General features: G+C 37.8%; 2 protein-coding genes across 7 annotated transcripts; one reads left to right on the top strand and one right to left on the bottom strand.

Moving 5' to 3' along the window:
• The first annotated feature begins 3,356 nt into the window (after positions 1-3,356).
• On the top strand, positions 3,357-77,484 carry klf12b (Kruppel like factor 12b). 6 transcript variants are annotated; one of them, XM_067443975.1, is made up of 7 exons: positions 22,780-22,981; positions 29,173-29,338; positions 50,263-50,345; positions 55,779-56,280; positions 63,095-63,230; positions 72,078-72,235; positions 72,381-77,484. In XM_067443975.1, the coding sequence occupies exons 3-7, from the start codon at positions 50,280-50,282 to the stop codon at positions 72,560-72,562; spliced, it is 1,044 nt and encodes a 347-aa protein (XP_067300076.1). In that variant the 5' UTR covers positions 22,780-22,981; positions 29,173-29,338; positions 50,263-50,279; the 3' UTR covers positions 72,563-77,484. The 6 variants fall into 6 exon arrangements, with proteins under 6 accessions (XP_067300073.1, XP_067300078.1, XP_067300076.1 ...); XM_067443974.1 differs by lacking the exon at positions 29,173-29,338 and having other exon boundaries at positions 22,828-22,844; positions 22,889-22,981; XM_067443972.1 differs by lacking the exons at positions 22,780-22,981; positions 29,173-29,338 and adding an exon at positions 3,357-3,529.
• A 2,086-nt stretch (positions 77,485-79,570) lies between these two features.
• klf5b (Kruppel like factor 5b) lies at positions 79,571-87,944 on the bottom strand. The gene is made up of 4 exons (XM_067445048.1): positions 87,682-87,944; positions 85,836-86,640; positions 85,225-85,284; positions 79,571-82,302 (listed from the first exon to the last, which is right to left on the bottom strand). The coding sequence occupies exons 2-4, from the start codon at positions 86,626-86,628 to the stop codon at positions 82,124-82,126; spliced, it is 1,032 nt and encodes a 343-aa protein (XP_067301149.1). The 5' UTR covers positions 86,629-86,640; positions 87,682-87,944; the 3' UTR covers positions 79,571-82,123.
• Positions 87,945-124,633: the final 36,689 nt, after the last annotated feature.

Below are 124,633 nucleotides of genomic sequence, written 5' to 3' on the forward strand. Positions count from 1 at the left end.
GAAATACACAAATTTCACATAAAAACAGTTGGTTATTGTAGCAAAGTTCGTATAAAAGGAAGGAAGAGGACACAGGGGTCGGCTGGACTGTTGATGCTCTTTTATTATCGTAACTTAAATCACACTCAGGCGTGTGTCTCCAGTCAAAACTCATGAACAATAAACACTTCCGGTTCACAGCACTTCCGGCTTCCGGGTCACATTCAGTCTCTTTGTGGGTCGCATCAACAGTCCGACTCTCTCTCTCCCTGGTCTCTGGTTCCGCTGGTGTTTTATCCCGTCTCCGCGCTCATTACTGGAACAAGAGACAGGTGTTATTAATCTGCGTCCAACCCACTCACTTACCGCTCGTCCCGCGGCTCTCTCTCCCGCTGCAGACCTCGCTGAACCACGCCCCCCTTGCCACAGTTATGTCTGTGCACGTATGCAGCAAGTACAGAAATCCCATGTGTATATTAGATCGGTGTGGTAAAGTGAAAGGAGTGTAATATACAGCTCTTACTGCTATATGCTGTTAATACGAATTAAACAAAAGAAAAACTGAAAATCAATCACTACTCTTGACTAACTAAACTTTTGTAGCTTTCTTAAAAGCACATTTCTTACTTGAATGCTGCTGTTAAATTCTCTGGCGAGGAGGTAAACATGGCTCGGACTGTGTACAGCTCACTCAGGATGGGGTCTAATAGGGCATTGTCCATCAACACTCTTGGGTGGAGCCTTTAAAATGTGACATCACTTTGCCCAGAATCTGTAAACGGCTTGTTCTCTGACACTATGATTAATGGGGATTTAAAAAAAGCAGTGGGTGGATTTTTACCATTATAGGGTGGTTGTGTACATACACTGCCTACACACATTTATGTTCAAAAAGTGAATTTTGCATAATAGGTGCCCTTTAAAGTTTATTATTACTTGAGTTTTATTCTCATTGCTGACCTAAATAATTTAGACATCAAAGACATCCTATTTGTCACTTTTTTTCTTATAGGTTTGTAGTGTTAGGTTTGAGGTGTCAAATTTGTGTTAGGAATGGTTCGGGAGAACATCAGAACCAATCAGGCACTGACCACCGGCCTTTTGCCCAGGTGACAGCGAGGACATGAGGCTAGACTCTCTCTCTCTCTGTGTGTGTGTATAAGCGTGTCGAGAAGCTTCAGAGGGTTACCGTGAGCTACTGCCAGGAAAGGCTGGCTCTGGTTCCCACAGCCAGTCCCCAGATGCCCAGAGCGAAGAGGGTAGGGTGCCTCATCTGCTGTGCAGAGAATACAAATAGGTCAGTCAGTGTTGTAGAGGAGGGGCTGCTCTGGTCAGGAAGCTCTGCCAGATGAATTCCTCCATCAGACTTGATGGTGAGGGCCATCTGCTGCAAATGTGGGGGAAGTCAAGCACGAAGTTGGGCGATGTCTCCTGTTAGCCTCTCACACAGGAAAGGGAGGGTGGGTGGTAGTGAGAAATAAGAGTAAAGGAGTTTGTGAGCAAGGTGCACACATGTCAGTCTTATAGTTAGAGCCCCACCCAGCACTATAACCATTCGAAATACTCTCTATGAGCTTAGATCTCACTCAAATGCGAAATAAATAATAGGACATTTAGAATAAATGTTCCCAGGTCTTTTAGAATAGTGTAAATAATGGAGGTATACACAAGCACAATCATGCTGAAAGATAATTAAATTTAGAGGTGGGAGAAATGGGGTAGAATGATGCCATTGCTTGCAAGTGATTTAGTGTTTTTAGGCTTGTGAAGAAAAGTCATATGTAACTTGATGAAACCTTTCGCTTGCGCGTTCTCTTTCATTTTCTTAGTATAAATTTGTTCTATATAAGCCATGAATTAGCATATTTGACAACAGATAAAACAATGGGGATGTAATATCTCATAGTTTAACATGAGGTCTGCTGGTTTAAGATCAGTGGACAATGCAAAATTGTGGATGTCATTCTTATTGTAGCAGCATCAGGACTTGTTATTGATGGTGCCAGACCCCCTGTGGTGAAAATCAAGTTTTAATTTTAAATGTCTATGTGGTGTTTTAATATGATACTTTAAGACAAACCATGTGCAAATGAATCAATTAACACCATTGCTGAGCTTTTTGTGACCTTAAAGTGGCAGTGTACGAAAGACAAAGATTTAGTTAATTTTTTTTTTTCTGAAGACAAACATAAATAGTGATGAAAGCCAACATGATGAACATATATTGACTGAATAATCCACTTTTTATAGAGGAATTAAAATTTTCACCTTTAGATTTGGAGCCAAATTACAGGGGGTAAAAATTACTTTAAAAGATGGCAGCTTCATTGTTTTATTTTTTACACAGAGATTGGTAGGTCTGTTAGAAATATCTGTTGACTTTTGTAATCTTTGTTGCTAGTTAAAAAATAGGGAAAAAGCACTTTAGTTTTTTGCCCCAAGTTTTTTCAGGCCTGTAACTCAAGAAGTATTAAAGATGTCTTAATATCCTTTTAGATTCTGGTTCTAAAAAATCTTAATGTGGTTCCATGAGTAAAATGGTCAATTGTACACATTTTCACTGGCCAAAACTGAATGTGGGTCATTTTGCATGCAGATAATACTTTTCTTTTAGAGGAATATCTGAACAACAAATAATGTTGAAACATCAAACAAATCTGTGATTGGCTACAGTGCTTACCGCTGCAAAAACACGTTCAAAACATATGACGTTCTCCATAGCACAAATATGCGCACTGTAGTGTTTACCAAATCGTTTCGTCAATATGATATTATTACAGTATCAACTGATGGTGCTCTTGCTTTCTGTAGAACTAAGGTAATTGGTTAAGCCTGGTAAGCCTGGTTAATTCTTATTCAGTTTCTGGTTCAAACATATATGGTTGAATTAAACCAATAGCTATTTCCACTTTCCTCTGTCTAGCATTTAGTACAGTTGACAGAGTAAGTCAGTTAGTCCGAGCTGGTGGGATTATGTAGAGGTATGTACTGATGTGCATATCAATGGATCCACATATACTAAATGAAGCATGGGTATATAGTAACATTCAAGCTATTTTAAGGCATTAATTATTTATTTTTACAAGATTTAAGTCAGACACAGGGACTTAAATTGTTTATTTGGTTCTGCTATCGGTTCATTTGACTTCGCTTTCACTAGGCAACATTTTGCTCTCACAAGGCAAGTTACGTGAATAAAACTGTCCACTTATTGGTCACAGTACACCTATGACTGTTACGGAAGCACACTCAGAGACAGAGATAGCAGTATAATTATTGAAAACAATAGAACAATATGGATATGATCAGGTAGGTAGGTAGGTAGAGAGTTGGAATCTTTGATAGAGTAATAATCAAAGTTCTGAATTTTACAGGGACTGGAGAGTGTGGATAAATTGGAGAGGTTGAAAGATGCACGCACTTCAATGGTTTGGCAGAGCGGGGACACGCAGGGAACAACACAGGTGATGCGGAGACAGGGAGGACACTGAAGGGAATCACAAGATGAACGCTGGAGAATTGACTTGGAAGATATCGCATGGAGAAAAAGGTAAGTGTCCACTTCGTGCAAATGGCAAATGACAGAGTTGAGGTGTTTGCTTTATATGGGTGTGCTGATGTGGGTGTAGATGGGGTGCAGGTGTGTGCGAATAGTATTCAGGAGAGGGTGTGCGTTGGGTTTGGCTTCTGCAGGAACCTGGCAGATCTGTTACAGTAAGTTCATGGGTTCTCCCGAGGGCTGAGGACCCCAACGTTGTGGTGGCCAACCTCTATCTCTGGGTGCTGGATGATCAGGATGTGCCATGTGAAAGGCCTCTGTCAGTGTTGGGTCTAGAATATCATCCCTGGGAACCTATGATCGTTCTTCTGGTCCATAACTTTTTAAGTCTACCAGATATTCCAGGATACCACCACGGCGCCAGGAGTGCAGAAGATCCTGGACCTGATATATAGTGCCGTCCTAGAGGAGCGATGGAAAGGGGGGCTCATCTGCTGGGCCACGTTCTGTGGAGACACATGAAGAAGGGACACATGAAATGTGAGGAGGGAGTTGAAGCTGATATGTGACAGGATTGATATTTTTGATGATTCTAAAGGGGCCAAAATATCTGTGACTCAGCTTCATGCAGGGCAGGCACATCCTGATGTCCCGAGTTGACAGCCAGACCTTCTGACCCGGTTGATAGGATGGAGCTTCAGATCTAAAAAGGTCATCCTGCCCACTGAAGCTGATGGTGAGCAGTGTCCCAGACCCTCTCTCTCTCTCTCTTAAGTATTGAAGATTCTTGTGCTCCGTAAGCACTGTGAATGGATGTTGAGAACCCTCCAACCAATGTCTTCACTCCTCTCGGGCTAGCTTGATGGCAAGGAGTTCCTGGTTTTCAATGTCATAGTTAACCTCCATCAGGCTGAGTTTCTTGGAAAATAAGGCACATGGATGGAATCTGGCTGGGGTCCCCTGCTACTGAGACAACACCGCTCCTACTCTGGTGGTGGACACATCCTGTCGTGAGTGCTGGCAGGAAAGAACAGAAGGATTCAATTGCAATTGAAAAATGATTTATTACTCTCAATACACACAGTAGATCAGAACAGTAATGTCTCAGAAGGCAGTAAGCAGCTCAGTCCATGAAGGGAAAACAGTAGGGCACTAGATGTATATCCGTAAAGCAGGGAGGCAAACAGGCAGACACGGTCGGCTGGAACCGGAACAGGGGCGAGGCAATCCCACAATGAAACACGAAACATGCAGTAAACCCACAGGACACACTGCAACAATCTGACAACAAGACTGAGTGAGACACACAAATAAATAGGTCCGGTAATGAGGGGCAGCAGGTGAGAGTGATACAGAGCTTTGTCTGTAAATGTGAAACCTGTGAAGCGCTGGAGCTCCTTGATGGGGGTTGAAGTGAGCCAGTCCTTGACAATGTCCACTTTCCCCTCATCCATATGGATTTCATTGTTACTTATGCAATAACTAAGGAACTGCTCTGAGGGTTGATGAATTTTTGGCCATGCTCCGGGAGTAGACAAGGATGCCACCAATGTAGATAAGTACAGACCGGTGGAGATATTTCTGGAGAACCTCATGCATGAAGTTCTGGAATAAGGAGGGGGCGTTGACCAGTCCATACGGCATGACGAGTTACTCGTAGTGACCTGTGCGGGTCACAAAAGCTGTCTTCCACTCATACCCCTCATGTATCTGGATGAAGTTATATGTGCTGATGAGGTCCAACATGTGACATCCAACTCTTTATAAAGGGGTAAGATCACCCAAAAATGAAAATTTTATCATTATTACTTAACCTCATGTCGTCTGACACCAGTAAGACCTCTGTTCATCTTCAGAATACAAATTCATATATTTTGGTTGAAATCCGAAGGCTCAGAAAGGCTGCCATTGGCAGCAATGACATTTCCTCTCTCAACCCATAAAAGGTACTAAAGTGGTTGTTACAAAGTCCATCTCACTACAGTGGTTCTATAATAATTTTATGAAACGACAAGAATAGTTTTTGTGCGCAAAAAACTCTGAATAACGATGTAATAAAGTTCGTAGAAATGGGAAGGAAGGAGGCAGGAACTGGCAAACGTTCATTAACTTTAATTCAAAACAATAAACAAAACGAAAGTAACGCGGGCAGCCCCTCACGGACGACAGCCTGCACACAAATAACAAAACATAAACAAAACTCAACGTAAAGTCCAGGCCTGGTCCTCTCTCGTCCCTGACTGGTGTCGCTCGTCCTTAAATGCCTCCGAGCTCCCTCATGAGAGGACTCAAGACCGGTGTGGCTCGCAGGTGACGCTCTTTCGCAATCACTTCCCCAGTCTCGCTCGCTCCTCCCATGTCTCTCGCTTGTTCACCTCGCCACATACCCCCATTGCCCCTCACAGGCCAGGGGGTAACACCCGAGACAGCGCCTACTCCCCCCGGGGGGCCCAATCTCTGCGTCTCACGTGTCTAGGGTATGGGCAGACGAGAAGAGAGAAGCGGGACAGCGAGACCGAGACCATGTCTCTTGCATGTTCACCTCGCCACAAACGACTTGTATAGTGGTGGCCGATTTCAAAACACTGCTTCGTGAAGCTTTGGAGCGTTATGAATCAGTGTATCAAAACTGCAGTTCACGTGAATCACGTGATTTCAGCAGTTTGGTGGTTTGACACGAATCATGAATCAATGTGCCGATTCATTAAGATCCGAAGCCTCAGGAAACAGTTTTTTGAAACACAAAAACTATTCTTGTCCCTTAATTAAAATATTGTCACCTGTTTTCAACAAAAATATCTTGAAGATGAATGGCTGTCTTATGGTCTGAACAGTAAGAAGGTAAATAATTAATGACAGAATTTACATTTTTTGGTTAACTAATGCTGAGCTTTGCGTCCGGTGTGCGACCCCCTTGAAGCCTTGTGTGATTTTTTGAAAGTGAGAGAATCCTGGGAGGGCACACGGCGGCGCGAGTATAAATAACCTGATATTGTTTTGAACTTGTGTTCCTGTGTTCCATGTGTTCCTAAAAATATGCATACATTTTTACGTTGGCACGTGACTGTTTCAAACCCATGTTAGACCCGTGTTTTCCCCTTGTCCGACCTGACCCGCACCTGTATCCGACACAGTTGGATGGTTTTTCACCCGTTTCAGCCTGAACCTGTGCAGGACTCTGTCTTGGCTACCACACATCATAACACACTCAAGATCCTGGTTGGCTCGGTCAGTTTGACCATTGCACTGGAGATGGAAACCCCGAGGACAGACTTACAGTTGCTCCCAGTAACCTACAAAACTCTCCAGAATTTGGATATAAATTGGGGACCCCTGTTGGAGACCACATCTATTGGGAGGCCATGTATACAAAAGATGTGATGTACGACAGCCACTGCTGTCTCCTTAGCAAAAGGTAATTTAGGTAAATTAATGAAATGAGCCACCTTTGTGAATTGGCAAAGACCATCAAAACGTCCGTCTTGCCCTGGGAGGGTGGTAACAAAATCAAGCGCAATGTGGGACCAGGGTCTCAAAGGGACAGACAGTGGTTAAAGCGGTTAACCCATCTGGAGGCCGATTGGAAGTCTTACCAAAGGCACAAACGGAACAAGCCAAAACAAATTCCTGAATGTTACGAGCCATACATGGCCACCAGAATCATTGTCTGACGAAAAAAACGGTTCGATTATCTCCTGGATGACAAGCCATGTTGGAACCATGACCCCATCATACAACGTTGGGTCGTAGACCCTCTGGCATGAATAATCGACTCGGTGGTCCATTGGGCAGAGGTGTTACCCCTTCTAAGGCCGATTTGACCTTCAATTCGATCTCCCATGTGAGTGTGGAGACAACAAGTCTCTCAGGTAAAATGCACTTGGGAGTAGACGGGTGAGGTCAAAAATGTGAGATGAAGCATCAAGCTTGATGTTTTTAGAGCTCGGGTGGTACGAGAGAACAATATCAAAACATCCGAAAAAAGTGATCACCAAGCCTGCCTGGAGTTAAAGGGGTACTTCAGCGCTGGGAAGATGAATCTGTATTTAAACTGAGTCATCAATGTAGAGAGTGTAGAAATGTAGAAATTATTTTTAAATTTGGTGCCTTCTAGACTGAGAAAAGACAGAAAATGTTTTTTGGTCTCATGGGGATGAAAGACTACAATTCCCAGAATGCTTCGCTGCCCTGTGAGGCCATTCCCAAAGCCAACAACTTGATTACTGTGACTGAGTTGGAGAAGACATTACAATTAAAAACTGAACTTGTCTGTTCAATATAATGAGTGAGTCACCGCGTGAGTATCACAGCACTGAGCACTTACTGCAGGAGTCAGATACATGAGCTGAATGAGCATTCGTGATGAGAGCTGAGGTAATCGCGACTACTTTCGCGGCATACATTCACAACGCGAGTTCAGTCTGGCGCGTTTCAGTTCATGCCTTTGCAAGCTTAACTTTCATAGAAATTAATTTAAGAAGTTAAAAGACTTACATTGCTAAAAGACTTACAAACGTCATAGCTCTGTTTAAATGAATGCCTGTAGCTGCGAGCTGAGCTCTCCCTGCGAGCTGAGTGTGATCTCCCATCCCCCATGCACGGGTTCAAAACATACGGAAATGGCTCCCTCTGCTGGCTGTAGTTACAGCTAGTCTTTTGCCAAACATTCCTCCTATGAGGAATAGGAGGAATTTTTCCAGAAATAAAATGCATAAATCTCTTGTCTCAGGGGGATATGAGGGGGGAAAGCACAATCATCTATAACTTTTTTGTTTTAAATTTAATTTACTTAAATTTAATTTGTTTTAAATTTTATTAATATCTTTATGTACAACATGTACATACAACATGTACATTTCTTGTACATGTTCTTCTACATGTACAAAAACTTCCAAGTGTAAGCCCAAAATTAGGTTCATATTCCAAGCCATTCCATAATTAGATTAATTTGAATCTGGACATCCCCTTTTCAGCTCTACCCCCCAAAAGGGGGGTGATACTTAAAGGGTTAAATCCAGTATTTAAGGGTCAGATAAATCGCACGAAGGGAGCAATGCTACCGCCTCGTGAAGGCAGAGAAATCTCGGGAGAAGATGGCGCGCACGCCAGTATAGCTCAAAAGTGATGAGCTAGAGGGGCGGCGCTGCGGCATCAGCCAATGAATTGCCGTGATTCTATAAGTGCTTCAGACAATCTGCACGCCCATGGGCGTACTCCATATGCGTCATTTCGCAGCGTCGCGTGAACCCATGAAAGTGAACTCAAATACACCATATGTGGATGCATAAAAAGCTTATATTTCATATTAAAGACATAGACTTTAAGAATTGAAATCACAGACAAAAAGCAGTTAATATAATCATAATAAGTATTATTATTCATGTTACACTTTGTACACTTTGTAAAGCAAACAAACTATTAAAAAGCGGCAAACCTTCCAGCACACTCAGTGTTCAAATTCTCTCACTCGTTTTCATTCATTCCTTCAAGTGAACTATATTAGTTGACTTATATAGGGAAAAGTGATTTAGGGTGTTGGGTCAATTTTGGATACAGCCCTTCTCTGAGATAAATCGTCATTCCCATATTAAAGATTTGTTCAAAATGAACATGGTCGAAACATAACTACAGTCAGTAACTGTTTGTGGATACCATAGGAATGAATGAGAAGTGAAATCCTAAATGGAATCCTACCTGTTGGGCAATTGGCTGTGATTTTTCTTATAAAACAGCATTTTTTCAGCTGTAAACACTAAAAATAGCTTAATCCATAACAAGTTTAAGCAAACATGTTGAAGATTACTAGCCTGACAAGCCAGACCCACATCAAGAAGTTTGGTCTGGAAACTCACCATTGACAGGGCTCAATCCGAGGGGTAAACAGTTGTCTTTCAAACTCCCTCTGCACGCGATAGGATACGCTACACAACCAACCAGACCAACGAAGGTGACACAGAGCTTGTTGATAGATTAAACATTCGCCGTATCCGCTCGGCAAAACTCCGAACACATCTTCCCTTTTTAAGAATGACTTCAGTGCCATTCTTTGTTCTTTTCTGAGAGAAAAGCTTAACTCCAAGTCTTTCAGAGTTGCAGTCAAAGCTGATTCGAAAGACCGCCGTTCGCCAGTTTCTGTGTTTACTAGAAGCACGCAAATGCAACTCGGCCGTCGTCATTATGGCCCCACCCACCGACTCTATACACGATGTGATTGGCCCGGCAAGAGTTAGGGGATTACAGCTTAGAAGGGTATTGAGAGTTGCTAGACGACACTCGCGGGCAGATTAGATTTGCTGCCGCTAGGATGCGTCTAGATTTCTAGGCTAGAAGATTACGCTATTCTTTGCTAACATTTGAGGCTTGCTACCTTAACAACACATTCTCACACCCAACTCGTCACATATGGACGCTTGACCCGGACCCCTTGTCGTCACTTTTCAACGAGCTGGGCGTACCTTTATCGTCAATTTTCGACGTGCAGGGTAGTCCGATAGACTTTCGACGCGCTGGGTGCTCCATTCATTTCAATGAGAAACCTTTGGCGTCATACACAGATGCACTGGGAATGGAAAATAATTTATTTTTTGTTTTATTTATTGAAATTATTTATTGGTTTATAATTTTGCCATTATGACATGTTGGAGTGTGCTTCTCAATTAAATCAGCAAGCATAATTTCATTTACATTTATTTTATTTACGCTATTTAGACACATTTTAACATGATTTCATTTACATTTATTTAATTTATGCAATTTAGACACATTTTAACATGATTTCATTTACATTTATTTTATTTACGCTATTTAGACACATTTTAACATGTAACCCAACCCCACCCCATCCCTAAACCTACCCATTTGTGTGAACATGATATAAAACACAGGATATAACATACGACTGCATCCACGAGTTATTCAAAAAAGTTAAATAATCCAAGTTTTCCAAGGCCAAACGATTGATTTGCATGAAGAAAATCCCCAAAAGCGATCAGCATCTCCATCCGCCGAAGATCATGAACACATCAAATTTCAAATATTGCCGCCCGTACTTCAGATTTCATAGTGAAATTGCATTGGCTCTCATACGTCTTTTGACCAATTGCGTCATTACGTCAGCATTGATTGTAAAATGTCATTGGCTCTCCTGTGTCTTGTGACCGATTGCGTCATGTTTATGAGTCTTTTGAAATTATTTGAATGAGATATGATTAAGTTCGTTCACGGGGCAGCGGGATCACCATTTCAGTGATTAAAACATCAAGATCAATTCTGTTCTTCACATGAAGACATCGTATGACTTCAGAAGACTTGGAATGCAACATGAGCTAATACTTTTATACTGCTTTGGTCAGATTTTGCAATGACTGTACATTTATTTGCCTGGTATGTGTTTTATATTGTTAAGATGTGGGTAGGTGTAAGGTAGGAGTTGGGTTAGTTGCTCCAAAATATAAAAGTAGCCTTTAAATATTAATAAAATCCTGTCTGCTTTTACAAACGCAAAGAATTAAATCCGTCTGTGTATGACGCCAAAGGTTTCCCATTGAAATGAATGGAGCACCCAGCGCGTCGAAAAATGACGCCTAGGGGCACCTTTAGCGTCTTCTTTGTGACGCGGAAGGCACTTGACCATGCTTCGGATTTTGACACCTTGGGAGTGAGAACGTGTTGGCCTTAAAGGGACCCCATTGACTTACATAGTATGGGGGAAAAATACTATTGAAGTCAATGACTACCTCATTCAGGCGATCTTGGACCGATTGGTTTGTTGCAGATCTGTGCCTGAGAGCCATGTTAATACTGTTTATGCCTAAATGGACAAAAAACGAACTGAGAAAACATGCCAGGTTCCGAGACAAATGCTCCATATGAGGCAGGTGTGAAAACACCCTAATTAAACTCTTTTGCGTGAATGATGTAAAAAGTGTGTATACTAAAAGGGAAAACATTAAAAAAAAAACATACTGACATGTTCTCATTGTATTTATGTTGGTTTCATATGGTTTTGACAAATGGCACCACATGGCCATAAGATTTTGAACGTAACATTTCGTAAGCAGTGATGGTTATTTTAGAATATTTTTTTTCCCCTAAGAAATAATAACAAAACATTATTGAAAGCTATTAAATAAGGTTTTCTTCATTATTTCTGGACATTTTTTACTTTATGCATGGCAAAAATATACAATATATTGCTCATCATATTAGAGAGTATTCAGGCCATTATATGTATGAACTGCATTTTTTTATGAGTGTCACATCACTGATCCAAATTTCCATTGTATAAGAGCTTAACTGTACACTTTTGAAAAAAAATCTTACTATAACAATGTCCTCATGAGCTAATTGTTCTTGCGTGAGCGGGAAGCCTTACGTCCAGTTTTGGACTCTTCTAATGGAAATTCCTGATATGACAAATAGTGTTTAATCAGCATGTAAAAATAGAAATGTTTTGGTTGTGATGTAATCTAATTGTAATATTCTTTACAGTAATTCACCCCAGTCTTGGCTGCATGCACCTCTTTGAGTGCTTGATTTACATTGGCAATAAATCAAATCCCACTCCTGATTAAGTTCAGAAAAATCCAACTAAAAATAAGCAGCTTTGAGTGACTTGCCCTGGTCAATATCATAAAGTCAAAACAGCCTTCACCAATATGAGACATTCCAGAGTTTTACAGTGATATCGGTTTTCCTGTTTTACACCCGTGCTGAGTTAAAGGCACAAAAAGCTGATGAAAATACAGGAAATAGACCCAGTCAGAGTTGAGGGTTTTGCGGCTTGTGGAATTGTAACTCCTGCCAAAATGTAAATATACATGATCTGGATTATAAGGTTTGGCTCATACAGTATGCAAGTAAAAATTTCATAAAAATCTAAATATGCACAGAACACTGTAATCATGCATTCAGACCAGTCAATCTTTTCTGATTGTAAATACAAAGTGTTGTATAAATAGCACTTTTATCTTTTGATTTGAGGATAAAGCTCATTGTCTGCACTTCTCGTTAAAGTTAGTTGTTTGCATATCCAACCAAGTCGATGGTTTCTTTATGCTGATTCAAAATGCTTGTAATTACGCAGAACTCTACTGACAAATGCATTTCTTGTAATCTCTCTTCCAATTTCCCACTTGCAACATAAATTAATCATATTACAATTGAACGAGCTGTCTGCTTAATATGCTCATTTTTTTCCCTCCATTTCACCGTTGCTTTGCAACACATCCGTCTCTATGATTATTTCAACTGGTGCCAGCAAATGACTGTGACCTCTTTAATTTGGCCTGTGATGAGGGCCCCTCCAATTCTCCACAGTCCCCTTTTAAAGCACAAAAAAGTAGAGAGTGAAAGCAATGTTGTTGCCATGGCTACCTGCTGGCAGCCTCCACCGTGTACCGAAAGCCCCCACAATGAACAGCACTGGCTGTTCCCAACCCTGAGCCTGGGTGGGAGGGGTGGAGCTGCTTGGAAACAAGGGGAGGTCTCTCTTCTACTAAACCAAGGCTGCTGGCTGGGGAAAGAGCAACAAAAGGTTCAACACAAACCCAATGCTCTCCCTTGTGTCCGTGTGGCTGGGTGATGGGCGCGCTCTGTATACAGTATTTGGCCATTCGGATGATGCCAGGGGCTGTTATCGGTCCTCATGACAGGTTGATTATCACTGCACAACTCAGCTGAAACTCCCTAAACAGATCCTTATGAAAACTGCCCATAGTTCTTACATAGCAACTATAGTTAAACTGTGGTGTTTGTGTTAAGACCATAGCAACAGCAGGTAAAACCATGGAGGAGTCCTTATTGCAATGCTTAGACCAAAAGTAACTATGGTTTCTGCAGTTAGTGCTAGTACATAGTTCCTATAGTATTTATGTTTCATAAGAAAAGTAAGAGGATTTATACAACCATATTTAACGAATTCTGTTCCAGAACGGCCATGTTGTATACTGCCTACATAGGCAGCAGTCTTCTAAGGCAGCATCCTAACTGTCATCTGACTAATGTGGAATGCTGGACATAGGTAGCAACTTCGCAAGTCATGCGGTGTCAATTTAAATCCAGGAAACACACCTCGCATTTTATTTCAGTAGATTAAAGGGTTATGAAAGGATCATATAATGGTACATGCACTTTTACAAGTTGATTGTACAGAAATGTGTGTTGGCAGAGCCTGTACACAACCATCCTTTAACGACAAAAAGTGTTTTTTTGTTTTGTTCTCCTTATATGTCTCAAATCGAGCCAGTAAAATCAAATAATTATACAGCAGGTTTTGCTAAGAAGCTGCTCCTAAATAAAGGATTGGTACCAACTATTCATGTTTCTGCTGCACCAGAAGAAGTGAGTGTAGTTTGATACGCTTGCACGTTTCACAATGAATGCGGTTAAAGTTTACAGGGTAAGTTAGTTAGTAAGTTGCATACTTTCTACGGTCGTGGTCAAAATTGTTGGTACCCCTGGTAAATATGATCAAATATGGCTGTAAAAAATAAATCTGCATTGTTTATCCTTTTGATCTTTTATTTAAAAAAAAATCACAAAAAATCTAACCTTTCATTGAAGTAAAATAATTGAAAATCAGGGATAAATCACATTATGAAATAAATGCTTTTCTCCAAAACACGTTGGCCACAATTGTTGGTACCCTTTTATTAAATACTTTTTGCAACCTCCTTTTCCCAAGATAATAGCTCTGAGTCTTCTTCTATAATGCCTAATACGTTTGGAGAACACCTGACAAGAGATCAGAGACTATTCCTCCATACTGAATCTCTCCAGATCCTTCAGATTCCCAGATCCATGTTGGTGCTTCATCTCTTCAGTTCAGCCACTCATTCTCTACAGGGTTCAGGTCAGGAAACTGGGATGGTCATGGGAGAAGCTTCATTTTGTGCTCAGTAACACATTTGTGTGTTGATTTTGATGTTTGTTTTGTATCGTTGTCCTGATGGGAGATCCAATCCTGATCTATTATAAGATTTCTAGCAGAATCCATCAGGTTTAGATTTTTTGTCTGTTGGTATTTGCTAGAATCCATGATACCATGTATCTGAACAAGATGTCCAGGACCTCCAGCAAAAAAATAGGCCCACAACATAAAAGATCCAGTGGTATTTTTAGCCGTGGGCATGGGGTACTTTTTATCCCTGTTTGCACCAAACCCATCTGGTAGATTTGCTGCCAAAAAGCTATTTTATAGTTTCATCTGACCACAGAACCAAGTCCCTTTTGACTTTCCAGTCATGTCTGACAACTGAATATGCTGGAGTTTGTTTATGGATGAGCGAGGAGGATTTTTCATGAATCGCTCCCAAACAACATGTGGTGATGTAGGGGTTGTTTAATTTTTTTTTTAGGCTTTCTGACCCCAAGACTCAACTAATCTCTGCGATTCTCCATCTGTGAACCTTGGAGAGTCGTTGTGCACTCAAACGTTCCTCCTCGCCGTGCATTAGGACAATATACACACACGTCCTCTTTCAGGCAGATTTGTAACATCTTTAGTTATATAGAGCTTCTTAATTATTGCCCTGATGGTGGAAATGGGGATTTTCAATGCTTTAGCTATTTTCCTACAGCCTCTTTCTATTTTGTGATGCTCAACAATCTTTTGCTGCACATCAGAACTATATTCTTTGCTTCACTCATTGTGATAAATGATTAAGGGAATTAGGCTTTTATGCCTCCTTATTTTTATACTCCTGTGAAACAAGACATCCTAGCTGGACAATTTCATGTTCCTTGTCACCTTGGTGTGCTAAAAAATGTAAATATTAATGTAAATATACTTCAGAAATATTTTACTCATTTAAAATTCTAGGGGTACCAACAATTGTGGCCAATGTGTTTTAGAGAAAAGCATGTATTTCATAATGTGATTTACCCACCATTTTCAATTCTTTTACTTAAATGAAAGGTTGGATTTTTGTGAATGTTTTAAATAAAAGATCAAAAGGATAAACAATGCAGTTTGTTTTTTTACAGCCATATTTGATCATATTTACCAGTGGTACCAACAATTTTGACCATGACTGTATGTATGACATTGTCAATATAATTCATAATCCCATGTTTTTTAAAGAACAATGCTTTATGGTTATTGTGTTATTACAAACTGTTTACGCTGGTGATAAATTTAACGTGGTAACACCACACTAAGCTTACTTTTGTGGATGGTTTATAACGGTGTCTGTTACTGTAAAAAACAGTTACACTGCATAGATAATGTTACGCATCATTGGCAAGCATACATTTACCAAAAAAACATTTTCATTGGCATTAGCTGTAATATCAATCTGTCAATGAACTATACATATACATCAGTAAACTCAAAGGTAAGAACACATCAAAGTGACATTACGTTAAACAACCATTTAGAAATGTCCTGTTCGAGCCTTAATCTTCAAACTTCGTTGGGGCCGTCATCTTATTCTGGGTTCGACATAGATACGGTTGCACAGATGTGTCCTCAAAACGCCCCACAGAACAAATGGGCGGGGTGAGCAAAGCTCATTATCATTTAAAGACGCATGCACTGAAATGGCTTGCTGAAAACAGAGCTATTTTTGACCAGGTAAAATGAGTGTTTTCTTACAATACTTATGAGAATTTTTAATTAAAGTATATTACAAACTTTTCATTTAGACACTAAAGAATTATATTAACTTGTACAAAAATGGCATTATATGACATTATATTTAAAAAAAAACAGACAGTCTGAAGGGGAGTAGGCTACTCTTGTATAGGAGTTAAACTTTATTATGGCCAGTTCCGCACTTACTTTCGAATGTCTGTGGGACAATTTGAGAAGCTCCTCCAAAGACAGTAGTGCCGCATATGACGAGACAAACCACACATCTCAGGGAACCAATAGATCCGGAGGATCTATGTTTCAAGCTATGTTTCCAGTTGAGTCACAATGTAAACATTTATGTGTCACAGTCGTACTGACGGAAACACATTCACTTTCCACAGTCGCGGACACAATTAGGTTTGGAATCTTTGATTTTGTTTGTATTTTTTATTTTAGAAAAAAGTTTTATTTTAAAAGGTTATGCTATTGTTGTCTGTAGCCTACAGCGACTTGCATGTACACCCATAGGAGCTGTAATCTTGTGATATAAATGCGATACCTGGCAAAGGTTAATGTTGATTGAATAGCTAGTGACATTGGACATTTCGTCGCCTTTGTTTCCTTGTATGTGATTGGTTGAAGCCTTTTCTGTCGCTGCAAGATAAATCGACATTGAAGTGGAAAATGTTTTTTTCAAGTTGTTTTGACTGCAGTATATTCTTGTTTTGGTGGATATTCATTACACAAACAGCTGCTCAAAAAATAAAATTGCATGAAATATATGCAATTATACGTCAAATCACATCCAGTGTGAAAGGAGCTTTAGTTTGTCGCAGTAAATTCTTAATATGCCTTTTTTTTTTACAAAGGTTATGTGATCACGTCTCAGAATATGACTATCAAGGAATCTTGATAGCCATACATTGACTACTATTGAAAGCATTACTGTGATGCCTTAAAAAGCTGCCTTGGTAGAGAGTCCACTAGGTCTTGGAACAAAGCATTTATCTCAAACCTTGCTAGCTAAATTATCCACTGTAGCCTTTGAAATTACCAACAAGAAGAGGAAAATGACCGTATATTATTTATTAATGGGGTTGGGTAGTCGTATCTACGCCCATTGCAATACTCAGGTGACTTTGGTAGCAGTTTGCTGGGGGTTAAATGTCAGCCCCGCCTTTGCTAAGTCAGACCCTGTGAGGGAAAACGATCCAGGTAATGGATCTGAGCGGAGATCACTTAATACCCAGCCTGCACTCTGAGAACACATCGCTCTCGCTTGATACTTTCACAGCTGTCCTATACAAAGGTCCATTTCTCCAGTACTTTTGTGTGTTTGTACATATCCATGAACCTCAGCTATGATCTATATGTTTTAATGTGTGTTTGTGCCTGTGTTGGCAGCAGCCCACAGTGTGCACACTTCTTGCTTCTGCAGATGCAGTTGCTATTGGACACAGAGGAGGTAGTGGTGGTGTTTAGGCAGCCGCCCCCGCTCCTGCCCCTGCCTCTGCTTCTGCCCCACGGTGATGCGCTGACCTTGGCCACAACACATAGATGCAGACCCGATTCAAACCCTGCAGCCACACCAGTCAGAGCCCCCTCTTTACAGCCTGGGTCTATGCAGGTGGACACACACAAACACACACAGCGCCTCCTGAAGAGCCCTGGCCCCCGAGCATGCACAAGTCATGTGCTTCTGAACTCCATACTGAAGAACATTTACTGAAATAATACTTGTTAGCCAGAAAGACTGCAGCACAGACTTCACACAAAGATTATTTAATGTGCTTTTATACTACTGTAGTTAAAGAGATTAAACTATTGACCCCAATAAGTCCCTGATCCTATTTTCTATGTCCTTTTTTGGTTTATTGTCCTTACTTGGCTTACAAATGGGTGGAAATTTAACTGTAAAAATTCCATAACATTCAAAAGAACCGAATTTCTAGATTTTCTAGAAAATGTTCTTGATGCTATGCTATATTGAGTGGTTGCAAGGCCATTGTTAGGTGGTTGCTAAGGTGTCATGAATGGTTTCTAGGGTGTTCCAATATTATCCAACTGCGGCCCCAAATGGGCATAATCCTGCTGGTTGGGTTTACCGTTTTCGCAGACTGGAGCGCCGCCTTCTTCTTCATCGCCTCTTCTGCTGAACTGCTAACTGTCAACATCCTGATTATGTTCAACATTCGCTAGTTAGTTACACGACACTTTCCAAAGCCAAGTGACGTGTTATCTGTGCGCATTTTGAGCGTGTATGTCTACGCCGTGTGATTCCGCGTATCCATCACCTCTGCATGTGATTCTGCGTATGTCTACGCCGAAACTAACCATTTTGTGTGTGTGTGTGTGTGTGTGTGAATTTGTGTGTGTGTGTAAATGGATGTAAATGGATTTACAATGTAAATGGATTTACAAACGTACTAAATTATGTTTTTCTGAAAATGTAAAAACGCAGAATGTGTCTTGTGATGGGTAGGTTTAAAGATCAGGGTTAGGTGTTGGCAATCGTTATTGTGATTGACGTGGCCAAATGAAATGTTTAAAATCGGTTGCAGGGCATTTCCGCTGAACTGGTTTGGGGGGAAAAATAACGCATGTGACATCATACCCATGAGCCTTGAGAAACTCATCGCAATTGGTCGAAGAGACGCTGCCAGGCACGCCCAATAGGTGTTGTTGTTTCATGACGGGAATGCCCAAGCCGCAGCTGGACCCTTCTCGGGTGTTCTGGGAGTTTGCTTAAAAAAATGAAAAAAATAAAATAAAAACTACAGTTCTCTGATTTTCTGTAAGTGTAGTGTAAGTATGTGGGATTTTCACTTTGATTCTCCTCACACAGGCTCAGGTTCAGTTCACCTAAAAATTAAATTTCTGTCATTAATTATTTACCTTTATGTCATTCGACACCCTTAAGACCTTTGTTCATCTTCAGAACACAAATGAAGATTTTTGTTGAAATCAAACAGAAAGGCCTTCATTGAAACCAATGTCATTATATATATATAACTATATATATATAACTATATATATATATATATATATATATATATAACTATATATATATAACTATATATATATATAACAATATATATATAACTATATATATATATATATATATATATATATATATAAATATTAATATTTATATATATATATATATATATATATATAACTATATATATATAACTATATATATATATATATATATATATATACATATATATATATATATATATATATATATATATATATATATATATATATATATATATATATATATATATATATATATATATATATATATATATATACACAATTTTTTAATATATATATTTTTATTATAAATCCTAAAAAGAGTAGTATTTAAACATTTGGGACCAATCTTATGTTGAATCAGCATGCCAGTGAGGAAACATGAGCTTTCTGCCCAGAACTGTAGCATGCTGTTCATCACACTTAAGAGATCAGAGCCCATAGAACTGAAGTGACCAGACTGCATGGAGGAACACCCTGTTATAAAAGACCTGTCTTTCACAGATCTTCTGGCTTGATTTGAGCTGTAGACCTCTGAGCATGACCTCATCCACAAAAGTTCCCATATTGTTTTAATAACTGAAGCAGGTCAGATTCAATAAATTGTTAAACATAAACTACTTAACCACAGCTTATGTCTCACATCTAACAGATTGTATAAAACATATATGTATTATATATTAAAAATATAACATGATTGATTATTTTTATGAATAGACCCTTATGTATAAGAAAAAATACTGTGGCGATAATGATGGTGTGAGATGGTGATGATATTATGCTCCTGGAAGCTTTCAAACTGAGAAAGAGTTTTGTCAAAAATGTAAAGAATATAAATCACCTGTAAAGAATATAATTTTCACATTAGCTGCTAAATTTACTGTGGGTGCTGGACCGACCTTTGTGTAATCGAAATTCTAATCAAGCTGTATAATCTTATTTCACTATTCACTTTGAATCTCTTTGCGATTGATTTCATTTTAAATTGAACAAGAAATAGGCTCTTAGTCAGTACGCAAAATCAAAAATCTATTATTGTAGTGACAGTTCTCATTTACAGCTGTAAAGGATGTTCACATAATGTCACGATATTTATATTCCAGTCAAATTTGACAGTGAAATGGTGTGAAGTAATTCCTTTTCTTGTTCTGTGCAGAACGTACAGGGCAGGCTAAAAGAGAGCGGCAAGTTACCCAGCAGGAGATGCATTTATTGCGCAGCGACAGGTCTCTCGTGCAGCCGGGAAATCTGTGTGGCTAATGCACCATCAACGCATTTCCCAGCTTCTGCACTCTGCCGTAGATCGCTAAGTACATACTTTATTGATGGCCCACCATTGCCCTAATCAAAAGCTAGTTCTTTACACTAGGATATTTTGAAGTCACCTCATAGAGCATATCCGCAGTCACTATCTAAACATTAAAAGGTTGTTAGCTCTAAAATACGAAAAAATCTTCAAAGCGGTTCTCTATTGCGTAAAACACAAAAGGGAACAGCATTTGGACCAGAGACAGTTAGGGTCACCATTCGCTTTCAGTGTATAGAAAAAAAGCAGCTTGGATAGTCTGTTAAACAACGCCTTTTGTGTTGCATTCAAGAGAGAAAGTCATGCAGGTTTGAATATCTTGAGAGAGAATAACTTGGCATACTATCCCTTTAAAGTGGACCTTGTAGACATGTGTTTTTAATGGTGATGTAGAGTAGGATTGATGCTGGTGGAACCAAAATCGTTGTTAGCATGTCATTTATGGTTGCTGTGTAAATGTGTATATATTGGCCTACATGTGCTTTGTTAATCTTATCACCTTACAACAACTGTTTGCCTGCTGTGTAGTTAACCGTGGTAAACATAGACATCGGAGCCCACTTAATCGCCTTGGGTCCTCTCTTTGCCACAGCTGTAATCAAGGGTGTTCACTCTTTTTCTATCTATCTTTCTTTCTCTTTCTCCTCTTTGCAGGGGAGCTATGATGGGGCCATGTTCCCTGGCAGAGTTCCATACATGGCTCACCCTCCCACTGGAACGCCTGATTCCAGTTCAGCCCTTTACAAGACATGCCAGGACCCTTTGTGTGCCAGGCTGGGCTGGGTGTGCGGGCAGAGCGGGACTGCTTCCTCGAGATGTCATTATTGCTGGGGAAATTGCCACTCTTGTCAGAGGCTGCAGCTGGGTGGCATAGCATTTCATAAAGAAGCATCAGGGCTAATCAGAATTAAAAGCGTCAGAAGAGCGACATTTCAATGCCCATTATGTCAGACACAAGGATACGGCTCTTTGTTTTTTCCGCATGTAATTCACCGGGATGATCTTTTATTGATATAGCTTATAATTATCTTGCAGTCTGTGGGAATCAATATTACATCATTCTTTTAAGATTTGAGAAATGTCTCAAGTGCAAAAATATTATTAAAAATATAACCTAACTTCAGTATATTAAACTTAATCTATTTAGGTAATGAACTTAGGGATGCCACTACACAGCTTTTTATATCAAAGTTCCAAATTCAGATTTCCATCACATACTGTTTGGTGAATTTCAAACATGAAACTACACTGCAACATAAAGATTTTTTTTTCTGAATGGCATTAAGTAAAAGCTTACATAAGTATTCTTCAAAGCACTATCAACCCCATCAGCTTGTGTGTGCGTGGAGCACAAAGTCTATCAGAGATGCAAATTAGCTCTTTTTCCTATACATTAATTAGGATTCCCAGAAGAGCGAATCTGCATCTTGAAAACTGTATATAGCTGCCTCTTCAACAGACCATCGCCGAGCCTTTGCGACATTCCCTTATGCATGCTTTCATGGTACGGAGATGCGTTCATAATCTAACGGAGAGCAATGTCTGGTGACTAATGGAAAAGGGAGCCAATTAAAAGCTGTGTGTGGCATTTTTATATTTACATACTCAGCAGACGGTTTCTTACTAAAACATCTTGTAACACAGGCATGAAATGTATTGCTTTATACAGTACATTTCTACAGAGAAGTATCTTACTATTGTTAATAAAATTCAAATTTTTCAAAGTTTTCAAATATTCTGATAAATGTGATAAATATTACAGTAGGTCAAAATATTTTTTCCACTTAATTGCAAAAAAACAACAACTAAGTGTATAAGTTAAATATGTAAGATAATAATAATAATAATAATAATAATAATAATAATAATAATAATAATAATAATAATAATAATAATATTTAACAAAAAATGTCAATACTACTACCCCTACTTCTAATTATTATTAATGCATCATATTTATTTAATAAATTATTGTTATTTATTTTTATTTTAATTATTAATGTTTTTTTTTGCTCTTTTAATTGTCAAATTATTAATGTATATAAAGTAGGGCACTTTTTGTTAAGAAATATAGCCATTCTCTCTCTCTCTCTCTCTCTCTCTCTCTCTCTCTCTCTCTCTCTCTCTCTCTCTCTCTCTCTCTCTCTCTCTCTCTTCCCCTCTAAACGGGGAGGTACTCTAGTGTTTCTTCGCTGCCTGGGCTCAGAGACATGTCGGAAACCTCCCACGAGGGGCCCCGTGTAATTCGATGCATGCTGTTAAAGCTTAGAGTATATTGTCTTCTCTTGCTTATGAAGCCTCCACCCACCGGCCCACCCTACATTTAGCAGATCATGTGACCGTGGTAAGTCATTTGCAAGTACAACAGTTCTCTGTGAGCTCCCATTCATTTCCTGAGAACTGCCCTGAGCAGCTGAGAGGAGCAGAGAGGGGAGGGAGTCACACTCAGAGAGAGAGAGAGAGAGAGAGAGAGAGAGAGAGAGAGAGAGAGAGAGAGAGAGAGAGAGAGAGAGAGAGAGAGAGAGAGAGAGAGAGAGGACTGTATAAGGAAGACAGTTTCTGTCGCTGTGCAGCTCCTGGTCAGGTCTGTGTATATTTTATTCTCTTTTGCCTGTTCTCGCTGTTCTTGTTTCTTTTCTTCTTTGAATACTTCTGTCTTGCTTGTTTGTCTGTGCTCCGTGCATCTTGTTCAGCTGTCACTGTAGTGTAACGCCAAATGACAAGTCTGATGCTGTCCAGCCTTCTATAATAATCGTACAATGCAGGTGGTCAAAAACATTATAAAAAAGCATGATGTCATGTTCCCCCGTGTTGTCCATCCAGTTTGAAATATGTAGGAAGTAGCCTACTATGCACACTATAAATGTACTGTAAAGTCTCAGTAGAGTTTTATTTTTTCTCTTTTTCTCTTTTTATATATGGTGTTTTGTAAAAAGGTGTATTTTATTTAGGTTTTTTTTATTTTTTAAGACTGGTTTTCTGGGTTAAATATTGACACTGTCAGAATAGCGTGTGCGAGGAAAGTGAGTCGGAGGTTTCCGAGCGCCCACTGTTTCACTCTCAAAAAAGTTTGATCCCCCCCCGTTCGGCATGCATGCATGAGCGTAAGTGAGCGCGAGCGTGTATGAGTGCGTTTGCCGATGGCACGTGTATCTCCGAAGCGATGACAGGCTTCCCGGTGAGTGGAGTTACCGTGGTGACAAACTGGGGTAGGAATCAGAGACTCGAGTGGTGGAGGAAGGACAGCGAGGGGGCGGCGGGAGGCAAGTGTTTGTATGTGTGCGCCGGGGTGTTGCATGGGTGGTGTCGTGGATGTCATCTGCTCCTCAAGGAACAGTCATTGGTATTGATGGCTGGCTGTCAGTGGCGGGCTCCTGGTCTGTGGGCTGGCCCGTGGCTGTTCTTTTCAATTACGCCAGACCTGGCCGAAACTGACAGCGAAGGCATTTGCTCGTGGAGAGAGTGGTGTGGAGGTCGATGTGCATTTGTGTGTGTGTGTGTGTGTGTGTGTGTGTGTGTGTGTGTGTGTGTGCTATTGTGGGTGGAGGTTGGATTCCTTATGTGTATGTGTGTGTGTACTTTGGTACCATGTCCTGATCTGTGTGACTCTTCACAGTGCTAATGTTGGTCACTCAGCCTTAAACTGTGAGGCAGCCACTGCTGCTCAAGGCTATTCTGCCAGAAAGATGAGGTTATTTAATGCTTTTATGGTTAAGACCCTTGCTACAATACACACTGAGTGTATATGTGTGTGTGTTTGTGTATTTCCCAAAACACTAGTGAATGCTGCTGATACTATAGGTCACAGTGACCACAAATGTTTTTTAGTGGCTCTCCGTAACCCACCATTAGTGTTGTTATTATTGCTCATTCTTTTGGTTAAAGGTTTGAATAATGCCCCAAACTGTGTGGCTTGCTCAGGAGAATTGTGCTAAGTGATCCAATTTACGGGTTTCACCTGGCAGACCATAAAACGGGTGGGGAAAAAAGCTCTTAGATTTGCATTGAATAAGGGATCCTTTGGAGAACCGTGTCTTTGAGGTAGACTCTTATGTCTTGGGTCTAGGGCTGGGAATCGATTCCAAAAAGAATCGATTCCTCGATTCCAAGGCGTTGGGAATCGAGAGTCGATTCCAACGTTTGGAATCGATTCCATCGCGGGGAATCGACTCCTCTTTATTTACTTGTCTCTAATGATTGGAAGTCTATTTATTTTTTGCAAAAGGTTCTTTTGAACAGTTAGTTTCAAATTACGAGTTTAAAATAAAGCAATTCAGCTGTTTTATCTGCGTCATTGTGTGATGACGTCACTAGAACGTAATTCTAACGACTTATTTTTATGGTATGAAACGTTCAAATCAAGCCGTATGTGAACGCATATCGCTGATTATTACTATACCTTTCATTCACTTAGTTTAATAGTGTTTATTGTCATTGTTTCCTTCTGTGATCCTGCATCGTGGACAAGTTTGCTACATTTTGCACACATAAACTCCATAATTTTAAATTGTGAAATGGTTCTGTTGTCCACAACGGTAGGTTTTGAGCGCTGCTTACAGATGCAGATGTGAGGGTCTTATTTCAATTTTCTATTTTCTTTTATTTTCATTAATCCATTGATAACTGAAAGAAAATGCGCCTAGAGTACAGCTTAATGACCGAGTCTATGTTGCTATAGTAATGAACGCAACTTGCTTGCGCATCTGATTGACAAATAAACTGCGCACTCTTATATTATTGATTTTGTTAATATTGTGGTTATTTTGTCTCGTACATTCTGTGCAAGCACTTATTTGAATGTAGTCATTTAACTTAACTGTGCACATGCATTTTAGACATGTCATGTAGTTTTAAACATGCAATAAATGCACATCCATGAATAATGTGCAATCCTTTTGATTTATTAGGCTAAATCACATTTACTTCTGGGCTAAATGGGCCATTTCAGGAGAATCCATCATTTAAAATTCATCAGAGTTATGGAAATGTATCATCATTTTACAAATAAAGTTTCGGAGAATGATACTTTCTACATTCTTGTATCCTGCGGTCACTCCGGAACTATGTTCACCATCGATTTTGTTAAAAAAAGAAGAATCGAAAAGGAATCGAAAACATCAGTGCGGAATCGATTCTTGGAATCGACTCCGTCGATTCCGGAAACAGGAATTGGAATCGGAATCGATTCCAAAAATTTCGGAATCGACCAGCCCTACTTGGGTCAGTAAGTAACCAACTAGCAACCACACAGAACACCCTAGCAACTGCATAGCAACATGCTACAAACCACTCAGAACACCCTTAGCAACCGCTACCAAAGCCCTGGCAACCACCCAGAACACCCTAGCTCTGTGGCGGTGAATTTTGCACAGACAGGCAGCACTTATATTGTCTTTAGAGAATCAAATGGATCAGTTCTTTTTATCTTAGCTTGTTTAGGGTGGGGTTCAAATCTACATTTATTTTTTGATGTTGACTGTTAACTTTGTATTTGTATTTAATTACATTAAGCCATTTTCTCAATATATATATGTACATATGTATAGATATACACACTGCCCCAGCCAAAAACCAAACCAAACCAAATGTTATATGTTTGGCAACAGTTCTTCTAATCCTAATTGATGGAATTGATGTGAAGCTTTTCATATCCTTAACAACAGTTGCTTGACTCTTGCAATGTCATTACAAGATCTTGACCAAAACCGATGCACTTCTTGATGGACATAACATCACCACAGCACATCCCAAAGACTTTCAATTAATTTAAGGTCTGGATGCTCCCTCCCAATCATTCTTTCACAATTTAAGCCTGATGGATCTTGACATTGTCATCCTGGAATATGGCCATGATTTACCCAAGAAAGTATCCATCATTCTTTTATGTATAATGTTAGACACTCTGATAAAAATCCAACCTTTAATTTGGTCCAGTGACTTTGTGAAGTATAATTGTTTGACTCTATAGCCCCTATGAAAAGAGTATTGGAGGATTTTATCGGTGGCTCCGAGATGGCAATCAGGGCTCAATAATGGAACCCAATAATCATAGGACAGCTTATCTGTTGCTTATCACCTCTGCTTTACGCTGCGCTGGAGGATTCCATTAAAACGGTCTCTCCAGCCACACAAGTGGGCCCTGCTGGCCACGTGGATCAGGAATTAAGGGTTAGCGCCCTTCTGCACAGGTGGGCTGGGGATAGTGAATTATTGATGGAACTCGCCTGAGACTGGACACCTTGCCGATGGGATTATATGGGAAATCCTCAAAAGACACCTCCAGAGCTCCAGAAGTGGGCTGGGATTTAATCCCAAACCGGCCCCATCTGTACCAGGCTCTGCCCAGGGGACTCAGGAATGCCCCTGTGGTCTACATAGCTGTCGGCTCCAGCTGATCAAATGTTCAGCTTTGCCCCCAATCCCGCTTTAGTGAAAAACAACTAAAGAAGCACATTCAAGGCGCGGACATTTTGAGTTAATGTTGGGTCTGTCACCGGGCCTGTCCAATGACACAGAGAGTGTGTTGTTTTAATGATACCCTTCACTGCACTGATGGATCCAGGTGTGTGCTCTGCATAGCCAGACTAAACTGAATGATTCTTTGGTGCATACTATGAAATAGTATGAGAAATAATTTGTCATTCCTTATTGGGTCATGACATGCAATATGTGTCTGCGCTGAGGATGGCTTCATGCATGTCAGTGAGTAAACTGAAGCATGTGACAGAATGTGTGTCCTTCCATAGACTACTGAGTCATACATGTTTGCCAACTCAGAAAGTAATGTCATGATTGTTTGGTAATATAAGAGGACCGTGGATGCCATTACTCAGTGTATTCACTCACATTCTATTTGAGGTGCTCTTTAAGAGAAAGAATGATCTGAGAATATCCAGACTATTTTTTATTGTATTATTTTATACACTCTTTTAATGGGGTCATGAATTGAGAAATCAACTTTTCATTCAGCCTTTGATTTATAAAACTTTATCGTGATATAAGAATATCCTTTACGTTTTAGAGTGAAAACATCCTTGTTAGTCAAAGAAAAGCTTGTATAGACACCAGGCCCAACAAACGCTCAGTCTCAGAATGTGCCAGGCTTTGAAGTCTGAATGTGGTGAAACACCACCTCTGCAGAAGAAGATCAACGTCTACTTCATCACTGCCCACCGATTCACGCATGTAATATAGGCCTAGTGTTAAACCGGATCGAGCTACCCAGCAATAAACAAGCCGTTGAGGATTGCAAAATACTGCGCAGTGCCTGGGCTCGACATGTAAGTAACTGTGTTAATTCTAATGCCTGAATAGAATTACATCTGAAATGTAATGATTCATGTACAGTCAGATGTTCTTTGTCTGTGTGTCAGTAAATCAAACCAGTGCCTAACGTAGTTTCTTTTAGAAGGATGAAAATAATCTGTTATTTAACTATGATTAAATTCTATAAAGAAAGCCATCAAAGAAAGCTCCGTTTGCTATCGTTGGATCAGTGCGCGCTGCAGCTGTCAAACAAACAGGGAGAGTTTATCAGTGACGCATTTATCAGTGACTTCCGTTTTATTCAACGTATCTCTGAACTCAACGTGTGTGATCGGCTACTATGATCATCACTGCAACCTTGTAATGCCTAGATCTTGATATTATTCCATAGATCTAAATGTAATGCAACACCTTTCAAGTAGTTAACCATGAGAGCTGTGATAGTAAAAACGCACCAAAAGAGAGTGTAATACTTAGCTATTTCAAATGGAAAGACATTAGCCAATCACAGCAGTGGGCGTTTACACTGAAGTCTCACAGCAGACACTCCCCTTAAAACAGAACGTTCAAAGTATTGGGTGAAAATCAGGGTAGGAAAAATATGTTATTTATAAATGATGACAATTTTTGATGTAAAAAGCATTCTAACATTATAACTGCACCCCAGGAAACATCATAAAACAATAAAACAACACAGTTCATCACCCCTTTATTTATTTAGTTTACTTATTTCCTGATTATTTATAATTCATTCATTCATTAAATAAAGAACAATTTTAGGCCATTTTCCATTTGATATAAGTAAGAGGGCAATCTGAGAGGATCATCATTCTGTGTTTAAAACTAACCAAGAGAAACGTAGGTGAAAGAAGGGCTTGTGGGTAGCTACGTGGGTCTTATGATCTCTCTCTCTTCCTCCTCATTTCAACACTTCGCTAAGCTGACAAAATGTTCTAGTGTGCGTCCTCTGGTGTGTTCAACCCTTGACCCTCGTGTCCAGCCCTGGTTTGTTTACTGTAGCTGTGTGTGGTGAGGGGGGGGAGGGATGATTGTTGAACACTCTGACACAGAAAGCAAGACGTGGAATTCTACATCTACTTGTACACAAATGATTTGCGACATGTGTCACTATTCAGTATCAGTAACTCTAGATATACCCTACTCTCTTTATTTCTGTCATGGATAGTATTCAGGGTGATCTTTATGCCATGAATATCTGTAGTGATATATTTACATATGTCTTTTTTAGTTATTAGACATAAAATGGCTCTTTATGACAGTAAGACGAAGTCAAAGACGACCAAACCTACGCTGTACACTATCTATGTGCTGTTCTCTGCCTGTCGTCATGACAACACCAATAGCGCACCTATCTGCCGTCCCTTAACCTGAGATGACTTTTGGGAACTTAATGGAAAAAAATAGAATCAATATAATCCCTCAAAGCATAACAATACATCCAGGATTTGTTCTGATTGGTGTTTTTTTTCTTTTCTTTTTTCCCCCCAGAAACTCAGAAACCATCAGTAGGACATTCTGAGATATGCATGAACTTTGTAAGCAGTTGTAGGTCCAGCGATCGGGGGGTTGAGAAATTATGCAAACAACATATGGAGTCAATTATGATCCCAAGGCAAAGCACAGCATGCATGGCTCAGCTTTGAGAGACTCAAATGTAAGTCTATGTCATATAGTATAACTTCCCTCCGGCGACTAGCTCAGACTCGTACCTGGCACTTAATGTTGGATATTAACAGAAAAACGTGGAAAAGTAAACTGGAAAGCAGATGATGCATGTGAAGCATGAATAGAAACCCAGCTGCTTATTCTGTTAAGTTAGACTATGGGTGCATAAATGGATCTTTATTTTATTTTATTTTATTTTATTTTATTTTATATATATATATATATATATATATATATATATATATATATATATATATATATATATTATTGTACACTAACAAAAGGTACGACCTAAGATTATCCTGAGTAATTTGTTTAAATTATTATTTCAAGAACAATTTCTGGCCATTTTTCACTTGATATATGCTCTAAAGAAATTACAGTCTAAGATTATCTTGATCATAAATTTGTTATTTATTAATGCCATGAACAACTTTGAGACATTTTCCATTTGATATGGTGACGACCTGAGATTATTACAATCATAAACATTTATTTGTTTGTTTATTTATTTGTTTATTTTTATTCTATAAACATACATACATTCATACATACATTATTTATTTATTATTTTTTTGTTTCACTTACATAATATATTTATTTACATTTTTGTTCTATACTCATACTACATTATTTATTTATTTATTTACATTTTTGTTGTATACACATACTACATTATTTATTTATTTATTTACATTTTTGTTGTATACACATACTACATTATTTATTTACATTTTTGTTGTATACACATACTACATTTATTTATTTATTTACATTTTTGTTTTATACATATACATACATTTTTTAAAATATTTTTGTTCTATACACATACATACATACATTATTTATTTATATGTTTGTTCTATACACGTACATACATGCATACTTTATTTATTTATTTGTTTATTCTCAGATTCAAACCTGGCACCTAAATTTGGATATTAGCTGAAAATTTGGAAAATTAAACTGAAAAGCAGACACTGCATGTGAAGCATGAATATAAACCCAGCTGCTTATTCTATTAAACGAGGCTATGGGTGCCTGAATGGGTCAAATTTCAGGATAAAAATACCCTTGTGAGGACTTCCTGTTTTATTTAATGTTCAAGCGAGTTGAACTCTGAATTTTTTGCTCTGTAGTTGTTATTTTACTCAAAGTGGCAAGAGTGCCGGTTATAGATTTGCAGAGAAAAACAGAGTGTGCGAGATGTCTCTGTGATGTGCTTCGTGTGTGTTGTGATAGTGTGTGTTCTTGTTTGGCACAAATGCCATTGCTCAATCAGAGAGCGTGTGTAGGAGGTTCTACAAGAGGATGTGAGCTGTGTAAATATGCATGTTCTGAAATTGTGAATCTGGGTTTATGTGCTTTTTGGAAGGGAGATTGTGTATAGGTCCATCCTGTTGACATTTAGCCTACCAAAATTCTAAGTTTTTGTTAGAAAACTAGCAAGTAAGTTGGCATTTGTGCATCAATACCTGGTTATGTTTATCTCAAATGTATGTATGTGTGTAGGGGGAGGGTGCTGGTGTGGAAGGCATTGAAAGGCTGCAGAGAGGCGTCTTAAAGAACCTCTTCGCCATTAAGGCTGGAGGATGCAGCCAGCCCCCCCGAGACATGAGGAGTGGGTTATTGTACTGATGATAATACACTTCACCACCTCCACCCACAGACCTCCAACCCTCCTCCCATCTACCTCCGCAAACATACTTAACAGACTCAATGCGTTGTATAACCTGCACCGCTATACATAGTACAACTGCTATTATTTCCACATGATGTGCGGCGAACAGCAGAATGACAGGCTATGAATGAAAGGCCTGTAGCTGATCTCCTTATATAGCATTGATGGCAGTTGTGTAACTGCAAGTGGCATTCAAGTGCACGTTTCAGTTGCTATTATTTACTGAAAATCACCAGTCCTGATACGAAAACATGTTTATTTTCTGAAGAGAATGTGCGTGCAGTTAACATATGCTAGGCTAACGACTATGAATGCTAAGGTGTTGCCAGGGGATTGCTATGCAGTGTTTTTTTAGCTCGCTGCTATTTGGTTTTTGGGAAGTTCTTTACTGGGTTCAGAACAAACACTTAGTATAAGCAATCATATTATGGCTAATTTTCATATTAATTTAGTTACATAATTGATGGTGACTGGTCAAATTATTTTGGTTAATGCATATGGTTGTTATTATTATTATTATTATTATTATTATTATTATTATTATTATTATTATTATTATTATTATTATTATCATTATAAATATGCTACCACTCAAAAGTTTTGGGTCAGTAAGATACATTTTTTTTTTTTTTAAATACTTTTATTCAGCAGGGATGCATTCAATTGTTCAAAAGTGACAGTAAATGTATGCTAAAAAAGATTACTATTTAAAGGGGGGGGGTGAAACACTCAGTTTCAGTCAATCTCATGTCAATCTTGAGTACCTATAGAGTAGTATTGCATTCTTCATATCTCCGAAAAGTCTTTAGTTTTATTATATTTATAAAAGAAATATAGGCTGTACCGAGTCTTTCCGGAAAAAAACGAGCGCCTGGAGGCGTATCGAGTGGGCGGAGCTAAAGAATGATGATCGCGAACAAAGCGGTGACGTCCTCAAGCGTGGAGAAACCCATGGCTATCTCAGCTAATAGATATATGATCCAGAATCATTCGGAGGCTGAAATAAATTGAACAGGGGAAACAGCAACAGCAGGACGTCCGTCTCTGTGGTATGTACTGTATTTAGTGGCCTGTCAACATTTGCGCTTGTTTACTCGCAGTTTATGAGGACATGATTCGGTTTATGGACTATTGTATGCGACTAAACCTTAGCAGTAGCAAGCAAAACGGTTTTGCACGTCAGACTAGTGTAACGTTATACATAGAACAGCAATGGAGTCCGTTAGCGCATTTGAATGACGAAGCACGCGATCGTGTCGTTTACTGATGTTTACTCACGCGACGGTATCCAACAGCATAGACATTTGAAGCAGTTTTACTCACCGGCTGCTTCCAAAGCAGGACCGAACCTTTATCGCTGGGACCGCTCCGTCAAAAACACACTACTTTGGTATGATTTGGTGAAGTCCTGTGACAGCAGTGGCGTGGAAATCCACTTTGAGACGCGACTGAAGCGATGTTGTGAAGCTTCCCGTCATTTCTGTGTTCAAATGCAGCGCTGCCTTCCCGGAATGTTGTGCTGAAGTGTTGAAGTTGCTTGATGTCACTCATAGGAATAAAGTGGAGCGTGGCGCGCGACATAAGTGTTCACGGATGACTGGATCTGCAGCTGAGCGAGTGTTTATGGGCGTGCATTTCCTCTCTCGGTCTAGTCACGCGCACGCACACCCTACCGGGAGAAGAGCCCGTACGGCCCATACGAGGACCTTCCGCTCTTATTAACGTCAAGCCGACCCATACTCGGAAAAAACTCTCCGAAACCGGAAGGAGTATTTTTAAAACAGAAATACTCTATCAAACGTCCAACATTAGTTTTTGAAACTTTGTCTATGTTTAGGATGGGAATCCAAGTCTTTAACAGTGTAAAAAGCTCAGTATGAATGAAACAGCATTTCACCCCCCCTTTAAAAAATGCTGTTTTTTAAAAACTTTATATTCATTAAATTATCCAGAATAATGTACGATTTCCCAATGTCACAATTTCCAGAAAATAGTAAGCAGCAAAACTTTTTTCAACATTGATATGAGATATTCTTGAGCAGCAAATCAGCATATTAGAATAATTCCTGAAGGATCATGTGATGTATATGATGGGAATCCGCGTAGGAATAAATCTTATTTTTTACATATATTCAAATAGAAAACAATTATTTTATATTGAAATATGTCAATATTACTGTATTTTTGATCGAATAAATGCAACCATGGTGACTTCCGACCCCAAACTTTTGAACGGAAGTGTATAATTTATAATGTACATTTTATAAGCACATGCATTAAACATTTGAGTCTCAGTGAGTAAGTCACACATTACTGCTGTAAGTATAAAGGTGAATATTTGCCCTAAGCATCTGACAGTGCACAGCTCGAGTGTGAAACAGTATTGTTGTTTGCTCATCTGTGTGTGATGTTTTCTTTGGATTGAACTTCTACCTTTCCCGCTAACAGAGGTACCCTGCAGTCCACAGCTGGTACGAACACATATGGCCCTTAAAAGTTGGCTTTGGACAGCTTTAAATGAATTCACTTGAATGCTGGGGACAGCTGTGTGCGCCTTCTTAGCAGGCGTAGGATTTGAGAGGAGGGGCATTTTTCTCAACTGTCAATCACACGGATGGATGTAGATGGATGACAAACGGGATGTGCATTTTGTATTCATTTATTTATTTTTAATTCATGCATTTAAGTAATAGCCATATAATGAAGTGGCTTTCCCAAATAGGACTATGCTACGGAGCTTGTAATTGTAATGGTCAAAAAGTCAAAAGAGGTTTTCAGTGACATTGCTAACGGCCAAGACTGTCAATGTATTGGTCACATGTCATTGGCAAGACTGATTACAATGGGCTGGGTTCATTAAAAGTGGATTAATGACATATGAATCAATGTGACATTACCACTACATGACTACTCGTTAGTCATAATGACTTGTCGCAAGAAAAACACAGAGGTTGGATTTTACACTTCTGTGCAGCATGCTGGAACCAAGGCAGTACTCAAGGGTGGCCAGACGTCCTCATTTTCTGTGGACAGACCTTGTTTTTGATAGCCTGTCCTGGTTGTAGCTGTCCTCAGAAATGTCCCTATTTATTTATTTGTGTGTGTATTTTACTGAGACTGTCAGTATCAGTACCTGTTCATTATACAGTGTGTAATTTCTTTATTGAATTTTTATATAATAGGGAATTATAAACTAGAACAGAACAAAATCTTTACCTTCATAGCACATATTCATTGAGGCTGCTAATTGTTTGTCAAACTGCTATGCATTACATTTCAATTCAGTATAGTAACTCCCTGTAATGCATTATTTTGGATGTGCGCTGACATCATTGTCCACAAGCATTAGTTTGAAGGGTGCAAAGATGCCACATCAGAACAGTCTTTAAGGTGCCCTAGAATGAAAAATTGAATTAACCTTGCCATAGTTAAATAACAAGAGTTCAGTACATGGGCATTGCATACAGTGAGTCTCAAACACCATTGCCTCCTCCTTCATATGTAAACCTTGTGCATGAAAAACACCACGGAAAAACAAGCGATTCTCAACATAACGCCACCTGTGACGCAATTGCTGGGATCATTAATATGTACGCCCCCCCACATTTGCATGTCAGCCCATGTTCATTGTCAGGTGGAACTATGCAGGGCACAGCCGTCGGAAGTTCAGGTAAACAAGCGTCACGCGAGGATAGCGAAAATGGCTAGTCATGTACACAAATTTTAACCTCCAGGCTGTGCAGGAGACGAGGACTTTTCATACCCTTCCCACAGATAAAAAAAATATCAAAATTTATTTACAATCGGATACCGCAACAATTGAATTCAAAGTTGTTCGTTTGCTTGGCCCATTTCACCACGGACAGATTTTCTAACCTGGGACAATATCAAGCTTCGCTCAGCATCTAAAGCTGAAGAAAAGGCAGATTCCAACCATATTCCTGCAAGCAGTAAGTAGTGATTTTATCCACTTCTTGACTGTCGAACCCATTTCTGATTAAATTGAATGTTTCTTAGTAAGATAACATTAACGATAATATCCCCTGTGTAAAATAACAATTGGAAACTCCAACTAGCACTCATAACAGTTTGTCAAATGACAAAGGTTAATATTATTTCCAGGCCAGTGTTGTTTAACCGTGTTGTTTCCAGTCTAAGTTTCATCATCAACACATAACTCAGAAGCTAACTATGTTTTAACTGAACTAACTGAAGTAACTGAAGTATGATTATTTTGCAGTGGGTGAGTAGTAAACAAGACACTGACTATTTTGAGTGGCTTCTACATTACTTTGTTTGGCTAAATAAATAAGTACTTTTGAATCAGTACTCTACTGTCATACTGTAACGTTACTGTAAACAACATATTTACGCGCTACCCAGATCAGTTTGTGATTCAAAGTTAAGAAGCTATCATTGTAAAATCATCGTCATGACGGATGGTATGTGTTAGCTGTGCAGTCAACAGCCAATCAGAGCAGAACTCTGCATAAATATTCACGACTCTTCCAAATAAGGCAAAAACAGAGCATTTCATCCTAGGGACAATTTCTAGGGTTGTAAATGGACCTGTAAAACCGTATCTAGACAATTTTTGACCTTAAATAAGCCACATACCCTCTATTTAGATATCAGAGAACAATTTAAAATATTGTTTCAAATCATTATAGTGCACCTTTACAGGTATTATACGTGTGCGTTGATAGTGTGTTATCACCAATTTTAGTATTATTTATTATTTATATGTCAGTATTTATTAATATTTTGAATTAGCCATTTTGAATACATTTTAATCTTTTACGTTTTTAAATGTTTCCTTTTTGCTTTAATTTTTATTTCAGTTTGAGTCAAAAAGCCATGGTTTGCAGTGGTTTTAGAACACCGCTCCGCGTTATGCCTAACAATGCCCCATTGTAAATTGATCTAAAAATCACTGTTTCACATCATAATATTTTGTTTGATTTTGAGTTTCTAAAAAAGATTTTAAACAGTATTTTTTTTGTTGCTACTATAATAACAATACTACTGCTAAACTAGAAATGTCCCTGGGTTTTATTTCAGAAATCTGGTCACTTTACAGAATGCCAACTGCAGATTTTTGACGTGACACACTCTGAGAAGGAGAGAAAGAGAGAGAGAGAGAGCTGTGAGGCATTGCTGGTCAGAGGCAGTTCATTAGCTTTCTTTTCTGAATTGGAGATGAGGTTGGATTTCCAGTTCCTGTGCAAACTGAGGGCTTGGAGGGAGAAAATATGGAGTATGAGCAGCATATCAGCGCACACACATGCCTTATTGATCCAGAAGCACAGATCATCAGCATTTAAGTCCACCTCTCTCCAGCTAAATCCCTCTGCGGTGACCACTCCGCCCATTCCATACCTCTCGGAGCAATTGAGGTTTTTGTGTCAGGTCTATTTTAAAGCACGGACCACTGAGACCACTGCACTTTAACTAAAGGGGGAAGGGAAGAGGTGTGTTAGCAGTAGCTGGGGTCGCCCCTCTCTTGTGCAGCCGACCATTTCAGATTATAAGTAGTGAGAAGGTAACAGCAGATTTCTTTGTATTTAAAGTCAAGGGCTGGGCGATATAAGAAAACATGGATGATATTCCCATTACTTAAAATGTTTTAAATATTGTATGTATTATTTAAAATAATCATATGCATGTTTTCCACATCCACATTTCTACACATTTTATTTTATTAATATCAAATTATTGGATTATTTTATTTTATTTTAAAACTGAATAATTGTATATCGGCAGCAAAATCATTGCACTACTCTACTGTTACAACAGTTTGACGCTGCAGTGAGATGGATATATAGTAGTGACAACAGTATACATTATGTGTGCCAATTTGGCTGGGGAACCAAAGCTCAGGAAGCCAGACAGGTTCACGAGAAGCTGCGAAACCACGTGAATGAAAAAAAACAACAATGCCTTTGCTTTAGCTGTAAAGACGCCCCTTCTCTGAGTTGAAAGCCCATCACTCTGCATCCTGATACTTCAAACTAAATAGCTAAGCTGTGACTAAATGTGTCATGGGTGCATTTAGCGAAACTAAGCCCTTTAATTCCGTTTTCAAAAACTTTGACAGATTTTTCAGCTGAAAATGCTGATCAGGACCACATGAAAACATAAGTAGTACTTTTTTTACATTTCTTCCTGCTGCACGGATTCCACTAAATAATCATTTTTAGATGTTTTTTTTTTTTTGTGGTTTTAAAAAAACATGAGTGAAGAGTGGACTCTGACCTCTCTTTTCTCCTTTACTCCCTTTTAAACAACTCGTGACCTCTCACCCCAATAGCACTGACCAGTCAGAAAAATAAACCTGGCTGTTGCATTATCTCGTCATATTGTGTTATTGGAAGGAATATGATAATAATAGTTTTGTGTTTGAAATCATACTGGGAGTTTTTGAATACCAGATTTCTTCTTTTCTAAATTTCAAAGGAACTGAATGGCTTAAGCGTGATTGTTTTTCTTGCTCCATCATTAATGTACAGAACCAACGTTTGACTGTGTGCAGCTTTTTATATGGCCGTATCTCATGGACTAAGTTGTCTTATCCTCATTGAATCACTGACACAGGATCTCCCTGTGCAGAAATAGCCAGAGCCCAAGGGCATTTTGCTGGACTACGGGTGCTTCCGCCAGCCTGTGTTTTGGAAAGTTGGCCTAGTGTTTACAAGAGCCTAAGCGTTCTATTAAAGGTCTCTCACTTCCTATCAGGTGTGTGAGGCCTAGTGTTGGGGGTAGTAGGATAAAATTGATGTACAGTATGGAGTCTTTTTACAGCTGCCATCTTGGACGGGTCCCAGCATTTGACTCTGCTGATGGTGTTTCGGGCTTGCTTTTCCCTCTTCTGAGTGAACTGGATTATGCTTTGCGCATCTTGATTTCATTGTCATGGCTCTAAAACGGGCATTCGAGAGTAGTGCATTCCCTTGTGACCTCATTTTTTGTTCAGAGGAGTTTCTCTGGTCATGTCTTTCAGCACTCCTTCTGTTCGTCTCTGAGTCAGAGTACATTTGTCACACTCAGAAAAATAAAGAGAGCTACAAGACAGCAAATCTGCTTGGTTGGGGGCCCGAGTGAATGACAGGCATTGTTGTGTGGCTGTTTTTAGCCAGAAGAAAATGGCAAAGTGGGCTCCCTGAGGTGAAGCGCTACCGTCTGGATGCGCAGGAAGGAGAACACACACACTCACATTACTTATCCACAAACTCAGCTGGTACTGAAGGAGCACATCACTCCACTGCTAGAAAAAAAAGGTCCCAATAGCGGCCAAAGTCTTAGGGCAGACGTGTCTGCCAAGGAAAATGCGCCTTATGAAATGGAAAGTCTGAAGTCATTCACAGTATGCCAGAAAAGATTAACCAAAGAAATATAGTCCACTCCGAAGTATGAGGAGCGTTTGGGTTAGAATCCATGATATCTACCAAGAAGAGATGTGGATGTGGGCGTATTTGTGACCATGACTTAAACTGACTTAAAAACTTAGGGTGTATTCACACTTGTAGTTCGATTCGCTTGGTTCAATCATTCCAGACCAAAGAAAAAAAATCTGTCCTGGTCCGCTTAGCATTCACATTTGGATTTTAATACCAAACCTTAATATACCGAACTTAAGGGCATATGGATATTTTCCCAACCTGATTGGCTTTTATTGTATATATAACAACAGAGCATCCAAAACGATACTGTGTGCTGTGCTAAATGCGCTCATTCTTAGTGCATAGCATTCATATGATGGTATTTTGACCAACTTGTGAAAGGCTTATAAAATGTGTAAGAGTCAAAACAGTGGCCGGAATCCCGCCGTCACACACACAAACAAAGATCTGCTGTGAGGAGATATGGTTCTGCCCGTTCTGAACTGTGATGGCCAACATCATGACTATAACGGAAAAAAACTGGTGTGCTTGAGCATTCTGTCCTTTTTAGGGGCGCACCTTGTTATGTCCCATTTTTTGGTTGCTTTACCTGTCTTTGGTCCATGTATCGTTCATATTTCATATTTCATCTTTCCAGCTGTCTTTTTCAACTTGTTTGGTGCGCACCAGGGGCAGTGGTTACGCTTATTCAAATGAACCAAAATAACAGCGCAATCTCACCAGGGTTTGTTTTAACCGAACAAAAACGCACCAAGTGTTAACACACCCTTAGTTTTACTGCTAAATACCATCCCATCTCCCCCCGGCCCCTCAAGGTTGAGTTACTATGTCCAGCATGACAGTAAATGGAAAGGCGGTATTTAGCCTGCATGTTCTCTGCTGGTAATGACAGACTGCTGACTCGTCATATTTGCCGTTTACAGGGGCTCCAAAGTGGGAAGTGAGCTTGAGCTGAGCTCTGTCTTGCAGACATTGACTGGCAGTAGCGAGAGGAAGCCTGGTTCTCATTGCATCATGTGAACTCTTTGAATTTTTGACTTTAGCGATTACAGGATTTTTATGAGGAAGATCAGCAGGAACATTTCCTAAAATGCATAAATGCAGATGTAAAGAAAAGTAAAACATTTTTAGTTTTGTCTGGAACGATCTCTTTACAGACAGTCAGTATTTTTATAATCTTTTGGTAGCACTAGTGGTTCTGAAATTGCACACGTTACCTTTAATATTTACAGAGTGTTCGTTTTTTGCAAATCAAAAGGCAAGGTAATCTATTTACAAGAGCTCTGCGGGGAGCAGCTCTCAATAGCTCTTCTTCTCAGTATGGAGTCTAATGTTACGTAAAATGCTGTTCTTTTGCTCTGGTTGAGCCTGAGAGGCTCTCTTGGCATGTTTGAGTTCAGTGTTCTTGTCTGGCTTTTGGCTGGGCTCCAGTGCATAAATCTCTACCTCCCTCCTCATCCACCGCCTCCTCCTCTCATCCCCATCCGCATTTCCCCCTTCGGCCCGTGGCAGCAGGACCAGCCTCTGTGCCACAGATGCCTGCAGTTGCTCTGGGCTCTCGATATGGGAACAAAGCATTGGCAGGACCAAGGGAACCCGTCTGTTAGTGTGCTACTCCTCCAGTGCAGATATGAATTCAGATATGAAACGCCTCCAGTAGCATGATCATACTGCTCCTCTTTCTTTTTTGCTCATGTTCCAATTTTTTCCAAAGTCTTGTTATTTATTCTGAAATTTTAGAATTGTTAGTGTTTTGGAGCATTTTATACTAGCATGTATTGCTACCATATCCGTTAATAGCTGGTATTGGATATTTTCTCATGGATGTTTAATACATATCAGCCTACTGTGTGTTGTTATTGTTAACTAAAACAAAATAGTATTTTTTATCGTTTTTGGTAATTGAAATAAAGCTGAAATAAAATAAAAATATTAGATAAAGAAAAAAACTAAATTAGAAATGTTGCCTTGGCAACTTACTGAAATAAGTTTTAGATGAAGTGCTAAAATTACTGGAATGAACTGAAATAAGTAAATACAACTATTGCTATATAGAAGACTATCAGCATGAAAGACTATCAGCATGAAAGAAAGAAAGTTTATTGAAGAATTGTTGGGCCAGTGGTTTATCATATGCATGTGTTTATATTTAGTAGTCTTGTATATTTAAACTTTCAAGTAATTTTAAACTATTCAATCACAAGAACATCAATGTGAAAACGAACACAATTCTGTATGTAGAAGAGGCTGTGAACAAAGAGATTGACTACGGGTGTCTCTCTTTCATGTCATCTTCTGCTTAAAATACACACAAAATCATGTTAAGATACTCGTCTTCTCTTCTGTGTTTTCAAACCTCAAATAAAGATTCAAACGGTCATGAATCAGCTTATTGAATTGCTGAAATCACGTGAAATTGGCAATAGAAATCATGATTCAATCCGCTGATTCATGACCGTTTGACTCGTTATTTGAGGTTTGAAAACAAACGCGGAAGAGAAGACAATGCTGAATAAAGTCGTAGTTTTTGTTATTTTTGGACCAAAATGTATTTTCAATGCTTCAAGAGATTCTAATTAACTGACTGATGTCACATTTGGACTACTTTGATTATGTTTTTATTCCCTTTTTGGACATGAACAGTATAGTGTGCATACACTTAGATACGCTGTCGGACTAAATCTAAAATATCTTAAACTGTGTTACAAAGATGAATGGAGGTCTTACGGGTGTGGAATGACATTAGAGTGAGTCATTAATGACATCAATTTCATTTTTGGGTGAACTAACCCTTTAATGTTAATCAAACAACAAAAGACAGCGAAAATCACTCCCTGCTTTTGACAGAATATTTTTTTGTTGTCAAGAGATTAACTTAAAGTTAATCTTTAAAACCCCTACTAATTTAATATAATCCTTAGCAAATCTTGAGAGGAATACCCATTTTTTCATACTTTATATTATAATGTAATGAGTAATTTGAAACTATTAGTTTCAGTTGTGTTTTATCATTTTATTTTTTTTAGTCAAAATATTATAATTTGAATATCTGCCATAACACCAAAATGATTATCAAATTTTCACTATCGGCAAAAATTAAAATGTCAATGCTTCCCTATCTTATACCCCTCGACAGATTTAGATTACTCTAGAAAAACCACCAAACCACTTAAATGTAGGTTTCTCATATGCACTGTAACGCCCCTCACATCAATGCCACACCAGTCTTGGCGAGGCAGAAAGTTACACAATGAGGTATGCAACCGGCTCCAAGGGGGCAAGTTGAATGCTGTTTAAATCATTGTGTAGTAAGGTCAGCGTGGGGTCCAGGAAGGTCAGGCTTTTCCACCCAGGCCTGTCACCTCATATTGATCCGCTCGTCATTCGTCTGGGTCTGCTTGCCCATTCCCCCCCACGTGGCAGTGCTTCATCGGCACCCACATCCATCGGGGAGCTACGGCTGGGCATGGGAGTGCCAGCCAATCCCCTCCCCTGGCTCCCCCATCCTCAGCCGGAATCAAATCCCAGGCGGCCCCCTCCCTGTTGCCCCGTTTCCAGTTGAATTGCCCTCATTCTTCTCAGGGAGCCTCTCGGGGGACGGCTCCAGCCGTGCATGGCAATGAGATGCCTGAGCACTCAGCTACTGCACCTTCCATGCTCATAACGCTCACACCTGGGATCACCATTTCATTTCAGCGTCCCGGTGAAATGGAAAGGTGATCTTAATCTCTCACTCGCTCGCTCGATTGCTCTCTTTCCATTTGTCCAGGTCTTTAAAGGGATAGTTCACACAAAATGTTTAATTCGGTTACATTTTATCACATTAACTAACAAAGAGCAATTTATTCATCTTTGTTAACATCGCTTAAAAAATTCACCTGATTATTTTCTGTTCATGTCCACTAAATAGTATTGCCAAATGCAACTTTTGATTTTAAATAATGTATTAGTTATTGTTGAAACAAACTTTTTACAAAATTAACAAATTTAACCTTATTGTAAAGTGATTCTAAAAATTCTCTCATCATTTACTTGATGAGGGTAATTTCTCATTTATATTCATCATTTACATAATTTACATAATGATGAAAATTCTCTTATCATTTACAACATCCTCATGTTGTTCCAAACCTGAATGTCTTTGTTCTGTGGAACTCAGTAGATATAAAATAAAATAAAAAACATTTTTCCCCATACAGTAACAGTCAACATTCTTCAAACTGTCTTCTTTTGTGTTGTGCAGAAGAATGAAATGCATATGGGCCTGCTGCTCTGTGTGTTTGATCAAACTGAATGCAGGTCAAGGCAAACACACACACACACACACACACACACACACACACACACACACACACACACACACACACACACACACACACACACACACAAAAACAAACCCAAGGTCAGTTTTGGTATTAAATCTTAACTTTACATTTACAAGATGATTACTTATCCATACACAGTATAAGTCTATACGAGTCTTAATGTGAAAATTCCTTTGTTAGAGCCTGCTAGGGCACTGACAGTATACTGGATTAGATAAATCGCACGATCTGACGAAGAGCATTTATGTTGTTTGGAGAAGGCGGAGGAAGATGGATCTAGAATTAGTCATCGTTACTCTTGCCTCTTGTATCACATTGCTGCTGTTAAATACAGTTGGCGATACACCCTCCTCCATCACAGCCTCTTGATTAAGTGTTAATCAATTGAAGCTAAGATAGACAAATTGTGCCTAAATGTTAACCTCATGGTGCTGTACTCAATTATGCTAATAATCTGTTCATTTGATGGTTAATGAAACAACTGAGACCTTGCTCTAGGTATTGATTTCCCATTTGGAACTCTCTTAAGGGACAAGGTTAGTTAGGCAAGAGGTTGGCTCATTTATCTCATCTAATGATCAATGTCTCAGAGTGATATGCTTACACAATACACAAGAGTGTGATGACAGCTCCTTGGACACACGCGCAAAAAAATAAGTGGCTGTTGAACAGCGAGTGCCCTGGTCAACTGTGAAACCTCGCATGTCAATCTAGAAGGACAATAACCCTCTGAGCTCCAACTTGAGTTGCCATGGCAACATTATCTCAGCCCACCACTACCTGGAGCCATTGGACATCCTGATCACAATATCAATCCAATGCACACAGATTAACTTGGAAGCACGTTCAGTAAATGACAAGAGGGTAGGGTTACAATTCACACAGATTATATTTTCGCTTTTTAACCCCATATGACTAAAAGTCCTTTATATATATATTTTTTTTTTTTTTGCTTTTAACCTCATATGACTAAGACCTGTTTTATTTTTTTAAAAGCTGCAAAGCTTGTTAAATGCCTGTGCAACTGCTAATAGCTAACATGCATGCTACTGCTGATAAACAAAATAAAATTAATTTAAAAAGGTTTTTAATTATTTGTTAATTTTGCTATGAAGACAAGATAATACATTTTAATTAAAGAATAACACTGCAATATATTAACAACGCGTGAAAATGTTTTTTAGGAGAAATGCAGAAAGAATTTGTGCAAGTGTTCTAACCATATTGTGTTAAAAATGACCCTGCTTGAGTTGAAAGATCTTTATACCAATACAATGTGATTGAATTGCACCCTATTGTATATTATAAATCACATGCAAGAATTTTGAAATGTTTTATAGGAAGTCTCTTATAATCACCAAGGCTACATTTATTTGAACAGAATGGCAGTAAAAGTAGTAATATTGTGAATTATATTATTACAATTTAAAATAACTTTTTTTAATACTAATTATGTATATTTTTTAAGCAGTAATTTATTCCTTTGATATCAAAGCTAATATTTAGTGGCCATAACTCAGTCACGACATCACATAAGCCCCTTTCACATTGCACGTCGGACCCGCAATATTCCCGGAACATTGCCGGGTCACCTTCTGTGTGAAAGCAACCACGTCCCGGAATTGATTACCGAATTGAACCCGGGTCGGGGACCTAGTAACATTGCGGGATTCGACCCAGGACAAGCGCTGTGTGAACAAAAGCCGAAACTAATGCCGCAACGTGTACGTAGTTATCGTGCGACTTCTAGAGCTTGTTTTTTCAATAATACAACCCTGCAGTGCCAGAAGAGCTAGTCGGTGTTTTAAACGCAGAGAGTGTTCGTATACAAAAGAAACTAAAATGAAACAAGCAGAAATGTGCGCAAACTGGACACAAGTCGAGACCACGGAGCTCCTTACTATCCGCGCTGAAGCTGAGATTGCTCGCCATTATACGTCACATCAGGATATCACGTGTCAACTCGTTCCGGGACCGTTACGGGTTGTGTGTGGAAGAGCACATATTACGGTATTTCGCTGGCAGTGTGAATGGACCAAATCTAGCGGCCCGGGAACAAATGCCGGGTCGCATTATCTGTGTATTTGCTGGAATCGCAGTGTGAAAGGGGCTCTATTCTATAGGGTTCTGCAGAGCATTTTTGAAGCCCAAAGTGGGCGGAGCCGGCCATCGCCATCTTGGCAGCACATCAGTCCCGGATAACTAAAAAAGGCAAAGAGGCGGCCCATGGGTGGAGCTGATGTGCCTGGTTGCTGAAACCACGCCCACTTAGCTGCGCAAGATCAAGTTAGCTCAGGCTAAAGAGCTAATGCTATATGGTAGACATTTATAAATGAATACATAAAATGACTAGATTAGAAAATGATTGAAAAAATGATTGAAATGAAAATGATTAGAATTTCACTTACCGGAAAAAAATAAAGCCAATACTTCTTGGATGGTCTGTTAGTACAATTAATGGCACAGCAAGCATATTATTTGATAATTGTATGAAATCCTGAAAAAAGCACAAACACTGCAGATATGACAAATTCAGCATCTGGATTTACCTGAGGTGATGTGACGGCTAACTACTACGGACAAACAGCTAGTAATACTAGTGACAGCAGCGGCAATGCATCTGTCACTCAAGTGGCCACACCCTTAATTATGCAGAGCTTTAAGGCTTTATATCATTTAAACCAATGAGTTATTAAAAAATTCACCTCCCCACAGTTGTCATGAAGGGCAAAATTACCTGTATAGACCAAATTCACTTTTTATACCAGGATGTAAACATATTTTTTTCTGCTGTAAAGTTGGGCATTTTAACATGGGGGGTCTATGGAATTGACACCCTTTTGGAGCTAGTGGCCAGTTGATGAATTGCATCTGAGTCGCTTACATGTTGGATTCAAGAGAGACACCGGAAGGTTGCTACTCGGTTGATAGTGATAAAAAACACACCCCTACCCAAAAGGATTACACTCATATATTGGTCTCTGGTGTCTAAAATACTCAAGGGTATGGTGTCATCAATAAGTGAAAGCAATTTGTGTTGTTATAATAGTATGTTTTCAAGAACAGCTCCCTACAACAATGGGTCAAGTAACTAATATATTACAAATGAGACAGTATTAAGGGGTTATAGTGATCACTGAAAAGGACCACTTATCTCACTTTCGGACACTCTTTGAGAGATAATGCTTGAAAGGGGCTTTGGTGGAGCTTTAGACGTTCCAGGCTTATGAGAATAATAATAATGCAAATTAACAAACAAGCGAAAAAGACAAGTGTATTCAAGCGAAAGACAGAATAGCCAATGTCACTCGTGTATCGAGAAGAAATAAAGCAACGTTGGTGACCGTTTTCAGGTCTTCTCGGGTCTCTCCAGCGATGGAGAGCTTCTCTGATATTAAAGATTTTTGTCAAAACTCAATAGCTGTGTGAAAATGGACACTGGCTTAATAAGCATAACAATATAGATTCATCCAGTGGACTGTATAGTGTTGTCTCATCTTCACCAGAATGGGTTCAGCCCAAGTGCTGAGTCGAGATCTGGGCCTCACTTCCTGCTGCCCATGCCAGGAGTGAAGTGTAATAGAGATGTTTAAAGCGTATCTGCTTTGCTTGCATTCCATCATGTGCTGCTGCTAAAATAATAAGTGCACGGGTTACTTCAGGACATCTCCCTCAGAGCCACAATCGCATTGTTGTGATTGGCTCTTTCTTGAGGTTCCCCTTTGCTAAGAGTCGTTACAACTCTGAAAGCCACACTGACCGTGTTTACGATACTAGTGGCAGATGCTCCTAAGAGCCACACACATCTAAGTAAGTCATTTCGACAGGAAGAGATTTATGTTCACTCCTTTCTATCCTCAAGACAAGTCACCTATCTGTTTGTTTGTGTGCGAGCTCGTCCCTTCCAAAAGGCGAAACCCAAACAAACATGAGGACACCATGAATATTGCATTTCCCAAGATGCCCATGTGTCTATTACTGTGCCTTTATGGTGTTAAACATGGTAAATTGAGTAGACGGGGGAGAGAAACTGTCTCGACGGGAGTTCTGGAGCGTCTCATCTCACCATCATGCAGTGCTCTCAGAGCTATATTAACTCGTAATCAGATTCCACCAGTTCATTAAGGATGTCTCCTCGTGCATCCCTTGGATGTTGAGGGAGGTGGCCACTTTTTTTATTTGTGTGAGAGTGGTAGAGCAATGCCCACTATAAAGCGCAGAGCGGTAACAAGCCTGTAGTCTTTGTTCCGAGACTCAGACGCCTGAGGGGAGTTTGCACAAAGACGTGGATTCTGTTAGAAAGTCTTGTCGTTTGTGTGGATGTACAAGAAGAGAAATGTCAGGAGACTCTGATAGCAGAGACAGCCTTGATTGTGTGAGTGTGTAGATATATGTATGCGCGTGTGTTGTACGAGTGAGTGCACATGTTTGCTTGCTCACTCTACCCTGTACTATTCACATGCAGCAGGTCGCCTAGGTGATGCCGAATGTTCCTTCCAATCTACAGGCCCCTTTTACGCCCAGCATTAATGCATTTGCAGATCGCTGAAATTCAAAAGGTGGTCATATTATTAAAGATTTTGTTTTTCTCTCTTTCTCCTTTATAAATAAATAAAACTAACTCAAGCGAAATGTAATGATGTTACTTTGCAAATTAGTTGTTCAAGCAATGGTCTCACATTTTTTTAAAAGGACAACAGATACTGTGGTTTTGTGATTTGCACAGGAGCATCTGATTATTTATGAATTAGACTAATTTAGTCTTTTCAAAGAAAGTCATATTAAGCTTAAGCTAAGCTAAGCTACAGTCAAACCAAAATGTATTCAGACACCTTCCTCTTTTTCTCACATTATCAGTTTATTCGCTATAGTTTTAAAAATGGTAATAAAATATAACAAGAACTCAGAGTTAAACTGTGTCCGAACAAATTAATCTGGATAATGTTGTCAGATAACTTTGATAGAAAGTTAAGTATCCTATCGCGTGCAGAGGGAGTTTAAAGACAACCGTTTATCCGTGAGTTTCCAGACCAAACATCTTGATGTGGGTCTGGCTTGTCAGGCTAGTAAAAGATTGCATTAGCAATTAAAGAAAAAACACTTCAAAACATGGTCAGGAGAAAGTGTCGAAATAATTTTGGTCCCAAATATTCCCTTACGAAACAAAAATATATTGCAATATACTAGAATTTATATTGCAATACATTAGAAAATATATTTCAATGTATCAGAAACTTCCTCATATATTTGAAAATATATAGCAATATATGGATGGACAACCTATTGCTATATATTGATTCATATATTAAAATACATTGATATACAAACAAAACTGAATTATTTAATGTATGTTTATTGAAACAAAGTATTTTTTGTGAGTTAAGCAAGCTCCTGCATATGTTTACAGAGGTTGATTAACAATAGCCCAAATCAGATGGTGCATGACATTCAATATATTTTCTATATTTAGAAAATATGATGGTGCATGACATTCAATATATTTTCTATATTTAGAAAATATTTCTATTAGGGCCGGGACTTTAACGCGTTAATTAAGATTAATTAATTACGTGACTTTAACGCGTTAATTAATTACGCAAAAAAAAATTTTTTTTTACCACACTTATTTTTGCACCGCGGAACGTTTTTCAATGAATGAGTTTCGACGGACCAATTATACTGAAACACCAACTAGCGCTCCGGAGTCACGACAACAACGAACCATGTGAACATGAACGAAGCTATGGAACGAAGAAGCTGATGAGACTGCTTTGCTCGGCCCCGTGGATGGGAAATTTTGTTTTAAAAAACGAAAGAATGGAAGCGTCGTCAAGAGCATGGTTGTGTGCAAGCTATACAACAAGGAATTCGCGTATCACCGCAGCACATTGAGCCTCAAATATCACAAAAATGCTTTTGCTAAACTAGCAAACATGCACTGGTCTGCTGGACTGAAATAAATAAACAATATTTTGTTGATTAAGCTTATGTATTCAGTCATTATTCAATGGTATACTAAAAATACATGTGAAAAATTACTTCTCATTGTTCTCAGGTCAAATATTTATATGCAATTAAAATGCGATTACAAAGCCTCTAATTAATTAGATTATTTTTTTTAATCGAGTCGCGGCCCTAATTTCTATATTATATTTTAATCTGTTATATTTTAAAATATATGACAGACAGTGTACATTAGATTACTTCATATTTACCACATACAATATGATAATTATATACTATGTAATATAAATCAATATATTTAAGACATATGTTCCCATATAAATCTGATTATATTATCCAGTACATTGAGGTATATTATCTCATATAATTTTACATATATATTTACATATATATACAATGACTCTTCCAATATATAATTTCATATATTGTAGGATATATTTCAATATACATAGCAATATATTGAATAGTATAATGATATGTATTTAGTCAATATATGAAAACGGCAATAATTGCAGTATTGTCCCATATATTGCAATATATGACTTGGATATATAATATATTATTATATAATATATCATATGATATATTACCATGTAAATTTCACAATATATGGAGACACATGAAATATATTGTCAACTAATATATTGAGAAATATATTGTCAACTAATATATTGAGAAATATATTTTTGTTGCGTAAGGGTTCACCAATTTTACTGGTAGTCCACTGTATAAAGAATATTTGGTTATTAAAGGTCACAGTTTACATTATTTTGCCATCTTTACTTACATAGATGAACTATAGTGCCCTGCACCTACTAGTAAAAAAATCTATCAGGTGTCTGAATTTTTTTGGGTTTGACTGTGTAAACACATACTAAGCTAAGATATTAAGTTGAAGGCTAAAAAAAACACAAAGAAAAAAGATAACCGTAACATTTAATTTGACCATTTATATTTTTGATTCAATAATACAATATGACTCGATATCTAACTACATAAACAAAAATGTGTGTTTTAACATGTGATTTGATGTCTATTTTTGGCTAGGCTACAAATAGATAAAACATAGGCCTATTGGCTCAGTTAGTGGAGTGGCTTTGGGATCTAAGGGGGATAGGATTCTGCGGGGAGATTTTGGATCTCTATAATGTTTAACAAAAAGCCAATCAAGGGTAAATCTGGGTTTTCCTCTTAAAGTTACGTAATTATTGGTGTTTTTTCACAAAAAAAATCTTTATTTTTCCTTGGTTCTCTCAGCTTTGACAGGATTCAAGAGTATGGATTTCTTACAATGCTACATTCTCACTCTTCACAGCCCTTTAGATGTAAAATACCTGCCAAAATACCAGCCAGATGTGTTTGTTTGCCCTCAGACATAAACATGAACTGCTTACTAACTGCATACCGCCATGACATCATTGCCTGTTGCATTGTAGCCTGCGCTATTGTTTGGAGCATAGGTCTGACTCAATCACTGAAAAGGTGAGGAGTCACACGCAGATTTCTCATGCCTTTCTCTTTTTCTCTCGCTCTCTGCTCACAGACGCCATCAATAACAGGATGTTAATGCTAGACGGAATGCCTGCAATCCGAGTCAAAGCAGAACCTCTGGAATCTGAGAGAGGGGTAAGAGAACAGTTGGTTTTAATTCAATTTTTCTCAGAACCTCTTATCCACACTCTTGTACCACCCTCCACTTGTTTCACCCCTCACACGCCCACCCTCTTGCCGTGATGCCCCCTAATAACTCCCAAGCATGTTTGTGTATGTGTGGAACAGCCCTGATGTGGAGAGCCACAGCTGCAACAGGAATGCTCCCAAGGCTTGCAGACAGGTCCATTGCAGCCAGGGCAGCCATTTTGGCAGGGCTCAAGCACAGATGCAGATACACTGCTGTAGAGAGTCGTTCCCCCTTTTTTTGTCATTATTTTTTCATATATTGCTTAAGTGCACATGTACTGTAAATGATCATCCAGGTTCATATACAGGCACTTCTATTAGAATACTGTTCATTTATAAACTATAAACCAAAGTTTTCAGACAGGGGACTGCAAGGGGGTTTGTGGAGCATTTCAGTAAGAAATAAATATTTTTTGACATAATGTATATTTTAGGGCTTTCAAAGTTAATGTGTTAACATATTCATCAAATGTGTTTAACATTGTTTTTAATTAAATGGTTTCACATTCATTTTTAATTATTTAACACATTTACTGACTTTGTCATTATTACTTTTTAATTTTCAGTTCTGTTTGGAATGTATTATTATTATATTTTTTAATTCTATTAGCAGCCATAGTTTCTAACTAAAATAAATAAAAACAATTCTATAGTTATATATTTATACATATACTGTATATAAGTTTGGGGTCGGTAAGGTTTAATACTTTTACTTAGCTAGGATGATTCAGACAATTTTTTATTTAAACAGTCAATTCATTAAAGAATCCTGAAAAAAAAAAACGTTTTATTTTCAGCATTGATAAGAAATTAACACCACATCACCATTTTATAATAATTTCTGAAGGATCATGTGACATGAGGACTATATTCCAGTCATGTAGACTGGAATACATTTTGTTTTAAAATATATTAAAATAGAAAGCAGTTGTTTGAAATGGTAATAATATTTCACAAGATTACCGTAAGTGTTTTTACTATATTTTTGATCAAATAAATGTAGTCTTGGTGAGTCTAATAGACTTCTTTAAAAAAAAAAGTTTTTTAATCTTAACATACAAACAGGAAAAATAGAAATAGAAAAAATCTGATATTTATTTGTTTTAAAATAGCTGCATTTATGTTTTAGGAAAGGAAAATCTCACAAGGGGATTATCATATTCTTTGATTATTGAAAGTTTTAAAATCCCTGAACTATATACCTGTCACTTTAACATTAAGCTTTGGACTCAGCTATGCATAACTTAGTGTATAAACTTGATTCTGTGCCTTATATAAGTACATTCACATATTGATCAAAAAAATAGAATAATTAAGTCATTGACAGTGATGCGCTGTTTCACATGAATTGCTCCATTAATGAAAGCACAAAAGCAGATAATGGATAGATCCACCACTTTCTTGGAGAGAGAACTTTTGAAAAGTTTTTCAAAAAAATTGAAAATTTTTAGAGCCAACAACGTACCCTCGTTATGTTTACAAGACAGTATAGCAACACCTTGCTTCCTTCCTGCGAATGGCTGGTAGACGTAATTATCCATACGCGTCAAAATGCTGCCAAGCGCCAGGAAGTGTGCAACCTACACAGTGACTCTTTGAAGTGCATCTCATTGCTCAAACGTGGTCGTCGTTCCGGTGGCCACTTGCCAAGACCTTGCTGAGAACGGCTTGCCCCAGTTAATGCCCTCACCTGCTAGACCGAGATCTCATGTAGGATCCCCAAATAAAGTGAAAGTCATAATTAAAGAGTCAAGGTGGAAAGTACGTAGGAGCGAGCGGTTGAGGTTTGAAAACATTTCTACAGAAACTGACGTTCAAACAAGAACAGGAATCTGCATGCAGAACAACTTTTTATCACCTCAAAGACTTTGATTTACATTTGTTTCCCATATGAAAGGAGGTCATGTGTGCTTCAGTAGATTCAGTATAGTTTAGGCTACACTTTTAGTCTGCTGCGGTTTACAGCTTCATCTGGTTTTCTTTCCTATTCACATTTCATCTCGAAACGCTGTTGTGGATCAGCCAGTGATACCATCTGAATAATCATGAGCACCTCGTGAGTGCAGTTCCTGATTATTTGCTGTTTTTATCTTCAGGTGCTGCCTTTGAGCAGAATACATACTCTGAAACACAATACTCTTCAAGGCCAAACTGACTATAGTGTAAAGATTGGAGATAAGGTCTATTTGAGAAGGAGGTTTGTCTCAGAGGGGCCGCGAAGGCCTGAGGCTACAGAGGCCGTAGGCACAGCTCTGCACAATGTCCTATATACACACACAAACAGAAAAAACATATGCGATATAAAGCCTCTTAAGCATACCCTGAAGGGTACATCACAGAATTCAATAGAACTATTAGAGTTCACTACAAACAAACACTGTTCTGAAAAAAATGGAGGTTGCATTGCTGCTCAAGGAACTGACTAGAAACGTTTTGTCCCTTTTGTTAGGAACACAAAAGATTACAGAGACAGGTTTTTTTTTTTTCAATTAGATAGCGAGTCTGTTAAGCATGATGCTGATTGGTCATTAGAGGCACCTCCCTTCCCTTTCATACAGCTCTCATTAGCAGGTTGATGATTGCATGCTATGCTAATAGAAATTCACTCACTGGGTTTGATTACTACCCTCTCTGTGCAGCTGTGCAGCATTATTAAAGACTAACATACTCAAATTTACAAAAAATTCTGACCGTGTTCAGCATTTATTACAGCAGAAAATGTATGATGTAAAAAGAACATGCGTTTTCTATAAATGTGTTATTTGATTTGCAATCAGGTGCGATGGATGTGAAATGACAGGATCTGTTTAATCTAAGTAAGCAGGTTTTAATTTGATACATTTACTCAAAACTTTCACCTAAATGTTTAAAAAGGAGGATGGGGAGGAGGAATGTAACACTATTTTCCACTTTTACTTCCACTAGACCTATGAAGATTATACTGAATATGTTGTTATCCAATATATTCATGTGTTTATACATAAAATAATGGTTGCTGTTTTAGAATTATTATTTCTGTATTAATATGCTTAAAATGCAGTGGAGTTGGGGGAAGCGGTTGATGAGGGTTGGTGTAAAAATAAATTAGTTAAAAAAACACTTTTTCAAATGCAACATGTAAATCAGTTTGGCCTGCAAGTAAAAACTGACTTGGAATTATTTGCAGACCCTATAACCCAATAATAGCTTCACCAGTCAATTGAATAGAGCTGTGAAAAAGGGTCATTGTGCTTTTTCTTTACCCCAAAAACTTCTGAAAGGGACTAAATCACTATTAAACCATTGTTGTCAGCACTGTCACACTTTGCAGAAAGGGGTTTCTTTGTTCTGAAAATACAGCTCTTTTCCCTGGCCAGTCAGTTCAGTATTGTAACCCTGACCTTGAGGTCATGTGTCCTGACCTGTGACAATGCACTCTGAACCCTGAATGACTCCACCTGGGTTTTAACGGGTCTTGTCAGCATATTTAATTGCCTGACATTTGTTTGTTTTTGGATTCAAATGCAGTTTTATTGTACCACATACTGCTGATTCATGGGTTGGTAACGCTCCGAGTGACTCCACGTGTCCAGAGTAAAAATAGTATTGGGGGTGGGGTTGTAATTTGCTACAGGCCCACTCAGTCTGCATAAAGAAAAGTGAGTCTATAAACAAAGTCAAGCCGTGATTCTGCAGCAAACCGTTTATCACATCTGCAGTTGCAATTCAAGAAGTTTTCCCCTCGGTTTAATGAGCTGCTCTGTCATGATTAGCTGCCTGCTCATGAGCGATCATTTCACTGCACACGCTTACTGCAGAGAGGAGCGCTCTGTCTGTTAGCACTTTATTTACGTGGTGTTTTTGAGCAGACAAATGTGTGGAGTTGACAGATCCTTCACAATGATGTTCCGTTAGTTGAGAAAACAAAAAAAAGGGAAGCTATGCTTTTCCACATTCTAGGCAAAAAAAACTAAACACAAACAAACTGATAACAATTAGGAAAAAACTTTGTTGTGCGTCCATATGTTGTTTAGTTTTCTGTTGTAACCAGTGTTTCCTGCATGTGGAAATGAACACAGACATGATGTGAGGCATGATGTTTGATTCACAGACAAATTACTTATTTGAACAAAAACAAGACACTAAAGCTTCGTCAGAAAGAGTAGGTACTACATTTGAATTTGAACTTAATTTGCAATCGTTAAAAAAGTATGTTATATGTAGTATGAATACACGTAGTATAAATGTAATCCGGAGTAACTACATCCGCAATGTTGTCATTATCATGTGACCTATCAGCGTCAGTTGTGTCCCTTCACGCCCATTTATGAATCCCATCCCGTGGCCCCATGGGATAGAAAAGTGTCCATTGAATGTGTACTTTAGAATCTCGTCGGAAGTAGTAGGTCAACCAGGGACTTTTACTATTTTCCCCTACAAATATTATGTATTCAGACATGCTAACCTTTTTCCATACTGTTTTTTGCATACTATATAGTAGAGGATTATTTGATTTTGGACACAGCATAAAAGTTGGTCAAGAAGATTCTGATCGTTCAGTCATTGAATTGTTCAGAGCCGTTATGAAGTGTTTGACTACATCACTGAACCATAAATAATTTTTCTGTCTGATTTTAAATGTGCTTGAAAATGTAATAAATTATATTATGAAAAGCTTTCCAACATTTTTTTGATCCACTGTATATTTGAACTCTTTCCCTGTTATTGACGTAATTTACCATCATTTGATACAACGCTTCCCTGCTATACACATAATTTACCGTCATTTGACACAACGCTTCCCTGCCATTGACAGAACTTTCCAATGATTTTCCATGTTTTCGCTGAAAGAGTACAGAATCTCGGGATCCAAAAACAAACGAAGAAGAAGCAGAGACAAGCGACAAAAGCATTGCTTACGCACATGTAAGCTAACGTGATCATCAAATTACATAAATATATAAAAACTGCCTAACGGTACCGAATGAAACATTAACTTAGGATGAGATATACGACTGTGCAAGCTTTGGGGGTGTAAATACTCAAACTATGTTTGGATCATCGTTCTGGATCCAATCCGGACAAAGTCTTCAACAAAAAAAGCTATTTTCTAAGCTTTTTGTTCAAAATGTTGATTTTCTTAGTGTTGTTAAAAAAGAGTGCATGAAGTTAAAAAACAACAAACCATGTAACAAGATATCCTTGGAGCCATGAAAATTTTGTAAAAATGAAAAGGAAAAAAAATGCTGCCGCTGGCTGGCAACTTATAAAAAAAGAAAAGAAATGAACATTAAGATATTTGAATCTCTAAATTCCTGTCATGGTGCGCAATAAAAAATACATTTCTGTCAGAAATTTCATTGAAGAGATTAACATGGCTTTTATATGACTTCCTTACAGTCGCCCAAAGTGCACGGCTATCCTGATATGGAGGCGGTGCCACTCCTTCTCAGCAAAGTGAAAGCAGAACCTCCAGAAGACCTGCTCTCATCCGAGCAGTTCCAGACTCAGACGGAGCCTGTGGACCTGTCCATCAATAAAACACGGACGTCATCTCCTTCATCCAACACCTCACCCATTACCTCAGCCTTCTCTCCATCCTCCTCCTCATCATCGTCGTCCTCACCTTCCGTCATTGCCTCCGTCTCCTCGGGAATGCCCTCCGTTTTGACACCTGGGCCTTTGGTGGGCTCTTCTCATGGAGTTAGAGGCCAGCAATTTTTGCACATCATCCACCCCGCCCCTCCTTCGAGCCCCAGCAAACTGCCCAGCCAGGTGCATCGCATCCCTGTGGTGGTGCAGTCGCTGCCCCTCATGTACACCACAGCCGTACGTTCTCCTTCCACCCTCAACTCCACCATCATGTTACCTCTCCTGGACGAGGCCAAGTTCCACGGCAAAGGTGAGAACCACATTTTGGATTGTTCAATCATTTCTGTTAATTAATTTTTCATACAGTTATACAGTAAGTTCAATCCTTGATTTACAAAAAAGGTTGAAAAGTTGGAGGTTTGCAATGTAACAGTTGGAGAATTACTTAATTGATCACCACTGCAGCCCTGGGTGAAGCACTTAACATCAGCCTACCCCAAGGATGGATGCTTTAATCTAATGAAATCGTGATCACAGGGGAAAAGAAATTAGCTGGAATGGGGAAAAATAAAAGCTGATTAAAAGCATCTGTTTCATTCGGATTTGTTTTTAAAAGACTAGCTTCAGACAGCAACATCTCTCCATCCTTTCTTCACAAAAAAAGCACTATACTCATAATGACACGCAGATATGGGGTTGATTGTCCTCAGCTGCCTATGCACTTCCTGCTGTTAGGGAGTATGTGCTGTGTGTCAGGTCTTGCAGACTGTCTGCTTCTGAAGTGGAGGGAATGTAAAGTAAAAGCCTAATTCCAAATAAAGTAAGCAGGGTGGGAAATTAATTCCTACCATCAGTCAAGGTAATTTTGATTTATGTAACAGCCAATATGGTATTCAACCTGCAAGCCATCTCAGGTTGCCATTTGACAAAGAAAAATACTGTTGCTTTTTAAAGAAAAGCATGTTTGTTGAAGTAATATTTAAAAAGCTGGCAAGGTGCATGTTGTCACTACAGTATTCAGATATTCCTAGCACTTTTTAGCTTTTTTTTCCAAACACACCCAAGCAAGTGAGGTTTTGTCTCTCTTGCTTCATTTTGTCTCGAATTGCAGTATACAGCATAAATACAGAGTTAACTAATAGTCTTTCACAAAATGAAATCCAAGGAACAATTGAAACACAAAGAGAAATCATTTCTTTTTTCACTGTTTTTTTGTTTTTTTGAACATGAAAGGTCTGAATTTCAAGACGACTTATGTGTAAACACAATTGGTATTACAGCTACAGTATAGAAATTTTCTTTTTGCATTTGTTAGTTCACATATGGGTGTTTCTTCAACTTTAGACACTTTTATGTCCCAGTTTTTTTTTTATACGTCTAGCCCACAGTTGTGGTGTAATTTCTACCACAAACAACAATTTTGCCCATAATAATGTTTTATATATACGTTTGTGTACTTGCTTACTAAGGATTTTGGGAAGAAACATGAGACATGTAATGTGTCCAGGAATACATGTTTGACATTGTAAGTAGATGCATTTTCTAATAAGAGTGTGAACAGTGTGTTATTGTCTAAAATTCAACAGGGCTGAAATTGCCCATAATTAAATAAACATATATATATATAGTTTATATTGAAGAAAAAAAAAGCTATTAAAAAGATAAAACATTCACATTGTCTGGTGGGCAAGAAATTACATTTCCCACCCTACAGCTATTGTAAGGCCCAAAGTTATGGAGTATCTTAAGACAGGGGTTTTCAAACTTAATGATGACAAGGACCCCCACGCATGATGAACCTTTTATGAGGGACCCCCTTTCTAAAATCCATTTTATGACCAAAAAAAAAAAAAAAATTTAACCGTTAGATAAATAGTATGTGACATTATAAATACAAAATATTGTTGCCAAACGTACTTTGGCTATACATAATGTTGGCTATATAAACCTGAAGAACATTTTCAATTAAAAATGATTTGTATAAGCAACTTTCACAATAATGTATGTAAGTATCTTACATAGCGCGTTAAGAATATCTGCAGATGAAAGCAAACATACAATTCTGGAAAGTATGTATATGGCATTAAGGAGAGAAACTTTTAGAAATTAAACAGAATGTTTGGTAGACTTTATCCGTTTTTGCTTTGTCTTTTTATTCTCTGGAAGTATCTGGGGACCCCTTACAACCTTCTGGAGGACCCCTGGGGGTCCCCGGACCCCAGTTTGAAAACCCCTTTCTTAAGACACTAATCACCCTAGGATAAATGTGGTTTCTTCAAACGTAGGATCTGCGGTGTCATCTCAAGTCAAAGGTCACACAGAAAGGTCTCAGCCGTTCGCCACATACCCTAATCAGAAGCACACATCTTGCGTGGTACGTTCCCAAACTCTCGAGACCTCACCGGACTGTTGTTTAGGGTTGGTTTCCTGTAGGGCGAGTTTTAATACTCTGGCAGTAAGCCATGATGCTCTGGGTGTTGCTGTCAAATGGCATTCGGCCTGAGCAGAGGGCACAAGGGAGCTGTTTGTTGCTCAACCTCTTGTTTATCTGGGAAGGGTGTCTGTCCCAAATGGTTGGGCAGGGCTGGGCATCCTGCTAGAAGAAGGATTTAAATACTGGGTGTCTCACTCAGCTTTAGATGAGGAAAAAGAGGAAAAACAAGGTTTGCATAATGGGGTGGGGCGGATATTGAAGATGGGTGGTACCGCGAGCAGTCAGGCACATAGCAACGTGGACTCCACCCAGAGAGCTCTGAAGCAGCACAGAGGAAATGGGGTCAGACCTGGGCGGGGTCAACAGGGTAGCAGACGATGATATGCTTATATGATAGTGAGACAGTTACATTTTAGCACTATACTGAGACACCGGTGTGCACCGATCAGCAGTGAATGTCCACGAATGAATGTTTTTGCCATGGCCATTGACAGCTGGAAACACAATGGACAGCGCACACTTTCACATGCTCACGCATACTCGTGTACAGGTTGCCAGGGGGAGGTGGGCGGGGGTGTGCCACAGCTCTGTCTCTGGCTGAGTTACCATGGAAACAGGCTATGGCTGGAAACAACAGGAGAAATAAATCGTGGGGTTTGCTTCACCACCTCTTATGAACTCTCGCTTTTGTCATTGCCTTTATATGGACACTTTAAGGAATCCAGGCAAGCTATGTATGGTATATTAAATTGATTGTGGTGGAAACGGTCAACAGAGGCAATACAGAGATGACAATTTTATTTGTGGTATTCTCTGTAATATCTATATAGTATATTCAAAATTATAATTTTGTAAAAAAAAAAAAAAATCTCACATCTTTTATAGGACACTAAGGTGTTAGTTCACCCAAAAATTAAAATTCTGTCATTAATTACTGACCTTCATGTTGTTCCAAACCCATAAGTCTTTCATTCATCATCGGAACACAAATGAAGATATTTTTGATGACATCATCTGAGAGCTTTCTGTCCCTCCACACAGACAGCTACGCAACAAAAATGTTGACACTTACAAAAGTTCATAAAAAAATCGTGAAACTTATCCATATGAATTGAGCGGTTTAGACCAAAATTTTCTGAAGAGACGATCACTTTATATGACGAACAGATTAAATTTACAGATTAAACAACTCACACATCAGCTGTGGACGTGCAAGAACCAATGAGGTGCTTCCTCATTGCAGGTTCGGTTGAGCTTCTGTTTATGTTCTCTGATAAATGATTATATGTGAATAAAAGCCTAAATTAAACAAAATTCATATGGATTAGATTTATTATCTCTTTATGAACTTTTTGAAGTGAAACAATGGTAATTGCGTATTTTTCTATGGAGGGACAGAAAGCTCTCGGATTTCATCAGAAAGATCTTCATTTGTGTTCTGAAGATGAACAAAAGTCTTACGGGTTTGAAACGGAATGAGGGTAAATAATTAATGACAGAATTTTTGGGTGAACTGACCCTTTAAAGAGTGCTGCACATAATTTAAAAAAAATTAAATAAAAATTTCCAATTTCAATATCATAATACAAAATATATATATTGCTCTAAAAATAATCAATGGGAATCAACAATATACAACAAATATGATTCTGGATCTGCTTGAGCATTTATATTGTATCATAATAATGTTATGTAGAATACAGTGTTTGTTTTAAATGGTTTTGCATTAATCCATATACAGAGGTCACAATCTGCAATCTGTTATAACTTATTTGTGTCTAGCCTGAGTAGACAGAATGGAGAAGGAGAGAAAATGCTCCAGGCTCTTATAATGTGTCCAATTAATCTTTCATTGAAATCCTCTATCAGTTTTGCTGAGCGTTTGTGGCTAGAGCGGATGTTAAAGTAACCATTGAAAAAGTCATAAAAACAGCTTATGGCTAACAGTAAAATAAGCAGTAGGTGTAAAGTTAGACCAGTGCACATGATGTTTAACTAAATGGTTCTTTACTTCTTAAAGCATCAAAACTACTGTTCGCTGTACACTGCTGTTTTAAAAGTTTTGGCTCTGTAAGATTATTTTAATATTTTTGTAACAAGTCTCTTATGCTCATCAAGGCTGTGTTTATTTGCTCAAAAATACAGCAAAAGTATTGTAAAATATTATTATCATTTAAAATACCTGCTAATATATTTTAAAATGCATTCCTGTTTTGGCAAAGCTGAATTTTCAGCATCATTATTCTAGTCTTCTAGCCTAGAAATCTAGACGCACCCTAGCGACAGCAAATCTAATCTGCCAGCGAGTGTCGTCCAGCAACTCTCAATACAGTTCTGAGCTGTAAATGCCAAACTCTGGTCGGGCCAATTACAATTCGGTGGGCGGGGCTTAACATAATGACGGCAGAGTTGCACTTGTGTGCTTCTAGTAAACACAGAAACTGCTGAACAGTGGTCTTTCGAATCAGCTTTGACCGCGACTCTGGAAGACTTGGAGTTGAGCTTTTCTCTGAGCAAAGAACAAAGAACGGTACTGAAGTCATTCTTAAGAAGGGAAGATGTGTTCGGAGTTTTGCCGACCGGATGCGGCGAAAGTTTAATCTTTCAACTAGCTCTGGTTGGTTGTAGCTCTATCCAATTGCGTGCGGTGCGGACGGAGTTTGAAAGACAACCGTTTATCCTGCCTCTTGGATTGAGCCCCGTCAATGGTGAGTTTCCAGGCCAAACATCTTGATGTGGGTCTGGCTTGTCAGGCTACCAGTCTTCAGTGTCCCATGATCCTTCAGAAATCATTCTAATATGCTGATTTGCTGCTTATTATTATCAGTGTTGAATAGAATAGAAAGTTCAAAAGAGCAGCATGTTGAAATATAAGTTTTTAATGTAACTTTTGATTAATTCATTGCATTCTTTCTGAATATATATAAAAAATCTTGACTAAATTGTCTTTGACGGTGTGTAGTGTTTAGTGAGGTTTGCTGAGGTGCATTGTCTGCAGAAGCAGCTCAAAAAACATGCCTCACAAAAATGTTATAAAAAAGTTTTACACCGAAATGCTCCTGGGATCAAATAACTGACATCTTAAGTGTTCCCATCATTCATACAGAAATTCATAAATTGGCAGCATAACTATGTCCAACACCCTAGAAACAAAGGGCGAGTGGCAGCACAGTGCGGTGTCTTTAGACGCTCTCCGGGCGTCTGATCGCCTGTGCTGGTGACATGCCCGCAGGACACACTGCCCTAGGCTGATTGGGAGACAGCACGGACACCTCTGATCCGGGATCAGGTCTGACAGACTGCTGAGAGAGCAGCGAATTAGAAGCATAGCCCTGCAGCCTGGGCTAACCCACATAATATTAACAAAGCTTGGAGTCAGGGAGAATGCTGCTCTCATTCTGTGGGGAATGAGATACAGTAATCAGAGACGGGTGTTCTGTGACCGCCAGTCTAAAACACTGACATACAGCAGGACATATGCAGGTGTGTCTGAATTAAAAACCTGTATATGATGACAAACTCACAAACAAGCACACACCTATAATGTATCATATGCTATTAAAATACTTGTTGTCTTAGTGTTACATTATGTCCTAACCATGATAAAGCAAGATTTTTCCATTTCCATGAATGCGTTTGGCAAATGCTTCTATTCAAGTTTTTATTTTACTTTATCAGTTCCTATATTCCATTGGATTTTATTTAACGGTTAAATAATTTTCCCTATTTCTTCATGTTATCTGTTTTTTTGTGTAGTTTGGTGAAATCGAATTGGTCCAAAATTCCCATCAATACATCTTTATAAAAACTGTTCAATATGATTGGCTGGGATTCTGTCACTTAACTCCAGTTTTGCTATTGTTAACTAAAGATATTACGCATCCTCTACATTCTAAAATAACTGAAATTAAGCTAAAATATAATAAAGTATGAATATTAGATGGAAATACAAAGAAATGTAGAAATGTTGCCAAATTTAGTGCAGGTACTAAATTATTTTAAAAAAGGAAAAAATTAAAGCTAAAAAAAAATGTAAAAAATCGCTACAAATAAAAAGAAAACATTAAAATTAGCTTATAATACAAGCTTATTCAAAATATGAATAAATACTATAACAGTAAATAGTAAGTACTATAATACAAAATAAAATAATAAAATAGCACTGCTTCACATAGCATTCACTTTAAATAAGGACAAAAAATGACTTTGTCGCTGGAAATGTATTGGATTGCTGCTGGTTACCAATATGTATTAATAAGTTTGTAGGTTCGGTAAGATGAATTGGAGTGTGTTTCTTTATCTGTGTGGGCCTTTTGTAGATAAACCACAAAATGATGTACTGTGTTTAACAACAATCTGTGGTGGAAATTATATTTGTATCACTTTTGGGCATTTGAAAAGTAGCAAATATAAATAATGAAGGCACAATAATGTTTTCAAGACAGTTAATGTGACCTTAATACAATAAACAGAAAAAAACATTGAAATCTGTTCGTTTTATTATAAATAAACCCCTGGGACATTAAGGTGCCAGAAGTTGAAGAAACACCCTGAAATGCTGTGCTAATTTCTGCTCAGCGTCATGTGGCATATTGTGAGCTTCTGAATGGGCCTGAGAATGGCCTCGGGCAGAATGCATATTACAGTCATGTAACTAACCTCCTCCTCTGTTGTTCTCCCCCTGCGGCAGCACAAACAGACCCCAATGGCCTGTCGCCAAGACAAATCAAAAGTGACAGTGATGATGACGACCTGCCAAACGTGACCTTGGACAGTGTTAATGAAACAGGATCCACAGCGCTGTCTATAGCACGGGCAGTGCAGGAGTGAGTATTCTCTAAAGACATGCACTCACAAACACACCAGCATACACTGGAAATCAAGCTCCAACTAATGCAGACTGACAATATTGAGCTAGAAAATAGTGTATCGACGTACTGCTAACAATGTATTTGGAGTTTCTGCTTTGTAGTTTGACTTTAAAGCTGTGGTTCTCAACCCTTTTGAATCCAAGGCCCCCCTTAGTCCAAGACAATATTCAAAAGCCCTTCCATCTACTGGTATGTACCTGTTATAAATAACTACATTTAAAAATATGATGACAGTTTAATGTTGGACATCACTATTTTTAGTGTTTTGTTTTAGCATTTTAACTAGGGTTATGTTAATAAAACTGAATATTAATTATTTGAATACTTATTGGTGCCCCCCGGTTAAGAACCACTGCTTTAAAGGGTTAGTTCACCCAAAAAAGAAAATTCTATAAAATCCCAAAAAAGTCTTTAATGCTGATGTTAGCTGATTTTTAAAAATCATCCATCTCTAAACTCAGATAAACCTGCCTTTGTTTGTAACCACTCCTCAAGCCCGAACTGGCCGTCTTGGGCCAAGGTATTCGGCGGGCCAAAAAACCCTGTCTGTTGGCCCTAAGGAAACCCCGACGAGGCCCAATCAAGCCCCGGCAGTTACAGTGGAAACGCGACTGGCTCTGGTATGCACTAGCACGCCCGCTTTTGGCCCAATAGTGGAAACGCGGCTAATGACCACTTTCAAGGCCCAGAAAGGTAGTAGAGGGATCCTTAATATAGTCTATGTCACTACAGTGGTTCAACCTTAATGTTATGAAGCGACAAGTATACTTCGTGTGCAAATAAACAAACAACAATAACTTTATTCAACAATGTCTTCTTCCATGTTCCCTGGCTATTTACACAATGTAGCGCACTACAAGGTTCTATGGCAGAACGCCGGCTCACTATTGGCTGAGCACCACATCATACATTGTGGTGCTTATGTAAATCACAAAGGAGAGTGACACGGAATAGAAGAGGAGATTGTTAAAGGGTTAGTTCACCCAAAAATGAAAATTCTGTCAATAATCTCTTACCCTTTGAAATTCGACACCCGAGACCTCTGTTCATCTTCGGATCACAAATGAAGATTTTTTAGTTGAAATCCGATGGCTCAGGAAGGCCTTCACTGACACCAATGTCATTTCCTCTCTCAAGACCCATAAAAGGCACTAAAGATTTCAACAGAAATATCTTCATTTGTGTTTCGAAGATGGGAAGTCTTACGGGTGTCGAATGACTTTAGGGTAAGTAATTATTGACAGAATTTCCATTTTTGGGTGAACTAACCCTTTAAATAAAGTTGTTATTTTTGTACAATAAAGTAAATAAAATAAAGTCATAAAATTTGTCAAATTTTAACAACGTAGCCACATTTTAATGATCTCTTTACTACCTTTCTGGACCTTGAAAGTGGTCATTGTGTTTTTGTCTGTGTTGGGTCAGAAAGCTTTCGGATTTCATGAAAAATATATTCAATTGTTTTCTGAAGATGAACTTAGGGGTCTTATGGGTTTGGAACGGTGGGTGAGTAATTAACGACAGAATTTTCATATTTGGGTGAACTAACACTTAAGTTGAATAGTATAATTTATTTACAGTTTTGTAAAATTAATTTCAAAAAATGTCTTTGTGTTTTTTTCCGTTTTTTTTTGGTCTATACAATGAATGTCAGTGGGTTCCAATCAGTGTTGTTTTAAACCCCATTGACTTTCATTGTATGGAGAAACAGTTGAAACACTCCTTTAAAAGAGTCATGCAGGTTTGGAACAACATGAGCGTGAATTAATGATTACAGAATTTTTGGATGAACTATCCCTTTAATGTATTAAAGAGTTGGAAATGAACACCATCTATCAAAAGACTTGTGCAAACTGTGAAACGTTTCCTTGTAGGCCATTCTTTGAAATGCCAGCTCTTTGGTAACATTAGCTGTCATCTCCTGTTCTTGGCGGCACAACTCCATGTGTCTTTACTCAGATGAGGTAGTCATCGCATTAAAGACAGTGAAATGATCAAAACCAGAAGACTCTCAGGCCTGCGGGTTGTAAAAAACAGTCTAGGACTTCTCCCAAAGACTTTTCCATGAGCCAGCCCCCCTACCAGCACCCTGTCGTCTGCCTGTTATTTAGGCAAATGGTTTGGAAAGTATTTCAGGATTCCTCTGCATGTCAGAGCTCCTGCACTGACACCATGAAAATGTTTCCCTTTGCTCTGAATGTGTTGCAGACTAATGGTACTAGGACTTTGCCCCCCAGTGCAGCAGAATGCAGCCAAAACACAGTTTAACCAAGTTTACAGGAATGGTGTTATTGGGAGAGCTGCTGCTGTTGGCTGTTTACAGAGTGTAAGAGAGAGAGAGAGACAGAGAGACAGAGAAAGAGGTCATATGTGCAGCTGTGTTCATTCTAGCATGTGAAATAAGATAACATTGTGGGCAGCGTCGCCACAAGAATAACACTGATAGCATGGTGGACTCAATGGACGAGAACAAATAAGCATTTATCACATCAAAGAAGTGTTTGATGAAGAATATTGTCATTTAATTGGGTCAGTGTTTTTGCGCTGTAATCGAACCGGAAAATTAGACGTGCTAGGCAATAAAATGCAGCCTACACTGAGACCAGAGCGTTTAACGGTAGGAGCGATGTCTTGTCTTGTGAGATGAATTTTCGGAAACATAGGTTGGCTGGCACCGCGAGGCCCACGGAACTAAAATAACCCCTTCGGCTCACGGACCTGTCAGAGGCCAGTCGCAGCCGACCCAAAATGTCTCCACTATAAGACAGTCTTCACAACCAGACAAGCCAATTTAGGAGAGAGAGAACTGCCAGCTCTGCACTTAATTTAAATATCCATGCAGCTAAAGAAGCCATGCATCATAACTAGGCACTCTGAGCGAGAGGCCAGATGCGTTATGTGCTGATATCTGGCTTTAACTTGCTGATATCAGTTTCAGACGAACAGATGAAAAGCCTCAGCCCAACTTGCACATCTCTGAGAGCATCTTGAGTGACAAATGCATCTATGTGTATTGCTGTATTTTGTGTGCTCAAAACAGCCACTGCAAAATCTATGAATCTTTATGTAAAAGGGCCGATAATATTGTTAAATATTTGGGTCCCTTGAGTCTCAAGGGCCATTCACTCAGACAGGATGCACAACCATCTACAATGCAAGTAAATCACTCGCATATACGAGTAAATGTTCACTCTGGGCGACTAATAATATCTACATTGCAAAAAAATGCATTTTCATACTTAGTATTTTTGTCTTGTTTCTAGTCAAAATATCTACAAATTCTTACATTAAGAAAAAATTACTACACAAGCAAAAGTAATTGTCTTGTTTTGGGAAAAAATAACTCAAAATGAAGAGAGTTTTTGCTTAAAATAAGCTAAATAATCTTCCAGTGGGGTAAGAAAAATAATTTTGTTTTCTATTTGAATTAAGATTATTTTGCTTACCCCACTGGCAGATTATTTTGCTTATTTTAAGCAAAAACTCTCTTAATTTTGAGTTATTTTTTCCCAAAACAAGACAATTACTTTTGCTTGTCTAGTAAATACTTTTTGTTTTAAGAATTTTTAGATGTTTGGACTAGGAACAAAATAAAAATACTAAATAAGACAAGCATTTTTTGCAGTGTAACATTAGCCATTGGCTAATAAATCCTCAGATTTTACTCGTCAGTGTGTGTTAGAGGCTAAGAATAAGTTTAGCATAGATATATTTTCTAATAAGATGCCATAATGGAAGACATAATGGAAGTCTTACATACCACACAAAACTGACGCGCTACATATTATATATATATATGTGAAGTATAAAAGTATAATATAATATAATATAATATAATATAATATAATATAATATAAAATAATATAATATAATATAATATAATATAATATAATATAATATAATATAATATAATATATCATTCTAAAAAAATGTACTAGCCAATGGCGAATCTATTGCCAAGGTGTGCTTAGAGGGTTGTAGTATTTATTATTTATACTATATTATTTATATGTAGAGTCTTACATAATCTCTCCCTCTCACCCTGGTTCTTCCTTGTCATTCCTCTCTGAAGCCTGCAATCCAATTGTGACAAATGTTTAGGGGAGTGTATCAGAGAATGCCCTGAGCCCCAAGCAGAAAACTTACTTTTCTGGTCACTCTGAAAGGAGAGCAGAGACAAAATGAGCAAAAGCTCAATTCTATCTGATTTGAAATATTTCAGAACCAAAAATCATACACCCACCCCCCAACACATACAAAAGCACAAAGCTGGGTTGACACGGTTATACAGGGTTCACACAAGAGTCGTTTTGAAGGTCTGGGTGTCATCTAAGTGGCAAAACAAGGAGTGATTACAGACATGGATGGATCAGTGGCTGGGGGGCGAAAGGCTTTGATTTAAGTAAAATTGCATATAAAAGTGCCAATGGGGTATGAACTAAAAGTAGCTTGGTCCTTGTGAGGGTTGGGCTGGGCAAAAGGAGGAATCTACCTGAATCTAGAGGACACCTGGTGCCTGCAGGGAGGACAGAGGATGTGTGAGATTGGATGTCAGTCCATTTGGCCAGATGTTTATTACATTACAGATTTATATTAAAGATCTACCAAAAATGGATTTAGCTGATATCAATAGCTAAGTTGGGCCAATTTTTAGATACATCTCAAAGTTTCTAAAATTAATATATTTAATGTTTAATTTTTTTTCCAACCAAAAATCCCAATAAAACCCAGTAAAAACAAATCAATCATTAAATGAAAAACAAATAAAAATAACAAATAAATACAATTATATATAACAATACCATTCTAACATTTGGGCTCAGTAAGATTTTTTCAAAGAGCCATTTTCAAGGACACATTAAATTAATCAAAAATGACATTAAAGAAACTTATAATATTATAAAAGTTTTCTATTTCAAATAACTGCTGAATAGGCTGCTGAAAACAAAGGAATATTCCCTTGACAGGAATATTGCATTTTAAAACATTTCAAAATAGAAGAACAGTTATTTTAAATTGTAATAATGTTTCACAATATTACTGTTTTTATCATATTAAAAAAATGCAGCCTTGGTGAGAATAAGAGACTTGTTCAAAAACATTTAAAAATTATACTGGACCCACAATGTTGAACAGTAGTGTGTGTATTTAGTTTCCCCTCGTATGTTTGTGAGCTGTAGTTATATATCATTTTAATGTATTTTTTTAAAGATATATAGCTTTGGCTGATTGAATCAAATTATACATTGGTTGAGGTCTACTTGACATGCACCTGATTTGAGAATGACATAAAAGGGAAGAAGTGTCTGTACCTGTCAGGTGAATTTGTATTTTCAAGTCATTTTCCACGAGTCAGACTACTGTATCACTATTTATGTCAGTGGCGTCCCCTCTGAAATATATCAGACTGTAAACATCCTGTGAGAGTTCGCTGCTGAAGTCTTTCCACTGTAAATCCTGTCACTCCCTTCATGCTCCCTCACTCCCTCCAAGCTCTCCTTCCAACATCAACCCCCCTTCCGTTTTTATCTCGCCACCAACTTTCATTCTCACAGAAACTCTCTCTGTGACTCTTTTGCTCTCTTGTAATTTCTCTGAGAGAGAAAAAAAACAACCTGTTTGGCTCATTGCCTCTTCCTCGGCTTCTCTTTGTCTCCTATTCTCAATTTCACTTCTCCCCTCCTGAGTCTCTTTCTCTCTCTCTTTCACTCTCTGTGTGCGTTTGCTCGAGGCAGCGAGAGAGAGTTCAGCCTCATTTCTCACACATTGGCTCATTTCCGCTAGGCCTTCGCCTGGCAGCACACCAACACCAACAGGTGACCCAGGAGCAGGGGAGAAACAGGAAGTGGGCTGCGTGTGGTGGAGACAGTTCACTGGAGGGGTTGTCTGGCTCCACCCCCTCGGCCTTTACTGCCAGGCCCAGCCCATGCCAATCAGCAAAGCAGGGGACAGAGCTCTTATTACCTTAGAAGGGAAGGCGAGCGAGGACAATGTAATGTAATTAGGCGCTCCTCTCTGTCTCTACCTATGGGAGAAACGGAATAAAGTGGCTTGTACGCTCTCTCGCTTTCAAACACAGCATGTCCTCACACTTACGTGGCTCTCTGCTCTCCTCCAACAGTTCAGTGAGCTCATTGGTTAATATCATGTACAAATCCTCTCAATGAGAGCCAGCTTTACAGTCTGAAATCAGGCCCACCGTCTGGAAGGGCAATAATTCATCTTCCCACAGCAATCACAAAAGACTTTATTCATCTGAATCTGATCTATAATATTCTGATTTGGATTAAGTATATAAAGACATTCTCTTTGATTTTACTAACAGCAAACTAACAAGCAACAAATGTCGCATCTCTATAAGAATTATGGCTTTTTTAAATGCGTTTTGGCCTCTGATCAGTAGTTGTTCTGACAAAATGCAGCAGGCCTACAGCGCCATCTAGTGACACAGTACTAGTAGAACAAACGTTTTTAAAATAATAAACAGTAAAATATTACTTAGACAATACATTTTCACACACACACACACACGTTTGTTTTTGTGAAATGTGACAACATTCCATATGCGTAATGGTTTTTTTTTTACTGTACAAATGGTATTTTCTACTTACCTGCCCCTAAACCTACCATCACAGGAAACATTCAGCATTTTCACTTTCTCAAAAAAAAAAAAAAAACACTCATTCTGTATGATTTATAAGAATTTTGAAAAGTGGGGACATGGGTAATGTCCTCATATTTCACCCTCTCCTTGTAATACCTGTGTCATACCCATGACATACACATTTGTGTCCTGATATTTCACAAAAACAAGCACACACGAACACACACACACTTTATTTTTTAACTTATTTTATATATAAATAATGTGTTTTTTATATAAAATACTTTATGTACAACTTTAGTTACACCTTTTCAACTGCTCATTAATGCTAATATCTAATAAGCCATTCAGCAATTCAGTCCATTTAGGCGTGTAGACATGGTCAAAGACGATCTGAATCAGAATGGGGAAGAAATGTGATTTACTTGACATGGCTGTTGGTGCCAGGCAGGCTGGTCTGAGTATTTCAGAAACTATCTATTTAGATTTTCATGGACAACCATCTCTGGGATTTGCAGAGAATGGCTAGCCTGACAAGCCAGACCCACATCCTGATGTTTGGTCAGGAAACTCACCATAGACACAGAGGGGCGGGATAAACGGTTGTCTTTGAAACTCCCTCTGCACGCGATAGTATAGCGCTACACCAACCAGAGCAACGAAGTTGTAACAGAGCTTGTTGATAGATTAAACATTCGCCGTATCTGGTCAGCAAAACCCCGAACACATCTTCCCTTTTTAAGAATGACTTCAGTGCCGTTCTTTGTTCTTTTCTCAGAGAAAAGCTTAACTCCAAGTCTTCCAGAAGCGGTCAAAGCTGATTCGAAAGACCACCGCCGTTCGCCAGTTTCTGTGTTTTTTAGAAGCACACAAACGCAACTCGGCCGTCGTCATTATTGCCCCGCCCACCGACTCTATACACGATGTGATTGGCCCGGCAAGAGTTAGGGGATTACAGCTCAGAAGGGTATTGAGAGTTCCTAGACGACACTTGCGGGCAGATTAAAATTGCTGCCGCTAGGATGCTTCCAGATTTCTAGGCTAGAGAATAGCACGAAAAAGAGAAATTGGGCAACAGCAGCAGAAAACCACACCTGGTGCCACTCCTGTCAGCTAAGAACACGAAACTAAGGCTACAATTCACACACACTCACCAAAATTAGACAATAGAAGATTGGAGAAACATGGCCTGGTCTGATGAGACTCAATTTCTGCTGCAATATTTAGATGGTAAGGCCAGAATTTGGCATCCATTCTGCCTTGTATCAATGGGTCAGGCTGATGCCGGTGGTGTAATGGTGCGTGGGATATTTTCTTGGCACACTTTGTACCAACCGAGCATCATTTAAACACAGCCAGCCTACAGCCAGAGTATTGTTGCTGACAGTGTACCCATTCTCTGAAGGCTACTTACAGCAGTATAACGTGCCATGTCACAAAGTTCAGATGATCTCAAACTGGTTTCTTGAATTTGGCAATGAGTTCACTGAATTTAAATGGCCTACAGTCACTAGATCTCAATCCAACAGAGCACCTTTGGGATGTGGTGGAACAGGAGAATTACATGTTCAATAAGTTATGACAACATATGTTTTTACACTGTTTTAACTCATCAAAATAAGTTAAGAAATGTTAAACTTGTTTTTATTAGTTATACAAGATGTAACTCGTTTTTTAAAGTCAGTTTAACATAACTTAAGTTGAAATAACTTAAACATCCAAGTCGATTGTACTGCAAAAGTTCAAAATTTGCCTTTTTTTTTACAGTGCATGGATGTGCAGCCAACAAATCTGCAGCAACTGTGTGATGTTATAGAAGTCTCTTATGCTATATTATATCTATATAAAGATATTATTATTAACCCTAGCTTGTGAGTAAATGCAATAGAACGACTTTATTGATTATTGCATTAAATAATAATAATACGGCAAACTTACATTCACATTCATGATTTAATAGAGCATAGAGCGTGCAGTGCTTCAAATGCTGCTATGTTATAGAATATTACACGCACACATCATGATAAAGAGAACATGTAATACTGACACATGGAGTTACTGTCACAGCTTGCACACATGCTGCTGTGTCAAGTATTTTGTTCAGGACGCTGAATCAATTGGCCACTTCCTGCGACATTGTAATTCTTTGAACAGTGTGATTGACTTTGACTTTGAAAATGCCTCTTTCTCTTTCTCAGTTCCATGTCACCATTCAGTATTGAGAGCATTCGACGGCCACAGCCACCTGAATCTCCAGACTCCAAGAAAAGACGCATCCACAGATGTGACTTTGCAGGCTGTAATAAAGTTTATACCAAGAGTTCCCATTTAAAGGCACACCGGAGGACACACACAGGTAAGTGAGCACACAAATGCAGTCTATACACATTGTTTCATTATCAGTTTGATTTTGGTGGATTCTAGTTAACCATTTGTGATTGTGAACCAGTCAGATTGTTGGTGTTTCTTTCTGCTTAAGTGTGATCCGTTATCTCCACCAGGTGAGAAGCCATACAAGTGCACCTGGGACGGCTGCACATGGAAGTTCGCCCGCTCAGACGAGTTGACACGGCATTACCGTAAACACACAGGGGTCAAACCCTTTAAGTGCGGGGACTGCGACCGAAGCTTTTCCCGCTCAGACCATCTGGCCCTGCATCGCCGCAGACACATGCTGGTCTGAACCCATTCACTCACACACGGGAGAGCTGGATCTCCCCCAATAGTGTTCAGCTGGGCTGGATACAAAAACGGCCATCCCTGCCCCTGAGAAAGAAAGAGAGAGAGGATAAAAGAGCAAGTGAAGGAGGAGTATAATGCTTTCCCCACATTTGCAGAGCTAAACAGGGCCCATTCAGGGAGGGAGGAGGCTCATCTACAGGCCTGAAACATTTGGAGTCCAGGATGTTGTTTGTTTCATGTGTGTTCAAAGGAATATTTCACTTGGACAAACGCTTTGTTGTCTGATTTTTTTGTTCCCCCGTTCTGAATCATCCGTGTGTTCTGTCTAAACGTGGCTGCTTCTCAGTCAACATCTACAATGTGAAGAAACGCAGAGTGGAACGGCCTTACGTGTTGTTCTGGCAGATACGAAGGTGGAGCTTGACCGGAATTGTATGCTTGCACAATTTTTTACATTTACCTTTTTGTGGAACATCAAGAGCCAGACACATCTGTGAAGGATCACGCAGTTCTTCTGATAACAGAGACTTTAGGCCAGTGATTCCGGAGGTTTCAGTGGTTGCCATTTACAGGTCAACATACCAGCAAATGAGATTACACAAAAAACAACCAATGGGTCATTATATCTTCTGTTTCCCCCAACTGTTGATTTTAAACGGAAATATGTTTAATTTGATAAACAGATAAAACACATGTGGGCTTCTGCAGTCAACCATCAACATTTGTCTCAATTTCATCACACTAACTCACTAATCAGAGTAAATATGGATAATGAGGGTCTACTCAGACAGGTAACTCCAGGTAGAAGAGCAATATACAGTACCTATCTATCTATCTATCTGTCTATCTATCTATCTATCTATCTATCTATCTATCTATCTATCTATCTATCTATCTATCTATCTATCTATCTATCTATCTATCTATCTATCTATCTATCTATCTAATTTCACATCAGGTGGCTTTGAAACACGGGCAAAACTTTGTATTTCTATCAGTGCCACTTTGTTTTCTATGATTCATATACGTACTTCTTCTATTTATAGTGGATTTCCACCTGTCACATTCTGGAGGGGAAGTCGCTCACACTTTTAGAGGAATTCTCTTTAATGTCCTCTGCTTTTTTTCCCTTTTGTGAGATTGGTTTTGGACTTTGAAGCCTAGATATATACAACAGCACTGCTCACTGGCTTTGTCCTTTACTTTGTATTTACTGTGTTAATGATTGAGGTTTTGCAAACATCAGTCGAATTATTTTGAAAACATTTTAATTAGTTAATGCATTAGGTAATATTGAATTCACAATGTACATTAATGTTCAAAAGTTTGGTGTCTGAAAGAGTATTTCATGTTTTTGACCAAGTTTCACCAAGGCTGCACATATTTTATGAAATATACAGTAAACCAATAATAATGTGAATTGATATTACAGATTAAAATAACTTTTTCTATTTTAATATGTAAATGTAATATTTTAATCAAATGTAATTTATTCCTGTGTTTGCAAAGCTGAATTTTCAGCATCATACTGCTGTCTTCAGTGTCACACAATCCTTCAAAAATCATTCTAATATGCCCATTTTCTGCTAAAGGAACATTAATTATTATTTGTATTATTATTATTATTATTATTATTATTATTATTATTATTCATGTCAAAAACAGTTTTGCTGCTTAATTTATTAAATATAAATATTTTGTAACATCATTACTGTTTTACTGTCACTTTTGATTTAATACATCCTTGTTGAATAAAGGTATTAATACAGATAAAAATCTTACTGAGCCCAAACTTTTGAATGGACGTGTACAGTACTGCAGTATTTAAAGCATTTGTAAATCTATTGTAAATGGTAAATTATAAATATACAATTGTTCTATTCATAATATAGTATACAATGTAGGTTTGTTCTTAATAAAGAAGTGTTATTTTAATCAACTTGAAATGTTCAAATATAGATGTGTGTAAAAATTGACAATAACCCAGATTGATAAGTGCTATTAAAGCACTTTGTTTTCTTCACACTAATTGAACAATCCACAGAGTGACCAGTAGAGGGCAGCCAGTGAGCAAAATTTCAAACTTTGTTTTTCATCTTCTTTCTATCTTTCTTTCATTTTTATCTTTTTTTTTCTTTCTTTTTTGTACATTCTAATGTTGGAGATGTTGGAAAGTGATTCAAATATTTACTGAGCCATATCTGTTAATATTACAATTAGTTTTTGTTAGTTAAGAATCTCTATCTATCTATCTATCTATCTATCTATCTATCTATCTATCTATCTATCCATCCATCCATCCATCCATCCATCCATCCATCCATCCATCCATCCATCCATCCATCCATCCATCCATCCATCCATCCATCCATCCATCCATCCATCCATCCATCCATAGAGGGATTTCTTAACTAATATATATAGACACACACTACACTAACCAAGATACTCAAAAGAAGCAATATGCCACTCACTTTTTTTTCTTTTTTTTAACAAACAGCCTACTGTACCCTGAAAAATCCACTGTACGTTCCATGATGCTGTTCATGTAAAGTATAAGTTCAATTATATCACTCAATTATTTAAGTTCTGTTTTTGTCATAAGCTGTCAAAGTCTTCTGTCCCCTGTGATCCATATGCACTTTCAGGTTGCTACAGAAAGCCATGCAATCTCTTCTCAAACGATTAGATATTACTAGAATTTACATTCAGAAGAGCCACTTGACTGCATGCACAGGCAGATCAGGTGATCAAACACACGGACTAAATCTACAGTCAATCACACAGTTGCTGGGGCATGTAGGGACTTTTTCGTCATCAACAAAAGGAAACAAATCAAATGCTGTGAAAGGAAACATGTCAATAGAAACATTCTTTGCTCAGTATCCGTTTGTCTGTTAGAGACGACCAATCAATTTCTAGCATTTTTGTTTGTTCGTTCATTCTGAAGTATTATGATCCACCATGTTTTATGATCCTCACTATGTATTTGTGTACACACGTGTGCATTCTGTTGTATATGGGCTTGAACATAACATGAGCACCTTGTTTTTATGAAGTATGGAAGTAATTATTTTAAGATAGATGTGTCATTAATCACCAATGTATCTTATCATCATATTCTGTATTTTGAAGCGTGTCTGTAATGTGGGGCACTTCATCTGCATATGAATATTTTCTGTACAAAAAAAGTACTTTTAAAGATGTTGTAATATATGTGAAAGTGAAAAGATATTGCTCCGTTTTACAGGCTGTAAATACCTATTAAAATAGGGCTTTGTTAAAATACAAGGGATTATCTTTATACGTAATATGCAGATTTTTCAGAGACATTCATTTAGCTAATATAATAAAAAAGTGTTCAACTGTTCCATGTGTGAGAACAATGAAGGCTTGTCATGGAAAGTTCAGCCAAAACTGAAAAATCTGTCATTTTTCATGTCGATCGAAACCTGTATGACTCTTCTGTGGAATGCAAAAGATATTTTAAAGATTTTTTGTTTTTTTTAAGATCACTTACTTTCACTGTATGGACAAAAACATTCTTCTTCAAAAAAATCTATGTATGTTTAGTGTGTTGAACAGAAGAAAGAAAATAATACAGGTTTGAAATGACATGTGGGTGATTAAATGATGACAGAATTATAATATTTGGCTGAACTATCCTTTAAAAAACACACATGTAGGCCTAGGGCCGGTTCGAGCCCCGCTCTGAGCGGGCCGAGTGAACCCGGTCACAGTTGCATGTAGTTTTTTATAAACAATCAAATTAAATGTTCATTACAGTATTCAGGCGGTGCTGCCTAATTTTTTAGTAACTATTTCAATGTTTTATACTGACTCAAAAAATGTGAATAAAGTAAAAACAACCCAGTGAAAAGAGTGTTTCCAGCACAGTATTCAAGAGTCATGAGCTACACATTTTTAAATATATTGATTAATATTCTACCGGTAAGATTTCAGAAAAATAAAGGGTTGTTTTACTCAATTCTGCATTACTTTCCCTCCCCTTTGACATTCTTATGTTTTTTGTGGCATAATTTTGCAAAGGCAAACAGGGTCAAAGTTATGCAATAATGACGAGTGCCTAGTATTATTAAGATTCTCACGTAACGGAAGTTACGGTTTCCTCGGTTTAATCACCCAGACATGACACAAATGCACTGAGCCTTATGAACCATTTTGGAACCATTTTGAAGCTGTAAATATCCCGGTTGGTGTTTGAACATTCTTTATGTGTCTCCTATGGAAGCTGCATAAGATTTGTATGGTAATACTCACCTATGGAAGGACACATTTGCTTAATTAACAGGACTCCGGTTTACCTCTGACTTTATAAAGGCGTGTGAACTTCTCTCGCACCCCCAGTTACGGAAATCGAGCAGTCGCAGGAAACGTTCTGAATGTTAAGACACTGGTGCGTAAAAATCCCTCCACGAACAGCATTTCCCCCCCTTGAGTCTCTGTAAGATATTACCTTTGTTTATATTTACTTTACTTTCTTTGGAATCAAGTATTTACTCAATGGCCTTCGTTTATTGTTTTGCTGATATTCTGTAATTATCTTTCTTGTATTTATGTATAGTGTGTGTATTGTAAATATATTCAGAGGTTTTTTTTTTCTCTTTTTCCTTTGGTTTTATTGTAAAGTTGTGATATTTTCCCCGCTAAACTTCAAAGGGATTCCCATCCCATTGGATCCTGTTGGAGGATGACACGTCCTGATCGTTTCACAGGTTAAAAGTGTTTCAGCTTTATTTTGTTTCTCCAGAAGTTGTCTAAATATTCTGTGCTATTTTCTGTATTTTCTTTTCTTTTTCTTCAGAAGATTGAGCTGTGAACTGAAATTGAGGTTACACATTATACTTGTTTTAAAATCTAATTGGAGGCATGGAAGTTAATAAACTTGCATTTTGTATGGAACACATTGGCATAAAGTCATGTATTTACATTTACTTTACATTGACATTTGAAAACTGTTAATAGAATAAAGATGTTCGGTCCTAAATCCTGAAAAAAAAAACATAGTTTCTGTCCCTATTGATTCCCATGAGAATTTATAATGGATTTTTATAGCATTGGATTTGAGTAATATAACATTAAGTTGCAAGCAACCCATATTTATATTAAAACAAAAACAAAAAAAAAACTATGAAATTCCAGAGAGACGTTAATGGCAAATTATTGTTACGGGTTTGAAAACAAATTGACATCATGACTGAACAGATCTATAGAAGCAAAAATAAACACCATTCAAAAGTTTGGTGTCAGGATTTTTTGCTTTCTAAAATTCTGGGGGGAAAAAAAGAAAAAAATTATAATGGTTTTAAACCAAATTATAACTGTACAACATTGATGAGAAATGTTACTTGAGCAGCAAATCAGATTTCTGAAGGATCATGTGACACTAAAGAGACTGGAGTTATGAGGCTGAAACTTCAGCTTTGACATCACTGGAATTTACTATTTAAAATAGAAATGTAATATTTCACAATATTGCATTGTATGTGTGGGTGTTTGTGTGTATGTGTGCCCTTGTTTATATTACATTGTGGGGAGCAAATGTCCCCATAAGGATAGTAAAACCTGAGATCACCTACATGGGAAGCAGCCAGCGGTCCACACTTTTCAAAATGCTTATAAATCATACAGGATGAGTTTTTTTGAGAAGGTAAAAATGCAGAATGTTTCCTGTGATGGGTAGGTTTAGGGGCACGGGCAGTGTAGGGGGAGAATGTACAGTTTGTGTGATATAAAACCCATTACGATTATTGACAGTCCCGACAAAGATAGTGAACCAGGTGTGCGCGCGTGTGTGTGTGTGTGTGTGTGTGTGTGTGTGTGTGTGTGTGTGTGTGTGTGTGTGTGTGTGTGTGTGTGTGTGTGTGTGTGTGTGTGCGTGAGCCTGTTTATGTGGTTTATGAGGACACAAATTTGTATAACTACATGGGTATTACACTGGTATTACACTATAAATGTGGTTTATGAGGACATATCAAATGGCCTCATAATTCAAATGGCCTTAAAAACATACTAAATTATGTTTTTTTGAGAAGGTAAAAATGCAGAATGTTTCCTGTGATGGGTAGGTTTAGGGGTAGGAGCAGTGTATGGGGATAGAAAATACGGTTTGTACGGTATAAAAACCATTACGCCTATGGAGAGTCCCTGTAAACCACATAGACCAACGTGTGTGTGTGTGTGTGTGTGTGTGTGTGTGTGTGTGTGTGTGTGTGTGTGTGTGTGTGTGTGTGTGTGTGTGTGTGTGTGTGTGTGTGTGTGTGTGTGTGTTGCAATACATGCAGTGTTGGTGAGCATTAGAGACTTGGAAAAAATTGTGAGAATGTAAAACCATTTCAAAAATCTCACCGATCCCAAACTTTTGAATGGGGGTGTATTTGTCGCAGGAAATTTTATAAGACCATAAACAGAATTTTGTGCAAATAATACTTTGATTTATATAAACAATGTATAAATGATTGATATTGCTTCCATACCAGTGTGATTTTGAGGAATAACCCAATGCTTTTTTCCTTACGGATACGAGCAATATCAGTGATCCCTATAAGTGCTTTCAGTAAATGGCATTCACTAAAGAGGATCACAGCTGAGCTACTGTTTGATCCATACTCTCATCTGCAAAGATCATCTAAATGTCAGGTCAAATAGAGAATTAAACTATTGTTCCTTTCCATGAAAGAAAATAAATGAGTTCCCTATTGACACAAGGCTTTTCAAAGATACATGAAGGCATTGGCTTCAAGATAACAATCTCCCTCAGAGACAAAGCAGTCGGGCTGATTCCAGTCATGTTTAACAGGTATTTATATAACATAAAGTTGTTGTTTTTGTTTTTTTTTAGTTTTTAGCCAGCAATCACTAATAATCAAATAACATCACTCTGTTTGGCACAGTTGAATGTGTTGACTTAGCATGCAGCTAGCATGCTAACCTTGCTAAAATGCTTAGCGGCTACACAGATAAAACAAACTATGAGCTGGACAATACTGACCTCAAAAGTGCAGATTGTCTTGTACTTTATTTGGAAATTGTATGTTTATTTGATAAATAGGCCAACTAACATTTGCGTTTAGGACTTGTTAGCACACAACACATAGATCAACATTGTAGTCAGTTCAGTTTATGTTTTTGGTGTATTTGTTCCGGTGTGAGCCTGACTGTTATTTATTTCTGGATGATAGCATCAGTATCTATCACTGTGTGAATTACTCATGTTCATAATTGGTTGCTTATGTAAAAACTGATTCAGAAAATAATATACACCCTAACGATGAAAAGAATGTATTGTCAGGTCATTTCTATGACTGACTCCTTTCTGCTGTTACTCAGTGATTTGTATACAGACAAGATAATTATAGTATCAATTTGAGAGGGTGTTACCACTCAACACTATCAACTTTTTACTCAGGGATTTAAAATCTGACAGCACGTATTAGCAACTGTAACCACACCTACATTTATTCACCTAATCACATGTGAGCCAGGACGACGGGACACTCCAGTTTAACCCGACAGACTAAGACTTTAGAGATCTGCCTCTATATTAAGTCTAATAACAGTGATGATGTACATTTTTAACATCCACTGTACTTAATAGTATCGCAAATTAGAGCGATTAGAGGGTGTGTTTAACATTTTAGTCTCAAGCAGTCTGAACCTTTAATTACAGCAATTAAGAGTTTTCTCTTTCGGGTTTTTGGTCACAAAATGAAGAACTTAGTTACAATTCTTGAATAGAGCTGTGTTCTTCCTCTCTCTTTAACACTGTATTACATTACCTCAGATAAAAACAGACTCCACAAGTCCTCTTGTCTATTTTACTTCCATCTCAATAACAACATCAGCTTGTCATCTGTAATGAGTCCCTTCTGTTATGCATTTACAATCTCTGAAAAAAATAAGGCGGAAAACATTTTTATCACTGTAATGGAAAATAAGAGGTTTTATGAGGCCACACATACAGATGTAACACACCAAAAGCCAAACTAACTAATGTAAACAATCATCTGCTACATTGTTCCACATAATGCAGCCATTTAGAGCACTATTAAGATTTAAAACCATTTCCCAGTAACCCTGTGCACATTTCATGTGAGGGTTGAGTTACATTTTATAAAATAGAAATGAAAAAAATTATAATAATCTGTGCAAAATAAATACACGTCATATGTACATTTAAAGCTATCTTTTATCCCAAACAAATGCATAGTAAGGAAAAATAAACAACTATGGAAGTAATCGATATCCAACCTGTCCTCTTGCCAGGAAAAATACAGCATTTGTACCACTTATTGCATTTCAGTAAAACACAGGAATAAAGGAGTTCGATCAATCTTCAGATTGTGCTCTTTCAAACATTTTTTTCCGACGTAAAGTGAATCCTCTTCGACACATATCATAGTTTGGACTGAATCCAACTCTTTGGTGTTCTGAAGCTACATTTAATTTTCTGATTAACCGGCGACTCCCGCACAAATTTCTGAAGCACTGTTTCTTATCAAGCGCTGCTTTTATGAGACCTTAATTCATTGTGACTCAGCGTTCGTGGCTCACATTCTCATGACTGTTCTGCGGTCCAAGACTACAGCTCTATCTTGATGTTATTTACCTTGCGAAACAAGTACGAGTAGTCACTTACAGCAATATTATGGGTTCAATACAAGTTAAGCTCAGCTGACAGAACTTTTGGGACCACAAAACTCAATTTCAACTTTGAAAGCAAAACAAAACCGGAGAACACTTAGTTATACTTAGAGGCATTTACAATGGAGGTCAATGGGGCCACTTTGTAAATGTTAAAGTTGTATAATTGTTTCAGTTGTATAGCCGAAAGACAAAAATAATATTTTAACATGATTTTAGTGTGAAAATAAAATCACTTATCATTTATTTGTACAACTTTGTTACCGTCAACATAACATCATAAACCCTAAAACAACCATAAAATTATGAGAACAGCTCAAATGTTTACATGTTTAACAGAAGAATGAACGCAAGTCATTTTATAAAGTTATAAGCTTCACATTTCAAATAGGCCCCATTCACTTCCATTGTAAATGATTCAAGTGTAGTTTTACATGAAAACTAGGGACAAGTTGTAACTATTTTTGTGTTAGACAACATTATGCCACAAATGATATCAATTAAGCTTAACTTATTATTAAACCTAGAATATTCCTTTATAGTGGAGTAAAACTGCCTACAAGATCTTGCACATTGTATATTTTACATGGCACCTCAATTCTACAAGGTAAAAAAGGCACATTAAAAGTAGTTATGTCATCAATAATGACCTCAAAGTATACAGACAAACGAAGAAACAAGCAAACGAATGTCCCATCTGGTAATTGAGCCAAGTTCTCATCAATTAGCTGGTTTTGTGACCACAGGAGCCGTACCGGCGGCAGGGTTTGGTCCTGTTGTACCTGATGAACTGCCAAAACCCAAGATTAACCAACACACCCAAATCCTAATTAGTATCATCAACAGAGGTCCTGATAGCCCTCCTGCGGCACCGTCAGAACAAAGAGAGCAGGCAGCTCTAGTTCTGGTGTCTTTTCATGTGGAGGGCCAGGTGGTCCGATCGGGAGAAGCAACGGCTACATACGGCGCACTGGAAAGGTTTGGCCCCCGTGTGCTTCCTGAAGTGGCGCGTTAGCTCGTCGGAGCGGGCGAAGCGCCAGTCGCACCCCTCCCATGAGCACTTGTATGGCTTTTCGCCTGAAATAAAACACAGGGCAATACAGTTTGAGGGGAGATCACCATTACAGTTTCATAGGATAAAATTGTGTACTTCGAAATACTGGCAAGAAAACGTTCTTTCTATCGAGTCGTCCCAATGGGATGCAAACAATAACATACAGTTTGACTGGTATTATCAGATTCACAAACAAATTACACTTTCTATCAGGGTTTTTTCAGTGAACCATATAGAGCATTACCGCTGTCCCAATTATGACCAAATGACTCTTATGAGCCAGTCCTTTTAATGAATCAGGAATCATTTCAAGGAATCATTTGAATCAGTCTCATGGATACTTCAGTGAATTAACTCACCAAAACTGACAGTTACTGAATCATCATGAAATTATCATTACTTACACTTATCATACACTTATCATTACTTAAATGATCATTACTTATCATTACAGTGATGGAACGTTTTACATGAAAAAAACAAAAACATGAATATTAATTATAATTTTATGGTGACACTTTACAATAAGGTCTCATTTGTTAACATTAGATAAAAAGCAACACTGTGTAACTTTTTTAGTTTATTCTTAGCTAAAAACACTTAGTTCTTTCAAAAATATATGTGCTCATTAATGTATATTTACTTCTATCAAGTAATAAAGTATTCTCATAAGTTTATAATATGCCATTGAAAATACATACTGGTGAGGGGTTCGAATGCCGGTCGCCATGTTGCCCCTCCATCTTGAAAGTACATTAGCCAAAGAGGGACATACCCATAAATTCAAGCTTCGCCTTTCGCCTTTTAACACTCGATGGCACCGTGCCGAATGTGAAGAAGGTGATTGCCATGTTAATCTTGGACTAAATCGGCCACCGTAAGAGTTAAACCGAAATCAGAATTGAGAGGAACAGAAACTATTATTCATTGAATGGTCATATACCTTTACACCGCTAGATGGGGGAAAATATCACACAGTGTAGCTTTAATGTATTAAAGGGTTAGTTCAGCCAAAAATGAAATTGATGTAATTAATGACTCTTAATTACTAGGGATTAATGACCCTAATGTAGTTCCACACCCGTAAGACCTACGTTCAACTTCGGAACACAGTTTAAGATATTTTATATTTAGTCCGAAATCGTATGCAAGTGTATGCACACCATACTGTCCATGTCCAGAAAGGGAATAAAAACATAATCAAAGTAGTCCATATGTGACATCAGTCAGTTAATTAGAATCTCTTGAAGCATCAAGAGAGGGGCGGCAGTGGCTCTGGGGCGGCAGTGGCTCAGTGGTTCATGTAGGTTGTCTACAAACCGAAAGGTTAGTGGTTCAATCCCCGGTTCCACCTGACCAAGTGCCGAAGTGTCCATGAGCAAGGCACCTAACCCCAGCTGCTCCCGACGAGCTGGATGGCGCCTTACATGGCTGACATCGCCGTTGGTGTATGAATGGGTGAATGTGAGGCAAAAATGTAAAGCGCTTTGGATGGCCATAGGGTCTGTTAAAAGCGCTATATAAATGCAGTCCATTTACCTTTTACCATCAAAAATACATTTTGGTCCAAAAATCACAAAAACTATTCAGCATTGTCTTCTCTTCCCTGTTTTTTTTAAATCCTCAAATAAAGATTCAAATGCTTATGAATCAGTGAATCGATTCATGATTCCGATCGCCAATCTCACATGATTTCAGCAGTTTGGCAGTTTGACACGCGATCTGAATCATGAATCAATCCGCTGATTCATAACTGTTTGAATCTTTATTTGAGGATTGAAAACAAACAGGGAAGAGAAGACAATGCTGAATAAAGTCATAGTTTTTGTTATTTTTGGACCAAAATGTATTTTTGATGCTTCAAGAGATTCTAATTAATCAACTGATGCCACATTTGGACTACTTTGATGATGTTTTTATTCTCTTTCTGGACATGGACAGTATAGTGTGCCTACACTTGCATACGCTCTCGGACTAAATATAAAATATCTTAAACTGTGTTCCGAAGATGAACGGAGGTCTTACGGGTGTGGAATGACATTAGGGAGAGTAATTAATGACATCAATTTCATTTTTGGATGAACTAACCCTTTAACTAACATGAACTAACCATGAGCAGTTCATTTGTTACTGTATTTGTTAATCTCTGTTATCGTTAGTTAATAAAAATACAGCTATTCATGGTTAGTTCACAGCGCATTAACTAATGTTAACAAGAATTTAAGTATTAGTAAATGTTGAAATTAACATTAACAAAGATAAATAAATGCTTTATAAGTTCAGTTCATTATTAGTTATGTTAACTAATATAGATAACTAACATTAACTAATGAACCTTATTGTAAAGTGTTACAAATTAAACATTTTTTAAAAATGTTTTACAGAATAAATTGATAAATGTCTGTTTTTGGTTGTGTTGATATTTATTAAATAAATAGCAATTGAATGGCATAATTTGGGCCTGGTTGATTTTAACTAATGTTGTTTTTAACAAAAATAAATTTAAATGAAGTTTTATTTAACAAAGTTCGGGAGGAGCACGTTCAGGTAATCAACCAATCAGCACAAGGTATATATAGCCGTCTATCACCTTTGTCCTTGCGACAAGTTTTACAGCATCCCTCCACCACCCCGTCGCCTCACTCTTGGCTGTTTCTATCCCAGTCGAGGAGAGGGGAGTACTCTGGGTTCAGGCCAAATTCCGAGCTCGGAGCCCTCCCCCGGACAGCATGCCAAATACGCAGAAATGTCTATATTTGATTTCATATACGTGTAAACTCATGAACTAATATATTTGTCATGTATCAAGTTTGGACATTTTAACTTTAATACGCCTAAATTACTCCAAATAGAGTATCAGAATCAAATCACTAAATCTGTATTCTATTTAGCTAACTTTATTGAACTATTGTATGACAGCAATTGCTTATAAAAAAAAGTCTTACCTGTGTGAGTACGTAAATGGGCCTTCAAATGTGAGGACTTGGTGTAGACCTTCTTACATCCTGACGAATAATACAATAAATATTAGTATATATATCACAACCCTTACCATTTAAGCCTATATCAATTAAACATTAAAGGTATAGTTCATCCAAAACCTGTATGACTTTAGGGCATTTTGAAAACGGCCTCAGTGTTTTTTGTCCATAACAAAAGACTTGTTCCACAGAAAAATTAAGACTTTCAGGTTTGGAATGATACGAGGATGAATAAACAATGACCAAATTTTCATTCTTGTCTGAACTATCGCTTTAACATTCTGACCAGCTCTGACTTGTCCAGCGCCCTCATATACAATGTCAAAAGGTTTCGCCATTGTGTCCTAAGCCTCTTAGTCAGTCCAACCTAGAGACCGGTAATTGCCAGATGTTTAGTCACGTCAGTCCACAACATCTATTCAACGTTAAATCACCTGAATAGCCATTTACGCCTGAGTTGCATCATATATGTGGAAAAAAGCTGTGGCTTTCTTCTAAGGCCTTGAATATTATGTCAAATAAAGTGCATACTTTAGTCGCATACTAAAGTGTCTAGATGCTCAATTCTATCTCACCTGGTACATCGCAGTGATGTATCCTCCTTTTGTCTAGATCGGGATTGTTCCTGCGGTTGTATTGGGCAGGTACTGACTGAGTTTGGACAGAAAGTGCTGGTCCGGGGGTAAGACACGCCATTTTAGATGCCATGCTGGCAGCATATGACGGAGGTGGTGGTAAATTCTGTATAAGTTCTTTCCTCCTGTCTGGGCTACCTGGTTCTGAGTTGGGAGGGGAGGGTGGTAGATAGGCCGCCCTCTTCTGAGGATGCTGACCAAACTGCGCAGGTAGAGAATACCCACTGCTGCCCATATTACAAAGAGATCTTTCAATATGACTGGGCGTTTGGTGAATGCCATTATATGAGGACATCGGAGGGCATGCAGCATTGTGGGAATCTGTGCAAGAGTGGCCTCCAGGCACATTGGGCTCAAGCTCCGAATTCAACAGCTGAAAAAGCGGAACTTCTGGGAATTCGAGGGACTGCGTCTCCTGCTTGATGTAAACACTGTTACCGGTTTCCGCAACTGGGCTGTAGAGATTTGTGTACTCTGTGTGCGTCATGGAGGGCGCAGTGGTGCCTTGGCAACTGGAGTAGCTGAACGACGAATGCAGTGGTTCCGTCTTTATTGGAGTCGCTGCGGACCGAACAGGTCTGCACATGCCGGTCCGTAGGTAGGTGACATCAGGTAAGAAAACATTCATGTTTATGCTGTATGGCGCGCCTTGGTCCATCGTCAGGGAATTGTCTTGACAAAACTTCTTATGGTCTGTCAAAACGTGAAACTGAGGCGGCAGGTATCCATCCATGTCTTGTCTGATCTGAGGGACAGAACAAAATAGTCGTTCAGTCACCACAAATTGCACAAAAACATAAAATACATGAAAAAAAAACAAGCTTGGTCAGCCATGTCCAATAAGAATCCTCGAAACTGCAACATTAATAAAGGTTTAGCTGCTCTGCATGGTCCTCTTAGCTGGACTGTATTTTTTACCAAATATTGTTATAGTTTTACCAATGTCTGATTCTGTTTTAAAGACTTTTTGAAGTACACGACATGTGTCGTTTTTCACATTGCAGTTCAGGAGAGTAGCTCAGTGAAGGTTGTAGGAGTGTGTGCGTTCTTATGTTCCCATCAGCATTGTCACACTCTACAGTCATTAGTCACATGGTATTTGTGACTCACCTGATTGGCTCAAAACACAACATATTCCCAGCCGAACAACTGCCAATGACATGGGAACTCTAATAGACAAATTTCTTCTCATATGATATGTACCTCTTTAGTGTAAATCCTTTAAGCTTTGTAAACAATGCATAAATTCTTGAGAATGGCAAGACCACTTCAGGGGAATGCATATTCAGCCTGATTGTTTTGTTTTTTGTCTATTATATTTACCTGTACCTACAGTAGATCCACACTCTCAAACTCAAATATTAACTCAAACTGAGTAAAATTCCTGTCATTTGTATGGCAACAAGTCAAGCTTGTGTGCATGTTTAAATACACTATGCGTGTTGCTACCTTACCGAAGAAGGAACCCCCAAGCAAGCTCTCTCTCTCTATCTGCCATCCATAAACTAGGAAATACTCCATCTGAATTTAGAGCCTACAGCTGCTCTGCTGTTATGGAGTTTTCAGATTAAGGTCAGTGCAGAGTTCAGCAAAATTCACCCAGCATGCTTTATATAGGCTATATTACGCACTGGAGAACAACATTAGAAAACATTACTATAAAATGTAAGCTGTGCAGCGATCATGTTGCGCTTTAGATCAAAAGCATAAATATCACTGGCATTTCGGAAAGCATGGCACCCATCACTGTTTACCAATATAACATGCGATTACAGATTCACTCTACCAGAATGTGATGCTTTTATGGACTGTCATTAAATCCACTGTAATCGTCCTCTCTCAATTCCTCGCTCAGTTCTTGGAGGTGTTTTATTCTAGCCGTGGATCCTGCTCAACAAAGCGTTGCCCATAACCGCATGTCCTCCGCTGAAATAAACTGGAGATCACGTCATTCAATATACCGCAAATGAAAACGACACGACAGCCAGCCAGAGATGTCAAGCGCTTTACGCGTTTGACAAGACAAATTACGCAACTGCCTCGTTTCAATGCCTCAAAACAGGGCGGGGCTTTGTCATGATACATTTAGTAATTCACCCAAACAGGTTTTCATGATCTGTAATAGTCTAGTAAAGGAAATGAAACATGGTCATGCACTGTAAAAAAATACCATGCTATGTTTAATAAGAACTATTATTATTATTATTATTATTATTATTATTATTATTATTATTATTATTATTATTATTATTATTATTAGGCTATTATTATTATTATTATTATTATTATTATTATTATTATTATTATTATCATTATTATTGTTGTTGTTGTTGTTTGTTGTTGTTTTACAACGGTTGTAGTTGCCAGAACTTTACCATACAAATACAGACATTTTAGTGAGTAAAATGTATATGCCATTGAATCATAACGTTGATATACCAATTTCTGCTATTATTTAAAAACAAACAAACATAATAACAGCGGTAGAACTTAAAGTTAAATAACACAGGTATAACTTAAAACTCTTACAAAAAACATCATAACACACATAATGCTTAAATAATGGAGTAAACATCAACAAAACATAACATGCTAAATAAACACTCCAATGCACACCGCTGATAACAAAAATATTAGAAGAAATAGGTCTACCTTAAAAAATTCAGTAAGATTTATATCTCTTTAAATGATTACATCTTATTTAAAAATACCTATATATATATATATATTATATATATATATATATATATATATATATATATATATATATATATATATATATATATATATATATATATATATAGACACACACACACACACACACACACACACACACACATACACACACACACACACACACACACACACACACACACACACACACACACACACACACACACACACACACACACACACACACACACACATTTATTTATTTAATTATTTTCAGAAGAAGTCTTTTAAAATAGAATACAATTTTATGGTATATGGTAAGGTACATTATCTAATTAAATGTAGCATTAATCATATTTACTGTAGCATTTTTATTATTATTTTTTCATTCAAATATTGCAGTTTTTATAGTATATAAATAAAGTGAAACTAAACGTCTGAAATTATTTACCAAAATTTGTAATTATTGTCCATAATATATTAATATTTTTTATAATATTATTTATATTTATAATATAATTATAAATAATGACACTGTTTCTCTAACAACACTTGAAGGTAATCTGACCATATAAGCAACATAACTAAAATTATTATTTTGGCAGATCCTTAGTCCCTGTGAATACAGTATGGAATTCTAGGGAATAGATTAATTCACATGTATGCCCCTCTCTTCCTCTCTCTCTTTCTCTCTCCCTTGGGCCATATGTGCTGGTATGCAAAACTGCTTGACTGCACTGCAGCTGCCTGTGTGGATTGCGTGTTCTATGCCAACATGCTAGGAGAAGTGTTGAAGTAGGCAAAGTTGCTGCCAGGGAAAAATATCAGGAATGTTTTGATTAAAATAGCACACGATCATAAACGATCACGAGGAATGCCTTGATAGTCTTCAAAAAGCTAATTTGTGGACAAATTTTATGTCACTTAAGGAAAATCTAGATGAAAGGATTAATACAATCTGTTCAGTGGCGCCTCCAGAAATTTTTCATAGGGGTGGCCAGATGGGGCCACTTAAAATCTTGGGGTGGCACACCAAAACTAGAAACCATAATTTCAGAATTGTATTCTACTGGTGTAGTAAACCGGCCTGTAGCACGTCACGACACATAATTCCGCGTCGTCTTTTACTAAAAAATATTTTTTTACTTATTTACTTACCAGTAGTCTTCGTCTTCTAACGTTAACTTCTTTTAAAACTGTTGACTGACGGGCATGAGCTGACCTGTTGCTGTCTGAGCGCGCAAAGTTTATTAATAAGTCTATTAATTTATGAGGCTCTTCAGTTCAAATTATCCAGTACCAAAATAATAATACTCTTTATTTTCCAAGTTCATAAATGATTTTCAAAACGGATTTGAAAAAAAAAAAACATACACACAAAATGACTTATTTTAAATATAAAATACATATATAAAAGTCTTGGGCATGTCAAAGATTTGTAACAACTTTAGCTTTGATGCATTGTTAGTTTTTGTGCAGCATCAGATTTTTTTCTCTCTCATTTACTGTTCATGGCTGTTTTTGCCCCATTGACTTCCATTATAGCCAAAAAAAAATTATTGGAAAGCCATGACACCATATACTCTTGCATTCTTGATTGTTGGTGGTTTTCCCAGTTGGGAAGAGGTAAAATGTGTAATTTTTACAGTTGATAACCAGGTGGCACCATTAACCCTTTAGATAGGCCTGTGCTGAAGAAAAAAAGAAGAAGCTTAGTGTCTGGCATTTGTATAGAATAACTGCATATAAATGAGGGATTAAAAAAATGTAAATCTGATGCTGCACACAAACTAACAATGCATCAGAGCCAGTGTTGTTACTAATCTTTGACATGTCCAAGACTGTGATAAAAGGTCAAAAAAATATCCAGTCCACAATCACTTTTTATATTGAAAATAAGTTATTTTGTGTGTGTGTGTTTTTTTTTCCAAATCAGTTTTGAATCCGTTTTTGAAAATAATTTATGAACTTAGGCAGTTAAAGAGTGATAAGAGTGACAATGAAACAATGACAGCTGCTCAACAATAAACATGGAATCAAGTATGTAAACTTGCAACAGAACACATTTTAAAGTATTTTACTTTTGATTATTTTATTTCTTTCTAAAGATCTCTTTAGTAGCCTGTATTGGTGTACTTTAAAGGGATAGTTCCCCCAAAAATGAAATTTCTGTCATCATTTACTCTCCCTCATGATGTTCCAAACCTGTATGAGTTTCTTCGTTCTGTTGAACATAAAAGAATAGGCTATATTTTGAAGAACGTTTGTAACCAAATGTTTGCTTTGGGGGCAACATTGACTTCCATGGTAGGAATGTGTCTTCATATGTGTTCTACATAAAGAAATGCATACAGGTTTGGAACAACTTGAGGGTGAGGAAATGATGACAGATTTTTCATTTTGGGTGCACTGTCTCTTTAAGCAGTCATTCTAAACCAGTAACCACTTTACTGGCAATTCTGAAATTCAAAAATGTTTAATCCTCTTTATTAATTTACTATTATTCCTATATTATTATGTAATTATTTGTCCCATTTTAATCTAAATATTTTTTAAATATCAAACTGCTAAATGATAAATTGATAACATTAATAGGCTATAATCTATTAATTAACCGTTCTAATATCTAGAAAAATAAGTCTGCTAAGCTCTGATAATGTATGGAATATTATATTATGCATTAAAAAAAACAATAGGCCTACCTTTAGTTCTCGGATGTGTCTGTCATCGCATGCTTTAAGTCAGACAGTCTGAGACACTGAAATGCTTCTCTGCAAAGGGTGCAGTTTGTCTTAGGTTCATCTTAAGTTATTGGACAGACCCACTCATGATACCTTTTTTTTTTATTCAGCCCTATATCTGGAAATCCTCTCGCGTTCAAACTGTGGACGCGAGCTCGACATGTTTTTTAAAAACCGCGCAAGTTTCCAGCGCATGCTCTCGAGACTCCGTCGCTATGGCAGCAAAGCGCCGCTAAAACCCAATCTTGTGCATCGCGTCATTTTGCTTATTCTAAATATTGATTGGGACTAGTACCTAGCGTCCCCCCCCAAACCTACGCCATGGCCAGCGGGGTGGCCAGTGGGGTGGCCAGGGGTTGGCCAGGGGTGGCCGTGGCCACCCCTGGCCACCCCCTGGTGGCGCCACTGAATCTGTTATGCAGTAAAAATATCAAAATCAAAATTTACAAGAAGCCAAACAGACATGTTTGCCTGCCTGAATAATTGTAGCAGACTTGCATCCTAGTTCCTATCCAAATGTTGCTGATTATGTTATGAAAATGTTTCCTGGAATATGGATTTAATTTTATTATGAAAGGAAATCAATGTTACACGTAAAATGTCTCATGTAACCCTGGTTTCCTGAGAAAGGGAACGAGACACTGCGTCCCCTAGAGGACACTATGGGGAATACCTTCAATCACCACAATCACCATGTCTCAGTCAGCTCCCTAGTTCAGTAGTCAAGTCACTGATCAGGTAGTCGGCCATTTTAACGGGTTTCTCAATCGCAGAATCCTCCCAGGGCACTGAAATGTCAGCTACCTAAAAAGTCATCGATGCTCAATATGTAGCCTTAACAGAAGTTCTGAAGTGCTTATATTTCAGCATAAACATATTTTTTTTAGACAGTTAATGAACACAATATAGCTAACATTGATTATTTATTTATGGATTATTTATTTATGGATGCAGTTTCTCGTTCCCCTTCTCCCATAACCAGCCATAAGTTACACGTAGGGCACCAAGTGCTGAGGGGGCAACCACAAAAAAATTCTCTCAATAAAAAACAATAAAAGAAAAACTAGTTGTTTTAATAACTCTTTTTAACATCAAGCAAGTCACATAAGTAACAGTTGTGCCCAGTACACTTTTCACAATGTTGAAGTAACCTATTAAAATCATTCAGATATTGCGTGCCGTTGTGATATGCATATTGCAATATGTATACAAGTTGAGTTTTTACCAAAAAGTTATATTTTGGTTTCATCTGACTGTGGCGGAGTGAGTGTTATGAAGGTGAGGCGGAACACCAATTATACACGTACTCAGCAAATTCAAATAGAGCTCACTTTCCGACTACGCCACCTCGGGAATTACACCCAAGGAATTTAGTGCGCCCCCTAAAGGCACGCACAGGTTCGCGTCGCCATATAAGTCAGAGACATAAGTAATAGTACAAAAGTATTTTATTAACAGTATAAAAAAGGGAGTATTACCAGACAGTCACACTCATCTCATTAAAGATTCAATTATTTATGGCAAAGGACCTGGGCTTACCGTCAGGGGCAGTCTCAGGTCAAATAATCACCCTTAAATCACGTCACTCACTCAGCTCAGTGCACACACACACACTAATGTCAGTGAAGAGCACGGCACACAGTGAAGGAAGCCACCACCCAAAGAAGGCCACTCGTCTGCCCCCGGTGCCCAGATCCTGCCAACAAGATGGAGAAAGCGGTTAAAAATGGTGACAGCAGTACAAATAAGCAAAAAGAAATTTGTTAATACTATAAATATAAACTCAAATGCAGTTCCATGGAACGACCCAGCTACTTGGTTCTACCCCGGTCTGCACGAATCAAAAAGCACAAATAAGTAAAAGAGAACCCAAAAAAAGACACTCAGATTAAACAATCACTATACAATAATCAAAACAAATTGGCCGTAGCTCAGAAGTCATTGAATGACAAAGTATAGTCAACAAATCACAATACGTAAATTGAAATCAAAACACAAATTCAAAAGTACAAGAAAACTGATTGGAAATCGTTTAAAGAAATAAACAGAAGAACAGTTAAAGATAGTACTGATACACGTCTGCAATCAGAGCTTAAAAGTACAACAAATCTCAATTGGAAAGACACAATAACATAGATGGCTCATTAGAAACCCTTCAGGTCGTCGCTAAACACGGAACTATCCCGTGCAGGAAACAGAACAGCAACTTTAATGGGCACAGAGCATCGGAGCACAGCACTTGATTAGAACGCAGCCATTTCCCTCATCACGCGCCTAAAAACAAACAGAAGATGTTACTCTGCCATTCATTCTCCCTAGACTTCAGGCTCGAGCAAATATACTCACGATAGAACATACAGCGTTGAAGTTAGTATCCTGAATTCCAGTAACACATGGAGGCAGATATCCTGATAACACGCGGCGGTGGAGAAAACAGATGGACTTTAAACGATATAAAACATACAGATTAGCGCCCGCTCAGCTGACGCAGCCCATAGACCCGCACAATCGTTGAACATAAACGCTCTCCTTACCGTCTCAGATGTCCACATTTGATTACTCAGCCGACAACATACTAGTTACCACAGTAAGTGGTCCAGAAACTTCAGCGGTCTCTAGAAGCGGCAGTCGCATGTCAACAGTCCAAGCCAACACGAGCAGCAGCGGCGCGTCAATGACGTCACGGCCCTTGAAAGTGACACACCTCTACAACTGGCACCCCGTGCTCTTATACACCCATAGTCCCAGCTCATTGGGCAAACTTCAGATTATAAAGAAATGGGAGGGGATAATAGCCCATCCTGCCACATGACCATATGACATTCTCACAATCCTCTTCTGGATCATCCAAATGATATCTAGTAAACTTCAGACAGGCCTGGCCATGTACTGGCTTAAGCAGGGGGTCACGTCTGGCACTGCAGGATTTGAGTCCCTGGCGGCATAGTTTGTTACTGATGGTAGCCTTTGCTACTTTGGTTCCAGCTCTCTGCAGGTCATTCACTAGGTCCCCCCGTGTGGTTCTGGGATTTTTGCTCACGGTTCTTGAGAACATTTTGACCCCACAGGGTGAGATCTTGCGTGGATCCCCAGATCGAGGGAGATCATCCAGGGTCTTTTATGTCTTACATTTTCTAATAATTGCTCCCACAGTTCTTCACACCAAGCTGCTTACCTATTGTAGATTCAGTCTTCCCAGCCTGGTGCAGGTCTACAATTTTGTTTCTGGTGTCCTTTGACAGCTCTTTGGTCTTGGCCATAGTGGAGTTTGGAGTCTGATCGTTTGAGGTTGTGGACAGGTGTATTTTATACTGATAGCAAGTTCATTATAAAAAAAAATTAAATTATAATTTTTTTTTAAACAAAAATAATCGTCCACCCCTATTAATGCGTCTTTATTTACCTGGATGTTCTTGATGTTGAGGTTTAGGTTGATATAACTATATATTATCAACTCAAGCAAATAATTTTTGGTATTTAAATGTTAGCATTACATTTTTTGTTTGTTTACATTGATGTTAAAATTATATTGTCCGATTTATGACATACATTTTTGCTAAAATACTGCTGATCACTTTCAGAAGTTGTAGTGATGCTTTCTTTTCCCAGAGAGAATGTGGAACACATAAATAATACCATTCTCAGTTTTCAAATACTTTTTATTTATTTAATTTAAATAGATTTTACAAACTAATAGCAATATAATATCGCATATCGAATATCGCATTATTTAAGAAGATATCACATATCACATTTTTCTTCATTATCGCACAGCCCTAGTCCTGGAGTGGCCTAGCCAATCTCCAGATCTCAACCCCACAGAGAATCTTTGGAAAGAGTTGAAAATCCATGTTGACAGCCCCAAAACATCACTGCTCTAGAAAAGATCGCATGGAGGAATGGGCCAAATTAGCAGAGACAGTGTGTAAAAACCTTGTGGTTACTTACAGAAAATGTACTCTCATCTTTTAAAGTGGGAGAACTTGCACAATTGGTGCAACTGGACCTGCGTGATATCTATCTTCAAAGTCCCTTTAAGACGAGTCATTTCCCTCTGTGACCACATTTGAAACGACTCTCGACCTTACAAGTGTAGCTCCTATCTCTTTGAATGGGGAAACATCAAAATCCCCTAAACTGTTCGCCAAGCTTACGACTAAATTTCATAAGTAATCAAAGTGCACCATCTTCCTATATATATATATATATATATATATATATACATATATATATATATATATATATATATATGTATATATATATATATATATATATATATATATATATATATATATATATATATATATATATATATATATATATATATATATATATATATATAGGAAGATGGTATTTGATATAGTATTTGATATATTTTAAAAGCTGCCGACTGCACCTTCGTCTCACTAAACTTTCCAACCACAACGGATGTGCTGAAAAGTTCGGGAAGTGACACTGGTCCAGGTCTCTCAGCAGGTTGACCTGGAAATTTTGTAACACCGCCATATCATGGAGATCAACCTAACCCACTGCCACAAATGTTCTGCCATTTAACGGGAGGTGCTAAGTAGGAGTTTAGATGGCAGGGTTCAGCAATGTTTTACCCATGTAGAGACAGGAGGTATCGTCAATGGGAGGTATCGTCGCATGCTCACACACTCTTTCTACATTTGATTAATTTGCATGCTGAAACGTGAATGTGGGAATTTCTTCCACGATCTCTCAACCTCAGTATGAGGATATGGAAGGAACCGAAGGCTTACTGGAGCTGGACGATAATGCCCTGACGGGAATCACTCGTGTTATGTACCGCAAGGGGTCTCCCATATCTCACTCCTCCATGGAGCATCTAATTTAGCCTAGAAACACTTTAAACAAATGGCTCCTGAAGACAAAGAAGCGGATGGTTCCCTTTTATACTTTCAGTTTAACCAGTAATGACATCACTTGCTGTCGCCAGCCAATGTCAATGTCATTGTCGCATTTGGATACGGGCTTCAGATACCAGTCACGCTGGAGACATTCCCCATAGCGTCCTCAAGGGGACGCAGTGCGAGTTCCCATTCGAAAAGCAACATACAGTATGTGTAAGTATGACAAATGAATTGTGATGTCAAAAGAAAGTCCATTCCCATTATTCATATCTGAACCTGTATTGTCCCGCTTCACAGAAACATTTGAAAACCAAACACAGGTACATTGAAAACAAAGACACGTTAGACAGGTTTAGAGATTATTCTGGGGCCGGACAAACTATTGAAACTAAAACAATGTAATGGATATTTGATGTTACTTTTTGTAAAGTTAGACCTTGGTATTCTGTAAAAAATGTGGCTCACATTTTCAGCATAATTCAGAAAATATTTATTTGGAAAATACTTTGGCACATAAAATTCTTTGACATGGATAGTTCACCCAACAAAAAAAAAAATGTATTTACTCGCCTTCATGTCATTCTAAACCTGCATGACGTTCTTTTATCAGTAGAACATCATTTTAGTATTATTATTCAATTTTATTTATTTATTTTTTATCCAGAGTTCTTTTGGACTCTATTGACTTTTATTGTACCGGCAAAAAAGTTCCTATTAATGATTTGTCTGTGGTTGCCATATACTGCATTAGCAGACAACAGACTTTCCTAAAATACTACTTCCTAAAATACTACTACTAAATGATATTGAGTATTTACAAATGCGCATGAAACTGACATCTTATTAATGTACTTCTCATGGAGTCTGTCTATTTGCAACATTATTTGTGACATTTATGTCCACACATTTAGTTTTGCCTATGCCTCATTGCCAAATGTTAAATCCACTGATTCTAGTTATGTATTGAATGTGCATCAAAGGCAAGTATTTTCTGTTGCTCATTAGAGAATTTAAAGATCATAGCAGCCAGTGAGCATCTGTTGATGCTGGCACATGGATATCCGCATCTGAATGCACGTAATTCATGCCGCACATCATTAAAAACTCTGAATATGCAGACAATTAGATGCCAGACTTTAGAAAATGCAAAGCATGTATCTGGAGTGAGCATCTAAATGAACTAATGCAGTGAAACATGACATGACTAAAAATTGTTTACCACAGATAGGAATTATATCAGATTCCAAGCTTGTGAATACTACTTTGCAGGTTAAAATCATAGTAAAAAACAACAACAAACAAACATAAAACCTTAACCATGTATAATGCAAATCAATTCTATTTTAACCCCACATTCATAACATATATACAGTGTCAGGTTGCATTAAGTGGTTCAATTCTCTCAACCTCTACAATAAGTCATGATGCACAAGAATTCAAATTTGATACTTTTATTCCTAGACTTTCTCAGAAAGATTGTATTTTTCAGTGATTGCATTCATAAATCTGTGATATATTAAAAAAAAAAAAGTAATGTCAAGTGTAAAGTAGTTTTAGAGGGTGTGGTGTGTCAGGAAGCCCACATTGTCAGTGGGATTATACAGGGTGGCTTACTGAAAGTGCTATTTAAGATAATATTTAATGCTTGATGGTACTGAATAGAACTTAATCCGCATTAGTATATGTGTTTATATTGCATGTGAACTAGCACACAGAAGACAAAATATAGAGCATTATGTGTGAATTTAATTACCGTTGGTTTTATCTATAGCATATGTATCATAAGAGCCTTTTGCAGTCATCAAAGGATCAGCATGTACTCTGAGTGTAGTTTCGGGCAAAAGCTGGTTGTGTGTTAATGAGTAAACAGTGAGAGTCAATTTTAGGCTTATGAAAAGGTAATTTGTATGATTATGCCTAAACACTGCCAACCTGACTCGTTTGATCTTTCTCTGGAGCACAGGCTGACATGTTAGACTCACTTCTCAGTTTGGCTGAACATTTGTAAAAACCAAACTAACTGAAAAAAAGAAGAAGAAAAAACATTACATGTCACATTAGCTGGTTAGCATCATCACCTTTTCCTGACTTCACCAAGAGTCAAATTTTGGCTCAACAAAAAAAGTATGCAAAACACAATTATATTATGGATCGAGTGATATAAATAAATACTAGTAGATTGTTTAGACTCTTTTGGTAAAAAAAAAGAGTAAAATAATGAACCTATGTATGCCTGTCTATCAGATTAATAATTGGAAGCAAACAGGCATTCATCTTTCAGCCTAAATTTAGCCTAATTTCTGTGTGAATGTGTTAGCTGCCATAATTTTGTGGATCTTTGATCTTTCAAATTCACCAAGCAGCTCTTTAAAAACATCAGGTATGAAGCTGTTTAGGCAAGATTATGATAATTTGAAAGTAATAATAAAAACAATCATGTGAAAATTATTTTGGGGTTCCCCACAACTATTCATAAACATTTCACAGTATTGAAAACAGACAAATGGTTATAAGTCCAACTGTTTAGAATTAGACTATTGAAAATAATATGAAGTTCTGCCAGAAAGACTCGGGAGAATAAATACTGTGACAATAATCCATTTATTAACAATCCAGCAAGCAATAAAGTACTTTGGCATAGGCCCCGTCCGTAGCTCGCAATCAGAGGGTATGGACTCTGCATATCCTGCCTGAAGATGAAGGCAGAGGCGCAGCTGACCCCCCCGTGAGGTATGGAAGGGACCATCCTGGTGGTGGTGGTGGGGTGGAGTAGGGAAGGATTTGACTTGGAGGTGGTGGGGTGGATGGCGGTGAATTGGTGCGTCAGCATCTGCGAACTCAAACATGAGTAAGTACCGATCTTTTATACCCAAGTATTAGAATGTGATTGGATAGATAGAAGTTGAAGTGACGTAACAATTAAGTCTTCCTGGCAGAACTTATGCTAAAGCTTTCATTTCTATGACTAAGCTGTAAACCCTTACATGTCAGGGTATCTTATATATTTAATATTATATACTTTAAACCCCCACACACCCACAGGGACATTCGATAGGCGTAATAGTTTGTATACTGTGCAAACCATATGTTCTATCCCCTTACACTGCCCCTAAAACTACTACGCATCCCAGGAAACATTCAGCATTTTTACTTTCTCTCTCTCTCTCTCTCTCTCTCTCTCTCTCTCTCTCTCTCTCTCTCTCTCTCTCTCTCTCTCTCTCTCTCTCTCTCTCTCTCTCTCTCTCTCTCTCTCTCTCTCAAAAAAAACAAAACAAAAAAAAACTGATTTATAAGCCTTTTGAAAAGTGGGGACATGGGTAATGTCCTCATATTTCACCCTCTTCTTGTAATACCTGTGTCATACCAATGCCATAGTACACATTTGTGTCATGATATTTCACAAAAACAAACACACACACACGCACGCACGCACGCACGCACGCACGCACGCACGCACGCACACACACACACACACACACACACACACACACACACACACACACACACACACACACACACACACACACACACACACACACACACACACACACACACACACACACACTTAATTTATTGTTATAACTTGATTAATACAGTGACAAGAAATCAAGAAGTATAGCGCTGGTCAGTGAGAGACAGAGATAGTTTACCGTGTCAAGTGGATACATTTTTTTTTTTGGCCAGCTTTTGAAAAGTGGATAGTATTTTAGGGCCTACATATTTTTGTATTTTTATCAAACAGGATAATATTTTAGAGTGAAACAAACCAGAAAACTTCACAGACATCATAAAAACCAGTTATTACAGTTTTTCTTAATTGTTTACACACAAATTCTGGTACTTGAGACACAATGCATATAACTCATTCACCAACCCCCTGAACCAATTCTGCTAAACTACAAGCACAGCTCCTGCTTTACACTCAAATTTTCTAAAACACACTTTTTTCAAAACACTACACACAATTCTCTGCTTTTGGCACAATTTTCATGCAGAAAATTTGTTTTCACAAGGAACACACTGCCATTCAAATATGCACACTGACTCGTCACAAGGGCAAACACCCGTCACACAGTTTTACAATTAGCAATCAGAGCTTTAGCATAAAATGGCAACAGGGGGATGCAGGATAGGTATTTTTATTTAATTATTATTATTATTATTATTTTTTTACTGTAACTGTATACAGTAAATGTTTCTGTTGTTTTGTATGTACTGTATGTGCAACTTTGTGTTGGTTGGGAATGGGATGTACATGGTGTACATTGTTTTTGCAGGAAAAATAAAATAAAATTTTACCGTGTATTTGTGTGTTCTGAGTGTAAAAACAATATTCTCAAAAATTTTACAACATGTTTGTACTGTCTGTAAGTGTAACACTGAACCAACAAAAAGCCTATAAGTCATTATGATGAATGGAGAAGTATTTTACATTCACCATAGTGTTTTACATTGAGAATATCAGTGTTCAGCTGGTTCTTATAAATGTCTATACATATGATGGTTTGTGTGTCATTTGAAAACAAAATCCCATTTTGAGAGAGTTCTGAGAATATGAGGCATGCTGTCAGAAAATGTGTGTAAACAATTGAGAAAAACTGTAAAATTGGTTATTAAAATTCTTTCTCTTTCTTTCTTTCTTTCTTTCTTTCTTTCTTTCTTTCTTTCTTTCTTTCTTTCTTTCTTTCTTTCTTTCTTTCTTTCTTTCTTTCTTTCTTTCTTTCTTTCTTTCTTTCTTTCTTTCTTTCTTTCTTATTAGGCTATCCCTTGTTGCTAGCCTAACCCTTCAAGTGTCGTCTAGGAACTCTCAATACCCTTCTGAGCTGTATTCCTCTCAATCTGGACGGCCCAATCACATCGTGTATAGAGTCGGCGGGCGGGGCCATAATGATGCGTTTGCTTGATTCTAGTAAACACAGAAACTGGCGGTCTTTCGAATCAGCTTCGACTGCGATTCTGGAAGACTTGGAGTTAAACTTTTCTCTGAGAAAAGAACAAAGAACGGCACTGAAGTCATTCTTAAAAAGAGAAGATGTGTTCGGAGTTTTGCCGACCAGTGAATGTTTAATCTATCAACAAGCTCTGTTTCACCTTCGTTGCTCTGGTTGGTGTAGCGCTATCCTATCGCGTGCAGAGGGAGTTTGAAAGACAACCGTTTATCCCGCCCCTCGGATTGAGCCCTGTCTATGGTGAGTTTCCAGACCAAACATCTTGATGTGGGTCTGGCTTGTCAGGCTACCTTGTTGCTGCATTTACATCCAAATTATGTCACTTCCTGGAGGATAATGTCATAAGCAACTATCATTTGTCAAGGGGTCAAGTTTGGCTGGTTAGCCCCTGTGGTTGATTCAAATATAGAAAGCAAACAATGCACAGGATGAATGGAAATGCTAGGCTATGCTAAAAGCTTATCTTGGGATTAGAGAAAGAGAACAAATTAAGAGTATTTTTCAGTTGGGACATGACAACTTTAGAAAAAAAGAAAAAAAAACTATTCAAACGTACTATTTCATAAAATATATTAGCAACATAACAATCTACTGCATAAAGGAATTCATAGGAATGACTATCACTGAAATCACTAAAAGTTTTTTTTATACTGAAGGAAGAGATGGCTGCCTTTGCATATAAAAAGAAGGTGCATCCCAAGCCGATCACATAACGCAAAATTGTCTGTGAAATATAAAATAATGATATATATTTTCTTGGTAAACACCACATATAACGCACATAATAAATATGTTAAAAAGCTATTAATTTATTGTGTGTCCAGCACACTGCGTAGTGTAGTGATTCTACACTAATCTTTAAAAATAGGATTAAGGATTATTATGACATACTTTTCAATTTCCCTTCATACCGGAAGTGGTTAACAGGCTGTTACGCTGTGCCTGTTACAGCTGGAGGGCAGGCGGGCTACCGAATCGACTGAGAAGAATCAAAATACAAAGAGATAAAAAAATAAAATAAAAAACCACATCCAAAGAGACTCGCTCTTCATTTTAAATGAGAAAACTTCACTTAAGGTGAGTTTGACTTCTATATTATTGAAACTTAACTTCTATATTATTGAAAAGTTCAAGTAAGTAGGCCTATGCATGGTCGCTTATAGAATTAATTTTGTACAGAAATCTTGATTAATGTAGCCTAGATTTACATAACACGTTCGGTTATGTATTTTTTCAGTCATTGTTCTCTTTTTGGCGACGTGAAATTGTGAACATTTGATTTAGCCACTTGAGGGGTCTTGCCAGAGTGGGTCAACTTTACTGTGGTGTCAGCCTGCTGCCTCTAGATGGCATTGTTTAGTCGTCAGACAGACAGAAGAGATCTAGCTCATGAATAAACAACACTTTCTGTTATTAATAGGATCCTATTCTGTTCTAATAAATTATATTTTATTTTTATTATTAATAATAAAAACAGCTATACTTAGATGATGTATGATCCATTGTAGTATTACAATAGTACTAAAATATATAGTGTTATATGTCATTAATTTCCTTGATAAGCAATAATGATTCTAAGTCTGAGCCTTCTAAGGCAGTTGAACAGCTTCTTTGAGCATAATGTTAGCTGTTGTAATAATTAAGTGATTTAAATACATTTATAGGGATGCAGTGTGCTGTCAAAATGCTATCAAATTTAATTTGCAAATGAGGGAACCAGATCTCTCCAGAGTAGCCCATTAAGGTATGAAAAAGTTTTGATCCAATTATGTGTTCCCTCTGCATCACAATCACCCGTGATTGTGTTACAACCGAAGACAATACACACTCCATCGGTTCGTCTTTGTCTCAGTATTTTATCTGACACAGTTTCATTTCCTTCTGATCTTTGTGATCATTTCCAAAACATTATTTTTGCTTGTTTGTGTGTGAACACAAGTGCGAACACAAGTCTAATGTTGCTCTCTGGGGAAAAATTCAATATAATTTGTTAATTAAATGGATTAATTTAATTACAGTAGCTCCAAAAACATTCATCAATATAATTGTTCCTCTTGCTCCAATTTAATTAATGTTTAAGTGAAAACAAGTCTGTTTCAAATGCACATAATGCTTCCCTACATGCCCCCCCACCCCCTCATCTATTCATTTTCTCGCACCGATCCTCATCGCACAAAAGCCTGTCGGTGTTTGTTTGATTTTCAATGATACAGCATCGCTGAAACCAAACATTTATTACAGCAATTTAATTTAACCTCTCAACAGGCTTTTACAAGACGACCAGAGGGATGGTATCAGTGAAAGGCACTCAGTGTTCAGTTATTAATCTCCTGCTGCCGTTGGCCCTTTCATAAAAGGTAAGTATTATCCAAACTCCAAACATACCACTGCCATTCAAGCTGTCTCAAATTTCATCGCAATGTGGACCAGATAGAGTTCAATTCGTCCGTGCAGGCCAAAATAATAAAAGATAATTTCGGCTAATCTGCCAGAGGAATGTGGAGCGTTTGATGTGGACAGTGGTGGATCTTCAGTTGAAATAATTACACATTGACTTGGTTTGGACGGTTGGCTCAGGTCTTACAGGTGTTCTCTTTGCTAGACAACCCATCCCTTGTTTAAGAAAGAGAGAGAGAGAGAAATAGCAGAAACTGCTTTTATGTTGAACGCTGGAATGAACAAAATGATATGGGAACCCAAGTGTATCCAAATTCAAAGGAACAAGATAGTTAAAAAGTTCTCTATAGTCTGCTAGTGATATTCTGGTCTCAGAGATGTTATTAGCAAGATACCTATGAGATATTTAAACAGTTTTTATGAGGTTTGTGCCTGGAATTTTATGAAATGCGCAAATGGGCCGTTAATTGCCCTTTTTGTTCCCCATGCAGAACAAAATGATTAAAATGCATACAATTAAAAAGACAACACAAGTTTTTGTTTACAATGTTTTTTTTTTTCCTGTCATAAACACACAATATAGTACGAAGAGTCTAATAAATATGACCTGGGATATTTTACGTTGTACAAAGCAAGAACAAAACCTAAAATTCAAGTTAATCATAAGAAAAAAAAAAAATCTGTTAAAGTCATCTAAATCTTCCCTGAATTTCACTCTCTGCATTGGTAACCACTTGAGAAAGTTTCATAATTTGAGTGTTGAAACAGTGAGCTAAATTTGTGCGCTTATCACCAGCACATTGTTTCAAAACAATGTATTTATGTCTTTGAGCGGTTTGTATATTTGAAGCAATTAAGGAACGCCACCACAATGCTTTGCACAAACATGCAAAGCTTATCTACGCCAGCATAACGAGTTTCACGCTGCTACATGGGTAAATATTTGTAAGCTTCATGGAGGACATTTTGTAACCAAAAGAGTGTCAAATCAAGAGAACATCTGTCCCAATTGCTGCATCAAACGAATAAGATTAAAATGCTGTAACATTCACTGAAGGATCAGATCATTATGCCTCTATTCAGCTGTGAGATTGGAGGGGAACAGAAAAAATACTCTACAGAACAGATGTTATGTGTTTAAATAGCTTACACTGGCCCCAAAAAGTATTTAGACGAATAAGCCACACTTAAATTACAAAATCATTTTTTATTCAGGCAAATGGCTGCAAACAAATGATTTTCTCTGGGCTAACTTTCTCAGACATTTTTGCAATTACTTTTAACCAAGCTGTCAGATCCCTTCAGGTTCACGCAGGTGCCCTAGCAGAGAAACCACAGGTGCCCATATGATTTTGTCTTCATTTTGAATCTATTGTTGAATAATTTAAAACCCAACAAACACTGATATTGTACGTCCAAAATTATATTCATGTTATGACTGAAAAATGGATGATATAATAATAATAATAAAAAAAAAGAAACACTAAAGACTGATATTAATCATTTTAAATACTGCAAGTGAATTTAGGCATCACAACATTATAATGTATAGAATGAAAAATACATATTTTAAGATTTGCTAAAGATAACATTTAACATCAAAGGGATAGTTAACCCAAAAATGAAAATGTAATGTTTACCTGTTTACCTCCAGGGCATCCAAAATGTAGGTGTGTTTGTTTCTTCAGTAGAACACAAATGAAGATTTTTAACTCCAACCATTGCTCGTATCGTACCATGTCGATGTGGACTAGATAAACATAAAATTTTCATTTTTGGGTGAACTTTCCCTTTAATATTAAAGTAGGTTTTTTTAACGATTAAATTGAAGTGATACAAAAGAAAAATGAGTGCACATTTAATTATCCAATATAATATTTAAAAAATAAAATCATCTGATATCGTGCATCTCTAATTAATTTTATGAGATTATTTTATGGAAAAGTTTGTTATCATTTCTTTAAACAGAGTGCTACTTGGTTCGACATAGTAATCATTTTTTAATCATTCTTGGGGGTGATTTTAATAAAGCAAATGTCTCCTGTGAACTGCCAAAATACAGTCAGCACGTAATGTCCCACCAGAGACAGTAATATACTGGACCACTATTTCACCACAATAAAGAATCAGTCTGTCTTTGGGATCATTGTCTTCATCTTATACCGACCTACTGGCAGAAACTAAAATCAACTAAATCTGTAATAAGGACTGTTAAAAGATGGACTAATGAAGCAGAGCAGGATTTACAAGCCTGCTTCGATTGCACTGATTGGAGTGCATTTGAAGCTGCAGCCACCGATCTGGATGAGCTTACAGAGACAGTAACGTCATACATCAGTTTGTGTGAGGACACATGCATTCCTACCAGGACATTCGTATCCTTCAAAAACGATAAACCATGGTTTACTGGGAAATGCAAACAGCTTTGTCATGCCAAAAATGATGCTTACAGAGGTGGGGATACAATCGAGCAAAGGAGATCAGAGTAAGAAGCTACTATGAAAAGCTGGAAAACCGGCTGGACAGTTCTGAGGAACATCACCAAGTACAAGACACCACCCCCATGATCTGTTGAGAATCAAAAACTGGCTAAGGATCTGAATGTGTTTTACTGTAGGTTTGAAAAGCCTATTCTCACAGCCCCCACACCTGCACTGCACTGCACTGGAGGATGTCAGCCCAGTCTTCAAAAAACAAAAGACCAGGAAATCTTCAGGCCCAGATTGTTTCACCTGCCTGTTTAAAAGTCTGTGCTGAACAACTGGCCTCAATGTTAATGCAGATTTTCAACAGGTCACTGGAGCAGTGTGAAGTTCTCTGCTGCTTCGAAAGCTCCAGTAGCTTTCAGGTCTCAAAACCACCTAAAGCACTGGACTTAATGACTGAAGACCTGTTGCTTTCATGGCTGTGGTCATGAAGTCATCTGATAGACTGGTGTTGGCCTACCTGAAGGACATCACTGGGCCCTTGCTGGATCTTCAGTTTAAAAAAAAATAAGCCTGCGGATGATGCAGTCAACACAGGACTGCATTATATCCTGCAACATCTCGACAGACCTGGGACTTGGACCTTGGACAGGAATCATATTTTTGGACTTTAGCTCAGCTTTCAACACTTCCAGACTAGATCTTCTATCATACAGCCTGACCCAGCTTTTCGTGCCCACCTCATTCTCTCAGTGGATCACCAGCTTTCGGACAGATATGCAACAGACTGGGGAAACTCACTTTTAGCACTGGCGCACCTCGGGCTTGCGTCCTCTCCCCATTGCTCAATGTACACAAATGAGTGCATCCCTTAGTCAAGCTTCTGAAGCTTACAGACGACACCATAATCATTGGCCTCATTCAGTATGGTGACAAGTCTTCACACAGGCAAGAGGTCGAACAACTGGCTGTCTGATCCCATCATTTCAACCTGAAGCTGAACACGCTCAAAACAGTGGAGATGATACACTGTAAACCCTAATGTTGTCTTTACAACAAAATCAAGTAATCTTGACTAAATATTAGTTTAGTCCAAAAACTCAAAAATATAAGTTAGTTTAACTTATTAACCTACAAAATACATAAACTTAAGATTTCAAGTTGAATGAACTCAAAATCATAAGTAATTAAAATAGTTCATTCTGGTCTTGCTTTGATGTGATTGGCCATGCAAGGAGTTCTGTCTGGCAACAAGAACTAACTCAATGATTGGAGGACATTTACAAAAGGCGGTCCTTTTCTGTTGCTGATTTTAAATTAAGATGGAGACTTTTCCATTGTGTGCAATCTTAAAATTGGTAAGTAAAAATTCGTAAGTTACTAAACATAATAATAATATGTGAACTAACTTATAACTAACCAGACTGACTTTATTTCTGTTTTAATGAAAATAATAGTTTCATTGGAAGTCATAAGAATGAAGATAAGTGTTTGCTTTAGTTGGGCTCTTGACCCTTGACTGTATAATATTATAACGTTTCTCTGGCTGTTTTGTGTCTGTGAGACATATTTGTGAAGGAACACAAAGTCAAGAGAAAATATCAAGTGATGTTGTTAATACATTGATGATAATAACATCATCACGTATTGGCAGAATCCTTGATCTCATTGCAGAGTCTAATGCTCTGATTGTCAAAGCAGTTATTAATAGTTTTGAAATATTAATACAAATTTCCATGAGATTCTTTACTCTTGTGGTAATTGAACAATTTATTATTTTATTTTTTGTGCAAAAATGTTAAAATCCATGGCATTATTTAGACATGCACAGACTAGAATCCGTGTATGAATGGTGACAATTATTAATATTATTTTTTTAATCCGATAAACAGATCAACTCTGAACATAAAACAAGCTACAAAAACATCAGAACAAAAGAGCAAAAGTAAAAGCAAAGAGTAAGAATCAAAGAAAATGTGTCACAATTCAGATGTATAATTTATTCATGCTGCAATGCATGCTGAAGTTTTGATTGGTTGTACCCAGCATGGTGTACTGAACTTCTGGTGTACCCAGTTTGGTAAACTTAACAATTTAAGTACAGTGAACTTGAGCTCCAAGTTAAGTGAACTTAAATATACAAGTTTTGGGAGACTCCATTACTCAATTGAATTGAGGGAATGAGTTTACTCAAATCAATTGAGTTCAATCAACTTATAGGGTTTTCAGTGTAGTGGACTTCAGGAGGAACACCCCAGTGGCCAAGTCCCACCCCCCGAAAGTTCCTGAAAGTATTACCTCACAAGCATGGCTGTTTTAATGGGGAAATCTTTTCCCGGAACTTTATTTAGACCCCAGTTCCTTCGAAACACACTGAGTACCACTCTAAAGTCCTAGATCTTGGGGAAGGGTCCCCAAGATCTAGGACTAGAGTAGAGACACAGCTATTGACTCCATTGTGAAAAAGGCCTAGCGGTGGTTGGACTTCCTTCGCCAGTTGAGGAAGTTCAGCCTGCCATAGGTGCTGCTTCTTCGGTTCTACTCTGCAGTCATAGTCTGTCCTGTGTTCATCTATAACTGTCTGGTTTGGTTCAGCCAACGGTCCAGACTTCAGAGTGGATTATTGGTGCTCCATGCTCCCCCTTCAGAACCTGTACTCTTCCAGAGTGAGGAAAAGTGCAGGTAAAATCATCACAGACTCCACTCACCCCGGCCAAAACCTTAACTGTTGCCGACTGAACAGCTCTTTAGGTCACTTGACGGTTTCTTCCCACAGGCTTTTCCCTCTTGAAAGGATTAAATGCCTTCCATAAGCATTTCAAATGCTTTTCTGTGAAATTATTATTCACAATACTATAACTGTTTATTATCTGTAAATGTTTATTCTGATTAAACCTATCTGTGTCTTTATACTTTCTTTCATATTTGGTATTCTTATGTTATTATGTGTCTTGTTATATTTATATGTGTGTACTGTAAGCTTCAACACCAAGCTAAAATCGTTGTGTTTGCAAGCATTGGCAATAGAGCTCTTTCTGATTGCGATTTTAATTCTAATGCAGTGATATTAATTTTTAAGTCTCTAACATTTTTGCGGGGGCTATGTATTTCATGATTTTAGTTACTCAGAATACTTCCAATTTTGTTAAAGGTGCACTATGCAATAGGGGTGTCAACAATAATCGATTCGGCGATGCATCGCGATGCGGGGCATGAACGATTCAGCATCGATGCGGCAAAGTGCCATAATCGATTATGTGCAATTCCCCTTTATTCCACAAGGTGGCAATGTCTGATACCCAATGATGAAGTGACGTTTCACTCATAGTTACCTCTGACAGAAAACGAAACAATAATTATAATCTGCAAAACTTGAAATGGCTCAGTGATTTACTTCAGAGAGCAAGAACTAAACACAATCATATGTTAGTGTCACTGTCTCTTGATGATGGATGTGGTCAAGAAGCTGTCAGTGATCAAAATTTTGATTTTGAAAACATTGAAAATGAGTTTGGAGAATATGCTGGAGATCGCGAATATGAGCAGATGCTGGTAAACTGGTAAACGAGCTCTGACGAGGACAGATGAGGATGGTATTAAACATCTGCTCAAACTGAATCCTTCCAAGCTCCAAAAGGTAACGAAATAGGTTTTATTTTATTCTTCTGTAGCTGTTACTCTAAAATCAGGAGTTTTATATATTATCAGGACAGGTAGAGGTCTATCCATGTTAAATATAGATCTGGGTCACTAACGACCTGAATATGTAAGAATGTTTGGTGAAACAGTCATGCATTTAAGGGGTAATTGCATTTTTTTTAATTTTATTTAATTACATTTTATTTTATTTAATAACTTTTATGTCAAAGATACAGGAGACACATAGCAGCCAATACAATCTGTTGTTTAATATCTGCTTGTATTGCCTCATGACTGATGAAAAATTTGCTTTGTGTGCAGTAGAATTTTGATGCATCACAATGCATCGTAGAATCGAATTGAATTGAATCGTTACCTGGTGAATCGTAATCGAATCGAATCGTGAAGGCAGTGCCAATGCACACCCCTACTATGCAACTTTCCGTCCACTGGAGGGTGCCTATTCTAAACAAAGGTGTAGTTTGATGACGCCAAGTGTGAGCGCAGTATCTTGGGACATGTGGTCTTCGCCTCACAGCCGGTGGAAAATAGGTTTCGGGCAGAAATCATGTTCATTAGGGATGTACGATATTGGATTTTTGCCGATATCCGATATGCCGATATTTTTCAGCTCATTTTGGCCGATGCCGATGCCGATATATGTTTATTTTTTTCCTTTGTTTGGAAACAACACCATTTTGAGCAAAAACTATTTTTTTTCATTCTGGTTTAAGATTTCTGAGGTATCCTTACTAAAAGGATTCTTGTTGAAGATAAATAAATGTTAATAAAGTTCTTTTTATGATAAGAGTATATTAAAAGCTCTGAAAATAACAAAAATAAAGTCAGTAATTTTTCACCTCAGATGCAGCTGTAACCTAAATATTTTATTTTTGGATTTAACGTTTGTGCACATGAAGTTGGGGTTGCATGACATCCATTGATGCTGTCTTTTAATTCTACAATTATTGTAGAGCTCCTTGGATTATTTTTCATCATCCATTTCATAAAATTTTATTACAGATTAATACACTGTATATAAAAGTATTTAATTTACAAGTGTCATGCTTGTGATTTATGACATCATTACTGATCTGTTTATTTAGAACAAGAAGTAACTTCAATTTATTTGTGTATTCTACTTTTCATTGTATTACTGTAACAACAGCGCCCCCACTACATGTATAAATATATAGCGGTCTAGCTGGAGGGCACTAGGACCTGGAGGAGCTTCTGCTGTTGTGGAGGCTGCCGCACGCGCTAGAGAGTGGGGAGACGCGATTGGGCTTGTTTTGGGCTAGTTTTGTTGTGAAAACGTGGCAAATCTGCTGCTGACGGTCATGTCCTTCTGTACGTGCATTCAGAAATTCAAGGCAGCATTTAAAAACAGTCAATATAAATCACTGTACATGCAATGTATTCTTGTTTTCACTTGAAGAATGACCGCAGTGCTGACATGGTCTTATCGCTGTAGCACTCTTTGCACACGTGAGTTATTGCAGGCGCATATTAACACGTTATCGGCAAGGCATATCGGCATAATGTTTTCATATCGGCCGATGCCGATTTGTATATTTTAAGCGTTTATCGGCCGATTCCGATGTCGTGCCGATAATATCGTGCATCCCTAATGTTCATGGATGCGGTTATTAACGTTACTGTAATGTAAAGCAGAGCAGGACCGAGTGTTGTGGAGCTGAGCACGGCCGCTGGAGCGATTGTTATACAAAAACACGGCTCGCAAGTACCGGGACTTTTATTATGACGGGACACAGTCGCCAGGCGCTCTCACTTCCGCTTTTTCCGGGCAGGTAAAGCAGCTCTGTTTATCATATCAGATACTAAGTGTGTTTAAAATGATGTTATGACGTTCCTCTCTGAGTTCGCTCGGCGCTGCTGTGACATGTTCACACTGCTAAGAGAAAAGCGCTTCTGCAGAATAAAACCGAGGTAACGCAGATATGACGCGATTGACAGGCAAATTGCTCAAACGCTATGCTGAAACATCCCAGTCCTTAGTTAAAATAGCAATATATAACACTGGCCTAGTGGTTTGTGGATATTTTACTGTAAAAATAATACATAGTGCATAATACTACATTTAGAGACTGTGTTAGGTTAAATACTATATGATATTCATTTAAAAAAAAATGAGCTGGAGTATATGAGAACGCAAGAGTAACTGGTATCTCTTCAGCCTCCGCATTCCCAGCCATTAGCTGATCTGTCCACACCTCCTCCTGTTTAGTCATTGGCCAGATTCCTTCAGAGCAGACCACTAATCACATGACAAAGCTGTCTCTATTAGCCTCTGTCTACCCCTCCTTTCCCTTCACTCGTCTCTGTTCGGCTTCAAGTATAAGCACAGATTTGCCTTTTATTATTCTCTTTATTGTTGTGCTAATGAATTATTTGACCAACACTATTATTTACTGTCATGTGAAATACGCTGGTTAAGCCCTGAAACTGATGTGGAATACTATGATAAAGCTAAGCCTCTTCTGGCTCAAGTCAATAAAATCTAAACAAAGGGGCACCTTCACCATTTAAAGTCATCAGTGTCTGGTGAAAAACAGACCTGCCAATCAATGCACTGCTCCAAAGGCATGTGATTAAACATGTTGTGCATTCCTAGTGAAAAAGGTGGAAATTAATTAGTTTTTTTTTTAGAAGCATCGATTCAAAGACCTCTTTAAATAGACTTCCCAGTGTACCCTGGGAAATTGTTCTGAATTGAGTGTAATTAGATATATATGACACATTTCTTGGATTCACTGTGTGTATTTAGACTAAGCAACACTTAATACATGCAAGACATTGTATTGCAATGACAAAATATCAAACCAAGTTTGCGTTCAACTTTGCGATTTATTTTGAATGTATTTTTTATGCAAACAAGTAGAATATTCACATGTGTATATTGTACATATGTACTATATGAGTAAACAATAAAATAAAATCTTGGAAGGCATAGACAAAAAGATATTGATTTGGCAGATATATGATGTGGCAGTTATGTTAATATTTCCCCCTCAATTTAGGCATCTTGTAAGCTGTTTAAACATGCAGGCTAGTATTCCACTTAAATAATGCGAGCAGTAATCTATCAAATAGCCATCGGATGAGAAATGAACCCAGCAGGTCATACATTAGGTGGTGTTATTTTAATTATTATTCCACCACATAAGTATAAAAGGTCCGGAGTACAAAACTCACCATGTTTTTTGATCGTTATCCATTTGTTAAGTTTTACCTGGGGGCGTCTTACCTTTCCCTTGATAGTTAAGAACACTTTAGTATGAAGCAGTATAGAGATTTCTTCAAAGGTATTAATTAGGACTTTATTTATGCAGATCCCTGAAAAAATTTGCATAAAATCTATTCCACAGATGGGTTTATGAGAGTAATGAATGTGCAATGCTGGTATAACATCTGGTTCATCATAACAATGCTTGTCCTTTGAAAAAAAAAAAAAATGAAGACATTCATCAGAATAGGAAAGAAAATTACAAAAAGAAATAATAAAATAAAAATAGCAGCAGGACGATCATATTAAATAGTCTTGAGTTGTTAAAATAGCTATTGTATTTTTTATAATTAAAAAAAAAACGTTATGATACAGTGTATGATTATCTTCAATATCTTTTATTGTAGATATCAGCAGCTTTTTTCTGATAACACATTAAAGCTCATTTTACATTTTAATTATTAAAATTATTAATACATTATTTAATGACAAGACACTACAGGTGAAAAGGGTAACATTTAGATAAAGAAAACACTTTCCCCAGTTGATTTCATCAGTACATTTAAGAATATGTTTTGTTTTACAAGTTTTTTTTAATGTTATATTTTTAAATATTTGCTAACACTTTTTTTCTCTGTCATAACCAAATATGCAACTGAACATCTGAACATTGAAGAAAGCAAGATTAAAATTGTTGTTTCAATATGTTGACATAAGAGTTAGTTGTTGTTTTTTTTACAGAGGGAATTTTGGATATCCCTTTTTATCACTCCATAAACCAGAAAATAAAATAAAAGCTGTATAATTCAGATGAATGATATACAAATAAACCAGTAAAAATCTTCAGAATAAAGAATAAAACTGGAAGGTTTGGTGTATGTAAGTGCTATTGAAGTGGAGATTTCTGGCTCAATGCATAAGACAATTTTTTTTCCCTTCCTAATTTTTTTATATACACTTGAGTTGTATAAATTAACATTAATGAGCAAATGTTTATTTAATAATCCTGTGCAAAAATGGTTGTTCATTTAACCTCTTTGTTTAATGTTGCCTTTTTTCTTTCTTGAGTGAGTGATTTGCAACTCTTAAAGAAATCCACAATGCAAGCAAACTCTCTTTTTTTTGGCCGATATGCCACTTGGCATGCAGACCCAAAATGTGGATAGTTTCTGGGCATTCAGCAAGATTTCAAACGGGGGGGCACTGTGCTCTCATCCTCCACCGGCTACAAGGTCACTGGAGTATTGATAAATCACACAGCTGTGATTCCCTCCTGACAGCTCAAACTAACATCAACCTGGACGGGAGAGAACAAAAGACCATCAAGCGGCCCTTTTCTTGACACTTTTATTCAATCACGGTCAGATTGCTTACGACAGCAGCAGCAGCTGTTTTGTCTTCATCTTTCCCCATTTGATAAAGTGTGTCAAGTCATATTTTTGTAAGTATTTCACGTCACCCCTGCTGCGTGAAAGCGGCTCCCGTTTGGCATATGTATTCCACATGAGGAGATCATCAAATGGGTCAGGGTTTAATGACATCCCTCCCAAGGTCATCAGCCATCTAAAAGGGAAGCTGCCACAAAGCTACAAGCTGAGGGTCAAAGATAAGAGCACGCTGGGAGATATCGCAGATAAAAAACAGAAAATTAAACAATGAGGGAACTCGGGAACGCTTTGATTGTGTTGTTCGGTGCGATTGTTATTTTGGGTGCACCAATTCACAGAGTGTCGATGTTAACCTTGTCCTCTCAGGATAGAGGTTACTGATAGGACTAACACATTGTTTGTTTTAGAGCTCCCAGGAATGGGATTTCCATTCCCCTCTTCGGGTCCAGTTATAGATTGCATTTGCAGCAGTTGTTTTGTAAGGGTGATGTGTGATCACAATTACAGATGATTGAATGCTCTCTGATGGGGTGAGTGAGAGGTGAAATGACAGAGGGTCAAAGTCTTGTGAGATTAGAGCACGTGAGAATATCATTTCAGAGAGACTCCGCCGTCGTGTTGGGAAAAGTATTTATATGGGACATTTCTTACCAGTGGGTGGTGCTGAAAGCTATACTGTTTTGGAGAAAGCTCACGTTTGTTCAGGGACTTTTGTTAGAAGAGACAAATGAAAATGGTTTTCTCAATGTTTAGTTAATGCTTCCAAATATAAAAACTTGATCATCTTAACTGTGGTTTCACAAACTTGAAGTGGCCTTTGAAAATATGAAATGGTTCATTCTATTTGTTGTTGTTGCTATATTTTTTTTAAATCCACTCTTCAAAAACTAACAGCACTTTTCAAGCCCACAACAACTTGAAACGATATCTTTGAACATTAGCGATTAATTAAGTTTAAATGGTCAACATGCAATCTGGAAAGCATACACCATTTATCAGGTGGGGACAACTTACTCTAGAGTTGGACAGAATCCCAGTTTTATACTCGGCGTAGAATCGCTCAACTCGCCACAAAAACAGATGCACTGTCCATATGCTCACCTCCTGAGAAGGACGATTCAAGCAGCCGATCTCCTTCAGGTTAAGAGATGAATGGCATTCAGTCATTAATCCCCTGATATCCCCTCTGTTTAGATTCTTAGATTGCTCGCCAATACTTTTATTCAGCTCTTTAGCATTTCAAAGTCTTGACTGTTTAGAGTGAGCCTGTAGTGTGCTTTTTATATAACTAGACATCTTTTAGTTTCTACAACACTAATTCTAAAATATTTTTTTTATATATTTTTTAATTTAAAAAAAATCTCTTTTATTATTATTTTACGGGATAGTTGAATGCTTGAATCGCTGACAAACGCTCTAAGGTGTGTGATTATTTTCAGGCAAACGTATGGCTAAAGTAGTTCCAAGCAGTTTTTGACCCCATTACAGTTCCATATCACCTCGCCAAGTTATTTCAGACCACAGCAAAAGAACCAAAAACCCACAATGACACTGACTAAGCAAATAAATATAGTAAACAATATGAAGGAAACGACAAATTATTTATTATGTTTTTTTTAGACAAAATTACGTTTTATGTAGAGAAAGCACATTGTCTTTCTCCCGCTCTCCCTCACTCAAACAATAAGGAGACACACACACACACTCGCACAAAAATATGTTGTCAGCGATGCTCTGATGATTTTTATTAGTAAAATAGTTTAACAACCTAAATTATATTTCATTATACTACATTATATTTCTCACTAACAAGGTAATAGCAAGAACGTTTTAAGAACAAAAACCTAACAAATGTCTTGAAATACATAATCTGAACAATGTGGTGTGGTAACTGTAATATAGGAAAAAATAATAGATTATGGTCCGTTGCATTATTAGCAACATAATGCATGCTCTATAGTTTATTCTATATGCATACTCACTTCAAGTTTTAGCTGCATTACCATGGGTGAGCATTATTTTTCTAATAATTCAATGACCCATCGTCAATTCTTCCTTATTGAAATCATAGTTAACACAACTTTTATAATTGCAGTATTTTGATAGAAATACATTTTCATGATCAGTGGAACTTTTGTTAAAAATAAAGAGATTTCATATATTACTTTACTTTTTTATTAATTGGATTTGCATTTTCTGTAGTTATATTTTAAAAGCTACACTGTGTGATATTTTCCCCCATCTAGCAGTGAAAAGGTATATGACCATTCAATGAATAATAGTTTCTGTTCCTCTCAATTCCAATTTCGTTTTAACTCCTACGGTGGCCGATTTAGTCCAAGATTAACATGGCAATCCTCCTCTTCACATTCGACACCGTGCCATTGAGTGTTAAAATGCAAAAGGCAAAGCTTGAATTTACGGGTATGTCCCACTTTGGCTAATGTACTTTCAAGATGGAGGGGCAACATGGCGACCGGCATTCGAACTCCCAACCCGTTCTCACTCCCAAGGCGTCAAAATCCGAAGCATACTCAAGTGCCTTCCGCGTCACAATGAAGACGCTAAAGGTGCCCCTGGGCGTCATTTTGCGACGCGCTGGGTGCTCCATTCATTACAATGATAAACCTTTGGCGTCATAAACAGACACATTTAATTATTTGCGTTTATAAAAGCAGACATGATTTTATTAATATTTAAAGGCTACTTTTATATTTTGGAGCAACTAACTCCACTCCTACCCTAAACCTACCCATATCTAAACAATATAAAACACATAACAGGCAAATAAATGTACAGTCACAGGTATTTATTGCAAAAACTGACGAAAAGCAGTATAAAAGTATTAACTCATGTTGCATTCCAAGTCTTCTGAAGTCATACGATATCTTCATGTGAAGAACAGAGTAGATCTTGATGTTTTAATCGCTGAAATGATGATCCCGCTGCCCCGTGAACGAACTCATTCATATCTCATTCAAATAATTTCAAAAGACTCCTGAGCAATCGGTCACAAGACACACGAGAGCCAATGACATTTTACAATCAATGCTGACGTAATGACGCAATTGGTCACAAGACATACGAGAGCCAATGCAATTTCACTATGAAATCTCACGTAACCGGCGCCAATATTTGAAATTTGATTGTGTTTGTTGATGATCTTCTGCGGATGGAGATGCTGATCTTTTGGGGATTTTCTTCATACAAATCAATCGTTTGGCCTCGGAAAACTTGGATTATTTAACTTTTTTGAATAACTTGTGTATGCAGTCGTATATGTCAGGCTATATCCTGTGTTTTATATCATGTTCAGACAAATGGGTAGGTTTAGGGATGGGATGGGGTTGGGTTACATGTTAAGCATGTCTAAATAGCGTAAATAAAATAAATGTAAATAAAATTATGCTTGCTGATTAAATTGAAAAACACACTCCAACATGTCATAATGGCAAAATTATAAACTAATACAATTTCACCATGACGATAACATTACTAATACCCAGCGCGTCTGTGTATGACGCCAAAGGTTTCTCACTGAAATGAATGGAGCACCCAGCGCGTCGAAACATGACGCCTTGGGGCACCTTTAGCGTCTTTATTGTGACGCGGAAGGCACTTGACCATGCTTCGGTTTTTGACGCCTTGGGAGTGAGAATGGGTTGGAACTCCTCACCCGTATGTGTTTTCAATGGCATATTATACACTTATGAGAATACTTTATAACTTGAAAGAAGTAAATATACATTAATGAGCAGATATATTTTTGAAAGAACTAAGTGTTTTTAGCTAAGAATAAACTTAAAAAGTTACACAGTGTAACTTTAAATTATATCTTTTCAGTTGTTTTAATGCATTGTGCAACAGCTGGTTTCCTGGAGCAAAAATCCCATTGTACAGTGGGTATGGAAAGTATTCAGATCCCCTTAAATGTTTTCCTCTTTGTTATATTGCAGCCATTTGCTAAAATCATTTAAGTTCATTTTTTTCCCTCATTAATGTACACACGTTAATTTAGCACCCCATATTGATAGAAAAACACAGAATTGTTGACATTTTTGCAGATGTATTTAAAAAGAATAACTGAAATGTCACGTGGTCCTAAGTATTCAGACCCTTTGCTGTGACACTCATATACAGTATTTAAATGTCCATTTCTTCTGATCATCCTTGAGATGGTTCAGCCAGCAGCCATATCACCCTGTAACCCAAGGTTTCCCACTGAAGCTAAGCAGGGCTAAGCCTGGTCAGTACCTGGATGGGAGACCAAATGGGAAAACCAGGTAGCTGTTGGTAGAGGTGTTAGTGAGGCCAGCAGGGGGTGCTCACCCTGTGGTCTGTGTGGGTCGTAATGCCCCACTATAGTGATGTGGACACTGTACTGTCAAAAAGCACCGTCCTTTGGATGAGACGTTAAACCGAGGTCCTAACTCTCTGTGGTCATTAAAAATCCTAGGATGTCCTTCGATAAAGAGTAGGGGTGTAACCCTGGCATCCTGGCCAAATTTGCCCAGTGGTGCCTGTCCATCATGGCCTCCTAATAATCCCCATACACTGATTGGCTTCATCACTCTTTCTCTTCTCCACCAATCAGCTGGTGTGTGGTGAGCGTTCTGGCGCAATATGGCTGCCGTCGCATCATCCAGGTGGATGCTGCACATTAGTGGTGGTTGAGGAGATTCCCCCTTTCTATATGTAAAGCGCTTTGAATGTCTAGAAAAGCGCTATATAAATGTAACGAATTATTATTATTATTATTATTATTATTATTATTATTATTATTATTATTATTATTCTACACCTTCATGTGAGTCCAGCTGTGATTATACTGATTGGATTTGCTTAGGAAAGCCACACACATGTCTATATAAGACCTTACAGCTCACAGTGCATGTCAGGGCAAATGAGATTCATGAGGTCAAAGGAACTGCCTGTAGAGCTCAGATACAGAATTGAGGCAAGGCACAAATCTGGCCATGGTTACAAAAAAAATTGCTGCACTTAATGTTCTTAAGAGCACAGTGGCCTCCATAATTCCTAAATGGAAGACATCTAGGATGACCAGAACCCTTCCTAGAGCTGAGCTATCAGGGGAGAAGAGCCTTGGTAAGAGAGGTAAAGAAGAACCCAAAGATCACTGTGGCTGAGCTCCAGAGATACAGTCGGGAGATGGGAGAAAGTTGTAAAAAAGTCATCCATCACTGCAACCCTCCACCAGTCGGGGCTTTATGGCAGAGTGGCCCGACGGAAGCTTCTCCTCAGTGCAAGACACAGGAAAGCCTGCATGGAGTTTGCTAAAAAAAAAAAAAAAAAAAAAAAACACCTGAAGGACTCCAAGATGGTGAGAAATAAGATTCTTTGGTCTGATGAGACCAAGATAGAATTTTTGGCCTTAATTCTAAGCGGTATGTGTGGAAAAAACCAGGCACTTCTCATTCCTGCCATACAGTCCCAACAGTTAAGCATGGTGGTGGCAGCATCATGCTGTGGGGGTGTTTTTCAGCTGCAAGGACAGGACGACTGGTTGCAATCGAGGGAAAGATGAATGTGGCCAAGTACAGGGATATCCTGGACGAAAACCTTCTCCAGAGTGCTCAAGACCTCAGAATGGGCCGAAGGTTCACCTTCCAATAAAACAATGACCCTAAGCACACAGCTAAAAGTTTCACAACAACTCCATGACTGTTCTTGAATGGCCCAGCCAGAGCTCTGACCTCTCTGGAGAGGCCTGAACATGGCTGCCCACCAATGTTTACCATCCATCCTGACAGAACTGGAGAGGATCTTTAAGGGGGATGGCAGAGGATCCCCAAATCCAGGTGTGAAAAAACAAAAACCTTTCATGTAATTTTTTACATCATCTGAAGTTAATTAAATATATCCAAAGAATTTTTGAAATATTTTATATATTTTGGATTTCATGAGTTGTGACTCCCAGTTCACATTGCATGATAAGGGTATAAAAAAGGACCAAGTGAACCAAGGGCCATTGCATGTTTAAAACAATTATAACTTTACCTGATCTAATGTTGACAAATTATATGTCATTCAAAGCTTATGAACTCAAGATTCAGCCTGTGAAAACCGTTTTGAAATCAGAAAAATGGTACTTTAAATTATTAGGAGGCTCACCTGGTGGGTGGTGTCAGGTTTTGCATTACAACATTTATTTGAACTACTTTATAATGAAAACGTTTTCTAAGCTTGACAAAATGCATATCATTGGAAAGGTCTCAAGGTTTCATATATGAAAACTGTTTTGTGATACTGAGACTGAAAATGTATAAATTTGATACTGGAGAATGCATAAAAAAACACCCGGTGGCTATTTTTGGTACAGCGCCTAAAAATCCCATGGGAACTTAAATTTTGTGATATCAACTTAAAATTTGGAACACAAATTAGTTAGACATATTTGATTAGTTAGACATATTTGACTTTGATTTGATAGTAATTTTAGAGTAAAAATGATTTCGTAAAATATATTTTAAATAAAATATTTAGAGGACATTTAATGTACAGTCAATTTAAACTTCCATAACTTTTTCATACTTTCATTTTTTAAAGTTACCTTTTAAAAAACAACAAAAAACAACAAATTACAACCAATGAATAGTTTTTTTTTTTTTTTTTTTTTTACATATTTTAATATTGTTTCTTTTTTTATTTGCAGCAAACAATTTGATAAATAAATTAGAAATGTATTTATTTGGTATACTGCCTCAATGTAAACTATATTTTTCATGCAGAGGTCTCTAACCTGTAACTTTGATCATTTGTAAAAAATAAATAATTAAATAAAACCCTCAAAATACAAAGATGCTTAAAATTAGGGTTAATAGCTTTTTTATACCCTAAACAGGCAACGTGACTCAGGAGTCACATACATTTCAATACGTGCCAAATAACAACATGAACAACAAAAAGACAAAAAAAATGTCTTCAGCGCTTTAAGACAATGTTCACAATTAATGTAAGCAGTTTTATTATTATTTTTCCAAATGAAAAGTAAGTTTAATATATATTTACTTGCCTCCAAATCTAAATGTCATCCACCACTGGCATGTTGGATTTAGATCAGACTGACTAATAGATCTCTAAAAACTTGAAGCAAATCATGTGTCCAGCATACTTGAGACAGTCCAGGCTTTGATAAATGATACAAAGATTAAACAAATAAAAAATAAAATTCTTATGCCCCAAAAAACATAATAAAAACTATGTGAGTCATGTTGCCTGTTTTAGGGTTTAATGATTTTAGCAAATGGCTACAATATAACAAAAAGTTAGAGAGAGAGAGAGAGAGAGAGAGAGAGAGAGAGAGAGAGAGAGAGAGAGAGAGAGAGAGAGAGAGAGAGAGAGAGAGAGAGAGAGAGAGAGAGAGAGAGAGAGAGAGAGAGAGAGAGAGAGAGAGAGAGAGAGAAATAAATGTATTCTTTATTCTTTGTGATTCTTTACAAAACTTTCAAGACAGACTAACTATGAGATCTTAGTTTACAAATGATGGTATATGCTTCTGTATATGCTTTTTGAGAAAAAGAAATTGGGATTGAACTTCCAGAACCAAGGAAGCATTTTTGAAGACAAAAGTGTAAATATGGTTTCTCCCTCTTAAAACAAGTATTCTGAATACGTGTTGTTGTGTTTTAAGCTTCTCTGGGAATGACAATTAAGGTAAACCACAAACCAGTGGATTAATATTGTAAAGCCATAAAGTCTGTTTCCCTCCAACTGAGGTGTTATCAATTCACATGAGGCTTAATTAAAGAATATTTATCCAGTTTAAATCATCATATTCTGAGTGCTTTTAAGACTTTTAAGACTAAGGCCAGTGTTGCTAACTGTAAACCATGTCGCTACAGAATTCTGTTTATTAGTCCTCAAGTATTATTTTATTATGCCAAGCATAATAACATAAAGCAGTGAAATATAACAGTGCTCCTGTATAATTACTGTTCTATTTATATAATTTTACAACCATGACACGCTTTGCTATTCACATTTAGACCGCCAAGGACAATGCTTGGAAATTGTCAGAATATTCATTAAGGGACACATTTTCACCAGCTCAATGACATCTTGCATTTCACAGACGATTGTGAGACGCTTCAGATAAATGACATTTTTTCTATTAACAAGTCTGCTCAGCATTATCAATTCATAATGGCTTTCTTTACAGCATTCTGCAGCTATAGCTTATCAAAGAATAGCAGCCCTTCTGAGCTGGGGACTCATTTTATGTTGAGAAAGGCCTCCTGAGAACTCTTAATATTTCTGTGAGTGCAATTGACTGCCTACAATATTACAAGACGGTTACAATGACACCACGCAGCTGTGAAAGAAAGTTTGTAGCATATGGAATTCTCTTTTTCTAATGGCTCTTCAAGGGTCATCTGATCTTTTTGTAAGCAATAACTAAAGTTGATCTTATTTTTTATTTATTTTGGGAGACTTTTTATGCCTCGCATATTGATTTAGACTGAACAGGAAATGAATAAGAGAAAAGGGGAGTGGGATCGGGTCATAAAAAAAACAATCCAGACTTGAACCTGAGTTCTCAGGTTCACTGCGGTGCTCATGTCTGGAGCTAACTGCTCTTATTTGTGCCATACTTTTATTGAATACTTGATTTAAACAATCAAGATCATTGATAGAACAATGTTTTACTAGCCATTTTGCTATAGTGACCAATGACAGGAAAGATAGCTCTATAATCTCTCTCTCTCTCTCTCTCTCTCTCTCTCTCTCTCTCTCTCTCTCTCTCTCTCTCTCTCTCTCTCTCTCTCTCTCTCTCTCTCTCTCTCTCTCTCTCTCTCTCTCTCTCTCTCTCTCTCTCTCAAAAGCTCTGATATTGACGGCTTTAAATGGGGGTAATTGGAGTCAGACATTCTTGTCAATTCAGCAGAGTTCCAGATAATTCCAAAGGGTTCACTAAATTTTCCTCACAGCTAATGTAAATAAAGTGACTTGCTATACTTTAGAGTTTCACAGAAAGTAAACTTGAGTTCAAGCAAATGGTGCAGTTTTGCATTAAAACACGAGATAAGTGATTTTGACAGCTTCCGTGATCTTTTTTCTGTATCAGTGATTCTGATATGACCTGGCAGACATTGAACAGTTAACTTTGTATCTGGTATACAGTAAAAAGCAAAGCAACATGAGTTTAAAATGTATAGATTGTCCGATGATTGCAGCTTTGGAGAAATTAATCGCGCCGCAGATGACTCGGAGCAACTTTGAGGAACGTTAAAACAAAAAGCCATAAAATGATCACCAACGCTCCCTGGAATGACAAGTATTATCAACAAAAATTAATCAGCCGCATCTTTTCATGAACTCAATTAATAATGTGCAACAACAGGGTCTTTTTTTTCTCGGGATGAAAATTAATTAGCAGTGGGAAGGTCACTCCGAGACGCTGACATCACTCATCAGAATGGTGTGGCAGTTCTAATTATTTGTCTTCCAGGCTTGGGTGATCAAAAATTATTGCAATACCTGAGCAACATTTAGAAAAAGCTGTGTTTTAAACCCGTTTAATTAGACGTAGCTATTTGATTAATGCCATGTAAGCATTCCAGTTCAGCCTCTTATCAGGGTTCTGACAAGTTTGGTGGTCACTGTTCTGTGAAAGACGTTTCATTGACGCTAACCGACTGTTTAGTATCTAATTCACTCATTTCACAACAATTAAAAAGCTATTTGCTAGTAGAGTACTTGTTGATATTGATAAAGATGTTGGGATGTTTGACAAACCACCCAGCGTCACAGAGTTCTACTATGCATTACAGGATCAGCACAAGTGGCCACAAATGCTGAACGTCAGTTTATTCTGAAAGATGTGCCTCTCCAGTAGATTTGCGTTCTTATAGTACAGATATTCATAAACTTTTTGTTAGCCAAACCTCTTTGACCTAAAATATTCACTTTTTAAAGGTGCACTATGTAGGATTTTTTTGCAGTAAAATATCAAAAAAACATTCCACAAGTGTTATATATTTTGTTCAGTTGAGTTCTTACAATACCCCAAATGTCTCCAACTATGTGCAAATTGTGAGAAAATTGCTATTTTAACAAATGAACCGGGATGTCTGAGGGTCACCCTCGGTTTCTTGGTTTTATACTGCAGAAAGGCTTTACTCTTAGCAGTGTGCAACAAGTGTCACAGCAGCCGCTGAGCAAACGCACAGAGTAACGTCATAACATAATTTTACACACACTTAAATGTATAACAATGATAAACAGAGCTGCGTTACCTCATACTCATGACCGGAAAGCGTAAATGGTACCGGCGACTGTGTTCCGTTATAATAAAAGTCCCACTGCTTGTGAGCCGTGTTGCGTAACAATCGCTCCAGCGGCCTTGCTGAGCTCCCTCAACACTCGGTCCTGCTCTGCTTTATA

The sequence above is a fragment of the Pseudorasbora parva genome, chromosome 5, assembly GCF_024679245.1.
Source record: "Pseudorasbora parva isolate DD20220531a chromosome 5, ASM2467924v1, whole genome shotgun sequence".
NCBI lineage: Eukaryota > Metazoa > Chordata > Actinopteri > Cypriniformes > Gobionidae > Pseudorasbora > Pseudorasbora parva.

Excerpts from the sequence above, each read along its gene's own strand:
- klf12b (XM_067443971.1), top strand. The coding sequence starts at position 23,522 with ATGAGTGCGTTTGCCGATGGCACGTGTATCTCCGAAGCGATGACAGGC. Across the intron at positions 23,661-50,262 it reads CAGCGAGGGGGCGGCGGGAG|ACGCCATCAATAACAGGATG; the intron begins GCAAGTGTTTGT and ends CTCTGCTCACAG. Across the intron at positions 63,231-72,077 it reads ATAGCACGGGCAGTGCAGGA|TTCCATGTCACCATTCAGTA; the intron begins GTGAGTATTCTC and ends TCTCTTTCTCAG.
- klf5b (XM_067445048.1), bottom strand. The coding sequence starts at position 86,628 with ATGGATGGATACCTGCCGCCTCAGTTTCACGTTTTGACAGACCATAAG. Across the intron at positions 85,285-85,835 it reads ACATCACTGCGATGTACCAG|GATGTAAGAAGGTCTACACC; the intron begins GTGAGATAGAAT and ends ATTATTCGTCAG. Across the intron at positions 82,303-85,224 it reads CCATTTACGTACTCACACAG|GCGAAAAGCCATACAAGTGC; the intron begins GTAAGACTTTTT and ends GTTTTATTTCAG.